General features: G+C 41.1%; 2 protein-coding genes across 4 annotated transcripts; one reads left to right on the top strand and one right to left on the bottom strand.

Annotated features, from left to right (window-relative positions):
* Window positions 1-23,841: 23,841 nt before the first annotated feature.
* Window positions 23,842-107,997, bottom strand: LOC143125382 (uncharacterized). 3 transcript variants are annotated; one of them, XM_076286788.1, is made up of 11 exons: window positions 107,882-107,996; window positions 107,468-107,628; window positions 107,025-107,078; window positions 92,594-92,656; window positions 76,637-76,675; window positions 76,481-76,528; window positions 53,207-53,254; window positions 52,923-53,097; window positions 36,589-36,684; window positions 36,410-36,496; window positions 23,842-24,758 (listed from the first exon to the last, which is right to left on the bottom strand). In XM_076286788.1, the coding sequence occupies exons 1-11, from the start codon at window positions 107,933-107,935 to the stop codon at window positions 24,510-24,512; spliced, it is 1,074 nt and encodes a 357-aa protein (XP_076142903.1). In that variant the 5' UTR covers window positions 107,936-107,996; the 3' UTR covers window positions 23,842-24,509. The 3 variants fall into 3 exon arrangements, with proteins under 3 accessions (XP_076142903.1, XP_076142905.1, XP_076142904.1); XM_076286790.1 differs by lacking the exon at window positions 107,468-107,628 and having other exon boundaries at window positions 107,882-107,966; XM_076286789.1 differs by lacking the exons at window positions 76,481-76,528; window positions 76,637-76,675 and having other exon boundaries at window positions 107,882-107,997.
* Window positions 107,998-108,084: 87 nt separating this feature from the next.
* On the top strand, window positions 108,085-112,433 carry LOC143125381 (heat shock 70 kDa protein 12A-like). The gene is made up of 4 exons (XM_076286787.1): window positions 108,085-108,447; window positions 110,068-110,292; window positions 110,379-110,550; window positions 110,788-112,433. The coding sequence occupies exons 1-4, from the start codon at window positions 108,163-108,165 to the stop codon at window positions 111,831-111,833; spliced, it is 1,728 nt and encodes a 575-aa protein (XP_076142902.1). The 5' UTR covers window positions 108,085-108,162; the 3' UTR covers window positions 111,834-112,433.
* Window positions 112,434-144,179: the final 31,746 nt, after the last annotated feature.

Here is a 144,179-nt window from a genome sequence, read left to right as displayed (position 1 = left end):
ATATAAATATATAGCCTCGGAAACATAGAGACGTCGAGCTATATCATCACTTAAAGGAGCTTGTGTGGACAAGTAGGGTGAAGAGTTAAATGGCAATGATGTTATTACATACTCGTTGATCTGACTCCATTTTATCAATAATTTGTATCACCAATCAATTACCAAGTAACTATCTTATCAGCTATGGAGGAGAATGGCATGGCACACTACGGGAATTGAAGATATATTGGTAGGCAAATGAACAATTTAATAGGCATTAAGTCTTAAAGGTAAATGTAACCAATATCACTTCAGTTGAATGTACAAGTAAACTCACATGGTCTACTGTAACAAAGTAGCAAATGGTAATAAAGGAAACTTAACCAATTCACAGAGGTAAACTTGACAAGTTAGAGATAACTGATACACCAGATAAAACAATACAAACCCAGAGATAGAGAGAGGGGGAGAGAGAAAGAGAGAGAGAGAAAGACAAAGGGAGACAGAGAGAGAGGGGAAGAGGGGGAGAGAGAGGGAGATGAAGAGGGAGAGAGAGGAAGAGCCCCAAGATGGGAAAGAAGACAGAAGAGCAGAGCAGAGAGAGCCGAGAGGAAGAGAAGAGAAGAGAAGAGAGCCAAGAGGAGAGAAGAGAAGGGAAGAAGATAGAGAGACTGGAGGACCAGAGCCTCCACTTTTATCATTCACTTGGGCCACCCCCGACTCATCAGAGCCTTTGTTGTCTGAGGTGGATGGGTGTGGCCCAGGTGGATATCATAACTTTATGCTACAGCTTAATTCTTAATCTACAATTATGAACAGATACATTCAATTGTACCAAAACCATAATCAGACTGTTGCCCACATTACAAGTATTAATTCAAGACCAAACATGAATGTATTATTCACAACACATATTTACAGAGCAACACTGTATGATAATGAGGTTGGCCTATCTCACCACAAGACATCAAGTAGGCCCAGGACTGAGTTATCTCTCAGTAGAGGGGCCAGAACAAGGACCAAATGGTCACTTTAGGCATGAGCGGGTGTTGGGGATCTTTGGCCATGGCCAGCTAAGACAATACAGATCAAACGCAGGCATCCACACATGTAAATTGACTGCAAAAGGCATTCTTTAGAAATGCATAAGGTTTGGGCAAAAGACGGGCCTTACATGGGCAGAGCAGTTGCCATACCAAACTGTGACACAGTTGACCTCCTCAACCATCGAACACCAGTGTACCAAAGGGATATGTGCTGAGCCCTCTCCTCTACTCCCTCTTCACCTACGACTGCACACCTGTACATGGCTCTAACACCATTGTCAAGTTTGCAGATGACACTACGGTGATTAGGCTCATCAGCAATAACGATGAGACGGCCTACAGGGAGGAGGTCCAGCACCTAACATCGTGGTGCACTGATAACAACCTGGCTCTCAACACCAAGAAGACCAAAGAGCTCATTGTGGACTGTCTAAAGCTAGCACACACACACCTATTCTCATCAACAGGACTGAGGTGGAGCATGTCACCAGCTTCAAGTTTCTGGGTGTCCACATCTCTGAGGACCTCTCTTGGACCCTCAACACCTCTACCCTGATCAAAAAGGCTCACCAGCGTCTCTTCTTTCTGAGGTCCATCTGTCTCCTCAGATCCTGGTGAACGTCTACCGCTCCAACTGTGTCACAGTTTGCTATGGCAACTGCTCTGCCCACGACCGGAAAGCACTGCAGAGGGTGGTGAAAACTGCCCAACACATCACCGGTTCCTCACTCCCCTCCATCGAGGCCATCCAGGGCAAGCGATGCTTGCGTAAGGCGCGCATCATCAAAGACTGTTCTCACCCCAACCACAGACTGTTCACCCCACTCCCCTCTGGGAGGCGTTACAGGTCTCTCCGCATCCGAACCAGCAGGTTCAGAGGAAGCTTATTTCCTGCGGCTGTCACCCTACTGAACTCTAGCTCTGCATCCCGGTGACATCCAACAAACTAAGCCCCCATCACCCCCTGCCCCGCCCCCGCCTGATGCCTCCTTGCCTGTGCCTGTTGAGGTGTCCACGACCATGGCAACCTTGACAGGGACAACAAGGAGGCGGACATCCCCTAGACCCCCCCACAACTGCACTACCCTATCCCACCCATCTATCCCATCCATCTATTTATTTACAAATGTACATACTGTAATTACACTTATACTGTACATAACCATATTCTACTGCTTTTCATCCTGCACATACACTTAATATTAATACTATTGTAATGTTACTGTTTCTGCACTACAATGGTACTGTTACCACACTGTACATACTGTACATATCTGTCTATATGGTTCATACTAAATATCCATATTTATTCAGTTTTTCTGTAATATATTATGTTAATACACTGCTATATCTATATTGTTCTTACTACTACTATAATGGTACCACCACTACATTGCACATACCTGTACATGTTGTTCATACATTGTTCATATTACAGTACATAGCCATATTTATTCTGCTCTTATAAGGTAACTGCTAATACACTGCACATATTTATATTTAATTTATGCTACTCTAAACCACCTTCTGCAAAACAACTGTATACTACTGTATACACTGCACTATATTTCTTGTCCTGTCTATGCACCACCTGCCTATATACTGTGTATATCACATTGCACTTTTCTGCTTTTTTGCACTTCTGGTTAGACGCAAACTGCATTTCGTTGTCTCTGTACTCGTTCTCTGCACATTGACAATAAATCTAATCTAATTTAATCTAAAAATATATCTGCCTCTGCTTTGCCTCTTTACGGATCATGCTATGAATAGCAGCAGCAATGTCTGCATAAGTTGAGACATTGTTATTGACCTTCTGGACCAGAGACATTCCATCAATGATTGTTGCTGTATTATATTCATCTGGAAGATTATCTGATAGTGATGCAAGTTTCTACAAATGCTTTGCAAGTGCTGCTTTAGAGGTTTTTCTTGGGGTCCCCTCAGGTGTCGCCAAGGTCCAAGAGGGTGACAAAAGACTTCTCTCATGTCCAGTCTTTAACATGATGGTCTTGCCATGTGCCTGTGTTTTCTTTTTTGACTCATGCTCGTAAATGTCTTTAATTTTTGCTTTGTCAATGTATCATGGAATTTGAGGTGTATCTGACTCCAGCCTCTATGTCATGATCTTTGCCTGTAGTATGAGCCTGAATCAGATCATCCCTAACCTCTTGTGTTGCTTTGCCTGCTGTAGATATGCAAATGAACTCATGTTCCTCTGAAAATGGATTGATCCAATTTCAGTTTCTGTCTCATCAGATCTAACTGTGTAGAATTTTTAAAACTGTTGTAAATGTATGTACTTGTAGATCAAGTCTTGGAAAATAGTTATTATTTCTTTTCAATGGAAATGATTTTAACATCAGATGAAAGACAATTTTAAGTATAATAATAATAATAATAATAATTGTACATAATGATAACAATGTGTAAAGTATGAATATTTTCACCAACCAGTTCATCTACATCTCATTCCCACATTCTTACTAGTCAAAAGTACAACTGAAATGTATAATGTAGATCAGGGCTCTTCAATTGGCGGCCCGCGAGGTCATTTGTACTGGCCCTTTAAAAAAAAAGAAAAAAAAGTAAGCTCTAGCAAGCGCATGAGCTGTTCTCCACTCTTGCATCTCTCGCTCGCTTTAATCCTGCAGCCACTGCACCTCAGCCCATTGCACAAGTTAGACTACATTACAATTCATTACATTTCTACGTAACTTGAACGTAAGTTCCATCTTAGTTTAGTTTTAACCTAAATTGGCACTACGTTGGAGTTTATGAACTAGGCTACTAATATTTAACAGGTTGCACCACACAAATAGTTTCTGTCAACAATATCGCAAAAAAAACACGGGCACAATTTCTGCAAAACTTGCTGGAAAGGTGGAGCAGATCCGACTCAAAGGGAATTTCAAAGTATTTCTATATAGTAGCCTGGCTATTTTTTTCGCAACGATAGCAAAAGAAAAACTTGGAGTCTCTCTGTGTCAATTTAGTGAATGATGAATTTGTGCGTAGCCTAGGCTATTGCCGTTGCCATTTCTTCACGTCTTACAACATAATGCAATAATAGTCTAGTGAAGTCAGAAATGAGCCTGTCTAATGTGACATGTGGCATGTCACATTAAATGCGCACTCAATTGCGATTCGAAGCAAAAAGTATCACCGATAGCCTAACGAAGGTAAATTGCATTTGTAAATGTGGCGACGGCAAAACGTTTTGTGGTTAAAGTGAATCGTAGACTATATAATAACCAAAGAAAGTGAAGGAGCTGATTTGCACCTCCGTTCACCAAATAAAGGCCGTGGTTGTGTTTCTACAATATGTTGGCACAAAACGTAATTTCTGTCAGAAACCAACGATTTCATTGTCATCGTGAACTATGCCCATGTTCAGTAGGCTGTTTTTCATTTATTCCAGCAGTGACATTTGGTATAATGCATGGGGTAACGTGACGTGCGTCAGAAAAAAGATGGGCCTGTCCCTCTCAAAACATGTTAAAATAGTGTGATTAGCAACCAGAAAATAAAAAAATCCCGGGGGAGACATCCCCGTGTTATTATTATTAGGCCATTATGACTGGCCTGTCCCCACTGCTAAAAATAATCTAGAGGTCACGGGCATCTCATTTAAATGGTGGGAACGTCAAATGTAACAAGTAGACCTATAAGTCAGAAGAGCTACATATGCGACTGATTACACATTTAATTCACCTGAACAGTGTTTGAATCCTGTTTGTAGGCCTACTCACTGGAAATCTTGGACCTAGCAGTTACTGTGCAAAGCACAGATTCCATTAGGCTACTGTTATCATATCACAGATTTCATTCCATATTAGCCATCAACAACCAGTTAAAGATGTTGTTATGCATGTACAAAATACAACATTTGAACACCCATATTGCTGCTGTTGTACTTCATTGTATCTACAGCTGTAATGTGATTACTCATATTTCAAGCCGCATTTCTCCGGCCCCTCAGTTGTGATGCTTTTCACGAACTGGCCCCCATTATAAACTAATTGAATAGCCCTTTCCTACGGTAACTTTATCTTATTTTAAACATCTCTATTTTACTTATCCTACTTCCATACAGTGAGTCCCATTAAGTGGCCACTTCATTCGCGCTTACCGTGATTCATGCAGCAACATTATTAAATGAATCTGTCACCATATGCCTATGCCAACGTTTGCAAAGAGGAGAATCTTTTAATTTGATTCACAATGAAACGTTACATTTAATGTACATGTAAACAATGAGTAGGCTAGTTTTGGTTGTTGTTGGTGGTGTTACTGCATCCCTTAGTTATGCCTACAATGCAAAATTGTTCCCTCCTGATTGTTAGACGCATTTCAAAACATCGCGACGTGAAATGCCACCACAAAACATTGTGAATCGGTCTTATTAGGAGTCCTCGCTTAAGCTGTCACAGACTCAGGCGCTACTTTTAGGGCTAAAATGCTTCCTGAATTACTCTTAGTAAAAAAAATAGGAGTCCTAAAGTTACGGGTGACGAAGTTACGAGTACAAACATCTCATATTAAATGATGGCATTACGCTAAGCAACATAAATCTCATAACGTTACAGCAACATATCCTCCCTATGACCTAGCTAGCTAGCTTCTAGCCACACAAAAAATTAATGATGTTAAAATCTCCGCTTAGCATTCTAATAACAGAAGGGGCACATTTATGTGGACCACTACAATATGACTCATTATATCTGTAACTGTATAAAACACTTACTTTCATAAAGGACGCACACCATCCAGCACATACACATGGAAACCGATATTTTAGGCACTTGGCCACAAACTCGAAACGTGTCTCTCTGAAGCTCTGTTCTAGAATCTTTGCTCTGAAGTCTGTCCCGTTGCTAAGCAACATCAAATACACGAAATGACAGTCTTCCAGTATTAAATGTGTAGGCCTACGTGTGATTACGAATGGATGTGTGTGGTTTGCAATTAGAATAAACAAGAAATAACATTTCCAATAATTTCCCATGATAAATTTGTAACATCCCCAATTTAAGTTTAATTTTAAAAGGAAAAACCTTAATGCACTTTGTAATGTCATTACTATTATTATTATTGCATTTTATGTTGCATATGCTGCCCTGTTTTCATTGTCGTCTTGAGGGACTTTTATTTTGAATGAACGGCACTAGTAAGTTCCTACCGCGAGGTAAACTAGAGAAAAACCATACTGATCTACACAGGCGATTAGCACCCTCCGATGAGGAATAAGTTCTTACGGTGGTTGGTTTGTTGTGGATGAGTTTGGAGACTTCAATAAAGACAAAGACCATCAGTTCAAGACTTCTGACTATAATTCGGTGGGGATGCTACAGTAAGAACTTAACCTACACCTGCTACATTACGCTGGCTGAAAAGGCTAATCTACGGACGGCACGGTAGCCTTAAGGACAGTGAGTTGCAGCACGTTGTGTGATTGTCAACGGAGACGGTAAGGATTTACTACAAGCAAAATGGAAGAAATTAAGGAACAGATAAATAAGCTTTACACGGAAATACAAGAAAGTAGAAGTCTACTAAACCAAAGGGATTGTGAAAGCATGTCAAGGCAGGAATTAAAAGAACAGATTGAAAGTAAAGAAAATCAATTAGCTGAGCTTCAACATGAATTGGAAGAGGATGATGATGCTAAAGGGCTAACATTACCACGTCGTTCAGAACGCACTCCCGTGCCTACAGAGAAAATGATTGAATATCAAAAGGAAGAGTTAAGTAAAAAAGAAAAACGACTGATTAGCCTGTATGAACAATGGAAAATTCAAATCAGAGCATCAAAAGAAAATTTAAAGAAAGTCAGAACAGAAACAGAATTGGCTACTATGGCAGACACCATTGAAAAGGAAATGAGTGAAATCATGAAACTTTATGAAGAAATAAGAGAGCGTGAACTTCGACGCAAAATTGATGCATGTGAGGCTGTAACTAAAGACATTGTGAAAATAATCTTGGAACGCATATCAGAGGTAAATGGTGAATTCCATGAAGAGAATGAAAGGTGCCGTCTTCGTCAGCTACTAGAGCATGACTACGCTCACTCCATATATGGTACTAAGTCTGTGTCAGGAGCTAGTCAGCACTCTCAGGCCATGTGCATAGCTGCTAAAAGAGCTGAAGCAGCTGCAGAGCTCGCTGCAAAGGAAGCTGAATACAAAGCAATGCAAGAAGAAAGAAAGCTAAAGGAAAGAATAAGAACTAGAAAAGCATTTCCTGAAGGAAATACAGTGCATGAAAATGCAAAAATATGATGAGTTCATATGGTTAAATTATTTGCTTGGTAGATAAGGTTTACTATAGTTGGAATGACTGAACAGTTAAATAGGTTGATAATTGAAATGGTTAAATTATTTAGGCAGATAGTTGACGATAACTAACAGTTGGAATGGCTCCAATGTTTGCTAGTAGTTATGCTAACTATGTTAAAGATAATAATGGTAACCAAGTAACTATGCTAACTAGCATGCTAACAATATTAAAATGTTAACTATGCTAACCATATGACTTAGCTAACCTAGCTAATAATTTTTATTAGTTATGATAACTATGCTAATTAACATGCTAACATGCTAATTATGTTAACCATGTGACTTAGCTAACTTCGCTTATCATTTTTAACAGTAATGCTAACTAGCATGCTAACATGCTAGCATGCTAACATGCTAACCATGTGACTTAGCTAACTTAGCTAATCATTTTTAGCAGTTTTGCTAAAAAATGCTAACTAGCATGCTAACATGCTAGCATGCTAACTATGCTAACCATATGACTTAGCTAACTTAGCTAATCATTTTTAGCAGTTTTGCAAAAAATGCTAACTAGCATGCTAACATGTTAGCATGCTAACTATGCTAACCATGTGACTTAGCTAACTTAGCTAATCATTTTTAGCAGTTTTGCAAAAAATGCTAACTAGCATGCTAACATGTTAGCATGCTAACTATGCTAACCATGTGACTTAGCTAACTTAGCTAATCGTTTTTAACAGTTTTGCTAAAAATGCTAACTAGCATGCTAACATGCTAGCATGCTAACTATGCTAACCAAGTTACTTAGCTATCTTAGCTAACTAGCTACAGTGGGTAGGAGTCATAGTTGATGACAAGTAACAGTTACAATGGCTGAACAGATAAAAGTTCAGTAGTTTAAAGGGTTAAATTGTTTAACAGTGAAATATTGTAGTGAGGACTTTTATTTTGAAACAGTTTTTGGCAGAGGAAGCAGTTGAACAGGATGTGTAGTCTTAATAGGGCCAGTTTGTATGCTTAAAGCCTGAGACTGGCAGTTGATGCAGCTGGCCCGAACACCTGCCATAGGATTCTAATTGCTTAACGGCTCTATTGTGATGTCATCAGCCCATGTTAAGTCTATGGGGAAATTTTGAACAGTTTTTAATTAATAGTTTAAAAAGTATAAAAGTTACAAAGCTGAAAAATACAAAGCACCCATGTCCTAAGTAAGACCTACGTAACATAGTTTGAATGAAGTTTCTACGTTAAGCGGTTGAAGCTGCATTAATTGCGTTAGAAGAAGAAGAATAAGAAGCCTAGGAAGAACAGTACAGTGCATTTTCATGCACTGTAATGATGGAGGAACAACATAGAAAGGAGCTAGACATACAGCAGTCTGAATTAGAACATTTACAAGCAGAAAAGGACATGAAGGCTGTTCGTGCTAGACTGGAGACCTATGACAGAGAAATCAAACAAGAAAACGTTAGTCAGCCCATACAACAGCACAATAGACAGTTAATTTTCAATGCACCTGCAGATCACCAAAATTCTCGCATTAATATGTCACTGCCCCCTACTGATGTTTCCTATCTAGCTCAAGCAATCCAAGAGAGCATAGCCACAAATAGACTCCCAATTCCAATGCCAACAGTGTTTAGTGGTGATCCAATCCACTACATTGAATGGAGAGCCTCATTCAAGTCTCTTATTGACCAAAAGAGTATCTCTGCTGCCGATAAACTTTATTACTTAAAGAAATATGTCAGTGGCCCTGCTCATAAATGCCTTGAAGGCACGTTTTACAGAAGCGATGATGAGGCATATAGAGATGCATGGAATAGGCTCAACCAACGCTACGGGCAGCCATTTGTCATCCAACGAGCTTTCCGAGACAAGCTGTCTAATTGGCCGAAAATACAGCCTAAAGATGCAGAAGGATTAAGAACATTCTCTGATTTCTTGAATGCCTGTTTACAAGCCATGCCCCATGTGAGAGGCCTAGAAATATTAAATGACTGTGACGAAAACCAAAAGCTGAATTATAAAGTCCCAGATTGGTTGGCATCCCGTTGGAATCGTCAGGTCACTATAGCCCTCATGCACGGATACGAGTTTCCCACTTTCAAGGATTTTACTGACTTTGTGTCTCTAGAAGCAGAGATAGCATGCAATCCAGTCACTTCCTTACATGCTCTTCACTCATCCAAATCATCTTATGATAAAAGAAGTACCAAGGAATCAAAGGGAAACAAAGCCGATGTGTTCAGCATCCACACTGGCATACACAATGATAACTTACTATCAAGAAATGAAAAATCGAGACCCCCATGCACGTGGTGCAACAATGACAAGCATCAACTACCCAAGTGCCCAGAGTTCATGGAAAAGCCCCTAAATGATCGACGGAAATATGTAAGAGAAAACAAGCTATGCTATGGGTGTCTGAAACCGGGTCACAACGCCAAAGAATGTCGTCACCGACACACCTGTGATGTATGCAAAGCAAGGCACCCAACCTGTCTCCATGATGAAAATTACAGAGGGCGTGAAGGTAGAGTAGGTCCTGCATCCTTTGTGAACATCGCTTCTAGCACTCCTGATAAAACCAAGACAGCCACGGCACTCAACGTCACCAGAGGTGGTCAGTCATGCAGCTCAACCATGATCGTTCCTGTGTGGGTGTCATTGGCCACAGATCCATCAAAAGAGCAACTTGTTTATGCATTATTGGACACTCAAAGTGATAGCACATTCATTGATAAGGACGTGAGCAAGGAATTACAAGCAAATACCCAACCTGTGAAGCTGAAGCTTACCACTATGCTTGGAGAGAACATGATCATGAAATGTGAAAGGATATCTGGACTCAGAGTGAGAGGCTACAATTCATGCATCCACATCAACCTTCCTCCTGCATATACCCTAGGGTGGTCCTTATTTTTCAACTTTTGAAAGTTCATGCTCTCACCCCACCAATATGTTTGAATAAATAAAAAAAATAATTGGGCAAAGTTTTATCAATATTAATCAATATTTAGAGGTTGCTCAAGACCTTTGAAGTTTAACACATACTGTGCAGTGTGCATATTCAGGATTTTTTCGCGTATTATGTGATGCATTGTGCTAGCATGTATAATTGTTTAATAATATATGCTTATGGCAGCAATGGACTTATTTGACCATGCAGTCAATGATAATGTGTATTGATTATTGGTGACCACATTGAAATGGGAATTCCATATTGTCCATTCAAATTTGCAATGCTGATTTCCTAATCTCATCTGCTGATTCCGGTATTTCCCAATAATATGCTGTTGTGAGCAATTCATAGCAACTCCTGTTTTAGTTGTGATATGTCTTTCAAAGCATCAATGTGAATGAAGCACAATAGACAATATACACTTGAGACAATGGCTGAAGCAACATGAAGCAAATCCGCTATATGGTTACTTGGATCAGAAGACTGAAATAACTGGAACAAAGTTACCCTCCAAGAAGCAGGTTTTATGTTTGTTGTAATATTACCATAAAACATTGAAAAAAACTGCATGAAAGTGCAACAGCGGTGATCAAAGAAGTCTTGGTATTCTAGGACAAGGCTAGGATTCCCGTTCGTCCCCAACATCACACAAATGTCCCCAACATCACACAAAACACTTCACGACAAATGGCAGAAGCTGAAGAAAAATGCCAAGAGAACTTCTGATTCTCAGCAGTGCAATGTAGAGGCCTTCATAGACCAGTTGGGAGACCTGTTTGATATCGCACATCAAGATGCACTCATTCATCTCAAGAATCCAGAAGATAGAGACTTTCTTCTGGCACAAAGAGAAAAAGGACGTCCTGGGTGTACAACTGTACAATATGATGATACAATTTAAATCTCTCACTTTCGCCTTTGACCCTGGACACTGACTGGATCTGCTCCTTGTTATTTTAATTCAATGATCAAGTTACATCCCCAACCGCCCACTGCGGTCTTCTGATGAGTGTCTGTTGTGTCGACCAGTCATAAATGCTAGGTCAAATTTAAGACTCTTTTCCTCAGTGGTTCCATGTTGGTGGAATGAGTTGCCCAGTGCTCTCCGTTCCTGTGATAGTTTTTGGCCATTTAAGAGGGTCTAAAGGCATATCTGTTCAACATGCACTTAGTTCTTTAAGCGCTTCTTATGCGTTATGGTTTGTAAAATATTGTTTTATTTCCATTAGGCTATTGATTCATTTGACATTGTTGTTTACTATTGATATTCTCTTTAATGTAGTCTTACCATGTTATAGTTTTTATATTATTGATTGAATGGACATTATTGTTTATTATTGCTTCCCCCCCCCCTCATTTTCATTGTTTATTTTATTAGGCTATTGATTTAATTGACATTGTTTATTATTGCTATTCTCCTTATTATATAGTCTGACCAACAAATAATATTGCATTTTATTTTGTTGTGCGTTCTTAAATGGTACAATTTCTGCAAAAATTAGCAATTCCGGAAATATTCAAAGGCCTTGAGCTACCTCTAGATATTGTAGGAACAATTCAAAATTTTGCACAGTGTGTTTTTATTGATATCCTAACACATTTAGGGGGTGAGAGTTGAACATTTCCCAAAAATTTTTTTTTACCCCATATAAGGACCACCCTAATATACCCGGTATTCCTGGAAATCGTGAGCATATACCCACTCATGAAACCACAAAGGGATGGCCTCACTTAACATCAATTGCCGATAAGGTGCCACACCTCCTTACCTGTGATGTTGGGCTCTTAATTGGGTACAACTGTCCTAGAGCATTAACACCCAGACAGGTATTAGCAGGTAAAGACAATGAGCCCTACGCCATCCTGACAGATTTAGGATGGAGTGTGGTAGGCTGCACAACACCGAGCTTAGATGGAACAGCCACCAGTCTGTGTCACAAAGTCTCTGTGAAAGAACTCCCTCCAGTAACACCAATGGATGTGATCAGTGTTCTGGAGTCAGACTTTAAGGACATCAAAGGAGTGGACAAAACAGTCTCGCAAGAAGATCTTATTTTCCTGAGCAAACTAAAGGAAGGCATAAGGCAAAAGGATCAGGGACATTATGAGATGCCTTTACCTTTTAAGCAACGGCCACACTTACCTGATAACAAAAAACTTGCAGAAATCAGACTCAGCCATTTACAACGTAAGTTTCACAGAGATGAGAAATATAAGAAGGACTACACAACATATATGAAGGAAATCATTGAGAGAAGTGATGTGGAAGAGGTGCGAGAAGATGGAATACCAGGTGAGCGATGGTACATTCCTCATCATGGCATATACCACCCTAAAAAGCCAGACAAACTGCGTGTTGTATTCGACTGTTCTGCAAAGAGTGGCGGCACAAGCCTTAATGAACATCTTCTCCCAGGGCCGGACATGATAAACAACCTTACCGGTGTCCTCCTGCGGTTCAGACGGCATCCTATAGCTCTCATGTGTGATATAGAGAAAATGTTTCATCAGTTTCACGTGCCAGAGCAAGATCGCAATTACTTACGCTTCCTGTGGTGGAGAGATGGAGACACAAGTAAACAACCACAGGATTACAGGATGAAGGTCCATCTTTTCGGTGCAGTGTCAGCACCTGGCTGCGCGAATTATGGACTGAAGTATCTTGCAAATGAAAACAGAGTCTCACATCCAATAGGATCGCAATTTGTAGCAAGAGACTTCTATGTGGACGACGGAGTCACAAGCACAGACACAGTGGAAAAGGCCATTAAAGGAATACGCCACCCCTAGGTGAAATTGGGTCTCTCCCCGCAGTCCCTAGAGTTGGATGAGTGAGCCAATGCGTTTTATAGCCGACCCAGCCATTGTCCTAATCTGGAAACGGCCCGGTTAGCTTTATCTTAGCGTAGTCGCTGTAATCCGGTGCTGCCAGCTAGCATGTCGTTGCAAAAGTGAATCAAATAACTCAAGATTTTTTATAATTATTTCTCGTAACCTGTACATTCACATCGAGTACAAATATCAATGCAAATTAACACGAAGGGATTTACTAGACCAATTTAGATTTGGAACTATTTTCGGGCATAGCACCGGCAAAGCACCGCTGCCAGGCGCAAAGACATCACGCAGCATCTGTAAACCCTCAACTTCCGGCAATACACCAGCGTGACTACCAAGTTCTCTGCTACTAGGCTGACAGGTGGGCTTTCTCTAAGAGTTCTAATGGCGATGAATATGGAAAATTACACGATAGACGAAGATGATGACTTCGACTACAAAGATCCAAGACCCTACCTTTTCGAACCTGAGTTCACTGAAGAGGAGTTGCGAGCTTTGGATCTGGGAAGAGAGGACGTTGCGACTGGTCAAGGCGAGTCGGATGAGCGAACGAGAGCAAACACGAACTGGTGGTGTGAGTGTGGAGTGTGCCAACCCATGCCGACTGACAGGTAACGGTAAAAGGTAAAGTCGTCATATTGTCAATAGGGTGAAACGGCAGCCTAATGAAGTTATACAATAAAACTGGAAGCGACAATGTGAGTCGGACTAACGTTTCAGTTATAACTTTAGCAACGTATAACCTAAGGAAGGATAGAAATTATACTTACAGTACAGGCATGGAACACCGTTATGCCTCTGTACTGAAAATGGATGGGACGGCCGTATCCTTCAGATGTAACAGCATTTTTCTCGTAGCATACTGCATTTTCTCTTCGTAGTCCTCCGGTTTAAAATGCTCCTCGCAAACACTATACTGATTGATTTTATCCACTGGAGTTGTTGCAGGAATGCCGAGGGCAGCAAGCCAAAGATTTCTTCGTTCCACTGGGTTTGGAATTCTGTGAAACATTATGTTCGTGTAGCCTATGTCCTCTGCTTGTTACCGCAGCCCTTCACACAGCAAGTAGCCATTTTTCCCCAGTAGATGTGAAACCAAAGTCCTTCGGTGAAACTAACTTCAAAATACTAACGCTGGTGTATTGCTGGAAGTTGAGGGTTTTCAGATGCTGCGTGATGTCTTTGCGCCTGGCAGCGGTGCTTTGCCGGTGCTATGCCCGAAAATAGTTCCAAATCTAAATTGGTCTAGTAAATCCCTTCGTGTTAATTTGCATTGATATTTGTACTCGATGTGAATGTACAGGTTACGAGAAATAATTATAAAAAATCTTGAGTTATTTGATTCACTTTTGCAACGACATGCTAGCTGGCAGCACCGGATTACAGCGACTACGCTAAGCTAAAGCTAACCGGGCCGTTTCCAGATTAGGACAATGGCTGGGTCGGCTATAAAACGCTTTGGCTCACTCATCCAACTATAGGGACTGCGGGGAGAGACCCAATTTCACCTAGGGGTGGCGTATTCCTTTAAGTTGGCACAAGAGGCAAGGGAAATATGCGCCAAAGGAGGTCTCCGTCTCCACAAATTCGTCTCAAACAACCACGCAGTCCTACAGAGTATACCAGCATCAGAGCAGGCAACAGACGCCAAGACAAAGGATCTGACATTCTCTGACACACCACTGGAGCGAGCTCTAGGCATACATTGGAGCATAGAAAAGGACAGCTTCAGATTCAACAACACTTTGACAAAGCAACCAGGAACACGCAGAGGTATATTAGCTACTGTTGCCTCCATATTCGACCCTCTTGGCTTCCTTGCACCATATGTCCTGATGGGGAAGAAGATCTTGCAAGAAATGTGTCGTCAAGGTGTCGGCTGGGATGACCCCCTGCCAGAACTGCTGAAGCCACGGTGGGAGAGCTGGCGACATGATTTTGCCAACCTAGAAAAAATAGAGATAGATCGATGTTACTTACCTGTCAATTTTGGAGAAGTTATGGAAACAGAATTACACCACTTTTCGGATGCCAGCACCAGTGGATATGGGCAGTGCTCTTATCTGAGAGTCAAGAACCAGAGAGGAGAAATTCAATGCTCTCTAGTGATAGGAAAAGCCCGTGTTTCTCCCACAAAGTTAACGACAATACCACGACTGGAATTAACAGCAGCTGTAGTTTCAGTTACGGTCAGCAACATGCTCAGAGAGGAGCTAAGTTACACTCATGGAGGTATTATATATAACTGGAGAGAGTGACTAAGTCCCGCCCTCCATACAAATGAATGGTGGAGGCTAGGCTAGTAAATCCGGCCAATTCATAGTCAACGCCATCTTGAACACTGGGGTTCGGATCCAGCGCCAGTCGACTCTGACCATGCGCCAGTTACAAAGCTGGAAATGACGCATGGACCAACGTCGATTTTTATTGGATATTCTGTAAAAAGAGTGTCATCCTCCAGTAAGAGGGTGGCGATAATGCACATAAAGTCCTTGCCTCATAACAAGAAGAAGAAAAAGTTGCTCGGGAACGCGCATGGAGTCCGAGTGGAGTCGCCCTGAAGCGCAACTTAATTTCATTGGATAACACAGCGGCTCTAACTAGGAGCGGTCTGCTTGCTGTCCTGCTGCAAATATGCATTCGAACTTGACGTGAAATATCCGTAGTCGAACTATAAATAAACTATTCGGTTTTTAGTGCCAAGTGTAGCGCATTTTTACAGTCTATGATTTTAGTTTGTTTTTTATTTTATTGTTTGCCATCTCATAGCGGGTGCTCTAAATGTATTCTAGCGTTGGCCCATGACCAAATCAAGCCAATAATAGCCAGTAGCCACAATAATGACAGGAGCCAGAGCCCTCAATAGCCACCCTGTTTTGAAAATAATATTGAAGATAACGCACAAAACGGTCAGCCTGAGCGGACAATTACGTCCCCAACTCATCTAAAATGTGGAGTCTTTACTTTGAGTTGTACACCGCAGATGGTAAAGTAACGGTTAAAGAGAATGTTGTCTGCGGACTCAGCAAAAAACAGTTTACTTACCCATCTACGACGTCCAATCTTCGCGCTCACCTGTGGAGTTACCATCCAAATGAAGCAGCGGTGTCAGAGGCACAGTAGACGGTCAGAGCATCGCCAGGCGTCCAACATCGTATGATTGCATTTCCGTAAATCCTAAATTATGTCCAGGGTCTGCTATTTACTTAGGCTGCAAAGCACAGGTATTTATTTGAGGTATGCTTATTCGAGGCAGACCTTTATTTCTTACATTGTACGTTATTGTGAGACATGCGTTTTGTTTGGAGCGGCATACCAGGCTATCAAACGCAGACGATTTTCGGCTTTGGTATGGGATTTAATTTACTTTTTGACTGCTATTATATAGTTAAATGTTGAGGCTGATGGGCATTTAAATATAGAGGGTATTTGATGATCACTGTAAAGTTTCGTGTAGTTGAAAAAGTGTTGGAATTTTCAGCTGTTTATTGCGAGACAAGGCCATTTTCATTACGCTGTGCTCTAATGGAATCCTTATTGCATAGAGAAGTAGCCTAAATTGAGTTTTTTTTTTTAATTATGCATGGTTTACTTTTTATTAAATTCGTAGGCTGGAATGCCTCGCGGCAATAATTGTGTTTAAATGTAGTAGCCTAGTGCTTCAGCCTCTGGCAAGCTCCAAAGGGGGCGGCTATAGGTTGAGAGGTCTTTATGCCGCTGTTGTGTAATTTATTGTCTTTAATCATGTTTAGGCTACGTTTGTTCGGGACAAACAACAACGAAACAAGATCAATACAATTTTCTTTATTTGTTTATTTGTCATATGATGGATAAACAACCATAATATGCACGTCTTCTCATAGGATCCTCAAGAAATACGCACTGAATAACGTTTGGCTGTAGCCGCCGGATAGGTACCCGCCCACCAACATGTACGCGCATGAGAGCTCGTGCCCAACACGGATTTTCGTGCATGGAGCTGGTTCCAAATGCTCCATGCAGCGCCATATTTGAAAATGGCGTATGCTAACATGCCGAAGCTAATATGCACGCTCTTGACCCCCTGGTTACACTGATGTGAAAGAACACTTCTGGACAGACTCCAAGGTAGTGTTGAGCTACATAAATAATGACTCAAGACGCTTTCATACCTTTGTTGCCAACAGGGTCCAGAAGATCCATAACAGCACAACCCCTCAGCAATGGCATTATGTACCAACGGATAAAAATCCAGCAGATGTTGCATCCCGGGGAAGAACAGTAAATGAGCTACTCAGATCCAACTGGTTCACTGGTCCCATGTTCCTCTGGGAAAGTGAAATATCCACATCAGAAGATGAAGTACCCGACTTAGCTGTAGGAGATCCAGAGATCAGAAAAGCTCAAGCACTGCAGACGTCTGCACTACAGACATCAGAACCAATCAGCATTGCAGACCGTCAATATAAGTTCTCAGAATGGTCCCGAGCCGTCAAAGCTGTGGCCCGCCTTGTGCGACGGGCTAGGAAAATCAAGTCAAACGCCCCCTCCACCGTGAGTGAGCAGAAAAGTGCTGAATGTGTCATAATCAGAGATGTGCAAAATCAAGCATATGAAAAGGAGATCAAACAGTTAAAGACGGGAAATCAATTAACAAAAAACAACAAACTGTACCATCTTGACATGTTTATAGACACGGACAACATCCTGAAGGTGGGAGGAAGACTACACCATTCATCCCTCACAGACTCACTTAAGCACCCCATTGTCATTCCCAAAGAGCATCATGTGACCAAGTTGATCATAGCACACAACCATGAAAAGACCAAGCACCAGGGCAAAGGCTTTACTGCAAATGAAATCAGATCCAATGGATATTGGATCCCCGGTATGAGCCGAGCAGTTTCTTCATTCATTCGCCAGTGTGTAATCTGTCGCAAACTCAGGAGACCTCCAGAGGGCCAAAGGATGAGTGACTTACCTACAGAACGCATAGAGCCCTCCCCTCCATTCACTTATTGTGGTATGGACTGCTTTGGTCCCTTCATCACTCCAGAGGGAAGGAAACAGCACAAACGATATGGCCTGCTACTTACCTGCTTTTGTTCACGGGCCATCCACCTAGAGATGCTGGAGGATATGTCCACCGATGCCTTCATAAACAGCTTACGATGCTTCATTGCTATCAGAGGTGCTGTCCGTCAAATCCAGTGTGATCAAGGCACAAATTTTGTTGGCCCCAAGAATGAATTTAAGGTAGCTCTGCAAGAGCTTGATACTAACAGACTAAGTTCATTCCTGTCACACAGGCAGTGTGACTTCGTCATGAACGCGCCCCACTCCAGCCACGCAGGTGGTGTCTGGGAGCGCCAGATCAAAACGGTCAGGAGCGTCCTGAACTCCACACTGTCACTTTCTCACAACAGACTCAATGACTCTTCACTAAGAACTCTACTGTATGAAGCCATGGCCATAGTTAACAGTAGACCCCTCACTGTGGATAATTTACTTAGTCCCGACAGCCTGGAACCCCTCACCCCCAATCATCTCATCCAAATGAAGTCCAGCCCAGCCCTGCCTCCGCCTGGTATGTTCCCCAGAGAAGACCTGTACGGAGCAAAGAGATGGCGACGGGTGCAATATCTCGCGGAGCAGTTTTGGTGCCGCTGGAAAAGAGAGTATCTACACAGCATAATGGCAAGACAGAAATGGCACTCGCCAAGGAGAAATCTACAAGTGGGTAATGTTGTTATGGACATTGATGAAATGTCACCTAGATGTGAGTGGAGACTTGCAAGAGTCATAGAGACTGTCAAGGGTAAGGATGGACTTATAAGAAGAGCAAAAATCTCAGTAGGAGATAAGAGACTGAAAAAAAAGGGTGAGAGCACCTGCAAACTTTCCATACTGGAGCGTCCAGTGCAGAAGTTAGTTCTGTTGTTGGAGGCTTCTTAAGCCCATGAGTTTAGTGTAATACTGTCATTCCTTCTGTGAAATTATTAATTGTTCATGTTGTTTAATGAAACATTCATAATTTGGTGGGAGTGTAACATCCCCAATTTAAGTTTAATTTTAAAAGGAAAAACCTTAATGCACTTTGTAATGTCATTACTATTATTATTATTGCATTTTATGTTGCATATGCTGCCCTGTTTTCATTGTCGTCTTGAGGGACTTTTATTTTGAATGAACGGCACTAGTAAGTTCCTACCGCGAGGTAAACTAGAGAAAAACCATACTGTATAAGTGAACTACACAGGCAATTAGCACCCTCCGATGAGGAATAAGTTCTTACGGTGGTTGGTTTGTTGTGACTTCAATAAAGACAAAGACCATCAGTTCAAGACTTCTGACTATAATTCGGTGGGGATGCTACAAATTACATAATATTTGCACCTTCCTTACTTGTGAAGATCACACGTATTCGGTGAAATGTTATTCTGCTCCTAGTTATTTTAATTCAATAATCAAGCCTTACATCCCCAACCGCCCACTGCGGTCTTCTGGTGAGCGTATGTTTTGCTAATGCTTAGGCGAGACCTCCCTGTGGTTTTGATCAACCTAATAATCTTTGAAATGTCAATTGTAAACACAAATGCGTTGAAACTGACATGCCACCAGAACAGACGTTTATCGGCTTTGAGGTAAAATAAAGTCTCCAGTCTTGTAAAGTCACATTATGTAACATCCATAACGTCACATCCATAATGCACCATAAAAGTAAGAAAGGGGCACAATTTATTCATCACACTTTACATTGATATAAATCAGCTTTGCACAGACACGGACATTGTCGCATCAACACTGTATGTGTAGCATAAACTTTTCCTATAAAACGTTATGGATGTGACATGGCCATGGTAGTGATGGGCGAACAAAGCCTTGTGAAGCTTTTGAAGCTTCTTCCTGATTGTATCGCAAAATGATCCGAAGCATCAAAGCATCGAAGACAACAGTGACATCTGGTGGTCAGCAGAAATGACAGCGGCTATGAATTCGACACGCCCGAACGAAGCTTACAACATGAACATGAGGGACAGAATGGACACATGACATGAGATGACTGAAAATTAAATAAATAAATTAGAACTAGTATAATGTTTGAATATAGCCTAGTGTGTTCAGCGTTTGAATGTACGTGTGTTCAGTCGGTTTTAACAAACTGCAGCATGAAATGCAGCCGTCTGCTATGTGGCAATATCAATTTACTTTAAATAAATAAAGTGTAGGCCTTATCCAATAAACTGTCACAGCCTACTCATAACCAAGAGGCATTATTTAGGTAGTGTGTTTTAGAACTAAACAGGCCGTTGATAGAAATAAATAGTTCATGAACATCCATTCTTGCCGTATGCCTACGATAGAGTAGAGGTAGCGATGAGGATGATAAATCTGGTGACGTGGGTTCAATCCCCGTGAGTCACTTTACGAGGATTTTTTATTAGGCTTATGCAATACCAAAAAATATTTGAAATTTGACTTCAAAACTTCTTCTAAAAAGTTCTTCAGCAACAATGATTGCTGAGTAACTAAGACACGTGACACAGGTTTTGTTAAATTACAGCAGTAGGCTACAGAGAATACAGCAGTGTTGCTCCTGTTGGGTATCAGCGCAGCACCAAACTTTCAAAACCAGCAAAACCCTTCGGTGACGTTCGAAGCTTTGGACGTCACCAGTCACGTGCTTATTCCAATTTCATACAAGCTCCAACACACCGTGTCGAAACAATTTGCTTCACGGGAGTGATACAAGCTTCGGTGCCTCAGTGTCGAATGTCCCATCACTAGGCCATGGAACTTGCTGACTTAAAACAAAAGCCTTACAAATGTAAGGAGTTGTGCTCTTAAAGGCAAGCTGAGCATACGCATTGCTCTACCATTCCCTTGACTGGAATTTGTCAAAGGATACAATTTGTTTAAACATTGCGACCAATTATCCACTTTTTAAATAGGTATAATATTACCAATGGCATAATAAATAAATGGTGGGCCCAGGTGCGATATGTGCCACGCGGGCCCCATACCGACATACTTAGGCCCAGGATGAATTAGCTCTGATACATGCAATACACATTAAGGGTGACTTCAATTGTTTATGCAAAGGGCCTGAGGCACCGAAGTAGTTAGTAGTTACAGATTACAATTTCAAATAAAAAACACACGACTACATAGGATCCATTACATGTGAAAACATTAAAAATAATTTTATTAACAGCCTGCAGGCCAGGGTAATCTAATATTACTGCATTAACATCAACTCGCATGGAATTGTGGGAACACTCAATGCGCTCAATGCGCATCTTCAACCCTCTGCTGAAACTGCAAGCGTAGATTGCTTGCTTATAAACTCGCTCTGCACAGAAACAAAACTTAATGTAGCCTAACTTATTTAACCGTGCAGAAACCAAATAAAATCATTCATATGCATACAATCCCCAATATGCGTGAATTAGGCCATTAGAAGAAGGCCATCTTACGAGCCTTTCGTTGTGCAAAATCGTCAACGATGTTCCCAATATTTAATGCTCTGGCTCTCGTATTTTCAATGGACAGGATAGCTAACCCACTGAGCCTCTCCTGCCCCATGCTGCTCCTTAGGTAGGACTTAATAAGTTTGAGTTTGGAAAAAGATTGCTCAGCTGTTGCCACAGTCACAGGCAATGTCAGAAACAACATGAGAGCAGTACACACTTCCCCGAATGTGGATGTTACGTCCTGCCGCTGCAAAAAAAAGAAGGAGGCAGGGCGGGGGTAGCGACGGGCTCTGGGAGGTCACGGGCCCTGGTGCGACTGCACTTGCTGCACCTACTATAGCCACTGGCTTTAAATGTGTGTGTTAATCGATGTAATGTTGAGTGTGTCTGAACATTGTTAAACATGTTTGAATATTTAAGTATTTATATTTAATGTTGAGTGTGTCTGAACATTGTTGGACATGTTTGAATATTTAAGTATTTATGCTTTTAACTAATAAATGAAATGCCAGTGTGCAACACCTGAACCTTGCCTTGTCTGTTCTCTTTATATTTTTAAGATCAAGCAAGGGAACGTGGTTGTGCCGTGCCCCAAGCTCCCCTAGACTTGGAGGCCGGTAACACTAACACACTGCCACATCTCTCTGAGTATGTCCAACTGGCTGTCTTTTTCACACCAGCTGAAGATGACAGCCACATTTTTACACTACCTCTTTTGATGTTTGACAGAGTTAATACACATTCATTGCTTTGTTGACTTTTAATTGCCGATGGATTTGTTGAATATTTATAGTGGATGGAATCCACTATCTTGAAATCTCCTGGCTTCTTCTTCTTATTATAACCTTTTCTTTTTAATTTTTCAAGAATGAATGTGACTCCAACCGCTTAACGTGCAGACATGTTGAAATAACCGTTCTGAAGGTCTGGAGTGGGGCAAGAGATGTATTTTTTCAGATGTTTTAAAAAGTTTATACTTTTTAAGAAATAGGGGATTAAAAATTTAACTACTCCCAGAGTAGTTCCCAGGCTAATCAGAACACTGGGACAGACTACATGTACATTTGAAAGTGTATTATCTGTAGATATTTATCATATTAGGGTGCTTTAATAATTTTTAGATTTATACGTTAAAAACATGGCAACAGTTTTGACGTTGGATGATGGCCCCTACCCAGTTAAGTCTCATAAAACATCAAACATAGTACATTATAGAGGAGAGCGAGTAACTTGCTTGTGACAATGAGATTATACTAGCCTGGCGGGCCATCCTATATCATTGAAATGTATAGTCTGGAATCGAACCATTCACCTCGCTTAATCCAAGGGGCGGGCAGAGAATTGTCTTTCAAACTGCCTAGGCATGCAATAGGCCAGCACTACGACCATATCCGTATCCGGTCGGCAAAACGGCAAATACATCCTTCTTCGAAAGGAATGACTTAAGTGCATTGTATTGCTCAACTTTCAAAGAAAAGCACAAGTCCAATAACTCCAAAGTTGACGCCAAGGCCGATTCAAACAACCGCTCTTCGTTCGCCATAGCCACCTTCCTTGTTGTTCACTGTCGCAGGACTGTCGTTATCCTGTTAAGCCCGCCTTAAGACTCTCTAACAAAATAGAGCGCTGTGATTGGATGACGTCCACGGCGTCAGCCAATTGACCTCTCCAGAATAAGTCCCGCCTCCGTAACTTCCGTATCCATCCAACTTCCGGGCGTGGATTGTCTATGGGAAATAACATGGTGTTTCGAAATATCATACCAGTAAAACATCTGTAGGTAGCGAAGTTGAAAAAGCTGGTGGGCAGATTGGCCTACACACTTCTGCCATATAGTTTCCACTGGATTTTTTGATTGACCGAAAATCCAAAAATCCAGTGGAAACTAGATGGCAGAAGTGTGTAGGCCAATCTGCCCAGCAGCTTTTTCTACTTTGTCACCTACAGAGTTTGACAGGTACGATCTTTCAAAACGCCATGTTATTTCCCATAGACAATCCACGCCCGGAAGTTGGATGGATACCGAAGTTAGGAGGCGGGATATATTCTATATATAGGTCTATAGAAATCCCTATGGTTTGATACTAGACGTACAGGCTGAGCAAATTAATTTGCCGCCGCTAGGGTGCGTCTAGATTTCTAGGCTAAGATTATACCTGACACAATATGCAAATGTGAAAAATTTATCTTTTTGCCTAAAATTTACAAATGAAAAGTCCTGGTGAAAAAAGAACAAACATAGCGATTGACAGGCCAAAAACATTACTCTTATCAGCATAAATGATCAATTGACTTTATTTTGATGTGATATTGATGAAGGAATGCATAGTAATGTTATGCTTTAAAATTACAACTTTATTTATAGTTATAGCAAGTCTATGATTGATTATTTCTTAGGGACACAAAAGGCACCGATTTCGTGGAATCACCCAGCTCAATCTTGCACCAGGAATACAAGAACATAATCACTTTTACAGATATGCGGAATACAAGAGCATTAATTAACTAATTTTCAGGGTATGTAAGGAATACAAGAGAGTATTTAGAATACAAGAGTGTGTTCATGTTCAGGTTATGTAAGGAATATAGGGGTATGTAAGGAAGACAAAAGCAATAATGACAAATAATCACATGAGTCAGTCCATTAAGGAAACAAAATAAAATTGATTTTATAGCTGTTTTTGCAAACCATTGATTCACGCACCTAGCTGGATATTATTCTTAAATTTTAATGTTAAAATAAACCCAGATGCCTGGGAGAGAGTATGCACAATCAGGAAACAGTCATCCATCAATATTGGTTAATGTAGTCATAAAAGAAAGAATCAATTTTGATTCAGCCACTTGTGACATGCTACCAAACTTAGATTTTTTTGTTTTTTTGTTTTAAGTCACTAGAAGGGTTATGAAGGGTTTCTGAGAATACTATGCATGTATTACATCATGTCTATTTGGCATTACCATAAGCAACCAATCCACTTGCTTGGGACATTTGTTTCTCTTCCTCAACCATCTGTGAATCTGGCGAGAGCACTTTGATAGGTGGAAACAACCTTTCGTCAATCCCTAGCTTTGGTCCTTCTGCCTTCTGCCAGTCAGGCTGCATGGGGGGATTGTGCAGGAGCATCAAACACATCAACTTGTAGTACTTAGCTGCCAGATCAACCATCTCCGCAGTCGTACTATACATTTGTCCCTGAAAATTGAAGCAGTAGAATTAGTGTCATACAGCATTAGGGCATTATGCCCTAAGAGCTACTACTTCCCCCTTCTTCCCTTCTGTCCTGTTGAAGGCCCAAGTGAAATCAAAACATTTTGTTGGGTGTCTTCAGTCAGGTACATTTTTGAGAAACTTCTTAAAACATAAATATATAGTTTATGAACAAGAAGGCTTTGGGTAACTCCATCCAACTGGAATTCCATCCCAGTTCTTTATATTCACAAAACAATGTTTGAAATGACATGTTTTGATGACCACTGCATGAAAAGTGTGATTTTCGTCAGTATGCGGCACTGTAGATTGTTGTGGAAGTTCAGGTTAATGGCTGTTCACGGCAGTTTGCAGGCAACGCCGAAAACTGCCATGAATGGTCAGAAATTGACGTGGGCCTTGCTTGGCAGTTGTCCCCCCCATGACCCCCCTCCCCCTAATTCTAGGGGAGACTTTAACATGTAAATGAAAATGCTGTGAGCTTTAAAAATGCAAATCAGGGTAGCAGGGGGAGTGAAATGTGCATGCTGGCATGACTGTGGCCTTTGGTCTTGCTTAAAGCGATGGTTCGGAGTAATTTCACCCTAGGGTCCTTTGCACCATGACCCCGAGCCAAACACCCTCCCAGAACCTTTTTTCCCTTGGTCGAACCCTGGTCGAGTAGCGCTGTCAGAAACTAATGACGTTCTGCAGTCGTAATGGAACCAACTTTTATCTCGTAAATTACCCCACTAATAATGCCCTGAATGAATAAGTCCAACCGTTACACCCCCACGCCAGCAGGGAAGACACTTCCTCTAGTGAGCAGTGGAAGACCCGCCCGTCGTGCTTCCACCAAAACAGCTGATAGGAACAGTCAGTGTGCGGCAGCAAATTTAGAACCGAAAGGCTAGCCTACAGTTTGATTAGGCTACTACTTCACGTTACTTGAATGTATGTGGATGTGAATGTGGTTCATAAACACACCCGTGATCGTCGGCGCTCATTCCTTCTAGAAGAGGGGACCTTTAAACGAGCACTTGCCTTTGCTTGGATCTATTGCCAGACGAGTGGTTACTTATCTCGCCAGGAGAATGGACATCTGCTGTCAGGGTTCACTCGGAGACAAACCGGAGCAATTGTAAGATTTAAAGAATAGACTATGCTTTTATTCTGCTGTAGGCTATAAGGAAATAAATAGGCTAGGTTAATAGATACCGATCTTAACTGTACATTTTGTTTTCACAGACTAACTTTGCCTCTTAATGGGGCCATGACCTCCAACTTTGGAAGTCCGCCACCTTAGACCTGATGTCTGATGAAGACAGCGTTGTTGGCTGGGTGTCTGAATGGATTGTATGATCGGCGTCCTTTCGTAGCCCGGAGCTCTCTGAACTCTGTGCCACGCTGCAGTCCCGGTTAGAGGCGACTCCGAAGTACAGAGCCACGCACCATAGGCGTCTGCAAAACGGGCCTCAGATAGAACCGCCAGTTACAGCCCCGAGACGGCCAACAGCCAGTTCACAGAGTTGTAGCTTTTGGGCTGCTCGTGAGCTACCCATATGTTGTGTGGGCCAGGCGCGGTTTCGCTGCATTCATATGCTGATTAGAGCTATTAGCACTCTGCGAGCTCTCCACATACGTCATAGTACGATTCCAACAATTTGTGGCACAGAAAAACGCAACATTCGTGGGTTGCAAATTGTCGGCAACTGCCGAAAATGAGGGATATCTCCGGGCGTTTACGGGGACGAAAATCACACTTTTCACGCACTGGACTGACTTTCCCATGGGTACCATGAACAATATACACTGTGTTCCAAATTATTATGCAAATTAGTATGCATTTTTTTGTTTTTCAATTAAACTCATGGATGGTATTGTGTCTCAGGGCTCTTCGGATCATTAAAATCAATCTCAGACATCTGTGATAATTAGTTTGCCAGGTGAACCCAATTAAAGGAAAACTACTTAAAGTGTAAGTTCAGTGTGAATTGACCCATAGTCCTGTTGTTCAAGCTCATCACATGCAGCCCATAGGAAAAAGAATGAGAGAACAGGAATGGGAGAACGTAGGCCAAGTTATGGACAGGCAGCTTAAAGCAGACACATGGGGCAATGGGGAGTTACTTTCAGTTTCAATTTTGATGCCCCCATGGGTCTGCTTTTAGCTGCCTGTCCATAACTTGGCCTACGTTGTCCCAAATTGTCTCATTCTTTTTCCGATAGGCTGCATGTGGTGAGCTTATACAGGGCTATGGGTCAATTTACACTGAACTTACACTTTATGAAGGATGTTCCACATTATTAAGCATGCCACAGGTTTCAAGCAATATGGGAAAGAAAAAGGATCTCTCTGCGGCTGAAAAGCATGAAATTGTGCACTACCTTGGACAAGGTATGAAAACATTGGATATTTCCCGAAAACTTATGCGTGATCATCATACTGTGAAGAAATTTGTCACTGATTCAGAGCACAGGCAGGTTTGTGCAGACAAAGGCATAATAAGGAAGGTTTCTGCCAGACAAATTCATAGGATTAAGAGAGAGCAGCTGCAAAAATGCCATTGCAAAGCAGCAAACAGGTATTAGATGCCGCTGGTGCCTCTGGAGTCCCGCGAACCTCAAGGTGTAGGATCCTCAAGAAGTTTGCCATGCCATCCACATCTCTTCAGCACAGCAACAGCAATACTTGACAGCAATGGCAACTCTTCGTTGAACTTTTAAGTGGTGTTCAATGGTGTTGCTAAGTAGGCCGAGTTAGGCCTATAGGCCTAAATCAACATTGAATTAGTTATTATATAATATGGATTATATAAAAAAAAAATATATAAAAAAAAATTGGAATCATTTGTGGTTGACCTGGACATTTCAATGGATTTCATGTTGACCGCGACTTCAGAGCATTAAGTTAGGCCTACGTTGTGTCAGTGTAAAGTTAGCTAGCCTAGTCTAACCAAATAGTTGTCTTACTGCCATAGAAATAGATAGATAGATAGATAGATAGATAGATAGATAGATAGATAAATACTTTATTGATGCCCAAGGGGAAATTCAAATGTAAACCACAGTAATGTTAATGTAATGGGCTTTGAGACATCTGTTTTGTCTTGTGACAAAGTCTCCTGGTTAAATTGTTTCCAGTTTCATAGAAACGAGGGCGTTACATTTGCAGTAGCCTTACTACAAAATCCAACCTAATAACATAAGGCCTACCAAGGCATTGCGTTGATGTTTCTCCATTTCTTGTTCTCTTCACCTATTAGGCAGCCAGTGACGTTGGACGTGGGGGTGCGGCCACCCCCGAAGCGCACTAAGACATTTTCCTTGTAGACTTACCCATGGTTACACTAGACAGGCAACTGTGCTCTGTTCCCAGAGCATGCTTTCTCTGTCTATGATCTGCAGGCTTATAGGGCCTCCTTGACGAGGAGATTGCTAGTCCGCGGATAATGTGCGGCAATTGAATGGTAGCCTATGGAACCGCGGACCGAAAGAAAAATAAACGAAACATTTTCCTGATTAGAAAATATTTCTTTACTTAGCATTCTCAAATAAAGAGACATGCAATTAGGGGGTAGTGGTGTCAGCGCTCATCCAATCAGCGCGTCTGCTGTGCAAGTAAAAGTGAACCACTGGAGATGGCGTCCCCAGGCGGAAAACCAACCTTGCAACATTGAGACTACCGTCCCGGAAAGAGAAGTGAGAAACAAGAAACTCGTTTTAAATCGTGTTTCTTACCTTGTAACATCCACATAGTTCTGCCAAACTTATGCTAACCGTTCGCTAGCTTGTAAACAAATCCATGTGCTTTATCGTTACCTTTTCCCACAGTTTGAAATAGCATAATGCACAATTTCTCCAGCAGAGGGCGAAATCCTGCCAAGTTTCCCTTTAAGGCTATTTCGCAAGGCTACTCAATGGTGCTATTTCACACGCATTATAGCGACCCCCACTCACCAGGGTTAGGTGGAAGGTGTTAACTCATTGAGTCCTTCCCATGCGTTGAGTGCCAAAAACGTAATATTACGTTTTTAGCTTTTTTTTTAATTACGAAACTAGACACTCTAACACACCTTATATGTGATTTTGGGAACTCTGTGATGAATGGAAATGAAATATATGACGATCGAAAACTCATGAAAACGCACAATCTGGACATTTTATCTGGACATTTTATCATAACTCGGTTGCCGCTTTGGGTCGAATCAGTGACGCATGCACGTCATCTCAAAACCAGGCCATTTCCGTGGGTCTATCACTAGGTGGCAATCTCGCCAGGTCTAGCTGATCACTTCTTGGAAAGTTTACAGGCAACACTTCATATTTCATGAAAGACGTTATATCTCCATTTCTAGAAAAAAACAGCGATTTTGATAAATTAGCCACTGTTTAGCTTGGGATTTCTCAGGAACAGAGGCGTGTAGAAATACACGGTTTGCACCCACTGAGAGCTTAAAGTCTCACCTTTTAATCGAGCCATTGTATGTGTTCATAGCTATAACACAGAATATGCTGTGGCTGTACAAAAATCATCAACAATGATCTAGATTGCTGGCACTCTAGGACAAAGCTTCTGAAAACAGCTTGGCATTCAATGAGTTAATAGCCGATTGGGGTAGCCTACAGTGGACTAGGGCTGTCAAAATTGCTCAAAAATGACGTTCGAATTTTCCATCTAAAATAAACACATTCGAATATATTGGAATACCTAGGCTATATTATTTGCGCATTATGTCAATATGTCAATCAGACATTTGTGCCCAGGGGTCGATTAATTGTTAATCCGGCCCTGCCCCCAACAAATTGCACCTTTCCACCTCTGGGGCAGCTTAAAAGAAGTCGAGAGGACTCCTAACTCATTAACCCATAGCATTTACACCCCTATTTTGAGTTTTTCCTCGAAATTGCACACCGCCTACTTAAAATGGCCCTGTTGCCACATACTTTGACTTACAATCAAGTGCCTGACCTCTTTGGAAAGCTAAGGCCTTGTAGAATTTTTTGGTACCAATAGATTGACTGTGTGATGAACTATCAGAGAGTGGCAAAGGGTAGAATGATAGTTTTTTGTATAGGCGGTTATGTACATCTCTAGAAATGACCACATTCTGCCCTCTTGGTCACTTATGTTCTCTTGAAACACCACTGAGGCCCACTACCAGGTCTTGTGAATCTGTATGTCAAAGTAGATCCTTATAGGATGAAGTATGACTGTGTGGGACCCATATTTGTGTGGGCATACACATGCGTTTTGCTAAGTGTCCATTTGGAGACTCCAAAAGGACCTTTGGTTACCCAAAACTAAAACTCTTCCTATACAAGAACCCCTTTATGTAGAACCATGATCTTGGTGTCAAATGAAAGGTTACACTCTCTGTGTCATGTTGCTTGTACCTGGAGTGCTTTGCAGTGGCTGTGCCATGAGTCCAGAGAAGCATTATCTGACCTGAAACTCTTACTTTTGCTCCTACGCCTTTGAGATTTCCATGAAAAAAGGACAAACAAGGTAATGCAGTGAACATTTGTATTATAAAATGAAACAAAGGTAAAAAATAACAATACCCTGGCAAACGAAACATCAAATGATTCACATTCAATGCAATAGAAATGTATTTGTGTTGGCAACCACGGTCAACAAAATGGAACGTGTTATGAACAACTGAAATAGTCCCGGCCACCGGCTCCTCTACCTCAGACACAGGATCCTCAGCTCTTGTTTTTTTGCTTGGCGGGGCCCAGTCTTCATCGCTGTCACTGAAACAATTGTACAGGTGGAAGTTAGGCTCAGACCCACTAAAGTATATGAAAACCCTTCCCAACAACTTATACAAATGATATAAATGTGTGTACTCAGGTCACACCTCCCCCTGCTCTCTCTTTTACACACACACACACACACACACACACACACACACAAACACACACTGCATTCTCACCTAACTCCCCTCCCCCCCAGGTACCAGAACACTGTTCACACTATGAAACAAAGCTAAATGAAAAACTATGCACTAAACATTACAAAAACAAACTAAACTGTATCTGTAACTGTATATGGATATAAGTAGTCTACTCACAGCTCAAAATCAGGGTCCTTCCCAGCTAAAAAGTTCTGCTCCTCCTCGGAGTTAGCCTCGTGAGACCATCCTGATCTCGCGAGCTTCAGGGTTTCACTCGCAGATCAGTCTGGATACTTTCCGTTAAAGAAAATTTGGAGCAGTTCACCAAACGAACGTCCAATCAGCGTTGGCTTTGAGGCGGGTTGAGGTGTGACGCAACGAACAACATGACGGCATCCACAGAGATGAGCATAGCTATCGCGCAAGTTTTATTCAAATTAGAAAGTATTCCTGGGTAAACTGTGAAGCTATGAGTCTCAGCCATGCAGCTGGGAGGAATGAACGACACAGACATCCTCCACGGCTGATTCCAGTTCATAATGGAGGAATATACTATCTTCAGAAGTGTAGGGCCTACCGTGAAAACTTGATGGGAATTGTCGTTGATTAGGTTCATAAATGGTAAGTTAAAACATCTTAACGTTTGTCACGTTACCTAACTTAATTGTATGTTAAACGGCATTAGAAGAATACTTTGTTCATCTAATTGGCTGATTTGGCCCGTCGATAACCAACAAAGGTGGTGATAGACAGATGGTTTATCCAATCAGCTAACCAGTATGTCCGCCCCTTCCCAAAAGTTCTTCAATGAAAAGTTCCCAGATGCAAATCCATCTGGCGGAGTCAGGTTACCTCGGAGTCGCATTCCGAGAAATTGCTTTCTTCTCCTTCATCGATGTCCTCCAGATCTTCAATGTCCTCGGGTTCTTCGACATGTTTCGTCTTTTTTTGTCTCTTTGGCATGTTTTACGAACAAAAACCTTCAAAAACATGTCTCTTGCTTGTTTAGTAACAAACTTCCAAACCACTGCTTCGGAATCTGGTTACGCATAGGCTATGCGCCTTGAGTTTAGCCGACAGGGAAGTAGAATGTGACGATGTGTCACATGTCTAAAGAAAGCTCTCCTCATTGGCTACACGGACATCTAGGTCCCATCTCATTGGCTCACTCAGACGCAGCGCTATGACCATTCAAAGACTGGTTGTCAGATTCATCGCTTACGTGACTCATTGGCTTTGATGGCATCTATCTCGACTCTCATTGGTCCTACAGACATGTAATGGGTATCGATGGAATCAGAAGAGCCTCGTGAACACGCGGAGTACCGTGAATCCAGCGACAATAATGGAAGTAGAACCGTAATATCTGGATTTCCGCGAAAAATACGTTTTTACTTCGCTTCTTTTCGTATGTATCTGTTTTGTTTGTACTGGCGTGTACAACTACTGAATATATTGGCAATAAAACAATGTAGATATTTTACATCTATGGATTCTTACGAAAATTTCAAGACCAAGCATGCTGGGCTAACTTATTGGTACGGCCATACAGACAAGTGACAAAGTATGAACGCAGCAACTTTGGGGGGTGGTGGAGGGGGGTATTCTGATATGTTATATATCGGGATAAACTTATATTTTACACACGAAATATATGTTAATTCATGGAAAGCTTTACATATATCGATTCTTGAGTTTCTCAGCTTTAAAATGGTATATAGCATGACTATGGTAGTTCATGATAAGGTGCAAAAAAATGCATGGGGGTTGTTGGGGGGAGGTGGGGGGCACTGTATTTGCCCGAATACGGGTCACCCGTAGTGTACTGTTAAGACCTATTCACAAACCGCTTTTTGTGGCATTTCACGTTGCAATGTTTTGAAATACTATGCGGCTACAGGAGCTTCCAATCGCGAGGAAGCAATTTTGCATTGTAGGCTTAACTAACATGCAATAACGCCACCAAAAATAGGCTACTCATTGTCAACATGTAAATTAAATGTAACGTTATTGTGAATCAAATTAAAATGTTCTCCTCTTTGCAAATGTAGGCATAGGCATAGTGACAGATTGATTTAATAATGTTACAAAGATACTGCATCAATCCGTATGTTTCATTAGGCTACTAGGCTATTTGTTTTGCCGTACTCTTGATTCATTTAGGCTAGGCCTTTTTATTCAGTTATTCATCATCTTCCTTCCTTGTGTAGCGCACGCATTCTCAGACCTGTCACCTGTCACTCATCATCGTAAGGGAGGTGTTTGGAATCATTCCCGCGTCACAATTATCAGCCAATCAAGGTGATCACTTTAGTCAAGCTCGAGCAGGAGTAATGACGTCATCCATAGCAACGAAGACTCACTCTTAGTTTAGGAGTTGTCATTTTTCCTTACTAAGAGTAGGTCTGAAAGGCTTTGTGAATAACTTAATAAGAGAAACTCCTAGCTAAAATCTTTTATTGCGATTTAGGAGTACTCCTAGTGGTAAGATGGTCGAAAATTACTGATGATATTTAATTGTTATTTAAGAACATGCAGTGTGCGTAGTGCACCAAAAACATCTTCCTCATAAAAACTCATCATTCCTCATATTGTGGCGGGTCTGTTATTTAGCCTACTTACTGTGGGCTGCGGAAACCACAGGCCTTTATTTTGGGCAAGCCTGCATTCGAGGCAGGCCTTTATTTAAAAAGGCTTCTGTTGAAGAATTTTGTATAAACCCTGCGCTAGCCGTAATCCTCCTGCCCCCGCTACCACAGCTGTGTGAGCACGTCCCTGGATAGTGTGACATGCTCACGCATTATGTTTCCTTCTTGCAAACTTGACTAGGCCTATAGCGCAACCATTTACGTCTTCATAAAATAACAACTTGCCAGATATGCCTTCTTATTACACGGCTCTTCACAAAGCAAGTAGAACACTCCATTGGCTTGAATGGGATTTCCCAAAGTTCTACGGAAAAATATATTCATGTAATTACCGCTGCAAACATATAATTACCGCTGTCAATGGCAACGGGTTTTGTGCTTTTGATACGTCTTTCATATCACTACGCAAGGACTGGAACTTCATTCAAAAGTGAAAGCAGAAGGTTGATTAGCTGTGTTCTAAAGAATGTTTGATTCAAGTTCAGCGTGTGTTGATGCGAACTATTTGTTTCTCAGCAAATGCCACGATGAACGATAACAAATAGGCTAGGCTATGTAGGCTGAAGTAATATTGTGGGGAGTTTATTATTTCGTTTTGGCAAGTAGCCGTGTAATAAGCGGGATAATGTATAGAACGCCGGTCATTATTGGGAAAATAAGTCCCTTCAGGGCGGAACAAGACCCCTCCGCTGCGCGTCGGCAAAGATCCTTAATCAACCGTCTCTGGCGTCGGGGTCCGGTTCGCCCTGTCGGGACTTATTTTCCCAATAATGACCGGCGTTCTATACATTATCCCTTACATAGCTTTGGGCTTCATTCAGCATTATGTTCTTCCACTGGAAATGACTCTTCTACATTTGCTGCCTGCTGCATCCTTTCTGTTTTTATTGTTTAGAAAATGTTTGACGTCTTAAGTTAATGCATTAAACATTGTTTGCTGGTAACCCGCCACAAATATCCTACAGATTCTTGCGTGAGTACATTCTCTATTCTCTCCAAAATGTGCCCGTTCTATAGAGCTGGTAAGTCCCGCCCTTTCCGCTATCCCCGCTGGACCTCTAGATTGAAAAATCGTTAATGCAAGTGAATGTGAGAAAATAATTATTTTCTGGTCCCGTTTGAATTTTGCCATGAATGTGAACATATGTTGTCTGTGAATTTTTAATATAATTTTTCGTGTAAAGAATGCTACAGTTGAGTGGGTAGAAGTTTGATGCGGTTAAACTTTGTGTGAGAGCACTTTGTGGACTACAACTTTCCGCTAGACGACAGCTAACTAGTTTCCCATAACAACCATCAGTTGGTCGAGAGGTAGAGGGTTATTAAGATCGACTTTGAACACAGTGAACCATACAACTTTACAATCACACTGTATGTGTTAATGTGTTGAGTGAAGCTAGACATGTTTCGAATATTTTTGTTACCATGTGTGTTTATTCCTGCCGTTACAAAAACTAGCATCTCAGTTAATTTTAGCGATTAGAGCTAGCTCACGTCACAGGTGACATGTAGTCTTTCTCGTTATGTCTTTTCCACAACTGATAGCCGAATAATCATATAATATACGGTCAAACTAGTAACATGAAAAATTATATAAAAAAATTCACAGACAACATATGTTCAGATTCATGGCACAATTCAAACGGGACCAGAAAATAATTATTTTCTCACATTCACTTGCATTGACGATTTTTCAATCTAGAGGTCCACTGGGGGTTTAGCGGATGGGCGGGACTTACCAGCTCTATCGGCTGGCCAAGTGCCTAATTCTGCGGCATAAAGCAGATGTATTTGTTTATTGTACAGAAAAATAAAAATAATCTGTCAAGCAGTCAATTGACTACATTGCAGTCTTGGTTGTCTAAGCCTCTATTGTGTAGCCTGTTAAAAACGTCGCTAGATAGTATTAAATCGCCAACAACATTGTTTTCTGCAGAAGCCTACACTAGGCTACAGATTAGCTCTGAACAGTTATTTCTCTACTGGCTCAATTATCAAAAAGGTGCTTTCTCTTCGTCCTCCGCAAATTAAGCAGGTAGTTCCGTAGAGAGACGTTTCCATCAATTTCCATAAATTAGTGTTTGCGATTGACAACGTTGTGATAAGTAGGCTATAACACTAACTTTGCAAAAGTTAACTTGAAAGCATCAATTTTGAACAAAGTTGTGTAGGCTACACCGCGCCAGTTGTAGTCTGCATGAACAGTTCTTGAAGACACTGGATTTGCGTAGGGGAGGTGCGGGCTGAAGCCAACCTGTTTGAGGCAGAGCGGTGCAAGGAGAGAATGCATGCATGCTCTATCCTGCGCATATCTCTACAATGAAATAATGTGTCTAGGCTAATCTATATTTTCAATAAGCAATCACTGCATGCCTATGGAAACAATAAGTCAATATATTAGAGATATCAAGAGTAAGAGAAGCGCAGGTTATTCAGTAACTGTAACGAATTACTGATATTTGAATTGTACTTTGTAACCTGTTACCCCCAACACTGACAATAACGTAGACAGCAAATTAAGATATTTTTTTGTTTTGTGGAGCGGCACCGGTAGGCTATCAAAAGAAGATTTCGATTTTCGTTACCACTGTGTAGCCAAGCCTTATGCCATACCCAAGTAACCTAAAACGAGGTCATTTTTAATTATGCATGATTTATTTTGTTTGGTGGGATTTCTCTCGGCAACAATTATGTTTAAAGGTAGCCTCCTGCTTTTTCAGAAGGGGCAGCAGGCAGGCTACTGACAGAGCGACGTACAGTGGCTGAAAGTGGTACTAAAGTTTCACACAGCTTCATGTCACGTAATGCGTGACTGAAGTGGCCATTTCAAAGTAATGCCCACTGTAAATCTGTCTGAATATGAATTGAAGTTGTTCATTGCCAGGAGAGTCACCAATGGCCATGATTTTTTTGGTAAATTGCTCTGTGAATTGTCTATATATTATCATTTTTTCTAATTATTTAAACGAATTGTGCTGGGTTACGGGTAGACTGGTGAGTCACGCCGATCTGTCGAGCATCTTGATCCACTTTGTTTGTAAACTCAGGACATTGCAGTAAAAGAGCTTAATGCTCAGTCAATTTCCCCTGAATACATTGCATGACTCACCAACACAACATTTTGGTAGTATTTGTCACTTCTGAGATAAAATACTTCCTGAAGCCTATGGGTAGCTGATGCCAGATTTTGCCACACCTGAAACACACAATATAAAAACATCTGTGAATAAAGGAATTATCCTTAAAAATAAACTGAAAGACTGGAATATATCTGAAAATAAACACCACCTTCTTAGTGTTTGTTGATTGGTCATCTGCAAGGAAGATGTTTTTCAAATAAAATGCCTGCTTTTCCATGTCTTGTTTCGCCTTTTCATGAAGTGCCTACAAAACATTAAATACATTTATATGAATGTAGGATTACAATTTCTAATATAATCTATTACAATAGTCATAATCAATACTGACGTGTTGCCTGAACACCATCCGTATGGACCACAGAGCGGTAGCACAAAACCAATACGTCTTACAAGGTGAAAACGCAGAAAGGCTAGATTCAGCGCTAGCTATCAAGGTAATCTGTCTGATCTAGAAAATATGATTAGGCAAATTAGGAAAGAAACTGACCAGGAATTGAATCGTAGGCTAATGTTAAACCAGTGGCCATGCAACCTACTCTTGAATTAAGTTCACCTGAAAGTGTGGAAGTGAATGAATGTGCTCTATAACAGATGTTGAACAATGTGCTGGATTACTAAACCAGATTGCCCTGACCTCAGAAATACTTGATGATTATTGAATGTGAATAAAAGAATGGAAAATGAACCATAACCGCAAACAATGACCTCATAATAAACTAGAAAATGCAATTCCAGGGAATTACCATTGCATGTAAATGCAAAAAAGCTGCTGTGTACAACATTATATTACTTACAGTATGATTATTCAGATTACACAGTCTTACAGTATTCTTGAAAACCACTTACTTGGTTAGATGTTAGCTTAGAGTATATGACAGTCAGTAAAAATAAATGGTCAAATCAATATTGATCAACATTCTTTGTTTTAATACAGCAGAATGATACTCAGAATACACTAATGAACACTTACCAATGTAAGCTTGAAGTAAAAATAACAGTATATATATACAGAACTTGATAATGCCAATCATATTCTCCTAAGACAGATCTATTTATCAGTGGTAACTCTGAACTGGCAGCAACAGCTAGAGGCCTCAGTTAATGGTATTAGGTCAAATTTGATGGTGATATATACACTGAAGAATAAAAGAGTCAGCCCTTCAGATGATCAGTTTTAGACAGAACTTAGGTTAGAATCCTTTTTTTCACACAGCACAGCTCAGGTCTAAAAAGAGAGGTCTAACAGCACAGCTATGTTTCACAGATGTTACAGCACAGGAATGATTCAAAGGTATGAATGGTTGACAAATTTGATTCACAGGTATACATGTTCCCTATAGTTAGTGAGTATAGTCCTCACACAACAATATAGTTCTCAGAATGTCTCAGTGTAGATCTCAGATAAGTCTCAGTATGGTTAAATGGTATGTGCACAGATATGGTTACATGTTTGTAAGAATGTATGTTAGTATGTTGCTAGCAACATTGTCAGAGATGTATGACAGGTGTGCACACAGACAGGCACACACGTAATGTCATACATGGTCATCACCACTGGTCTGGTCTGGAACCTAAAAGACAAAAGCAAACAAGTTTAACAGTTATGCCAAAACAATACAATGTCTGCAATTGTCCTAACAGTAGCCTATTCATGGCTTTCATAAGGTCCCTTTCCACAAGAGTATAATCAAGCACCAAATGCATTCATAATCTAGGTGCTTGATTGTATACACCTGTGGAAAGGGACCTGATGAAACCCATCAATAGACGAACTATGATAGCATACCGTGATAGTGTTTACTTAGGCTACGTAAGAATCAGGAGCATAGAATGAAAACGTAGCCATGGCCTATTTGATACACAAACAAGCGGTGAACAACGTTACAAATTTGGTAAAAATAAAAACAGGAGCATATTTGTTAGCTTGAACTAAAATGTGAACGGTGGAAGCTATAACGTTATGACCATCAACAATGAGTCACGTTATTCATGCCCTTCATGACACCCATGCAATCAAACACCAGTCTGCATTCATAATCTATTCTAGGTGCTTGATTCTATACACCCGTGTAAAGTGACCTGATGTCGAATAAAATCAGAGCCATAGTAGCCTATCTGTAGGCCTACTTACTTCTCTGGTTTACGTTAACGTTCTAGTTAAAACGCTGCTGGTTAGTAGGCCTAATGAACAAATGTAACGTTAACGTTAGTGCATTAGGCCTACGTTTGATTGTCGTTATCTATCGAAACCTACAGCCGGTCACTGTAAAGTTGACGACATATTAACGTTGATTAACAGTGGGTTTCCTTACATAATCAACGTAGCAATGTGCTAACGTCAAACAATTAACTAATGTTAAAACGTTACCTAACGTTATAACATTAGTGTAGTTTATTTGTTTCATACATTTCATACGATATTGTTACATCATGTTTGACGACATAAATGACTCAAATACCAAAAACCGGAACACTTACCTTGTCTGTAATTAGAGAAATGTGCCTCTGAATGAGTTTCACGAGCAAATAAAGTCACCACGGCACAGCAGGCCAAGACGTTCAGCAGATTCCCAGATTCACAGCTCCAGGTATAGCTCTGCTCAGCTGTTGATTGCTTCAGCTGGAGGTCACGTCATAATGCTAAAAGTTGCCGCCACGGCGGTCAATGTTAACTCTATGAGAATGTATTGCTCTTTTATCGTAAATATCTCAAAAAGTATAAAGTTCACAAATGTAAAAAGACATTGTACAATTGTCCGTTACAAGACCTTTGTAGGAGTGTTTGAATGACGTCAAACGGTTCAGTGGTTTTAGAGCCTTTGAACGTCAAATTTGGTCGGAAGCAGAATAATAATTATAAGAAGAACAGCGATAATAGACCATTGCATTTACATGCAATGCAATAATAAAGTGTGATGAATGAAATGTATCAAGACAAGTACTTTAGTAGTCTGACATTGTAGGCTAAAGTTCAGGGAATTATGTATGTAAGGAATTGTATGTTTCAAAACTGTGAAATGGGTAAAGTGCCTTAAAAAAATGATTGTGTTCAGATTACATTGTGTGAAGAGTTAAAGCAATAAATGTTTGTAACCTGTTAGAATGCAACCGAACTCTCTTGATGACTGTAAAAGTGTACGTTACTAAATGTAATGCATCATTACAATTGTTGTTGAATGTAAACTGTTTGTGTAACTTCTGGAAACTATCTGTAAACCTACGGTAGGCCTACTGAATGTAATGTTAGCATCTCCGAAATGTAACCCGGAGATGTGTGTCATTTTAAATTGTTGGTTAAGATCAGTGACTTCTAGAATGTATTAGCTACCGTGGGAATATTCCCAGCTATTGTGGGAAAAATCCTGCATCGTGGGAATGTTCCTGCATCTTCTAGAAGGTTCTAAACTGTCGTGGGAAAGTAAGATTGATTTGCCTTAGGAATGTGTGGGGGAGGACAAGGCTACCTAATATAAATAGGGGTCGAACTAAACGGACAGGGCTGCTTCTTCTTCTTTTTTTTCCCTTTACCTCTTTGGATTTTTGCTTTATGATGTCGCGTGCGGTTGTTAGAATTCATCCTCCGTAGCCTACTTCGTTGAGAAGCAAAGTGTTGGACTTCTTGCCAGGCTGACTGAAACTCCGTCACACCTGCTACTCCGACCTGAGTGACTGCTGAACGACAATCGGCCGACCTTTTTCCTCCAGTTGTGGATTTACTATTGTTATTGTATTTTCTTTTCCTCTATTTGTGGATTTACTACTTTTTCCTATTTTGTGGATTTACTCCTTTTTCCTTTTTGTGGATTTAGTCCTTTTATATTTTCTACAACATACTGTAACCAGCAAGTGGATATGCGCCGCATTTTGTTAACACCTCTGAAGTGCTGAAAAGTAAAGAGTTCATTTAACTATTGCATCTAACTCTTCAAACAGTATTTGTGTGAGCACGCCTACTGATTAGGTGCACACTAATTGTGCCTACCTGTGGACATGACACGGAACCAATGGGCACATCACTCCTTGGAAATATAATGGTGTTCTGTGAGGCTCGTAGGATGAAAGTTGCCGTCGCTGGCAGTAGGCTACTCTGGAGGACAGGAGCGTTTTCTTGTGCTCATTTCACGCTGGGCATCGGTAGGTGGACTTTTATACTAACGTAGGCCTATGCGGTTGTGATTCACCTTGAACTGCAGTATCGTAGTCGGTGGGCTTTAGCTATGTTTGTTTCTCTTGCTAACCAACAAACAAACCTTGGGCTGCTTGGTTAGTGACGGTAAGGGGGGGGGGGGGGGGGATGATGCATACTGTTTAGCTTTATGGTGGGTTTTAATGTTGGCTTATTGTGCTGTTCCGTATGGCCCATTCTCACTGCAGTGTGACGAAACCTCCCTGGAATCCTGCCTTATTTCACCCGACATTTGACTAGTAGACTACCCACGTTCATCAAGGTAGGTGATGCATGCTAATGAGCCTAGCAAGTAGCATAGTTGAGTGTTTGTGTTCGTAGCGCAGCAATGACGTCTACAGCTGTTCTGTCTTGCCGTAACGTGGCCCTGCCTTTACGTTAGCTATGCCCTGTACATTGGCTCAATATTCCTTTTTTTCCATTTATAGTTGACGCGCCCTCCCTCCTCCACTCTGACTCCTCGGGCCTCTTGCCCATAGCACAAACAAGGCCAAGGTAGGCAGCAATGGCTTACTTGTACTGCCAGTTAACCATGCAGTAATGATTGGGGTTGCTACATGGGTTTAAAAATATATGTATTTGTATGTTATTTAGATTCAAGTGCATACATTTTGTACTGATTAAAAGTTTTTTTTGTATTAATAACTGTAAAATTATGACTTATGTGGCATGTATGTTATAATTGAAGATGTATGTTATTAGTAAAATCTTGTTCTCTTGTTTGCTATAGATCACAGCTGGCTGTCCGCGTGACAGCCTGACCACTGTTTTCCCCTGATTACATTTAGTTTGTGTTTTTAATTTTTTTGTATGCCCCTAGTGGTGACCTGAGGGGTATTTCACAAAACCTAGATAAGGGATTAAGCTGGGATTTTTAGGTTATCCTGGATGAATTTAGCCTTGACTTGGTTTCACAAAAGAGAGGGCACATAAGTTACCATGGGGATTTATTCTCTGCACCTAGCCTGGTCCCGACCAGGCTAACAGCCAAGCTAAGTTAATTCTAATGGTAATTATGTCGTCTTTTTGGTTCTGCTAGCTGTCATTCACATCAGACCTCCATGCTAATTTTTAAGGAGCTTTCTTCCATTTATAAACTATTGGCTAATGGTATTTGCTCGCAAAACAAAACAGATTGTCTGCTTACTACCATATGGTTATTATTATGACCGCCGCTAGCGAAGCTAGCGAAGCGGTCATATAGGGATTGTCAAAGTTTTTTTTTTTTTTTTTTTTTTTTTTTTTTTTTTTTTTTTTTTCCCCCGTCATCTACTTCCTGAAATTTTGGTCAACGATACCCGGGGCACCGAAACACCAGGGCACATGAAATTTGGTGGGTATGTAGCCCCACTAGACTTTTACGGAAAAATTTCGTTTGGTCCCCGGGGGCCACTCCCCCTCCGCGCTGGGCCCCCCGAAACCCAAAAAATGCAGTTTTTCCTCAATAACTACCTGAACCGTGGCACCGAGGATGAAGAAATTTTTATGGTATGTTGGTCTCAAGGGCCCACATCAACTTAGCCCATAATCACTCATTTGTGATTTGCACCCCCCCGGTAAAAAATGAAAATGCAATATCATTCTGCTTTAATCGCCCCTCTCTTCAGTAAAGACGTTCAGAACTGCACCAAATTTTATGTGTATGATTAACCTGACATTCTCTGGGGGTATGCCAAGTTTCGTAGAATTTCATCCATGGGGGGGGTCTAAAAAATTAAGTTATGTGTACATTTAGTGACTCTACACTCATTGGCCTGTAGATGGTGGTGCACACATATACACATGCACACACACACACAGGCACCCACATACTATCGGTATTAGAACGGCCGATACATAATTACAAATTCAGTAGGATTAAAAGAAAGCCAAAATAAATATTCATCATCATCATCATGGCTGCATTTCCAGTATTGGCGATAAGTAGTCGTTTGTCCACTAGATGGCGCATCGTTGCAGTGAGACGTAATTTTGTTGGAAGTTAATCTTAAATGGGTTGGAAAGACACTATGCTTCCTACAAGGACAAGACTGTAGGCTACAGTAGTTTACCGCAGAGAACGTCTAAGGGTAGGATGATTTCTGCATGACATGTAATTCCCATTTCCTCTTGAAGCCGAAATAAATCTGAGAATGTTTATCGGACATGCTTGTTTTTTACTGCAGGTAGGCTACGTTAATCCTATCAATAGCAGAACGTAGGTAAAATAATGTTACCGTTAGCATGGTTGAGTGATGGAGGCCAATTTGATTATTGATGTATTTGTAGAAAACCATAAATGCGTTTATAAGCTACCAAGCAAATCGATAACAGCACTAATTGTATCTTTCGACTGTCATCTCATTTGCTTATGACCATAACCTAGGCTACTAACAGGAGCTAAGTGAGTTAGCCACAACACGTTCGCTACGTGATGGTTTTTTAATGGAAAATATATAGGCTACCTGAAAGATAACCTGTCTATGATCCCGTGATGATCTACAATCTCCATTTAAACCAGATGTTTTAGAGCGCACGTTGAGATGTATTCAGGGCAGGGCTGTACCTACACATATTTGTTGCACGTGCTACAAAAATCATTCTTTGCGATGAATGATTTAGTACCAACGTTACAAGGGTCAGATACAGTTTTGCCTATGGCTATTCCGTGAGACTGAGGCGCTTTTTGTTTGTTCGAAGTGCTTGTTTAGGGTGTGAGAGGGGAGTCGATGTGCTTTGATTCCAGCTTGGTAGTTGTAGTCTATGCGATTAAAAAACACGTGTGTGTGAAGTATCCAAACAATGATAACGCTTTCATTATGGCTGCTTTAGCCACAGACCTTGAGCTACTGTACAGTGGGTTGGGTTCCGTTTAGAAGTGTCCACTTCATTCGCCCTTTCCGTGATTCACAGCTACGTGAAATGTATTACTACTGATATGCAAAACTATTAACTTTTTCGCCAAGAGGTGGCAGCTTGATACTGTAAGGTGTAAGCCATTGGTTCCAACGGAGATTTTATTTGGGTCGCCAGCATAGCCTAGCGACAATTTGTGTTGTGTAATAGGCCTAGCATAGGGCCTACCTTATATAGCTTATAGTTTGTTAACAGTCACGGTTTTGTCATAACTCCCTCTATGCATTTTTGCATTTAGAATAGCTCTAAAACCGGGGGGCGAACACGTCGCAGGGGGGGCGCCAGTGCGTGGATATCTCAATCGCAAAATTAAACAATATTTCTATCGGGCGCCTACCATGGACTAGGCTGGGTGAAAATCAAAAGATTGCGTCAAAAGATTGAGCTTAACCATTGACCTCATGGTTGCAAAATGCAAGGGAACATGAATCAGCATATTATTTGCACAAACAATAACGGAGAGTAGCTCTTCAACTTTGCCCGTTAAAATGTGTATGAACAGTCTCGCAACGCATTTCATGAAGGCCCTTTGGACATGTCAGTTATTTGCACCACTGGGAAAAACGGCATTTTGTTTTAGACTACTGGTATTTCATTTGTGCATTGACAATAAAGCTGAATATCATTTGAACTAGATGACTAAACTTATGCATATGTAGAAGAAGAAACATTCACAAAAATCCATGACATGACCTCTCTTCTTGATAGCTGTTGAAAACTGCATGGAACTGACAGGGATTGTTTTGTTTAATAATAAATAAATAAATACATTATGCTGCTACCTTCTGCTTTTCCCAAATACAATGTAGCCTACAGGTGTACCTTTCATCAGTCCAGTTGCAATGGATGGACTGTGATGAACTGCCCTACTTGTGATTGTTTAGAGATTTTAAAGGTTTTATAACAATGTTACAGATTTTTTGGCCCAGAAACAAATCTATTCACCTTTGCAGCGCCAGTAGGCTACTTTGTGTGCGGAATGTGTGCAAACACACATTTCAAACAAGCATACACAAAAGTTTCAAGAGTGAGGAATGGAGTAGAAGATGGAGACAAATTCATTAATATGATTTATTTTCGCGGAATGGATGTGCAGGACTGAGCGGCGGTCATATTTTGTACCGCTACGCGGTACATCTAGTTTTAATTGTGATAGCCTTATAATTATTAACATAGGTTATAGGTACTCATTGTTTGATTATTTTATTGATAGACGTTTGATGAATAGCCTAGGGCCTACTGTAGTTGATTGGGAGTGGAGGGGCAAGGTTTCGAAGGTATTTTCAACTACAATATTAATATTGGTATATCATACTATGTGCATATTTGCAGTGGCAAGCGCTTTCTTATTGACGTTGCGTTCCGAGACAAGGAAGCACTCACACATGGGTGCATACGTAAATTTGCATTCAGTTGGTCTACCACGCCTACTCCTGCTGTTTTACAGAAATAGCCATGATTCCCCATTCCAAAAAGGACAACTTTACTTAATTGTTAGTCTATGTCAAAAGCCGTTGTTCACTTTGTGTGAATGACGCTATTTTCCCCGTCTTTTTTATTCCAACCGTGGGCACTTTGGAGCAGAAACGAGAACGCGCACACATCCTGAATTACTTACACCTGGCTTGACATAGTCGCTCCTACTCATCCTGGATTGGCATTAGTGAAACGAGTTGAGCTAGGATGACCAGACAACGCTATGTCAAACCTCGCTTTATCACTTATCTTGGATGTCTTAATTCTGCCTTTGTGAAATACCCCTCTGCTCTGTCATTAGCCCGTTATTGTGCCTTCCAATGCCAAGTAGCAGTGCTAGGTTGGTTTATGGTCAGGGTGAGTTAGTTGGTTGTTCATCCCCAGTTTGTTTGTTTTCTGCTTTTCCCCTCTCCTACCCTGTCGGCACTGGCCTAGTCGGCCAGTGTTTTTGAGCAGCCCTCTTAACCACCCGCTCGAGGGCTGCCTCAGTTAATGTTCCCCTCCTGATTTTTCTCCCTTTTACTGGTTTGAGTTTTACTATTTTTATTTGTTTCCTCTTGTCTCTTTGCCCCTCCTAGCTGTGACCTATTGTAACATTCTGCTACAGGGGCGCAGGAGGCACGGGGGACGTGGGGGATGTGTCCCACGCAGTGCTGAAGAGACAGCCGTCGTCCCCCTCACTTTTGATAAGGAAAAAAAGCCTTATATACGCTAAATAAATAATAACCTATAGGGTTTGCGCTAACTATGTAAAACTCCCCATTAACAGCATCACATCACTAACCACAGCCATCTACAGTACTGTAAGACTGCACAATCTCATATTCACTCTGTTGGATATCTGAAGCCAGTTTTTCTACTAACAACCATCATTAGAGATGCTTTTCGTTTGGAGCGGCATACTGGTAGGCCATCAAAAGCATAACATTTTCGGTTTGGTTTGGGATCTAATTTACTTTTGGACTGTTTGATTATATTGCTAAATGTTGGGACTGATGGGCACTGAACTCTGGGAGATATTTGATGGTTCACTGTTATGTTTCATGCAGTTGAAAAAGTGTCGGGATTTCCACCGCTGTTTATTGCGAGACAAGGCAGCCATTCATTGAATAGGGGTTGTGCTGTAATAGAAACCTTTTTGCGTAGCCAAGTAGCCTAAATTGAGTTATTGTTTAATTATGCATGATTTAGTAGGCTACTTTTTATTAAATTCGTAGGCTGGAATGCCTTGAGTCACGCAACAATTAAATGTAGTAGGCTTCAGCCTCTGGCAATTATAGCTCGAAAGGGGCGGCAAGACAATGAGCTTGAGAACGTGTGTTGGAGACCCATGGAAAACGACTTTATTAATCCAACCAACAATATAATAAAATATTAAGAAGAGGTGTTATTTCATTGACTTAAATCGAAGCAATGTCTTCTAGTGCTGGTGGACTGATGGTAATTGCTGGTATGGTATAGGCAAATATGGGAACCTGCCTTTATTTGTCCGGCCAGGGCTCGAATTACGCATGAAAGCAACAAAGTCAAAAACCTGAGGGGGTCTCTCATATCTGAAGGTGTCTGGCATTGTAATTTAATCTTAAACAACCGCTCATTATCCATCCCTGTGCGATCTCTTACCATTAAAGACGTTAAATTAAAATATAGGCTACGGGAAGTAGACCTACACTACGCTCTTGAACGCAGCATGACACTTCACCACCACACCACTAGACTATATGAGCAAACCGTATCGATTTGACAGCACTCGCAAATCTGAAGAAGTCACCCTGCTTTGGTGTGAGTGTTTTGTCTATTTGCATAGGCATTCATTGGGCTAGCCTACGTGGTTTGATACGTGCTGAAAAGTCCTGTTTGCTGTTGAACTTGCGCTTTACCTATTCTATGTTGATTGACAAAGCCATACATTATGGCCTATAATGCAGCCTACAATGATTGTGTTGTCTGATGATCTAGCTATCCTCTGCCATTCAGAGCTCCGGAAAGTTCCCAGCTATTTTGAAACACCTGTTAGTAATCTCTGATGTCGGAATATTCAATGGCTACCCGACAATATCTCAGTGCAAACTCCAAAATTGTTCGTCTATTAATTTTCCACGGTTCAACACATTAGCCTACTAGAACATAGTTTGGCTGGCTTTATTCATTTCTGCCAGTTAGTGCTTTTTCCCCTGTGTATAAGTTACACTACATGCATTATTGTGTTTGACACTGAGGATAGCCTATCTGAGACGGTGGTCTGGTTTAAATGAGTTACGTTGTGAAATTGAGAATATGGCACAGACTCGTTTAGTCTATTTCTTTGTATTGTGAAATTTAAATGAGATATGGACTATTATAATCAATAATATGTTGAAATTAATTAAAAGTAATCAATTTCTATGAAAAACCTATGTCTGTTGTATGCGTGTGTCAAGGTAAAGCCTAGGCCTACCGTGCACATATCTACTGCGCAAAAGCGCCACTTGCGCCTAGGCTATTTCATTGTATCGCCTTGTTAGGCTACGCGCGGGGTGTGTCAACTTATTATGAGATAGAGAGACCCCCTTAAAGACAAAAAGATAATTCGAGCCCTGTGTCCGGCTATAAATAGAATCAATCCCGGGCATAATTTGAGGATTTATGGTAGCCTATCTCCTGCTCAACATGACATTAGCTGTTATGTTTATTGATAACAAACTCAACTAGCCTACTGATCAACTCGTTTTCACTAGCCTAACTATAAAATACAAGTGTATATAGGCCTACCCAAAGTTTTTGTTCTAAGACATTTATTTCAAACATAATTTCAAGACACAAATTGGATACTTCAGTTACCTTGGTGCATAAATCCCAGAGAGTAGGCGACCACACCCCAGGGTGATGGGCCTTTCTTACGCGTTCAGTGTGGGGTATAAACAAGCTGAGAATTTAGCGGTGTCACGTCTGGCTGTCACAGACATGGGGAGCTCTTTGAAGCTTGGGAAAATGTGGTACAGTTACTACAGTAACAGTATTTTATTTTACTTCTTATGTAATATATATTTTTTTCAATTTTATAAATGCTTTGTTTAAATGCTGTTGGAACAAATAGTTGATTATAAAGGCAACTTTCTGTTGCAATTTTCTGTGTGTTCTAGACTGGTAACTTGTTAAGCCAACATGTTCTAACATTGCATAAATATTAACTGCAGACACATAGTGGAGAGTTGATTTGGTTTATACCAGACAATTTAGGTACTGTAGGCCTAACTAGGCTATTTGATCATGTAGTCTATGTTTGGATCATAGGCATGATGATTCATTCATGGCTTCATAAAATATCAACATCATGTTGTTTAAGTAGAATTGCACATAGCAAAAAGCTGGTCTGAGGGCAGATCTGGCATTGTGCTCATCTCACAGTTTTGACAATTTTAATCAAACAATATTTTGAAAACAATCAATGGTATTATCTTAATATTCTGGCAAGTTTAAAATATGATGGTCGAAAGTGGGCCAGAGGTGGCAATCCGATATCTGGAAATCTGATTTCACTATGGGTTTGTGTTCACAATTTGGTCCCCCTCACTTTCAAAATATCTCCTGCGCCCCTGTTCTGCTAGATAGCCAATGCCTGTATAGCAGTAGGCTCCTTCTTAGTATATGCCCTAGTGGCCAGTGTGGGTTTCAAACCATTTCATGAGTGTTCTTTAGTGTGATTGATTACTCACTCCTGATGATTGCAGTGTAGTGGCACTTGTGGGTGCGTGTGAGCACAGTTTTGTTCCCTCCTAGTCGAGCGACTGTATGGTATTTTGCTAACTAGTGCTTAAAAGAGTCACAGCTGTACGCAGGTATTTTCCCTGTCCTTGTCTTTGTGTTATCCCCAAGTTTATTGAGTTATTATTGTTTGTTTCTGTTCTGACATTTCCCCTGACCAAGTATCCTTTCCCCCTCCTGGAGCAGTTAAAGAGAAATAAAAAGCAACAATTATTGACCAAAGCTCTCTGTTCCCATCCATTTATTTGGGTCACCTGCAACACATTTAAGGTCCACCTTGTTACATTTGTATGTCTTTTTGGGTCTTCTACGATTTCCTAACAGGAAGATAAGGTATCTCTCCTGTGATTTTTCATCTGTCTTTTCTAAGACTTGGGTTAGTGTGACTTGATACTGAAAGACAGTAAAAAGGTCTCCACTCTTTAAAAACCTAAGCAAGAAGTAGCCTATAACCTGTGTCTCTAGATAATCTCTAGGGTAAAACATCTTTGCACGTTAGCCAACTGTCCAAGATCTAGGCGTAGCTACTCCTTATTTTATAGCATCCCAATAAATCCTCTAGTCTACGGAAGCCTGATCAACTTGCAAGGAGGATATATAAAATAGGAGTAATAGGTTATCTGTGGCACAGAGGGAAGACGTGCAACTTTGCTCGACAGTAGGTCCCTGCTACCTACAATAATGAAGATATCCAGGGGTCTTTATGCCTCGACTAAGTTGATGTTGCCTATAAACAACAATTCATGTTCATAGAAACAACAAGGTCAATAAGACATAATAGATTTCATACCTGTGTTGCAGCATGTAGCCTAGCTGTCTAGCTAGGTTTACAATGCAATCCAATGTCCTAAAATACTAGCATTTCGCCTGTCAGCTAGCTAAAAAGATCGAGTGCTTAAACTAACATATATACATATATAATTTTTTTTTTTTTTTTTTTTTTTATATTTAGTGGTGTATGTGCTCTGACTAAGTTCGTGTGGCATATAAACCACAATTCGTGTTGATTCCAGTGCCAATGTTCGTGTAGAAACATTTTAATCACATACAAATTTTTCGTGTTACAGCTCAGGTAGTCTCCGCCATCTTGGTCAGACTTTTTTGTAACTCCCGCCTCCAGACACAAAGACGCAGACCTGATTGGTTCTCGAATGGTCCTCATTTAAATAAAGTTAAACTTTGGCCAACTTTGTTTTGCCTGCCTTGGCGATTCGCTTTCATTTCGCCCAACCAGGGCGAATTTCGTCTCCATAGACCCAGAGCCCGTTTACGGAGAGCCGGATCACTCCCTATTAACTCCATTGTACCTGCAATCTGTTGCAGTTCCGCTAGGGGCGATCACGAATAAGTGCAAAAACAATGGGGGTCTATGGAGCTAGACGGCTAAATTTGTCTCTTTCACCTGGTTGTCGTTGAAAAATCGAAGATTTGATTGTGGTTTCTGCAAGCTCACTATGGATTATAGGTCAAAAGTTGAATGAACGAGTACTTACTTCCTTTCGATTTCTTACAGGTTGGGTCGTTGTTGCCCACAACACACTAGCATTCTGCTAATGAATGACGTCATTGACACATTTGAAAGGCTTTTTAGAACCAATAAGTGACTCAAAATATACTCAGCGGTGTGTATTTTCTCTGTCCCCTCTTTTGCGTGCAACATTCAAATTTCTGGGCAAAAAATTATATCACGAGAAAAGTGGATTTGAGGAGTACAGCTCCATAGACCTCCATTAATTCTGCACTTATTCGTGAGCGCCCTCATGTTGAACCAGAAAAGGAACTGCAACCAGTTCAGAAACCGGGAGTTTGCCGAGAGTGGCGGTTCTCCCCTTATTTATGATGGTATATTGGTTGCAAAAGTGGCGAGCACATTTAACTGCAGATTTTGCATGTGCACACTAAAGTCATCAATGTGTAACAGTAAAGTTGAAGTTGTACGTATTTTTTTTATATCTTGTTAACACAAAATAGGGGCTACGGGTTCACAAATCCTTTTTACAGGTACACAAATCCTATCCTGTGAGTCACAACTTTCAAGAGTCATGCACTCGACACTTTTGCTCCAATCGTTGCAGTGCAGTTGGTGCGAAACACATTTGCACATCCGTGTTTCATAATCTGAGAACATGCACAACATTCGTGCATTTGTAAACCCAAATGTGAACTCATGCATCCTAAGTTGTGCATCTGTGAAATAATTTCTCATTTATAAAATTCTACAGATCGCTTTGATTTTCTTGCACGACTACAAGTCAATTGATACAAGTGCTCGAATCTGCTTCTACGAGTGACAATACTTTTGCTCCTGGCTAGGTGATATAATAGGAGCAAAAAGATTTGTATGTGTGCACGTCGAGCGAATCGATCGAGAAAACAAGGCGGCCGGATCTGGATCCTGGATCGCGCTCAGACTACCATTACCCGTAGCCCCTATTTTGTGTTAACAAGATTTAAAAAAAAATATGTACAACTTCAACTTTACTGTTACACATTTATGACTAGTGTGCACATGCAAAATCTGCAGTTAAATGTGCTCGCCACTTTTGCACCCAATATACCTTCATACTTATTAGACATTCTCTGAAAGACCTCTCCAGAATAAGTCCCACCTCCGTAACTTCCGTATGCATCCAACTTCCGGTCGTCAAATGTCTGTGGGAAATAACCATAGACAGTAAAAGATATGGACAGAGTCATCACGTAGACGTCAATCGAGGCGGGTGAAGCAAATTTCAACCGTTTCCTGTTGGTCGACGAGGCTTTCTGCGCAGGCTCAGGGGACGTAAATGTAACGTAGGCACGTAGTCTGACTCGTGTAACTCTTGTGATAGCTGCACCGAGAGATTGGGTATGTAGCCACTTACTTCGTTACCACCATGTCTACATTACTGTTGTAAAAGTCCTAGTTGTTCGTAGATAAATGTGATTAATATAAACAGCACTCGCCACATTCATAGCCTAGGCTACTGTCAATCCATCAAAACTTCGCTGAAATGTTGTGCTCCGATGCTTTCGTTCTTATCCAGAGAATACGGTTATTTTGCTCCTGTGCGACGCTTTCACCCGCTCTGGTTGTATGCTTATTACGTCACTTTAGCATTGATTTCGGAAAAAAGTTTATTACTCAGCCGGTAGGTGACAAAGTAGAAAAAGCTGGTGGGCCGATTGGCCTACACACTTCTGCCATCTAGTTTCCACTGGATTTTTTGATTGTCGGTGCCGTTTAAGTAGTAAACGATTATTAATGCTAACCGGGAGCTAGTTCCGATGTACGCGGGCGGAGGAGGGCGTTAGATCTTGCTCACAACCAACCAGTCACAACCTAACGTGATGGTCATTTTCACATGTGATTCATGCGTGTTTTCAGTGGTCTATAAATGTAAATCGTTTGCAAGATTCAGCCTCTTTTCAACATGACTTAACTTTGGTTTGACTGTGCGAGTTTGTTGGCTGTTATTGAGATATTTGAAAAAGAAAGAAATTGCCGATGAAGACACTAAAGACATGACGAGATGAGAGTTTTTTTCACGTAACGTTTTCAGAATGTATTAACAACCTATCAAACATGATTTCACGCAGGGTTAGTGCCACCTCCGTAGACAGGCTCTGGTGTCACAAACTCCATTTCGGTGAAGACAAACTATGAAACATTGCCGTTGCTATGCAACCTTGACTGGGGGAGTCGCGGCGTCTGAAGCGTGCGTTAGCTTAGTGCTTCTTACTTATATATTTCTACTTTAATGGCACCGACAATCAAAAAACCCAGTGGAAACTAGATGGCAGAAGTGTGTAGGCCAATCGGCACACCATTTTTTTTCTACTTCGCCACCTACAGATGTTTTACCGGTATGATATTTCGAAACGCCATGTTATTTCCCATAGATATTCGACGCCCGGAAGTTGGATGGATACGGAAGTTACGGAGGCGGGACTTATTCTGGAGAGGTCTATTCAACCTCAATGAGAGCGACGCGAAATTTCGGTGTGTGAAACACACCGTAAGGTTTCATCTGAGAAACGTCTGACGTTGACTAGGTTCTGGGGGTTACCTGCAGGGGGCAACACAATACTCGTATGTAAGCTATTAATGCTACATAATTCTTCAGAATAAGTCAAACAAATAAAATAATATATCACTCTGTAAATAAAATTCAATCAAAGCTAATCAAACTCAAACGTACCTTCCAGCTAAGGGCAAAACCTTCATTGGACTTCATTGTCCTTTTCAAACTTTGCCTATTGTTGAGGCGCAGATCTTCATACATTTCTTGAAGTCTGGATTCATTGCAAGGGTCTGAAAGGTCCTCAAATACATCTCCTCTGCTTCCCAAATCGTTTATTATCTCTGTAGTCACTCTGAGAGGATGAAAAATGTATAGGAATGCTATAACGTAAAATGTTATTGTTGTATTAAAATAAAATGTTAATAATACAAAATGATAAATATTATGATGCTATACTTTACCGCTTGTGGAGGTTTTCATATTTCCTTTTCATTTTCTCACATTCTTCTCTAAAACAAACAAAAAACTGTCTTTAGACTGGAGGCTAGATTTGTCTTTTCTATACAAATATAAAATATATACAGTTAAGAACAACATTATTCATACCCCTGGAAAATATTGATTCAATGTTGATTTTCTCTTGACCAATATGTTTGTTCTGACTGAAAATGACACTACCACATGCCAAAAAGTTGTAAGACAATGCGGTAGAAACATGAAATCCAAAAAATAATCGTTTTTATCTTTTTTAACATTTCTATGAAAAATGGCATGTCCAAAATTATTCATACCCTTTTTAAATAATCAATAGAAACATCTTTATTTGTCATCAAAGCTCTTGAAATGGTTCTTATAATACCTACCAAGCCTCTCCATGTTTCCACAATGATTGTAGGCTACACCTTTTTAGCAGCAATCTAGGTTTTGAGGCAGGAACGATTATTTGCCATCACTTTGGCCTTGTGCTAACTTTTTTGACTGATTGAGGTCTGGACTTGCAAAGAGTCTGGCCTAGATCCATAGGCAAACGTTTATTTCCGGGTGGGAGGGCACAGTTTGAGGTATAAAATCATTGGAGTTCCTTTGAACCGCTTTGACCCAATCACTAACAACCGGCGTTTCGTCATACAGAGAAGTTTCTCTACATCATGCCCATAACAAGCAAGTGTGCATCTTATCAGCAAACAGTCACACGTTTCATCTGCGTAACTCTCGCCAAAATGCATCATATGGTGTTTTGTGAATGTACCCAAGTCAAACTTTCATATAAATGCATAAGTATGTCCAAAGCGCCACTTTTAAGCTTGTATGCGTTTTCGGGTGAAATTACCTTTTGAACGGTAATCCTATAGGGCCACTACTTTTTTAATACAATCGCGTCAAAATCGCTATTTTTCAAACACTATATAAATTAAATTTAAAAAGTCCAATGTGCTTGAGGGTGATCAAGCATAAGACGCTTATAGTGACAGGGCCGGGACTGGTAAGGTGCTCAAGGGAGTGAGTGTCATGGTGAAGGTGCAAAAAGTAGTCCAACATTAGTCCAACAGTGCATTTCATAAGTGTAAGCCCTATTTGCTCCCTTCGTTGATGTATTCCAAGGTATGACTAAAGTTTAGCTGATGATATAACATCCTACTCGACTGTAACTTCATTCGTGACACTCCTGTTAATAGGCTAAACTAGAAAGAGCTAAAATAACTCACACCAACCTTATTTGCGCCTTTTATTCACATTTGCTCAAAGATTTAGATAGATAGATAGATAGATAGATAGATAGATAGATAGATACTTTATTGATCCCCAAGGGGAAATTCAAGGGTCTCAGTAGCATACAGACATCACACACAACATGCACTTACAGCGTAAACATAATGGTAAACATAAGTATAAGTATAAACATATAACTAAAATCCACTGTACAATAAAGACAGTAGAAGATAAGACAGATATAAAACTAACAAAACTAAATACACTATATAAATTAAATTTAAAAAGTCCAATGTGCTTGAGGATGATCAAGCATAAGACGCTTATAGTGACAGGGCCGGGACTGGTAAGGTGCTCAAGGGAGTGAGTGTCATGGTGAAGGTGCAAAAAGTAGTCCAACATTAGTCCAACAGTGCATTTCATAAGTGTAAGCCCTTTTTGCTCCCTTCGTTGATGTATTCCAAGCGGTCTGCTTTGGGGGCGGGGACGTAGTAATTGAAACACCATGCCTGTGTAACGTAATCACTCTCAGGGACGCCCTCTGTTCGCTGGTTGGTTCGGCTACCCAACTACCGAAGTAAACAAGGGCGAATCAACCTATTCCAGACGGAGTACTGTAGGGAAAGAAATCAAGCGGAAGTACATAGGCAGACAGAGGCCAGGCTAACCATTAACCATTTCTTGCCTTGTTTGGCTGTATGTTTTGGATCATTGTATGAATTAATGGTCCAATGATGCCTATTGGGGCAGGTCTCTTGGCACACTGCCTGATTTTTTTCCTCCAGAATTTCAGTGTAGTCTCTTGCTTTAGTGTTACCATTTACTTTGAGAAGGTCACCAGGGGGGTATTCCATCAACCTCGCTAAAGGCCAAACCTGGCTTATTTCGATAAGTCTCGCTAATTTTAGTGAGTCCCGTTCCATTACTGAGGTTAACGTGAATCCCAGCTTGGTAACTATGGGAATTTATGCCACAGAACTAACCTGGTCTGTAGCAGGTTAACTTTCAAGCTAAATTAAGCTGTAAAAAACAAACAATCAGTCGGAAAACGAGTCCAAAAAGATGGTTCTGTCAACCTGTGCTTTCTTCACCTGTAGCCTACAACTTCAAAAATAGAATTACAAATGTTTTTTTTCCGACAGTGTCACCAAGCATGGATTTATATTCACTAGTTCCAAAGAATTTATGAAAATTATGCGACTTAAAATGTTTTAACTTGACGTGTGTGGTTCTAGTAATCTTGCTACTCTGCCTCATTTGCGATCTGTGGTGGTGTAATGCATAGCGAGACGGCGTAGTAAAGGAATCACATTTGTGCGTGTTCTCAGGTTCGCTTCCCGCACCAAGTATATACATCTCGTCATTCTGATAATGGCATTTTTAGTTATAGCCTATTCTTTAATGAAAGACATGTTGTACAATTGATGAAGGGTCATGCACATTTGGCAGCCTGTGCTGTGACAGTGAATTGGCTACGCCAGTGGGCTACATTATATCTGATGCAAGCCAAAGGTATAATTCTGTAGCCTGTAGGCTATAGGCTACTAATTAAAACTGCTTCATGTGTCTATGATTGTTCATGAATGTCAAATCAACGGTGTGATACACAGATTAAATATTGAATGACAAATTGAAAGCCATTGCATTTCATATATTTCACTAATTATAGCCTAGTAGGCTATATAATAATTATATTTACACTTTGGCAGAACTATGAGACTTATCGGAGACAATATTATGACGTTGATACTAATTATATAGGGATTTCAAAGTTTTTTCTCTTCTTTTTTTTTTCCTCGTCATCTACTTCCTGAATTCCCGCGCTGGACCCCCCGAAACCCAAAAAATGCAGTTTTTCTTAAATAACTACCTGAACCGTGGCACCGAGGATGAAGAATTTGTATGGTATGTTGGTCTCAACGGCCCACATAAACCTAGCCCATAATCACTCATTTGTGATTTGCACCCCTCCGGTAAAAAATGAAAATGCAATATCATTCTGCTTTAATCGCCCCTCTCTTCAGTTAAGATGTTCAAAACTGAGCTTGGTCTGGCGAAACCCAGACTATGGACCTCATAGTTGCAAAATGCAAGGGAACATGAATGAGCATTTTATTTGCACAAACAATAACGGACAGTAGCTCTTAAACTTAGCCCGTTAAAATGTGTATGAACAGTCTAGCAACGCATTTCATGAAGGCCCTTTTGGACATGTCAGTTATTTGCACCACTGGGTAAAACTGCATTTTGTTTTAGACTACTGGTATTTAATTTGTGCATTGACAATAAAGCTGAATATCATATGACCTAGATGACTAAACTTAAAGTCATGGATTTTTGTGAATGTTTCTTCTTCTACATATATCTAGAAGAAGAACCATTCACAAAAATCCATGACATGACCTTTCTTCTTGATAGCTGTTGAAAACTGCATGGAACTGACAGGGATTGTTTTGTTTAATAATACATAAATAAATAAATACATTATGCTGCTACCTTCTGCTTTTCCAAATACAATGTAGCCTACAGGTGTACCTTTCATCAGTCCAGTTGCAATGGATGGACTGTGATGAACTGCCCTACTTGTGATTGTTTAGAGATTTTAAAGGTTTTATAACAATGCTAAAAAATTTTTGGCAAGTGCTACAAATCTGTTCACCTTTCACATTCCAAACAAGCATACACAAAAGTTTCAAGAGTGGGGGGATGACGTAGAAGATGAAGACAAATTCATTAATATGATTTATTTTCGCAAAATGGATGTACAGGACTGAGCGGCAGTCATATTTTGTACCTCTATGCGGTACATCTAGTTTCTTTTATGACCACCTAGGCCTACACCTAGACAATAATTTGGAGTGAACCCTTTTAATGTAAGAAGGCTATGCCTACAGTATAATTTTGAATAGCCTATGCCAAAGTTGTTTTTTGAGTTTATACTATTTATTCATTCACTCTATTATATTTCTCTAACTGGGGTAACTATACAGAAACTCAGCAACAGCACATTGTTAAGTCCACATGTCTCTTTTTATTCTTCTCCCCCAAAACTTCATGTGTCTCTGTGAACTCCTGCATGTAACTTCATACTACTGCACCCTAGTGGTGGCTCCATAAATGCAGGATACAACATCCCTCCACCCTTAGATATGTGACACCCTCATCTGAAATAACAGACCCTTTAACACAGTGGTCCCCAAACTACGGCCCGCCAACTCATTTTGGGTGGCCCCCCAAAACATGTCCGTGGTATATAGCATCTGGCCCGCACGGGAGTACGACATCGTCAAACTATAACCTCCGTAATTTCCCCATTCATTCTCTATGGCGAGTCTTAACAATACACATGTAATACTCTTTTTGTCCACTGGTGGTTGTTTTGGCGCTGTTTCGAGTTTGCCATCGAAAACGGAATGAAATGTAGGCCTACCTGCAAACAATGTAAGAGGCCTATGCTGACTGCATCAGTGCTCAAAGTATTCTAAAAGTTTATCAATTATTTGTTAATAACTAACTAACTTCTATTCAAGTCATATTTCTGGGACTTTCTGGGATAATTATTTCTATTTTTTATTCACACGTTCAAATGTTCATACAGAGTTCAAAGTTCTCATCAGGTGAGTGAAAGTTAGAATGGTGGTCATTTCAGATGTGTTTGCCAGCACTTCATAAAACTCTCATAGTTTGATAACTTTAAATTATTTGTAGGATATTGCTTGTTCACAACTTTAGCTATGTATGCAAAGAAACAGAGTCTTTTTATTAGTATTATTTCATTTGAGCTACATTTTACACTGATATGGCATGGTGGCAACATAAACACAGCTAGCAATGGTATTAAATTGCAGTGATGATTAAATGTAATGGAATATTCAACTAAGGTAGACTGCTGTTGTTCACAGCACTAAGCTATTTATGGTTAATATACTCCGAGTCTCTGGCCCTCTCTTAGAGCCAGGCATACTCTTTCTGCTGTTAAAGAATGTGTTGTGTTGTATGTATGCTGCTGAGACCTTGAATTTCCCCTGGGGATCAATAAAGAATCTATCTATCTATCTATCTATCTATCTATCTAGTGAGCTGGCCCTCGGAAGAAAACGTTTGGGGACCACTGCTTTAACACCACTAACATGACATAAATCAATGCTAACTCAGAGTGGGGGTAGACTGCCCCAGCTCTGGTGGACTCAGAACGGGGTTTATTCTGCCCCAACAGTTCTGGCCACTCTAACTACAAATCAAGTTTTTCAGGAGCCTTCCTTGTCCTACATGAACGACGAGGGCTCCCCAACAGCTGGCTCTTCTACTAGCGGTAGTGGAGTCTGCTCCACTGTACTTTCATCACCCTCCGTGATAGCACTAGGCCTTTGTCTGTGCTCCTCAGGCTCTGCCTCCGGCAGCTGTGCTGGCTGTTCAGCTCTCGGGGCATCAGCATCCCTGTCTGCTTCAGTGTCTTGTTCGTGGACTCTGTGTAGCTGGTGGAGACCCTCTAACCCCCTTCTCGCTAAAAGGTGGTCCACATGGCGCCTGAGCACCTGGCCATCCACCTGGACGTTGTAGCTGAGAGGGCCGGTGCTAGTCATTACCACTCCTGGTACCCATTTCTGATGACCTGTAAAATCCCTCACCCACACTTCAGAGCCCGACATCAGTGCCCTGTTAGGTCTGGTGCAGTTCCCCCTACAGATCATGCGTTTTTGGCTCTGGAATACTTTGGTCTGAGTGTCTGGCTTTAATAGGTCCCATCTTGTTCTGACAGGACGCCCAAACAGCATCTCTGCTGGTGACCTCCCCGTAGTTGCATGAGGTGTCAATCTGTATGCTGCTAAGAACCTCAATATGCGTCACGATCCTATGGTTTTCTTCAGGGCCCTCTTTACCGTCTGCACTGCTCGCTCAACTAAGCCATTTGTGGATGGCTTGTAGGGGGCAGATGTTATGTGCCTTACACCATTTGATGACAGAAATCCCTTAAACTCTGCACTTGTGAAGTACGCCGCATTGTCTGACACTATCGTGTGGGGAAGGCCGTAAATGCTGAACATCTCCCTTAAGTGCTCGATTGTAGCTGTTGACGTGGCTGACCTGACTGGGGCCACTTCCAGCCATTTCTCCCCCAGAAACGGACCTGCATAGTCTATGTGAATGCGTGTCCATGGCTTGCCAGGCCATTTCCAAGGAGATACTGGTGCCTGGGGAGGAGTGTCACGTACCTCTTGACAGATAATGCAGGCATGCACTTTCTGTTCTATTTCATTGTCCAACCCTGGCCACCACATGTGACCTCTGGCTGTTGCCTTCATCCTCGAAATTCCCGGGTGTGGCTCATGAAGTTCATCCAGCAGAATTTCACGAGCGTGTGGTGGAATCACCACACGAAGTCCCCAGAGCAGGATGCCATCTTCCACACTGAGCTCTACTTGTCTTAAAAAACGGCCTCAAAGCCTCAGCTGGGAGGCCATCCCTCTGACGAAACGGCAAACCTTTGCAAGTGCAGGGTCCCTTGCGGTCCACAACTTCAGCTGCTGGCTGGTAATAGGGGTTGTCTGAAGCTGTTTTAGTAAGCATGTCAGCTCGGCTGGTCTGTTTGTTTCCTTGGGCTGGAAGGGGAAGTCTGCTGAGACCATCAGCATTTGCAATGGTGGGTCCTGACTTGTATGCGAGGACATACTGATATTGAGCCAGCAGTAGAGCCCAGCGCTGGAGACGTGGTGAGGCTGCCGGTTGAATGCTCTTAAGCTCCCCAAGGAGGCCCAGCAGGGGCTTGTGGTCTGTTTGTATGGTGAATCCACGCCCGTACACGTATTGGTGGAACTTTTTCAGCTGCTGAGAACCCCATCCCCACTTTACCTCAGCCTTTAAGAGGCCATGCAGAGGGGCCAACACTGTGGACAAATCAGGAAGGAATCGGCCATAGTAATTAATCATTCCCAGGTAAGCACGCAGTTCGGTAACATTTTTGGGCTCTGGTGTCTCCCTTATAGCTCTTACTTTCTTTTCCAAGGGTTGGAGACCAGTGGCAGATACCCGATGTCCTAAATATTCAACCGCTGGAGCCATGAATTCACACTTAGTCCTTTTTAGCCTGAGACCTGCTTCCTCTAATCGTGTCAGGACCTGACTGAGGGTTTGGAGATGGGCTTCTTCTGATGGTCCGGTCACAAGGACATCATCCAGATAAACAGTTGTGTGTTGAATTCCTGCCAATAAGTTCTCCATTGTCCTCTGAAAAATTGCACAAGCTGAAGAAACTCCAAAAGGGAGACGCAAATCTTCAGCTAGAACCAACTGTTGGTAGGCATGGGACATGTCTAGCTTAGAGTAGCTTGTGCCCCCAGCCAGTGTAGCAAAAAGCTCCTCTATTCGAGGTAGAGGGTACTGTTCTAATCTTGAAGCTACATTTGCGGTTAACTTATGGTCTCCACAAATCCTAACAGTACTGTCCAGTTTCATCACAGCCACAATGGGCGCTGACCACTCAGAGGGCCAGATGTACGTACATTTGCGAACGTAGCGGTATCAGCGTCATGGACACACCGCAGATTGCGAACGATGTCAGACCCAAGTTTCCGTCGTATTTATCAATCGTTCAATCCTTAGTGTAAACTGCGCCTTTATCCGCCCATAAACGCAATTTACGAACGTCCACAACTGAATGGCAGTGCCTATACACAAATCCGGCAAGCGTTCTGTGGAGGCTGCCATCTTGTGGCGACGCCATTACTGGTATGTTAAAGAACCGCCGTGATAACGCACCCTCAATGACAGCTACAGCCAGGCAGTATGGCTTGTTGGGTTGATGATGTTAGACAGTGGCCTCCGGTCACAGATGAAGGTACAAGCGATCTTACAGATTATTTATGAAAATAGCTTAGAGTAGAGAATGAGGGAATACATAATTGGGACTAGGTTGATATTATATCTACTTAACTACTGTAGCTCTAACGTCAGCAATAACTAGGCAACGAGGAAACTATAAAAATATCTGTCCATTTGGCAACAATAAATAAATGAATGGATATTTAAATAAACAAATTCATGTTATTCATTTGTGACCATTGTTTATATAATTTTCACATTTCAAAAGGAAAGGGTAAGGTACAGCTAACTGCTATCTGTGCAAACCGTATGGTAACGTTAGGCTACCAGACAGGGGCAGTCGTATTTTGTGTATCTCACATTTTTCTTTTGTTCCAACTGGTAATTTTATTGCTGCTATTGGAACAATTGAAAACAGAACATGTTTTCCCACTCGACATTATAAAAGAAGTAGTGAGACAGTCGTAAATCGCGGGCTGTTATCCCATTGGACGCAACGAATCCAATAGGAGGCACTGGCGCAATGCTACCCAGCAACAGTTCAGTAATGGCGCCCGCTTACTTCCGGTAGTTTCGCCGGATTCGTGTATATACAAGCGCCGTTGAATGAAGTTAACTGATGACAACATTAAAAAGAATCAAACGTTTAGCGATCATGTAATAATACCATACATGATAAGATGTAAACAAGCAGAGAGATAATAAAGATCAGTAGTTCTACTCAAACTACTTGTGCACATAGGCTATGGAAGATTGGTCAAATCTAGTAAGTAGGAAAGTTTAAGTGAATGACGTGAAAGTGAAAGTAAGACATTCGAAAGGCCAACGAAAGTTAAGGTTGCTTTTGGTAGTACAAATACTTTCACCACAAAAACTGGTGCTCTAAATAGTGATTCTGTTGTCTTTGAAAGGTTCTCTTATTGATGCATTGAACTGCAATTTGGATTAACACCTGCTTTTCAAGGCGGAAGTATTTAGGCGCAGAATAGACGTGCGCTTTCAGGAGCAGTCTTTGTACATACCGCGGAATACATAATTAGGTGCCCTTTACTCTTTCCCCTCCCATCTTTTTACGCTAAACTCCCACTTTCCCCTGGATCCTCCATTGAATGCATATGCATGACATTAAAAACGCAATCTGCCACTTTCAGCTCCTGCGACAGGCAGTTTGCGCTTTTACATCATTGCGGCCTGTTTGTACATACCTCGCAATGATTTTACACGCACGTTGCGAAACAAATACGCCTGAAGTGGGCGCAAAAGCGTTTCTGGCCCAGAGTGTCAATGGTTGTTCAATGACCCCTGCTGCTTGTAGTCTGTCAAACTCTGCATCAATCTTAGATCACATCGCGAAAGGCACAGGCCTGGCCTTACAGTAGCGAGGCTTGACAGATGGGTTAACATGGAAACACACTTCCATACCTTTTAAGGTCCCCAGCTCATCTCTGAAAATCTCAGTATGTTTTGAGAGGACGTTTTGCAGCGCGTTATCTGACACCTTGAAGATTGGCTTGAAAAGTTCTTTCCAATTGAGTCGTAACACGCCCATCCAGTCCCACCCCAGCAGATTTGGACCCCGATTTCGAACCACCAGTACATCCAGAGTGGCTGTCTGGCCCTCATAGTAGACATTCACAGTCATTTTCCCTTTTACTTCTACCTTCTCCCCCGTGAAAGATCTCAGTACCACTAAATGCCAACCCAGGTGCTGCGGCTTGCATTTTCTTGAAACAGTCCTCCCCTATGACTGTGCGTGATGCTCCTGTGTCTACTTCAAATTGCACTGGACTGTTGTTCAACTTGACTGTAGCCACAATGGGGCCATGCGGCTTTCCTTTCAGTGCCATTAGATAATCAGTCTTTTCCTCCTCTTCCCCTGACTCTTGAGATGGAGGAGACTCAGACATAAGGTGAGCGGCTTTTGGGTCCTGCCTCCTAGCCACTTTACCTTTGTCTTGTTTACGCCGCATACACACTCGGGCTATGTGACCCACACGTTTATGAAAGTGGCACACTATTTCCTTAAATCAACACGAATCAGCTGTGTGCGCATCTCCACAGCGATAACAGGTTACTGGTTTTGTAGGTTGTCGTGTTTGTGTCATGGACCCCGAGTTTGCTACTTGATTTACTTGAGAAGTAGGCTGCAAGGTTTGTGCACCTTTATCTGCTGCTTCCACTGCTATTGCTTTATCAAGGGCAGACTTCCATGTTAAATCAGACATTGCTAGCAGGCGGCGCTGTGTCTGTTCACAACCTATGCCCCAAACAAACTGGTCTCTCAAGCGCTCTTCTAAAGTAGCACCAAGCCCGCAATGTGTGGCTTGATGTTTTAATTTTACCACATAGGATGAGACAGCCTCCCCTGGGGCTTTTGTGCAGGAGTGGAATTTAAACCTCTCCACAATTTTGTTCGGTTTTGGATTAAAATGTTGACCCACACGTTTGACCAAGTCTGTATACTCAATCTCACTTGGTTTTGATGGGGCTATCAAGTCTATTATTATTCCATACAGAGCACTGCCACACACAGAGAGAAGAATGGCCCGTTTCATTTTTGCATCTGTTACCTCATTAGTTTCAAAGTAGAATTCCAATCTTTCCACATATCTACTCCAGTTCTCTGATTCTGGATCGAATGCCTCCACTTTTCCGAAGACAGACATTATTGCAGCTTCCTCCACTTCAACTTCACTATCAGCACACTTTCATGGGGCTAACTACTTGCCTTCTTTGAGTAGCCTCGATGCAGACCTTTTTCAGTGCAAGGTAAGTCAGATCAGCATGTTTTATCCTCGTCGCCAAATATTATATTTCTCTAACTGGGGTAACTATACAGAAACTCAGCAACAGCACATGTTAAGTCCACATGTCTCTTTTTATTCTTCTCCCAAACTAAGAATAAAAAAACTCACAATTGATTTCAAACCATGATCATTGTTGTTTTAATTTATGCTTTCATTATTTTCCAATTTATGTAGTACTAGGCAACTTTTTTTTCTGTCAATGTTGAATTTGATGACTTTCGAAGTAAATCCTTTAGATAGCGCTTGCAAATTGAACAGAAATCGTGTAGTATTGCCTTGATTTTACGACACATATCCTCTTTTCGTCAGTCTACTGTTTTGGTCTACTTTTCTACCTTGTGCAGAGATGAAGCTGACCTAAACCTCGCTTGAATAAACGAGATGCCGCTAACTTGAGTTAATGGAACGGCTTCAGCCCCAAGTGAAAGTCTACGCTAGAGGCAGAGTCCAGACCTCAATCCGTCAAAAAGTTAGCACAAGGCCAGAGTGATGGCAAATAATCGTTCCTGACTGAAAACCCGGATTGCTGTTACAAAGGTGTGGTCTAGAATCATTGTGGAGACATGGAAAGGCTTGGTAGATATTATAAGAACCATTTTGAGAGTTGTGAATGCAAATAAAGATGTTTCCATTGATTATTTGAAAAGGGTATGAATAATTTTGGACATGCCATTTTTCATAAAAATGTTAAAGATGAAAACGCTTCTTTTTTTTAATTCCCCCACAATGTTTTACAAACATTTGGCATGCAACAGTGTCATTTTCAGTCAGAACAAACATTGATAAAGAGAAAATCAGCATTAAATCAGTATTTGCCAGGGGTATGAATAATTTTGTTCTTAAAGGAAAATTGTTTGATGAAATAAAACATTGAGACCATTCAACAAAGCACACTGGGTAACAATAACACATTCAACACATGAACTGGTTGCTATCGACTCATCTCTAGGCTTCCTCAGTCATTGTAAAGCTGCCGAAGCTGAACATTATCCAAAACTCAATTTCTCAGATGAGCGTCAATTTGGGAGCGTGCATGCTACCACTCCTTCCTTTTCAAATGACTTGAAAAGGCTGTTTGCACAATTTCACAAATAATCACAGGGACCGAAACATACCTTACATGCCAACTTTTTCCAGGTTTATCACGTATTTTAACTTTCCCCCGCTGTCTTGCTGTTTTAATATTTTCCCGTAGAATATCCCATATTAATACGCTCATAACATTAGTCCTGCCATCTAGCCTGTCTCTGTGTTGTCCTGTTGTTACTTGTTACCTGTTGTTACCCTTCCAGCGAAACAGATGTCTTCAAATCATCGTTTTGCTTGCTTGAATGCGAACTTAAGAGTGATGTTAACCTATTTAAGTTAACGGTGTGGTTGTCGTGAGAGCACAATTGCGCTTGCAGTGTTCGGCCGTATGTCTATGTGCGCACCTGCCTACCATCAGGCTACTTAGCTACAAGTACACAAATAATTTCCCCTGTTTTATATTCACTCAAGTTGGCCTACCATAACTTACCAACTCTACACTGTAGACCATAAACTGGCTATTTATGTGAAATAACCAAATGTATTTGTTCAACTTTATGAAGCAGAATTATGCACTGCTACTTGGAACGTAACACATTTTTGTTTGCGCAGGAGAGAGAATGACAGTGATTAACAAATTGCACTTGTTGCTGGTTACCAATAAATACTATATATTTTTTGCGCACAACAAAAACAGAAAGGATGGTGATAGCAAAGCTAGAGATGGGCAGGAACAGGTAAATTGGTAGAAATGCTTGTCAAAACGTTAGGAGCTGGATGTGTGGATGAATGAAGCACAAGTATGCTATGTTAAGCATGTACACTGTTTAAAGTTAGGCTACACGGTAAACTAAAAGTAAACCAAAGGTAAATTTAGCATTTTTAGGGCTGTATAAAGTTGACCAAATGAATATAGGCTATAAAGTAGGCTGCTTTCTTGCTCCAACCCTTCCAACGTTAACTGGGAAATCTCCCTTATTTTCAATGTTCAATGTTGACAGCTATGGAACGAAAGATAACGTTATATGGCGATAGAAATCAACAATCAAACAAGCCACTTTGATTTTTTGCTGTTTTCATAAATACAAAAGTTGGGTGACCACCCTCCTAGACAAAAAAAAGTTGGGTGACCCTCCTCTCAACAAAGAATAAAAAGACATGACCCTCCCCTATTTTCCTCTGGTGGCCCCTTCAATAAATAACAAACAGTCCCTAAAGACAAACCTGCGCTCACGTTTAAGGGCAATTCCGCGCAAAACTGTCACATCCATAACGTGAAACTTCACCTCACTGAATATGAGCCAGCCAGACTCCAAGGCCATCACCAAATCTAATCTCTGGTAGGCTTATGTTAAATTTTGCCAATGACATGTCAATGAAAATTAAGTGCTGTGTTGTGAACTATGATGTTACTTTGCATACTAGGGGCCCTATCATGACATTCTAAAGTGCATCGTCACTCGTCAAAAGTCTATTCAAATTTAGTAGGATGTCCAGTTCACATTGGGAGGGGTTTCGTTCTCAAAAGTGGAGCGCATGGCGTAACAAGGTGTTCCTAGGTCTTTTAATCAGTCATATGGGTGTGTTTGGGGCGTAACATCATTTTAAACCAATGAGAATGACATCTGTCATTCCCTTTAACGGCGCAACGCGCGATATGTCAAATAAATGCATCGGTATTTTGGCATTCAACGGCGCATTTGAAGGAGGCTGCTTGCGAGACCGTATGGAATAGTCATTCTTAAACCATGCTTTACTAAAACCTAGCATAGCCTTCACGCATTTGCACTCGTCTATTATTTGAACTCATTGGCAAAGTGAAACTAACTTCACCAAGGAGTCAGTCAACGACAAGACAGTTATATGCAGTTACTTTCACTATTGACTGACAATGGGTTACCATAGAAAACATAGGCTGGAAAAAGCAACACTTACCCTAATGTTGCTCAAATGACTAAATAAAACAACATTTATCCTGCAGAGGAGTTGCTTATATCTCGTGACAGTGCGTCTTCAGCTGTGCTCCATACTTGTCTCTCGCCTCTCCCCTAATCACTTTTAACCGTCATTACCAATTTGCAAATGATGGTGAATAACTACTCATCATGAGATGTACAGTATTTCATAATATCTTTATTCTAATTATGTTTACCATTGTAATCGTGCAATTTGTAATGCTTTGCATGGACGTGCGCTGGTGTGCGTTCATGAATGATAGAAGGATGGTGCGTGCACCTGCCAATATGACTGTTGACATGCGCTCTTAAAATAGCATATGAACAACTCGCCATTGACTTCTGACCAGGTTTAGGTGGTGTATGATAGCGATTTTTAGACAATGCGCCAGGTCCCTCCCTAGGTTGTTAATTGCCACACCCCTGGGCGCAATGCTTAAAAAATAAAGGTGCAAAATAACGAATTCAACTTCGCGCCGGTGAATAACGAACTTTACGCCATGCGCTGGTGACCGAAAATACAGCCCTAGGACACTGGGAAAATAGGGGGGGGGGGGGTTTAGCCTACTTGGGAAGCCTAAGGCCTATACTTCTGTCATTCCACTTTACATTTCAAGTTACTTGCACATTACTTTTAAAACTAGTAGAAAATGTATTAAAAAATCCTCTGTTGAATAAAATTAACTGTACGTTAAATAACCAAACTTTTTCTTGTAACCGTCTTTATGTGACTCTTCTGAGATTAAAAAAAATAAATTTGGTAAAAGTGGCTCTCCAGTCAAAAAAGGTTGCCGACCCCTGCTATGGGAAATAACATGGCGTTTCGAAATATCATACCTGTCAAACATCTGTAGGTGACAAAGTAGAAAAAAATGGTGGGCCGATTGGCCTACATACTTCTGCCATCTAGTTTCTACTGGATTTTTTGATTGTAGGTGCCGTTAAAGTAGAAAGATATAAGTAAGAAGCACTAAGCTAACGCACGCTTTGGACGCCGCAACTTCCTGAGTCAAGGTTGCATAGCAACAGCAATGTTTCATAGTTTGTCTTCACTGAAATGGAGTTCGTGGCAACAGAGCCTGTCTACGGAGGTGGCACTAACCCTGCATGAAATCGTCATGTTTGATAGGTTGTTAATACATTCTGAAAATATTACTGTTCTGATCAAGGTCATGCAAAATAAAGCTATCGACTCAATACGACTCTGCCTCTGATTCCTAGTCTGCTTATCATTATCTGTTTTTCGTGAAAAAAAAATCTCGTCTCGTCATGTCTTTAGTGTCTTTGTCGCCGATTTCTTTCTTTTTCAAATATCTCAATAACAGCCAACAAACTCTCAGCACAGTCAAACCAAAGTTAAGTCGTGTTGAAAAGAGGCTGAACCTTGCAAACGATTTACTTTTATAGACCACTGAAATCACGTGAAAATGGCCATCACGTTAGGTTGTGAGCGAGATCTAACGCCCTCCTCCGCCCGCGTACATCGGAACTAGCTCCCGGTTAGCATTAATAATAGTTTACTACTTTAATGGCACCGACAATCAAAAAATCCAGTGGAAACCAGATGGCAGAAGTATGTAGGCCAATCGGCCCACCAGCTTTTTCTACTTTGCCACCTACAGAGTTTGACAGGTATGATTTTTCGAAACGCCATGTTATTTCCCATAGACATTAAACGACCGGAAGTTGGATGGATTCGGAAGTTACGGAGGCGGGACTTATTCTGAAAAGGTCTATTTGAGCAAGGCTGAAGCTAACTCCACATCGAATCGCTCTTCCTAGCCTTTTCCTCGCCAATGTTCACTCCCTGGTGAACAAAATGGATGAACTGCTTATGGCCTGCAACATCATGATTTTCATAGAATCTTGGCTTAACCAGAGAGTGTCTAATAAGGGGAGAACTTCCACTCTCGGAAAACTTCCGGTTTCTGAACTGGTTGCACTTCCGTCCACGAGTGCAGAATGAAGGAGGTCTATGGAGCTGTACCCCTCAAAATCCACTTTTCTCGGGAAATATTTTTTTTTCAAGTAATTTGAATATTGTATTCGAAAGGGGAGGCAAAGAAAATACACTTGGTTGAGTATTATATTTTTTAAAGTCACTTAATTGTTCTAAAAAGCCTTTCAAACGTGTCAATGACATCATTCAACAGCACAATGCTAGCGTGTTATGGGCAACAAAGACCCAACCTGTAAGAAATCAAAAGGACATAAGTACTCGTTCATTAAATTTTTGACCTATAACCCATGTTGAAGTTATACAAACTACAATCAAATCTGAGATTTGTCAACGACAATCAGCTGAAAGAGACAAATTTAGCCGTCTAGTTCAATTGACTCCCATTCATTTTGCACTTATGGCGATCGCCCCCAGTGGAACTCTGTTGGAACTGCAACCAAAATTCGGTACAATGGGACTTAATACGGAGTGGCCAGGCTCTCCATAGACGGGCTCTGGCTTAACAGTGAAACACACAACAGCGCTATTGAGCTAGCTGGAGGCAGCCTCCACTGTGCAGATAGAACCGCTGTTGATTCCGGTAAGACCAGAGTTGGGTTTTTTTTTGTGCATTTATGTAAACAAAACGTGATGTACAGACACTACCATCACCAAGAGTCAATGCTCAGCTAACTTAGAGTATCTCATGGTTAAGTGTAGACCTTTCTGTCTGCCCAGAGAGTTTACATCAACTGTAGTAACAGCAGCTAATATCAGTGTTGTAGTACTCGAGTCCGAGTCATGAGCTAAAGTTAGAGACTCGTGACTTGACTTGGACTTGAGCACTGAATGACTCGAACTTGGACTCAGACTTGTGCATTCGGATCGCGATGACTTGTTAAGGACTCAACTTTTTTTTTTGTAATATACAGCGGGGAAAATAAGTATTGAACACGTCAACATTTTTTTCAGTAAGTATACTTCCAATGAGGCTACTTGCATGAAATTTTCACCAGACATTAGTATAAACTCAGATAATCCACCCATATAAAAAAATCCAAACATTAAAGTCCATAGGTAGAGTTATGTGTAATAAAGTGGAATGACACAGGAAAAAAGTATTGAACACGCCTGCTGAAATTTCTTGTGGAAAAGCCTTTATTCGTAATGACAGCTTCAAGGCATTTCCCGTATGACGAAACTAACCAGTTACAGTATTCTGGTGTGATTTTGGCCCATTCTTTTCAACAGATAGTCCTTTTAATATTGAAGATTCCAGGGGTCCCTCTTGTGAATCCTGATTTTTAGTTAACTTCCAAAACTGTTCAATTGGATTGAAGTCAGGGCCTTGATTTCCTTTCTCTGAAACCAATTGAGAGTTTCCTTTGCTGAATGGTTTGGATCATTGTCCTGCTGGAAGGTCTAGCCATGTCTCATCCTCATCATCCTGGTGGATGGTCAAGATTCTCCCAGACCAAAATGACTCAATTCATCATTCCTTCAACTGTATGAAGTCTGCTAGTATCATGAGATGAAAAACAACCCCACACCATGATGCCACCACCTCCAAACCTCACTGTTGGTAGGGTATTTTTAGGGTGATGCACAGTGCCATTTCTCCTCCAAATATGGTGTGTAGTATGACATCCAAAAAGTTCAATTTTGCTCTCGCCTGACCAGAATACATTCTCTCAGTATTTCATAGGATTGTGCAAATGTTGTGTAGCAAACTTTTAACGAGCTTTGACATGTTTTTCTTCAGCAATAGAGTCATGCGGGATGAGCGTGCATAGAGGCCATGGCGGTGATGTGCATTACCTATGATTTTCTCTGTAACAACTGTACCAAGTCTTTCTGGAGCTTTCTCCGAGTGGTCCTTGGCTCTTGGGCTACTCTTCTGACTATCCTTCTGACTTCCTGGTCAGAAATCTTGCAAGGAGATCCTGTGCATGGCCAGTTGATGATGTAGTGATGTTCCTTCCACTTGCAGATAATGGCTCCAATACTGCTTGCTGGATGCTTCGGAGGTTTTGATGTGCATCTGTAACCAGTTCCATTGATATGTTTTGCAACAATAAGGTTGCAAAGGTCTTGGGAGAGATCTTTGCTTTTACCCATTATGAAATGTTTCTTGTTTGACACCTTGGTAACAAAAAACCTTTTTATAGCCCACCAGTATGTACTAACCCAGCTTATATCAATTTGCACAGATAGGAGGGATCATTTCTCTAACTACTTATAGATTCCAGTTTGTTCCTTGCCATTTCTTGCCTTTGAGTACTGCTTTTTCTTAGCGTGTTCAATACTTTTTCCCTGTGCCATTCCACTTTTTTACTCATAACTCTACTTTTAGACATTAATGTTTGGGTTTTTATATATGTGTGGATTACTAATACTAATATTAGTATTATTAAGTTAATACTAATGTCCAGTGAAAATTTCATGCGAATAGCCTCACTGGAAGTATACTTACTGAAAAAAATATTGACGTGTTCAATACTTATTTTCCCCGCTGTATCATAAGGCTATAATTGTAGTATGTCATTAGGCTATAATTTGGTATATGATTTTAATATCTAAATTATTTGTAATAGGCCTACTAATTTTAGTGCAAGGGAATGTTACTGCTTCGTGTCATACATGGCACGTCACATCATGTTCACGTGCAAAGCAAACTAACTTAACTTTATCAGCACCAAAATGCCTGGAGACATGGCCGCCGGCATGTCATTGGAGTATTGTCAGGCAATACTAGTTCTCATACATAACATGATAACATCACCTAAGATTACACTCAGCCTAGGCTAAACATCACACACTGCTGCTGGACCGCATCAATAGCTGATTATCGTGACTTGGTGAACAGTGTTTTTTTCTAACTGACACAAGAAGCGAGGTTCCATTCAATCATTTTCGTTTGGGGTGTGCCCTTCCCTGCTTCTGTCTGTTAATTTACAGCAGGCCATTATCGGATCGAAAGGGAAAAAAATAAAGTTTCCCCGATCAAGATATAGCATACTTCTTAATTTTGGTGTCATAAAATATAGAAGCATAACATTAAATTGTAGCCTATTAGAGTGTCCATAGAGTGTCATACGTGTCTGCGCAAGTGAAACTGACAAACTGAACCTCTCGTGGGTAGGCCAGAAACTTTAAAGGAACCGTATGTAAGAAATGAAATTCAATTAATCATAAAATGGCCCTGATTTGTCACTAGACATTAGGAAATCATGCTAATTTCAAATACTTATATCACTGACAACAGTAGTCTGGCCAGGATATCGTCATTTAAAAAAGTGAAGTTGCAGCCCTCAACTGATGTTGATGTTTACATATTTGTGTTTTAGCCTGATCCGCCACCCTCCACCTATCTAGTAATCAAAAAGTCAGTAGTGTTTCGGCATCTGGGTTGCCAGCTCTGCTCTAGTTACCACATGTGCGGTGTACACCGCTCTACAGTATTTTGAAAGTGATTGTAGTACCAGTTTTGGCCAAAATCCTACATACGGTTCCTTTAAAACCACGAATGAAGTGGATTACTGTTACTGTTTAAATGAGCGATTTGATAACCTAATCCACTGCACGAAAAAAAAAGGAAATAGCAACTTGTTCTAGTTCTAACAGGTGAATTTCGTAGCAAATAGTAGCCTATGGCGATGGCAGCTTAAAAACATTTATTTCACTCATCTCGCTGAAATGAACGTAGAATGTGGCCTGTTGCGCAAAGAAATTAATTAGGGAGATGATCTGCATCTCCGTTAACCGAGAGCTAGTTTTCATCTCCTTTGTTGATGTTAAATATGTCTCCATAGTGTCAGTGAAGTGATAACATTATGCAGTTGCAGGTAGCCAATGCTCTGCCTACAGAGTACAATTGTCAGCAGCCAGTAACAGCATAATGTGACTTAATGGCCTGTGTGATTGGGATGTGGATTGCTTCATTTTGATTATAGGCTATGGTATTGCTATGGTATGGTATTCTCTCCGATATAATAAATACAACACATTGGGTTTAGCAAGAAATTTGGTAATACTACTTTCACACAAGTGATGGCACCCCTGCTTGGAGACAGAAGATTGTCCGTTTTGCTTTTAAGGATTTCATCTGCAATGGGGAAAAAACGGAATGACATGTATGCTTACTTAAGTGCTGGACTTGGACTCGACTTCATCAATAGGGACTCAACTCGGACTCGACGTGGATCAATAGTGACTCGACTCAGACTTGACTCGGATGAGTAGTGGACTCGACTCTGATTTGGAATTTTTTTTAATGACTTGGACTTGACTCTGACTTGAACACTGGGAACTCGAACCTGGACTCGGACTCGAGGCATAGTGACTTGACTACAACACTGGCTAATATATCTCCAGATGCTAATGCTAAGATTGCCATGAAAGAACTGCATTCTGCCATCAGTAAACAACAAACTCTGCATCCCGAGGCAGCCTACATTGTAGCGGGTGACTTCAACCACTCAAATTTAAAGACTGTACTGACTAAATTCCATCAAAATGTATCATGCCCCACAAGAGGAGAAAATATTTTAGACTATGTGTATACTAACATCGCTGAGCCATACAAAGCCATTCCCCTCCCCCACCTAGGATACTCTGATCACCTGTCATTGTTTCTACTGCCCAAGTATTCAGCACTCATTAAACGTGTGAAACCAACAGTGAGGACAGTCAAAGTGTGGTCAAGGGAGCTGATTTAGCACTTTCTGCGTTTTGAAAACACTCACTGGAGAGTGTTTGCAACTCAGGCCACCCATGACTCCCACACAGACATTAATTCATATGCCTCCTATGTTTTGGACTGTATCAACTCAAACATCAACAGTGTCACCACCCTCAAACAGATTACCACTTTCCCTAAACAGAAGCCATGGATGAACAGTGAGGTCAGACTCCTGCTGAAGGCACGAGACATCGCATTCAGATCAAGTGATGCTCAAGCCTATAACTCATCCAGGGGTAACCTGAAAAGGGCCATCAAATAGGCCAAGCACAACTGCAAGCTAAGGATTGAGGATCATGTCAAGAACAACTCGTACCCCCGACACATGTGGCAAGGCATCCAGGCCATCACAGATGACAAAACTACTAACTCCACCCCCTCTGTCACCAACACCTCCTTGCCTGATGAGCTGAACCACTTCTGTGGCCGCTTTGATAGGGACAACAAGGATGTGGCCATCAAGATTGTGGTCTCTGCAGATCACCAGCCCCTCACACTCTCCACCACCGATGTGTGTGCAGCACTGAGCAGGACTAATGCACGTAAGGCTGCTGGTCCTGATGGTATCGCCGGATGTGTACTCAGGACCTGTGCTGTGCAGCTGACTGAGGTTTGGACTGACATATTTAATCTGTCCTAATCTGTGTCTAAAAGGCCTAATCAAAGCGATGGAAGAGGAGAAGCGAGATAAACAGCAGGAGACGGGTAACGATGGGATGGGGGCAGAATGATTAAGGCGAAGAGAGAAAGAGAGTTAGTGAGATAAGGGAGAGAGAAAAGGGAGAAATGAAGCAATGGGCCTGTGTCGAAAGGAAATCAAGGAAAGAGCCAAAGAGTGCCTACAGAGAGAGAGAGAGAAACCCACCTCCAGATACAGGTGCACCTTATAATGCAATTAGCCTAACCAGGCCCAGCCCTGCCCGTGCACTGACAGGCCAGGACTCAGGACACAGGGGGTCGTAACAGTGGTGCACTGACAACAACCTGGCTCTCAACACCAAGAAGACCAAATAGCTCATTGTGTCTAAGCTAGCACACACACCCCCATTCTCATCAACGGGACTGACGTGGAGCATGTCACCAGCTTCAAGTTTCTGGGTGTCCACATCTTTGAGGACCTCTCTTGGACCATCAACACCTCTACCCTGATCAAGAAGGCTCACCAGCGTATCTTCTTTCTGAGGAGACTAAAGCAAGTCCACCTGTCTCCTCAGATCCTGGTGAACTTCCGCTGCACCATCGAGAGTATCCTCACCAACCGTGTCAGTTTGGTACGGCAACTGCTCTGCCTGCGAGGGTGGTGAAAACTGCCCAACTGGTTCCTCACTGGTTCCTCACTCCCCTCTATCAAGGCCATTCAGGGCAAGCGATGCTTGCAAAAGGCGCGCAGCATCATCAAAGACTGTTCTCCCCAACCACAGATTGTTCATCCCCCACTCCCCTTCGGGAGGCGTTACAGATCTCTCCGCACCCGAACCAGCAGGTTCAGAGGAAGCTTCTTTCCTGTGGCTGTCAACCTACTGAACTCTAGCTCTGCATCCCGGTGACAACCAACCAAGTCCCCCACCGCCCCTGCCTGATGCATCCTTGCCTGTGCCTGTTGTCATTTTCCAGACTGGCATGCACATTGCCTAAATAACAATTGAACCGACAAAGAAACAACTGTTCAGAAGGCAAAGGCAAATTATTTTGCTGCTTTGATGCTTGGATCGCTCAAAAAGCATTCAGTCATTCTTTGTAATCAAAGAATTGTTTCCCCAACACAGGATGGAAACTCACTTGGTGAATAGAGTCTGGCCACACTCTGTTTCCAGCTGATTTCTATTTGTATAGAATTTGCTTTTCCTACGTTGCTTCCTACTGCATCACTAACCTTGCAAGCTGATAATAACCCCTGCTGACAGTAAGGGAACTGCCAGCCAAAAAGGAATGTTTTTACTTTTGATGTATAACTTTACTATCGTAACACCCCCAATTATCACCACTTTTGTTTGGAAATTCTAAAACAACAATGTTTTTTAACACTTCAAAATAACATTTGCTAAATGAACCTTACATTTTCCAGTAGCCATATGTGTGTAGATTTGAACAAAATCTGGTTTGGTTCTTAACGGGAGCATTTACTGCCTGAAATATCCAATTGTTTACCAGGCTCGGAGTTATAGTGTTGGCCTGATGGGTCGCCTATTTACGCTGTTTCAACGGCACATGAACGGTTAGACCGAGAATTCTCGTCATGAAATTAAAATTCCACTGGAGCTCCAAGCGGAGGTGTACACGCAGCCTTACAACACTGTTTACAGCTCTTCAAGTCACTGTAAAATGTCATTTTTGGTACATAGCTAATTTAGATACACCTATGGTGTGGGTGGTTGCGTTTCTTTAGGAGTCCGCCGTCTTGGTTTGTATAGAAATGGATATTAAGTGACACATACACGCAAGATGGCGGAAATACGGGACCGATGGTAATAGGAGTTCCGATAATTTTCTTTTTCAAACAGAAAATCTGATGTTTGCTATTCATTTTTGCTATTACTACTTTATTGCTTCATCTACCACTCATTTCAACGTCATCCACACTGGTCACTGATTCGTCCTCCATCCTGGTGCAAATGTGTATACAATAGGGTGATCAAACTGTAGTGTTGGTGAGAAAACACAATAAAACAGACAGGTGAAACCAGGCTAGAAAATCCATTGAATATGGAGTTAAACACTACAGTAGAATTACTTACTTTGCTTTGCGGACTTCCTCTCTGTAATGAGTTTCCATGTCTTCTTCACTGTCAATATTGGAAAAAGTATTCATTTTGCGCTTTAAGCATTAGAATTAAATTACAAATAATATTTTGTATTTTTCTAACACAAAAAGATAGTGTAGTCTACCATACCTTTTATTGCGGCTGATCTTAATATCTCCAGATTGTCTTCTACAATTAAATGTGAATTTAAGATAAATCAAGCCATTATCACTGTCTACTATCATACTATATATATATATATATATATATATTATATTACTGGTTGTCATAATTTTTCACAACTTTCTTTATTAATAATCCCATTTACAATCTTAATAGACAATGACATCATAATAACACAACACCACATTACATTTATAGTTATAGCGCTTTTCTCAACACTCAAAGTGCTTCACATGGAAGGGGGGACCTCACTAACCACCACCAATGTGTAGCACCCACCTGGGTGGGCACGGCAGCCATTATGCACCAGAACGCTCAGCGCACACCAGCTTGAAGGTCAGTGGGCGGTAGAGCTTAGATCGGGCCCAAAAAATCAAGCCTGACCCTACCCGAGCCCGTGCACATTGTGCCCGAGCCTGACCCGGCCCGACACATTAACTGTAATTATGAGCCCGAGCCCGATTTAAACCCAACATTTTTTAAATACGTGGGCCATTATAACTGACGTTCTCAACTACAATTCCGAGGTGTTTGAGCTACAGAAATCTGTTTAGAATTATATTAATGAATAATGCAAATGCAACGGAGGATGAAGAATGTAGGCTAAACTATGTTTGTTTATTCAGAATGGAATGGATTGCAAATGAATCCGAATGAAGAAACGTCAAAGCGTAAAATTATGTCCCTGCAGCAAAACTCAACGCATTTCTCTGTGAGGGCTTGCCTCGCTCTCAGGTGTATGCTTGGAGAAGTGACAAAAGAGGACATTGAAGGCTGGCTATCATTATTTCTGTCATGGCAAGCCTGCTTCATGTTCATCTTAAAGTCTTTTTGCTGTCATAGGTGAACATCGTGCCCACTTAATGCACGCAACAAAGCATACCTGACAAATGCATACCTCCGACTTTTCTCCAAACTTGCTCTAAGTTATTTCTCCTGTTTTCATTTTTTTTCTTTACATCTTCAAGCTTCACGTTGCACTTAAGCTACACAATAGGCCTACAGCACAGCAGGCCCGGTGTGATGCGTGCGAGTGGAGAAGCTGCGCATGACACGTGTTGCGCAGATGACACTACAAATGACATTTTGTAACTCTGAGCCTAACTTGTATAACGTTGTATACACTTGTTACTTAGGCCTAATTTGATAAATATAGTCTGACTATGGTTTACCTTTAGCTCCCCACCCAAGTAGGCTAATGATTTAAAAAAAAAAAAATGCTTGATCAAGGACCCGGCCCGGCCCGGCCCGAGGATAGTGGCTGGAAATATCGGCCCGCGGGTCGGGTCGGGTCAAATTCGGGCTCGGGCAGAGAATCTAAAGTCTTGTGGGCGGTAGATTACACGATTTGAGCTATAACTTAGCACATAACCTCCTCCCGACCAGGTTTGGTTGACAGCATAAGATACCATGGTGATATAGCGACACTAAAACAGATCCACTTTCGTGTCACAGCATACCCTGGCTTTGAGCTAACCCACTTATCGAGATTCGTAATATACCCCACAAGCCAGGATGAGCAGTCACAGATTCATCAAGCCAGGTGAAACCTGTCCTGGATAAGTGCGCGCTCACGGCTCCCTCAAATAGACCCTGCCACCGATCACAGATTCACGATGGCAACTTCATTGCTTCTTCTACGGTGTAAAGTAGGTAGCGATAGCCTTTTCACAACAGCAACACCTCTGTTTAGGAGAATATTGCAACTAGTGTCACGACCACCACACGCGAAATGGTTGCGCTGTTCCCGTGATGTCGCATGACAGGTCGGGAATGGCGAGTATAAAAGTTAATTAATGACAGTGGGTCTAGTTATATGTGATAACAATGTGTAGTGGACAGTGGAATAACTACTGGTTTCCGTTTGTGGTGACAGCTGATTGAGATAAGGGATGAGATTAAATAGATCCTAGAACTTAGCCTGGTCTGGAGCAGGCTAGCTCCACAGAATAAATAGGCATGGTGACTTATACCATAACATATCCTGCTGCCCCCTATCCGCTTTTGTGCAACTGGATCACAGATAAATTGAGCCAGGATAACCAAGATATCCCGGCTTAATCCCTTATCCTAATTTTGTGCAATGGGCCCCAGGACACAGGAAGTAAACAAGAAGAGCAAACGTGATGGAAAAAAACTAAACAGGAAAAACAGAACAGGAACGGATCCTTACATACACAGCAAAGCACAGACGATTTTCGGTTTGGTTTGGGATTTAATGTACCGTTTAATTGGACCGTTATTATTGCTATGGTAATGGTTCACTATTAAGTTCCTTGTAGTTGAAAGAGTGTTCGGATTTCCACCTGCTTATTGTGCTGTGTTTAATGAAAATCGTATTGCGTAGCCAAGCCTAAATTGAGTTATTTTTTAATGATGTTTAAATGTAGTAAGCCTAGTAACTACTTCAGCCTCTGGCAAGCTCAGACGGGGTGGCAAGCGACTGGTATATTGAGAGCAACGTGTTGGAGACCCATGGTGTACTTTTCATTTGCAACTATTAAACCAACCAACTATAAAATATTAAGAAGAGCTTGTTTATTTCATTGAGTTAGATCGAAACAATGTCTTCTAGTGCTCGTGGACTAATAGGCAATTATTAACCCGACTTGTATTTTGGGGACGGTGTTACATGGCAACTGGCTCCCATGTTAACTAGCTGCTTCTTTGACAGATGTGGCTGCTTGCAGATTTGTCACTTTCTGATATAAACTAGAGACGAACACAAATATGCATGACCTGTTTAAATGTCAAAATTGCCTATAAATGGGAAAATGCACTGTACTGTTCTTCCAAGTCTTCTTATTACAGTGCATGAAAATGCACTGTACTGTTCTTCCTAGGCATCTTCTTATTAGAGTGCATGAAAATGCAGTGTACTGTTCTTCCTAGGCTTCTTCTTCTTCTTATCTTCTAACGCAGTTAATGCAGCTTCAACCATTTAACGTAGAAACTTCATTCAAACAGCATTGCGTAGGTCTTACTTAGGACATGGGTGCGTTGTAGTTTTCAACTTTGTAACTTTTATACATTTTAAACTATTAATTAAAAACTATTGAAAATTTCCCCCATAGACTTAACATTGGGCTGATGACATCACAACAGGGCATTAAGCAACTAGAAAAGCATTTCCTGAAGGAAATACAGTGCATGAAAATGCAAAAATATAACGTAAAATATCATACAGAGTAAAAACAAACTATATTGGTTGCTAAGTAGATGAGGTTTAACCCTTTAGGCGCCAGAGGTTTTTTTCCGAAACGATCAATTTTGACATCTTCATTTCAAAAGGCTATATCTTAAAAGTGATAAGAGATAGAGACTTTCTGTAAATTAGAGAAATATTAAGGATGACCCAAAGTTTATGTAGAGATTAAATGTTTATATTAGGGCTGTCAAAATAACTGATTAATTTCGATTAATTAATTTGAGAAAAAATAACTGATTAAAAAAATTAGTGCAGATTAATAGATTCCGTATGACCTTTGACCCCGAGCCGTTCTATCCAGTAAAAATTAGACTGTAAAATGAGGAGAGAGAAGCCTGGATCATTGATTGGAACATTTACTTTTAAAAAACGGCCTGATGGTGATAAAAATAAAGTGTTGAAAATAAAGTCCTCTGCAATGTCTGCAGCAAGGAATTTCATATCACCGGAGTTCATCAACTCTATAGTCGCACATCAATGAGTTTTTTAACTTTAATGTCACTAATGCTGATTATTTAATGATTAATTTGAATTTAAATATTTAAAATACTTTCACAGCAAAAATTATATATGCGATTAATTTAGATTAATTAATCACAGAGTATGTAATTAATTAGATACATTTTTTTAATCAATTGACAGCCCTAGTTTATATCTAATTTGCATATTATGACGTCATATGGTGGTGGCCATCTTGGATTATAGAATTTTCATGAAAAGTCGCATGTTTGAATGATAAAATGCACCACTTCTTTCCCCCAAAAATGTCCCTCACCTTCTGTATGCTATATTGCACAATACTGAATGCTCAGGTAAATAGTAAGTAGTGAACAAACTGTGTAAATCATTACTAATAAATGGCAGAAACAAACCAAAGGCATGTAGCGGTGGACTGGCCTTTTGCTGTACAGATTTTCCATTTACTACATACAGTAGGCACTCTGATTCCATGTATGGGGCACATATATATTATTCAGATGACACAAACACAAGTAGACAAGACCTGTTTAGTTCAAAAGCTCATTTGCCACGGCAAGGCACAGATCAGGAGTGAGATGACGAGACAAGACAAGAGACAATGTTAGTATTTTTTTTCTTTTTGTTGTTTTTGTTTATGTTTTTTTGTTTTTTTTCTTAGCTGACAAAGACACACACATCACAAGGACATGAACACACAAAAAGGAACACATAGTGTACTGTATGTCCTAAATGATCAGGGAAGTAGATAGCAAATCAACAGTGTAAATCATTACTAATAAATGGCTGACATTTATTTTTTATGTAGCAGGCCTTTTGCTGTAGAGATAATGACTCCCTATCCCTATCCATACAGGGCCGGCATTCCCATCATCTTGTGATAGACTATGCATGACCTAATGTGTGTGTGTGTGGGAGAGGGAGAGGGAGAGAGCGTGTCACCACCTCCACCATGCGAGCAGCATGGCCAGATCTGCCTCGCGCGCACCGAGTGGAGAGAATTTGCGCAGCTCGGACTAGGCCTACTGTCATTCTCATTGCGACTCCCCACACTGCCACTACGTTCCCCCCTAACTGTCCTATGAGCACTTCGACCTCGTCTAACATACCCAGTGGCATTAGACAAAGGCTCCACCACGTTACTGTCGCCGCGATTGTGGAGAGGCACGTTCAGGAGACAGAAGCTAGTGCTATGGACATTATGCTACCTCCACTATACTACCTCCAGCCTCGTTCGCCACACCACTAACACCCTGCTAACTTCCCGATGAACACTCCGAACCCGTGAAACATTATTCCCACCAGTGACATTGGGCAAACGATTCAACGTTTGTGCTTGGTGTAAGCTAAACTATGGAGTAAACTCTCACTTTGTCCAGCTGCATCATTGCAAGGCAGGGACGCATCTGAAGCCTCACTAAACAATTCACCGTCATTTTCTGAAGGCAGATATTCCCCTTCAGAATCAGGGTCCGCGAATAGAAGACCCAACACTTCATTTCAGGTAAACTTTTTTGATGCCATTAGACGATAATCTAATGCAAATACTCGCTGACGTTGACAATATCGCTCTGACAAAGTGGCTCACACGCACACTAGCTCCGGTATTTCACGCACTGATTCAATGCTCTGTAACTTTATTAAGATTTGTTTAAAGCGTGACCTTTTTCGGACTCGGGGATGACGTATGACATGTCTGCCATCTAGTGGAGTGGAAGTCGAACGAAATATGACACCCTATTTGACTAAATCGGCCGTTTTATTCAGTACCGCATCTTGTCGACTATAGTCGCCTGTGGCGCCTAGAGGGTTAATATAGTTGGAATGACTGAACAGTTTAAATAGGTGGATACTTTAAATGGTTAAATTATTTAGGTAGATAGTTGACGATAACTGACAATTGGAATGGCTCTAATGTTTGCTAGCAGTTATGCTAACTATGTTAACAAAGATAATAATGCTAACAAAGTTACTATGGTAACTAGCATGCTAACAATATTAAAATGCTAACTATGCTAACCATATGACTTAGCTAACCTAGCTAATCATTTTAGTAGTTATGTTAACTATGCTAACTAACATGTTAACTATGTTAACCATGTGACTTAGCTAACTTAGCTAATTATTTTTTAGCAGTTATGCTAACTAGCATGCTAACATGCTAACTATTCTAACCATGTTATTTACTTAACCTAGCTAATCATTTTTAGCAGTTATGCTAACTATGCTAAATAGCATGCTAAAATACTAACTATATTAACCATGTTACTTAGCTAACTTAGCTAATCATTTTTAGCAGTTATGTTAACGATGCTAACTAGCATGTCAAAAATGTTAACTATGCTAACCATGTGACTTAACTAACTTAGCTTATCATTTTTTGTAGTTATGCTAACTATGCTAACTAACATGTTAACAATGATAACATGCTAACTATGCTAACCATGTGACTTAGCTAACCTAGCTAATTATTTTTAGCAGTTATGCTAACTATGCTAACTAGCATGCTAACAATGCTAACTATGTGAACCATGTTACTTAGCTAACTTAGCTAATCATTTTAGCAGTTTTGCTAAAAATGCTAACAATGTTAGCAATGCTAAAATGCTAACTATGCTAACCATGCTAACTAGCTACAGTGGGTAGGAGTCATAGTTGATGACAAGTAACAGTTATAATGGCTGAACAGTAAAAAAGTTCAGTAGTTTAAAGGGTTAAATTGTTTAACAGTGAAATATTGTAGTGAGGACTTTTATTTTGAAACAGTTTTTGGCAGAGGAAGCAGTTGAACAGGATGTGTAGTCTTAATAGGGCCAGTTTGTATGCTTAAAGCCTGAGACTGGCAGTTGATGCAGTTGGCCCGAACACCTGCCATAGGATTCTAATTGCTTAATCATAATGTTAAGTCAATGGGGAAATTTTGATTAGTTTTTAATTAATAGTTTAAAAAGTATAAAAGTTACAAAGCTTAAAAATACATAGCACACATGTCCTAAGTAAGACCTACGTAACATAGTTTGAATGAAGTTTCTACGTTAAAAGGTTGAAGCTGCATTAACTGAGTTAGAAGAAGAATAATAACTAGAAAAGCATTTCCTGAAGGAAATACAGTGCATGAAAATGCAAAAATATGATGACTTCATATGGTTAAATTATTTGCTTGGTAGATAAGGTTTAATATAGTTGGAATGACTGAACAGTTAAATTTTTTTATTAGTTATGCTAACTAGCATGCTAACATGCTAATTATGTTAACCATGTGACTTAGGTAACTTCGCTAATCATTTTTAACAGTTATGCTAACTATGCTAACTAGCATGTTAACATGCTAGCATGCTAACTATACTCACCATGTGACTTAGCTAACTTAGCTAATCATTTTTAGCAGTTATGCTAACTATGTTATCTAGCATGCTAACATGTTAGCATGCTAACTATGTTAACCATGTTACTTAGTTAACTTTGCTAATCATTTTTAGCAGTTTTGCTAAAAATGCTAACTAGCATGCTAACATGCTAGCATGTTAACTATGCTCACCATGTGACTTAGCTAACTTAGCTAATCATTTTTAGCAGTTATGCTAACTATGTTATCTAGCATGCTAACATGTTAGCATGCTAAGATATTAGCATGCTAACTATGTTAACCATGTTACTTAGTTAACTTAGCTAATCATTTTTAGCAGTTTTGCTAAAAATGCTAACTAGCATGTTAACATGCTAGCATGCTAACTATGCTAACCATGTGACTTAGCTAACTTAGCTAATCATTTTTAGCAGTTTTGCTAAAAATGCTAACTAGCATGCTAACATGCTAGCCATGCTAACTAGCTACAGTGGGTAGGAGTCAAAGTTGATGACAAGTAACAGTTACAATGGCTGAACAGTTAAAAAGTTCAGTAGTTTAAAGGGTTAAATTGTTTAACAGTGAAATATTGTAGTGAGGACTTTTATTTTGAAACAGTTTTTGGCAGAGGAAGCAGTTGAACAGGATGTGTAGTCTTAATAGGGCCAGTTTGTATGCTTAAAGCCTGAGACTGGCAGTTGATGCAGCTGGCCCGAACACCTGCCATAGGATTCTAATTGCTTAACGGCAGTCTTAATAGAGCCATATTGTATGCTTAAAGCCTGAGACAGAGTATATAGTTTAAAAGTTAAATGTAGATAGTGTAATGGATGTTGATAGACAGAAAGTTGAATGGATGTTGATAGGCAGATTGTTTAATGGATGTTGATGGATAGTTTAATGGGTGGATGAGTGAATGGTTTGAAGAGGATGAATGGATAGAAAGTTGGAGGAAATGTGTCTTATATCCTTGTAGAATGGAGAGACAGAGAGAGTTGGTCTAGTTCAGTAGAAAGCAGTTGATACAGGTGCAATCAGTTGAACTGATTCTTTGATGGGGCCTAGATGAGCAGCTGGAAGATGATACCAGGTGCAAATCAAGTTAATTAGTCCATTGTGATGTCATCAGCCCATGTTAAGTCTATGGGGAAATTTTGAGTAGTTTTTAATTAATAGTTTAAAAAGTATAAAAGTTACAAAGATGAAAAATACAAAGCCCACATGTCATAAGTAAGACCTACGCAACGCAGTTTGAATGAAGTTTCTACATTAAACGGTTGAAGCTGCATTAACTGCGTTAGAAGAAGAAGAATAATAAGAAGAAGAAGCCTAGGAAGAACAGTAGAGTGCATTTTCATGCACTCTAATAAGAAGAAGAAGCCTAGGAAGAACAGTAGAGTGCATTTTCATGCACTCTAATAAGAAGAAGAAGAAGCCTAGGAAGAACAGTAGAGTGCATTTTCATGCACTCTAATAAAATGCCTTGGAATAACAGTACAGTGCATTTTCATGCATTGTAATAATAAAATGCCTTGGAATAACAGTACAGTGCATTTTCATGCACTGTAATAAGAAGAAAAAGAAGAAGAAGCCTAGGAAGAACAGTACAGTGCATTTTCATGCACTGTAACTAGAAAAGCATTTCCTGAAGGAAATATAGTGCATGAAAATGCAAAAATATGATGAGTTCATATGGTTAAATTATTTGCTTAGTAGATAAGGTTTAATATAGTTGGAATGACTGAACAGTTAAATAGGTTAATAATTGAAATGGTTAAATTATTTAGGCAGATAGTTGACGATAACTAACAGTTGGAATGGCTCCAATGTTTGCTAGTAGTTATGCTAACTATGTTAATAAAGATAATAATGTTAACCAAGTTACTATGCTAACTAACATGCTAACAATGTTAAAATGTTAACTATGCTAACCATATGACTTAGCTAACCTAGCTAATCATTTTTATTAGTTATAATAACTATGTTAATTAGCATGCTAACATGCTAACTATGCTAACCATGTGACTTAGCTAACTTAGCTAATCATTTTTAGCAGTTTTACTAAAAATGCTAACTAGCATGTTAACATGCTAGCATGTTAACTATGCTAACCATGTGACTTAGCTAACTTAGCTAATCATTTTTAGCAGTTTTATAAAAAATGTTAACTAACATGCTAACATGCTAGCATGATAACTATGCTAACCATGTGACTTAGCTAACTTAGCTAATCATTTTTAGCAGTTTTGTAAAAAATGCTAACTAGCATGCTAACATATTAGCATGCTAACTATGCTAACTATGTGACTTAGCTAACTTAGTTAATCATTTTTAGCAGTTTTATAAAAAATGCTAACTAGCATGCTAACATGCTAACTATGCTAACCATGTGACTTAGCTAATCATTTTTAGAAGTTTTGCTAAAAATGCTAACTAGCATGCTAACATGCTAACTATGCTAACCATGTGACTTAGCTAACTTAGCTAATCAATTTGAGCAGTTTTGCTAAAAATGTTAACTAGCATGCTAACAAGCTAGCATGCTAACTATGCTAACCATGCTAACTAGCTACAGTGGGTAAGAGTCATAGTTGATGACAAGTAACAGTTACAATGGCTGAACAGTTAAAAAGTTCAGTAGTTTAAAGGGTTAAATTGTTTAACAATGAAATATTGTAGTGAGGACTTTTATTTTGAAACAGTTTTTGGCAGAGGAAGCAGTTGGACAGGATGTGTAGTCTTAATAGGGCCAGTTTGTATGCTTAAAGCCTGAGACTGGCAGTTGAGATCCAGGTGGCCCGAACACCTGCCATAGGATTCTAATTGCTTAACGGCTCTATTGTGATGTCATCAGCCCATGTTAAGTCTATGGGGAAATTTTGAACAGTTTTTAATTAATAGTTTAAAAAGTATAAAAGTTACAAAGATGAAAAATACAAAGCCCACATGTCGTAAGTAAGACCTACGCAACGCAGTTTGAATGAAGTTTCTACGTTAAACGGTTGAAGCTGCATTAACTGCGTTAGAAGAAGAAGAAGAAGAAGCCTAGGAAGAACAGTACAGTGCATTTTCATGCACTGTAACTAGAAAAGCATTTCCTGAAGGAAATACAGTGCATGAAAATGCAAAAATATGATGCGTTCATATGGTTAAATTATTTGCTTGGTAGATAAGGTTTAATATAGTTGGAATGACTGAACAGTTAAATAGGTTGATAATTGAAATGGTTAAATTATTTAGGCAGATAGTTGACGATAACTAACAGTTGGAATGGCTCCAATGTTTGCTAGTAGTTATGCTAACTATGTTAACAAAGGTAATAATGTTAACCAAGTTACTATGCTAAGTAGCATGCTAACAATGTTAAAATGTTAACTACGCTAACCATATGACTTAGCTAACCTAGCTAATAATTTTTATTAGTTATGTTAACTATGCTAACTAGCATGCTAACATGCTAATTTTGTTAACCATGTGACTTAGCTAACTTCACTAATCATTTTAGTAATTATGCTAACTATGCTAACTAGCATGCTAACATGCTAACTATGTTAACCATGTGACTTAGCTAACTTAGCTAATCATTTTTAGCAGTTTTGCTAAAAATGCTAACTAGCATGCTAACTAGCATGTTAACATGCTAGCATGCTAACTATGCTAGCCAAGTTACTTAGCTAACTTGGCTAACTAGCTACAGTGGGTAGGAGTCATAGTTGATGACAAGTAACAGTTACAATGGCTGAACAGTTGAAAAGTTCAGTAGTTTAAAGGGTTAAATTGTTTAACAGTGAAATATTGTAGTGAGGACTTTTATTTTGAAACAGTTTTTGGCAGAGGAAGCAGTTGAACAGGATGTGTAGTCTTAATAGGGCCAGTTTGTATGCTTAAAAGCCTGAGACTGGCAGTTGATGCAGCTGGCCCGAACACCTGCCATAGGATTCTAATTGCTTAACAGCTCTATTGTGATGTCATCAGCCCATGTTAAGTCTATGGGGAAATTTTGAACAGTTTTTAATTAATAGAGAAAAATACAAAGCACCCATGTCCTAAGTAAGACCTACGTAACATAGTTTGAATGAAGTTTCTACGTTAAACGGTTGAAGCTGCATTAAGTGCGTTAGAAGAAGAATAAGAACTAGAAAAGCATTTCCTGAAGGAAATACAGTGCATGAAAATGCAAAAATATGATGAGTTCATATGGTTAAATTATTTGCTTGGTAGATAAGGTTTAATATAGTTGGAATGACTGAACAGTTAAATAGGTTAGTAATTGAAATGGTTAAATTATTTAGGCAGATAGTTGACGATAACTAACAGTTGGAATGGCTCCAATGTTTGCTAGTAGTTATGCTAACTATGTTAATAAAGATAATAATGCTAACCAAGTTACTATGCTAACTAGCATGCTAACAATGTTAAAATGTTAACTATGCTAACCATATGACTTAGCTAACCTAGCTAATCATTTTTATTAGTTATGATAACTATGCTAATTAGCATGCTAACATGTTAACTATGCTAACCATGTGACTTAGCTAACTTAGCTAATAATTTTTAGCAGTTTTGCAAAAAATGCTAACTAGCATGCTAACATGTTAGCATGGTGACTTAGCCAACTTAGCTAATCATTTTTAGCAGTTTTGCTAAAAATGTTAACTAGCATGCTAACATGCTAGCATGCTAACTATGCTAACCAAGTTACTTAACTAACTAGCTACAGTGGGTAGGAGTCATAGTTGATGACAAGTAACAGTTACAATGGCTGAACAGTTAAAAAGTTCAGTAGTTTAAAGGGTTAAATTGTTTAACAGTGAAATATTGTAGTGAGGACTTTTATTTTGAAACAGTTTTTGGCAGAGGAAACAGTTGAACAGGATGTGTAGTCTTAATAGGGCCAGTTTGTATGCTTAAAGCCTGAGACTGGCAGTTGATGCAGGTGGCCCGAACACCTGCCATAGGATTCTAATTGCTTAACGGCCGTATTGTGATGTCATAATCATAATGTTAAGTCTATGGGGAAATTTTGAGTAGTTTTTAATTAATAGTTTAAAAAGTATAAAAGTTACAAAGCTGAAAAATACATAGCACCCATGTCCTAAGTAAGACCTACGCAACGCAGTTTGAATGAAGTTTCTACGTTAAACGGTTGAAGCTGCATTAAATGCGTTAGAAGAAGAAGAATAAAATGCCTAGGAAGAACAGTACAGTGCATTTTCATGCACTGTAATAAGAAGACTTTTGGAATAACAGTATAGTGCATTTTCATGCACTATAATAAGAAGACTTTTGGAATAACAATACAGTGCATTTTCATGCACTGTAATAAGAAGAAGCCTAGAAAGAACAGTACAGTGCATTTTCATGCACTGTAATAAAATGCCTTGGAATAACAGTACAGTGCATTTTCATGCACTGTAATAAAATGCCTAGAAAGAACAGTACAGTGCATTTTCATGCACTGTAATAAATCGGATAACAGTAGAGTGCATTTTCATGCACTCTAACTAGAAAAGCATTTCCTGAAGGAAATACAGTGCATGAAAATGCAAAAAATATGATGTAAAATATCATACAGAGTAAAAACTATATTGGTTGCTAGGTAGATGAGGTTTAATATAGTTGGAATGACTGAGCAGTTAAATAGGTGGATAGTTTATATAGTTAAATTATTTGCTTGGTAGATAAGGTTTAATATAGTTGGAATGATTGAACGGTTAAATAGGTGGATAATTTAAATGGTTAAATTATTTAGGTAGATAATTGACGATAAATAATTTTGGTGTACACAGAGTTTACTAAAAGAAAAGTTTTGAACTCACTTGTTTTTTCTGCTCGCTGCCATCTTGCCATCTTGCAAGGAGTGAGTTGTCCAAAATCTTTCTTTTTAGTAAACTATGTGTACACGAACAATGTTCTCAATGCTCGATTTCATATGTAGAGACATTGATGATGCTTCGATCAAAGTTTCATGTTATGTCGAGCCTTCTTAGTGTTTGAAAAATAGCGATTTTGACGCGACCATGTAGCCTACTAAACTAAAGTTTGACTCGGGTACGTTTGTAGCCTATTTCAGGGACATTCCAGAATTAGAGGACATTTTGACATTTACACTTCTAAAATAATTATTTTCTATTTTAACATTTTATGTTGAATATTTAAGAAATATAGGTAATAAACTACTAAATTATATGATTTTTCAAGCTCAGGCATCAACAGTACTTTTTCCACCTCATATGTTTTATTTGCTGTGTACATGTAGTTACGCAACCCTGTTACAAATACAAAATAGCATGAAAAAAGTATAATTTTAAAATATTTTTCAGTAAATTCTTTTTCATTCAATAAAGGAAGTCATTTTACACTGAATAGTCATATGATTTCAGGTAAGATTGTTAATATATATTATATATGTTAATTAGACTAACTATCAAAGGCTTAATTATCTTCCATTTGAACAGTGACACAGTTTTTTTTTATAATTCCAGTATCTATTCTCAAATATGCTCAGATACATTGTGCATATAATCATATAAGCTGTTCTAAGGACTATTGATGTAATTTTTTGTGTGATAGCAAAATTACTTACCATTATTTATCCTTATTTTAATAAAAATGTTTTTGTAACAGGGTTGCAAATTGAGTCATAACATCATAAATCTGTAGAAATCCATTAGAAATTCTGATATTAGGCCTATCTATTGCAAATAATCACAAATATCTAACCAAAATGTGTTTATTTTCAGCTGTATTTGAATCTCAACATGTATTGTAGCACACTATGCTGCAATGACGCTGTACTAACAGAAGAAAATCTGGCAATTTATTTAAAATATGTAAATAATGTTTAATTATACAAATAAATTCATTTTTATAATTTAACTCAGCATATTTAATCATAAATATATCATAGTTAAAGGAACCGTATGTAAAAAATGTAATTCAATTAATCATAAAATGGCCCTGATTTGTCACTAGACATTAGGAAATCATGCTAATTTCAAACATTTATATCACTGACAACAGTAGTCCGGCCAGGATATCGTCATTTAAAAAAGTGAAGTTGCAGCCCTCAACTGATGTTGATGTTTACATATTTGTGTTTTAGCCTGATCCGCCACCCTCCACCTATCCAGTAATCACAAAGTCAGTAGTGTTTCGGCATCTGGGTTGCCAGCTCTGCTCTAGTTACCACATTTGCGGTGTACACCGCTCTACAGTATTTTGAAAGTGATTGTAGTACCAGTTTTGGCTAAAATCCTACATACGGTTCCTTTAACAAAAAATACCCTGATAACTATGATAATAACCATGTTACTTTAATTAGAGTAACAGGGTTGCGAGTAACAGGGTTGCGAATTAATGCTAATATAGCATCTACCTTATGAACAGAAGCTAGCTGTAAAATGTAGCTATTTTACCAAGGTACCAATGTAGTTATACAAATACAGAAAATAAAAATTGAAATTATTCAACATTAATCTTAAAACATGAGTAAAAGGGTTGTGTGGTTAAGCTTTACGTACTCAATTATCCCAGAAAAGTTTAAAAATATATTAAAATTGGAAGAGGACACTCACCTTTTGTCTACCCATGTTTTTTGAAAATGATTGGATGATGTCATTTCTTGTTTGTAATATGACATAATATTTGAACCATTTATCAGCCAGGCAAAAATGGTATTGGTAACAGGGTTGCGTGCACATTCGGGGACACAACTTCATGGCACAATAAATAGTATTCAAAATATGTTATAATCAAAGAAATTCTTTTTTACAGATACAATAGATACGTATCCACAAAATACTGCAAAAGATAATATATTAAAGACTTATTTTAGCTGTTCAATTTGGTTTAAAAGTTGTTCATCAGGAGCCGGGGACAGGATAAAAACCCCATTTTAAGGGGTGTTCCAGAACTAATCGGTATTTTTAATCATGTAAAGGAACCACTTTTCCCCAGCAGATTATTATGTTTTGCTTTATGACAGTTTCACTTGCAGGTTATGTGAACATTTTTGTTATTTTGGACTTGAGTATTTGAAATATCAGGGGGGAGGGACACCAAATGTCCTCTAATGGAATGTCCCTTCAAGTGACAAAATCTATGACTAAAGTTTAGCTGAGGATATAACATCCTACTCCACTGTGACTTCGTTCGTGACACTCCTGTTAATAGGCTAAACTAGAAAGAGCTAAAATAACTCACACCAACCTTATTTGCGCCTTTTATTCACATTTGCTCAAAGATTTCATAAGTATAAGCTCTTTTCGCTCCCTACGTTGATGTATTCCAATCGGTCTACTTCGGGGGCGGGGACGTAGTAATTGAAACACCATGCCTGGGTAACATAATCGCTCTCAGGGACGTCCTCTGTTCGCAGGTTGGTCGGCTGCCCAACCTCCGAAGTAAACGAGCGTGAATCAACCTATTCCAGACGGAGTACTGTAGGGAAAAGAAATCGAGCGGAAGTACGTAGGCAGGCCGAGGCCAGGCTACTAGGAGTCCAGAACTAGTGCCAGTTTTGATGTGTGACTGCTTCCGTAATTCTAACGAGGCAGCGCTTGAGAGGTTGGTTGCTATATAACTCCTAACCACTAGATGGGAGAATTTCTTACACAGGGGGCTTTAAAAATATAAAAGTAAAACAATAGATTAATTTAACCATGTAATATAATCAAAAACATTCAGAAATGTTACATATAATTTTAATTAAAAGATAGGTTAAAGAAAACTTTTTTGTCGTTTGTTTCCACAAAGGGTCAAAACAACAACAATAATAAAAACTTATATGAATAACACTTTTGGGAGTGCAGCTTAAAATTCTTAAACATGTCAGGAGATACAAGGAATACAAAATGGCAATGGATGTAGACTGAACAATAAAATGACTTACTGTGCTTTGTTAAGTTCTTCCTTAAGGCTGATATTCTCCCTCTTTAAAGCTTCATATTCATTCCTACAATTCAAAAAAGGAAGGGCAGTGAGTATCAAGCCATGGCTACTGTAATGTCTTTGCTGTGCATGAGAGGTGGAACATTTGATGCTATACTAATCAGCTAACAATGCATCAGAAAAATCGTAAAACTTTAACGAAGAGTTGCCATTGCTGCTGCTGTGCTGAAGAGATGTGGACGGCACGGCAGGGCACGTCCAATGAAAATAAATTAACGCAAATTCAAATGGACGCCACGGGCAAACCATTTGAGATATTGACCTGAAACTTCAGATTCCCTCGTTTGGTAACATAAGGCATATTTTCACCGCTTTTCAGCAAAATCTGAGAGGTACCATGTACATGATAACAGCCAAAATCGGGGTTTCACTTGGAATGACCCAATTGGCATGCGTAAGGTAATGGTAAGTTAAAAGCAACGACTGAAATGCAGCGTTGAAACCATAGGTTGAAACACGTGTATGAAACTTATTAAATATGCAAACACAGATCCGGTATAAACACTGACACCCCCCTCCCCCCTCAAAAAAAAAATCTCCCGTTTTTGGAAAGCTAAATGTTGACAGGTATGGGGTACTGTATATGAAGTGTAGGCCTATTGTGGGGCTACTGTCACATGCTTGTCACATGTCCACAGGAGAAGTTAACTAGGAACATGAAATGTAATAAAATGTATAAATTGTCATGTCTTGATTGATTCACTCTGATGGTCTCACTACAACAATGGTCAACTGGGTAACCTATTTAAAGGTGCTATAAGCGATGTAACATGGTTTCTAAGCTTTTTTTGTCACATACAGCTAACATCACCTCACCATCCGCTAGCTGCATGTGCCCCGAATACACTGTAAAAACATGTGGTCTCCGTGGACAGCCTAGGTTCCAAAAACGGTGACAAAACAACTGTTCCAGCAAATCACCAACGAGATGTGCATTTGGGAGAGTTTCAATTGCACAGAAGGGAGGGGGAGGTAGTAGCGAGCTCGCTCTCTGTTTTGTTTGAACGTCAACAGAAGTGATGTTACCCTGCATCACTGATATGACCTTTAAGGGAAGTTGGCACAATGTTCCAGGTGTCATTCTGTAGTCAGAACTCCCATACCCCAGGAGTGTAGCCTTCATCCTCTGAGTTGAGTATATTCATACTCTAATTGTTTCTGCCGACAGCGTGAAGAGGACACTTGCTGCTATCAACACCGTAAAGCAGCAGGCCCAGGCAATAAGTGGTTCCTGAGTAATCCGGTTTTGAAATTGCAACACATTTCTACATAGCCTCATTGGGGCGAAATTATAATGTATTCTAATGTAAACTATTTGTCAGTAGGCCTACATACATTTTTGTAAATTGCTCAGCCATAGATTATCCCACTATGGTTCTTATATTGTCAGGTTCCAGCCAATCCCATTACAGATAAATGAATATATTTATATTGGCATGCTTCCTAGTGACATTAATGCAAAAATATGAAGAAAATCAAATAACGAGACACAAATATTGATATAAAGCCTGACATAAGGCATATGCAAACATTCACATCATGCAGATATGGGTACATCCTGAAAAAGGAATAGCATGTAGGCTATAGGCTATGGCCATTACAATGACCAATATATTATCTTAAATAAACTAGCTGAATAACACAGGTGACCACTTCTGCATAATTTCATGGAGTGCTGAAATGTACACACATTTTTGAACATTTCTGAACTGTGAAATGTAGCATATGTTTTTGTGGTTGTGAACTTATTGCAATATCACCATAACTATTCCACCTGTGTGTGCATGGTTATAATTCTGAAGTGCAAAATAGCTTAGGCTACAGCACAAATATTTCCATAAAAATAAGCAAGTCTGACCTCTGAATTTATTTTGAAAGTGCACCTGATTGATGCATTTAAAAGTTAAAATATACAAACATTTCTTAAATTCTTACAAAACACCCACCCACTTTTTAAAATTGTTAGTTTGGACCCCCTCACTTTTGCCGTGCGAAATACCAGTGCTGTTTTCAGCATCTGTTTAGTGCTTCATTGTCATTTTCATTGGATTCACGGTTTAGTTTGATATTTAATTTACTTTTGGACTGTTTGATTATATTGTTAAATGTTGGGACTGATGGGCACTGAAATCTGGGGAGGTATTTGATGATCACTATTACGTTCCATGTAGTTGAAAGAGTGTCGGGATTTCAAACAAACCATCCGCTTTCATGCGTTCATTGAACGTCTGCGGTGCTGTAATGGAAACCTTATTGCGTAGCCAAGTAGCCTATTGAGTTATTTTTAAATTATGCATGATTTACTTTTTATTAATTTTGTAGGCTGGCTTTATTTTGTTATATAGAAGTATCTAAAAAACCTGTTAAAATGTACCAGAATTCAGGAAATTGCATCTAGTCTAAAAAAAAAATTGCCTCCGACGCCCATGGTCCTAGTAGTAGGCTAGATCCCAGTCCCACGGATGGATTACTGCACGGGCCTTCCGGGCCCAGACCCAGGGGCCCAAGGTGTCAGGGGGCCCTGAAGCCCAAGCCTTTGCATGGAATCATTGCCTCAATATCAACACATCAGGATGTAGGCTATGAATCTGATTGAATTTAGTATTGGCCATCCCCAAAATGCTAGCCTGACGAGCCAGACCCACATTAAAATGTAAGGTCTGGGCACTCACCGTTCGCAGTGCTCAGTCCGAGGGGCGGGATAAACGGTTGTCTTTCAAATTCCCTCTGCACGCAATAGGACAGCACTGAGTCCCATGCGTTTTCCCACCAGCGGAGCTAGTTGGCTAGTTCAAACTTTTGCCATCTCAAAACAAGTTCTTTGTTCTTCTTTGTTTTCAAGTAGCAGGGAATTCAAGCCAAACCGTTGCAACTCTGCCATCAATCATTATGTTATGCCCCCCTAACGACTCTATAGACGATTTGATTGGCCTGATAGAAGCTTAATTTTTCGAGCTCACAAGCCAACGGAGAGTTGCTAGACTAGCCCTGGAAGCAAATGTAATTTGCTGCCGCTAGAGTGTGTCTAGATTTCTAAGCTACCAAAATGCACCAGAATACAGGAAATCACATCAAACAAATGAAAAAAATTCTGGGGGAGGACCCCCAAACCCCCCTTCCACATATGCGACAATTAGTGGGGAGCCCTTAATACATGTGGGCCCAGGGGCCCGAAAGTTCATAATCCGTCCATGCCTGGTCCCTACACCTGAGAACTACTGATGTACGGTATAATGCTGAATGAGCCAAACAAAAATTTCCGCAGCAAAATTTTGGTTGGCCCCACCAAATCTCACTCCAAGGTTTTTTGAAAAGTTGGCAGCCCTGCATACGTTCACACTCGGTATCATGTTTCAACACACTTTAGGTCAATATCACACTGGAATTATCCTTTAAGTCATTTGTACGCATCATATTGTTATGTAGCATAGTCATATTATGCACCATTTAAGAGCTCTTGGGAATCAATACATGACAACATCTTTATTGTAAAATATATGTAGTACTATGCTGATGTGCAAGGCAAGTGCCCGGTGCACTCATGGCGGTGCCGGTGTCCTCACCGAGTGTGCCGGTGTTACATGTCAACTGCCTCCCATGTTAACTGACTGCGTTGATGACGTCTCACGATTAATGACGTTTTTTGACAGATATGGCTGTTGTTTAAAGGAACACGCCACCCAAAATCAGTAGTGATATATGTTCTTACCGTAACTTTCACGAGTTGAGTCGTACCTCTCCCGCGTCGGTAGGTGCACTCAAACGCTCTGTCGCGCGGCGCGAATGTGTTAGCATGTTGCTATGCTAGCGGGCTCTGCCGTGGCCGTAGAGAGAGGCACATAGCAGTATTCAAACACCTCCACGTTTTACCTACTTAAATACAGTTGCACGAGTAGTTGATGAAAAATGTTAGGGCACACAACATGAAACGTGACGATTTTCCAAGCGAATAAACATGAGAACTACAATGTGTGGCGCAATAGCACTTGGGAGTACTTCGACCTAGCGTGGTAATATTATTAACACCTAATTGTAGATCCTATCCACCACAGAGTTTAGAATCCATGCTGGATCGACCCTCAGCCTCTCCCTCCCCTCTGAGCGAGAGAGGCACACACACTAGAGATGCGCTGATGGGCTATTATTTCAACCATAACTGCATAGCAAAACTTATCATCCATCAGCCATCCATCAGCACCAAAGTTTGTTGACCAATTTTCAAAACTGCACCTGCCCACCATCCGCTGGTTGTTTTAATGTAGGCTATATGGGTGATGCAGCGCTGCTGACGTGAGGCTAGAAAGCCCTTGCCTGTTCTAGAAAGACTGATCTAATGCAGCAAATATATTAAAAGGCAAAAGTCGTACATTGGCTAGGCCTATCCCCAGAATATCAGCAGCAAACTCAGTCTCTGTCGCGCAAAACAGTCTCCAAATAAAACGCACATCGGCCTGTTGCCTATTCTGCCAGCTTGTGACAATATATCGTCCAAAATGCTTGATTGCATTGCATTCTCCACATTTTTAGCTACATTTTCATGTACCACATCAGCATTTTTGTTCAGTGAATCTTTTGTAAATTGCTTTACAATTACCGTCGGGCCTATAGGCCTATTGCCTGGCTTGCCTCAGCTTCGGTCACGTCCTTTTACAATTTTATCATTGTAATAAAACACGCAATTTGCCACATAATTTCAGCATGCTCCTGGCCTACTAATTAATGCCTATTGTACTTTATTTTTTGCAAAAAGAAAGAAATCCTTGATAAAATAACAAGTCATTCACATTATAGGCTACTTTACACACTGTTATGTCAGGTTGACTGACAAGCCTGTTCTGAAGACTCCCATTCATTTTGACTGCACGAGCACGTCTTTTTCAGACAGACATCGCAATTCATTTTATAGCAGGCCATCGGACAAATATGACGCCTCGATATTAAAGAAACTCCGACTCCATTCATTCTGAAAGTCCACCGCACAACAATGCAACGTGCATGTTCACATTTTTAGTAACAACCGCCAAACTTGCTTGCTTGCCTTACACATCTAAGTTTTCCGACTATTTTTCTTACCTTCTTTTTCCGCTGTGGATGTTAGTGAGTTTGTAGAAGTTTTAGCTCTTACGTTCTGAACATCTCGCACTGCCATCGCCCGATGTCATTTCTTAGTCATATCACTCTCTGTCTCTCTTTTAAATGCCTATTCCCTGAATGGTAGGCTACAATTATGTGTTTTATATATAGGCTAATATCTAAACAAAATAACCCAGGCAGTCTCATCTAGGATATAACACAGGTTGAAGTTGGTTCTATTTAGGGAGGTGAACATCTGTAGATGACTCAGAAATGACATCGGAAGACAAGGAGTGAATATGGCAAGAGGCAAGCCGAAGTCTGCTGACAAGGGCCCGACGGTAATTGTAAAGCAATTTACAAAAGATTCACTGAACAAAAATGCTGATGTGGTACATGAAAATGTAGCTAAAAATGTGGAGAATGCAATGCAATCAAGCATTTTGGACGATATATTGTCACAAGCTGGCAGAATAGGCAACAGGCCGATGTGCGTTTTGTTTGGAGACTGTTTTGCGCAACAGAGACTGAGTTTGCTGCTGATATTCTGGGGATAGGCCTAGCCAATGTACGACTTTTGCCTTTTAATATATTTGCTGCATTAGATCAGTCTTTCTAGAACAGGCAAGGGCTTTCTAGCCCCACGTCAGCAGCGCTGCATCACCCATATAGCCTACATTAACACAACCAGCGGATGGTGGGCAGGTGCAGTTTTGAAAATTGGTCAACAAACTTTGGTGCTGATGGATGGCTGATGGATGATAAGTTTTGCTATGCAGTTATGGTTGAAATAATAGCCCATCAGCGCATCTCTAGTGTGTGTGCCTCTCTCGCTCAGAGGGGAGGGAGAGGCTGAGGGTCGATCCAGCATGGATTCTAAACTCTGTGGTGGATAGGATCTACAATTAGGTGTTAATAATATTACCACGCTAGGTCGAAGTACTCCCAAGTGCTATTGCGCCACACATTGTAGTTCTCATGTTTATTCGCTTGGAAAATCGTCACGTTTCATGTTGTGTGCCCTAACATTTTTTATCAACTACTCGTGCAACTGTATTTAAGCAGGTAAAACGTGGAGGTGTTTGAATACTGCTATGTGCCTCTCTCTACGGCCACGGCAGAGCCCGCTAGCATAGCAACATGCTAACACATTCGCGCCGCGCGACAGAGCGTTTGAGTGCACCTACCGACGCGGGAGAGGTACGACTCAACTCGTGAAAGTTACGGTAAGAACATATATCACTACTGATTTTGGGTGGCGTGTTCCTTTAAATGTCAAAAGTGTCTGTAGTAGGATACATGCACTGGACCATGAATATACCACCAACATAATACCTAAATAGCCTAATATTAACTCCACGTGGGTATTGAACCGCTAGCCTCCTAAATGAAACTGTTTGCATAATAACCCTTCATCTACCTGCTTGCGCCACAAACCTGCTGAGTGTAAAATTTACTTGACTTATACGATTAAAAGAAGTCATCTGATATATGGTATTATGATTGTAGCAAGTTAACACGGCTGATCATGGAATCTGACTACCTATGGTGTTATCTTGCTACAGTTGCCCAAGCCATAGGCCTACAAAGTATTGTAGCGTAGGTGGATGTACATGTCTGATGTTGAGTGAGTGTCTCCCAGAATGCAGTGCGAGTGAATGCTATAATTTGTAATGTCGGTTATAGTAGTTGTAATTGCGTTTACCATGTTGTGTATTTGTTAGCGTGTTAGTCTCTTCGGTTGTACCTCATGTGTTTATCCCTGTGTTGATGTGTGTGGTAAACCCTTATTGTGTGTTACATGTGCGGCTGAGACTACCCCTGTATTGCCCTATGTAGTTGTCTAAACCTGTCTGAATCTGCCTGCTCCAATAAATGGCCGTCCTGGCCAAAGGTGATTCTTGTCTGATTATCTGCTACTATACCACTGCGTCAACGTTACTTCCGTAAAAGTCCTGGCAGGAAGCATGCATAAGGATGTAGATCCAGGAATGCACTAATATTTTGTTCGTAGTACCCGTTTGCAACAATTATTAGTTAACACTAAGTTGTAAACACTTCGGAAAAAAATATTAAAAACTGGATATACCAAAAAACGTTGATGTAATCGCTTCCTGCCAGGACTTTACGGGCTTTTCCCAAATCACAGAAGTAACACCGACGCAGCAGTATAGTAGCAGATAATCAGGCAAGTGTTATTTAAACTGTTGTCCTGAGCACTTCTGAACACACTTCTGCTGCTCTTACATAACTTGCACCACTATGCCACTTGCATACTTAGGTAAAACAAAACTACCTCAGCCATTTATTGGCCTGACTTTTGCACTATTATATTGACTGTCTACTGTATGCACAATTGCACAATTTCAACCAAATTTTGCTGCTCTTATTTCTTCATTGTATGTGCCTTCTTATTTTTGTACTTTTTATATTGTTTACTTGAATGTTATGTTTGTCTGTGGACCTAATTGGTAAAATATGTCTTGTCTCCACCGTGGGATAGTAGGAAACGCAATTTCGATCTCTTTGTATGTCTTGACATGTGAAGAAATTGACAATAAAGCAGATTTTGACTTTGACTTTGACTTTAAATAAACTCCTGGTGTATTTACAAACTTTTCAATGCCTCGTTTTATGAGTAAAGAACATAGTTGCACTACTGTAGAAGTTTCCCACCATTCAGGGCATTATTAGTGGGGTAAATTACGAGATAAAAGTTGGTGCCATTACGACTTTTGCATTTGCATTGCTCTCTCTTTCATTCACATACGAGTCACGCCCTCCCCCTACAGTTTGCTTTGCATTGATTGGAAGTGTAGGGCCTGAGCTACCGTCATTGGTCTATAGTATTATCTGTAAACATTTAATTGGTCAGTCACCTCAATAGCGCAAACTCCTTGTTTACCACTGGCAAAGCGCATGGCTACCCGGCATCTTCAGCCATGCCGAAACGCAAGTTCACTGACGAATTAAAACATAAATTTCCATGTTTTCGTCTCGGTCGAGATTAACATGAAGCTGAGTGCCTGACCTGCAAAGCAGGCACTTGCATGTCGGTCGCAAATAAAGGTGCCAACAACCCACAGGAACACATATCTGACTGCCTGATTCTGAGCATAGTCTGATTTCCCATGCTGACTTACGCACGCGATTTTATTCACGAGGTCTGACGTTAGCCAGGCTAACAGATTCTACAGATTCTAGTTAATGCTCTTAGAATTTGTAGAATCTGTTAGAACCTGTCCTTAATGATTTCTTTTCACAAAATGCTAAGCATGCATGTATTTAAGTTTCTTAAAACTGAGCTGTGCTTAAATGGGTCAATGCATGATTTCAAAACAGACCAAATAGAAAATAAGTGTTAAATATAGACTATATATCTGTATATTAAAATTAGATTATGTAGGCTACACAGTATAGTTAGATCAAGTTGGACAGTAGCACATTTTAATCATGGATAGTAGTTGGACAGTAGCACATTTTAATCATTTTATATATCTATAGTGGCTGGTGAAAGAGTTGAGTGGCTTTTTTTTTGGGGGGGGGGGGAGGTGTTAGTGGTGCCCACCAAAGCTCAGACCAAACCTACGCCCTTGGTATAAATTAAAGTCGAATAGCAAAGGAAACCTCAGAGGTTGGCAAAACTACCTTTCTTCGAAAAAACGCCATGCCTGATATAAAGCTGAAAATCACCACCTCAGAATGAGATATTATGGGCAAACTAGAGAATGCAATTCCAGGGAATTACGAGTGCATGAAAATTAAGCTAGGATAGACATAGCATAGCTTAATAAAAGTTGATAGTTTAGAAGTAGACAGTTTAAAAGTTGAATGTAGATAGTTTAAAAGTTGTTAACAGACAGATAGTTTAATGGATGTTGATACACATAGTTTAATAAATGTTGAAAGTTTAAAAGTTAAATGTAGATAGTTAAAAAGTTGTTGATAGACTGATAGTTTAATGTGTGTTGATAGACAAATAGTTTAAAGGCGCGCCTGGTCTACAACCAACCCAAAAGGGCACATGTTACCCCGCTGCTCATCCAGCTACACTGGCTACCAATGGCGGCCCGCATCAAATTCAAGGCTCTAACGCTTGCCTACAAAGTAGTCTCCGGTTCTGCTCCCACCTACTTGAATGCCCTCATACAGACATACACTACCTCCAGACCGCTGCGCTCCTCAGACGAACGACGTCTAGCTCTACCACCGGTACGCTCAGGCCAATCCAAACTTTTCTCATCTGTTGTTCCTCGTTGGTGGAACACACTGCCAGTTCCTACAAGGGCAGGGACATCCTTCTCCATTTTTAAAAAACTCCTGAAGACCCAGCTCTTTAGAGAACATCTCCTCTCATAGCAACACTTACAACAAGTCTTACTGATCCTAGCACTCACCAGCCGCAGCACTCACTGATGCACTTATTCTTACTGTACTCTAATGTTTTTTAAATTGTCCTAAAATTGTTGAGAATTGCTCTAAAACTTAAACTGTTTACCATGTTGTTAGTCGCTTTGGCTAAAAATGCGTCAGCCAAATGTAATGTAATGTAATATAGGTAGATAGTTGACGATAACTGACAGTTGGAATGGCTCTAATGTTTGCTCACAGTAATTTAACAAAGCTAATAATGCTAACCAATTTATTTAGCTAACTTAGCTCATGTTTTCTAGCAGTTTTAAAAAATGTTAACTATGCTAACTATGCTAACCATGTGACTTAGCTAACTTAGCTAATCATTTTTAGCAGTTATGCTAAAATGCTAACGATGTTAACAATGTTAACCATGTTACTTAGCTAACTTAGCTTATCATTTGTAGCAGCTTACATGCTAATTATGCTAACCATGTGGCTCAGCTAACTTAGCAGTTATGCTAAAATGTTAATTATGCTAACAATGTTGACGATGCTAACTAGCTAGTGAGGACTTTTATTTTGAAATAGTTGAAGGCAGAGGATACAGTTGATGGAAGTCATAGTTGACTGACAGTTACAACAGTTGAACAGTTGACAGTAGTTGAACAGTTAAAAAGTTGGATAGTTTAAAGGGACTTTTATTTTGAAATAGTTGTGGGCACAGGAAGCAGTTGAACAGGATCTGTTGAACAGGATCTGTAGTCTTAACCCTCTAACCGCCCATGTCGCAATATTGCGACAAGCGTCATTACTTTACATTAATACACAGGATTAGATGTTAAAATCCCTTGTGCCAAAATCCAAGGTAAAAACACATTCAGAAGCCCCTGCTCAAGTTTAACTTTAAAAAGCACACTACCCACAAATCCGCCACCAAATGGTCACAAGCACAATGCAAATGGCCTATCCAACAGCAGTAGCCTATATAGTATGCGGCATGTCATTGGGGTTATCAAGTGGGCACCCTCATTCACCGATGTTTCGTTAACTTAGGCCCACGACACCTCATGAAGGCTTAACAGTGAAACCAGCGTCCTGGAGACACTCCCCTCCATGCTACCACCATATTACCACATTGAAATATCCAATACTCAAAATACTCTTAACCAGCCCAGGCATGGTCTAAGTTGGCTAGGTCGGTCCGTCCCGTTGATGTGGACTGAACCATAAACCATAAAGAACCTTAGCCAAGTACCATCACCCTAGGCACAGCCCATCACAAACACAAACGACAGACGCGAGTACAGTGTAAAATCTCATTTGTACTCTTGACCACTAGTTGGCAGACACCCAGAGCTTCGATTCAAGCTCAACCTTTTTTTTCAAAGTTTTCAGGAAGCTCGCGAAAACACGCGAGAACTCCATGCGATGCAGGCCTTAGTTTTGCACAAATTGAAGCAGAAATACACCAAATGTTGAAAAAAAAATTCTTGAAGTCTTGGGTCTGTTATTCACCTATTCTGATTCTGAAGGAGAATATCTGCCTTTTGGAGAATATGATCGATCGTCTATTGACTGATAGTCACGGAGCGTCTGTGAATGGAGGTGCGTCTTTTTCGACAGTGTTCACTAAGCATACCATGCTTTCGACCCTTTCGATGCTTTTGCCACTTTGCCAGTGACAATAGTGATGATAGTGTCCGTAATGGACGTGGTATAGACAGCAGGGGTTGTAAAAATAGGGCTCTGAAGAACTTCAAAGTCACCCGCGATATGGAACTGATTTGACCAGGCTACTTTATTGTATAGTAGCATAGGGTTTGTGATTATAGTAATAGTTTACTATTGTTGGTTTACATGTGACTGTGTTCCTGTTCATTTGTTATGTCGGTGAAATCACAAAAAAAGAAAGTAAAACTGCTCAAATATCTAGTATTTACTGAAATGTGCATAATTCACGGTGGTTGCCATCCAGTGACGTCATAATATGCAAATTAGATGAGTAAATGTACCCCCTTCATAAACTTCTGGTCATACTCAATGATTTTCACATTTACAGTAGGTATTTATCTCTGACCACTTGCAAGCCATGGCCTTTTGAAATTTTGATGTAAAAATCCAATTTATATTTTTTAAACCCTGGCGGCTAAAGGGTTAATACAGCCATATTGTATGGCTGCAGGTGGCCTGAACACCTGCCATAGGATTCTAATTGCTCTATTGTGATGTCATAATCTAATGTTAAGTCAATGGGGAAATTTTAGTAGTTTTTAAAAGTTACAAAGTTACAAAGTTGAAAAATACATAGCTGAAGTCACATAAGTAAGACCTATGCAACGCAGTTTGAATGAAGTTTCTAAGTTAAACGGTTGAAGCTGTATTAAACGCACAAAAAGCGTCAGCGGAATAATAATAACTAGAAAAGCATTTCCTGAAGGAAATATAGTGCATGAAAATGCAAAAATATGATGTAAAATATCATTAGATAAGGTTTAATATAGTTGGAATGACTGAACAGTTAAATAGGTGGATAGTTTAAATGGTTAAATTATTTAGGTAGATAGTTGACGATAACTGACAGTTAGAATGGCTCTAATGTTTGCTAGCAGTTATGCTAACTATGTTAACAAAGATAATAATGCTAACCAAGTTACTATGCTAACTAGCATGCTAACAATGTTAAAATGCTAACTATGCTAACCACGTGACTTAGCTAACCTAGCTAATAATTTTTAGTAGTTATGCTAACTATTCTAACTAGCATGCTAACATGCTAACTATGTTAACCATGATAATAATGTTAACCAAGTTACTATGCTAACTAGCATGCTAACAATGTTAAAATGCTAACTATGTTAACCATGTGACTTAGCTAACCTAGCTAATCATTTTTAGTAGTTATGCTAACTATTCTAACTAGCATGCTAACATGCTAACTATGTTAACCATGATAATGCTAACCAAGTTACTATGCTAACTAGCATTCTAACAATGTTAAAATGCTAACTATGCTAACCATGTTACTTAGCTAATAATTTTTAGCAGTTTTGCTTAAAATGCTAACAATGCTAACTATGCTAACTAGCTACAGTGGGTAGGAGTCAGTGTTGCGCGGTCTGCCCGAAATTAAGCGGTTGCCCGCGGATGACCGCGGTCACCCGCGGTTATGAGTCATAAAAAAAATATTTTAATGATATTCGGGTCATTTGCGGGCGGGTCAGTTAAAATTAATTAAATATATATTTTCTACAAATAGGCCTACTTAAAATATCACGAGAAGGCTAGCATCAATACAGTAAAGCATCAATACAGTAAAGTCAACAGTAAAGAAGCTGAAGACGTGAGTTAAAATAATAAAGACACCCCTTCAGGAAAAGCGATATAGGCTATGGGAAATATTGGGAAAAGTTCTTAAAGAAGATGACAGTAGTACAAGTTATGGTCTATGTAGGCCTACTTCTTGCGAAGCCATTTAAAAGTATGACAGCCAAAACAGGCAGCCTGCAGGAATAAATGTTATGGCACAGACTACACAGCCATATCTACCAGTATGTATAGGTTCGCGCATGCATAAAAGTTACCTTAGTTCGTTGTGTTTGTGACTTTAAACAGTGGATGTGCTTTAGTAAAGCTTTGTGCTTCATTCAGCATTATAAACCAGTTCTTACGCTAATGTTTTGACCAGCAATGTATCTCTTGCCTACCTTGCCTCACCATTTCTGTTTTCGAAAGAAAGATGTATGTCCATGGCCTTCAAATCTTATCCTAGTGTTCTAATCTTTGGTGGTTGCTTGCGTGCTTGCGCTCTTATTCTCATTCTCTCTCCTGCGCAAACATTATGTCCTGAATGCCTACTGCGTGTAGTTCTACTGCATAAAGTTTCGCAAATAAATTAGTTTGTTTTACAGAAATGGCCTACTGTCACACTGCATGCAGGCTATAACCAAAAGCACACATTTTGTAAATAAGCGGGTCGGATATAATATCGGTTGGGTATAATTTTGTCATAATTAATATTCGCGGTCCGAGTTGCGGTCGGGTTGATTAAAATATTGGGCGACCGCGGGCCGCTTGTGACCAAACCCGTGCAACACTGGTAGGAGTCATAGTTGATGACAAGTAACAGTTACAATGGCTGAACATGTTAAAAAGTTCAATAGTTTGAAGGGTTAAATTGTTTAACAGTGAAATATTGTAGTGAGGACTTTTATTTTGAAACATTTTTTGGCAGAGGAAGCATTTGAACAGGATGTGTAGTCTTAATAGAGGCAGTTTTTTAACGGCTCTATTGTGATGTCATCAGCCCATGTTAAGTCTATGGGGAAATTTTGAACAGTTTTTAATTAATAGTTTAAAAAGTATAAAAGTTACAAAACTGAAAAATACATAGCACTCTTGTCCTAAGTAAGACCTACATAATTTGAATGAAGTTTCTACGTTAAACGGTTGAAGCTGCATTAAACGCGTTACAAGACCACTAATACGCGTGGCTGCCTCCCCTCGTTTAGTTTAAAATGTCAGTTAGCAGCTCATATTCAGTTCGTTTTAACTTAAGTGTTTTTCCACATTAAGTTAACTTTAAGTGTTTTTCCACCCATTTCAGAGATTAGGCTACAAAGACAATTCTTGATTAATGACTTAATGGATAATGTGAAATGCAAAATGCAACATGCCTAAAATAAATAAATGTAATTTGAGCGTTTCGTTCGCGACGCACATAGGCCTACTTCTCATTTAATTTAATTTGAAGAATGATTAGACCTGTAAAGCACTAACATTCCACCAGGGGGTGAAATTGAGAAAGATCCCCCACAAGTACCTCTAGTTGACATTTAGAGTAGTTCAGTCTGGCCCTCAAATATTTTAACCAATTACAAAACAAGATATTTCCTGAAATAATGGCTAACGACATTAATAATTTGATGAGAAGCATGTGGCCATACCTGAATCCTAGCCTTGACTCGGAAGGCATCGATGCACCAGTAGGTCTGCGCCTCCTGTTTTTAAATTAGTATAAAAAACACACAAAAACACTGTTTTGTTTTGGTTGAAACCCCACATGACTGAAAAAGTAAGGTAGCCTAAGGTAAGGTAACTTTATTTATATAGCACATTTAATATGCACATAGTGCTATACAGTAGGCTATACTACATTGCCTTAACAAATTTGTTTTCCATTTCCAGTTTGCTCAGTCCTGTTCACAAATGTCCTGTTTACCATTTAAAATGAATTAATGTCAGATGACATGACAGTGATTAAACAAAGAGACTTGAGAGTTGAATATATCTAATCTAATTTGCATCCAACATGTGAACATGTGCAATTTCTCAATTTGATGAGAAATGCTTTAAAGGGACACCAGGCAGCGTTTTCGTGTTAGCCTACCCATCTTCAAGTCGGTAGGCTATATTAAATGACTCATTACAGGGCAAATGAAGACTGATCTCGCCCGCCCCTACTGCCTGTAGGAAGAATATCCTGCTTGGAAGTTCAGACCCGCCGACCGAAGCAGGATCAGTTAACATCCTGCATCCACAGCGAAAACCCTTGACGGAAGATGCAAAGAAAATGAAAATAGCTTCAGACCGAGCGAGGGGGAGTTTCATTGAGAAAAAGCATCAGGCTTGCCTGGTGTCCCTTTAAATTGCATAAAATCATCAAATTCAAAAAAGTGTTTTTGGTAAAAATTATAAACATTTTGTTCATCCGAAATTTCAACATAGGCCTACAGTAACCAATAAATCAAGCACCATATCCAGACAAAAAATGTTTGAAAGCAGGTGAAAAAAAGCAAATTACCCTTGTTCCAGTGATAGATTTTCGTACATGTGTTGTAGAAAATTGTTTGCACATTGTGTGTGGTAGATATTGTCAGCCATCTGTTCGCAACTATAGTCCAGCTTGAACAGAGGAGTTGTGTCACACTTCTCTTGGTTAAATGAACTTGTTGAAACGCCCACTGGAAGGAGGCTGAGTTTATATCTACAAATATACTTGTCGTAGCCAATGTGTGCCTACTCAATCAATGTTACCTCGTCTCTGCACTCTAGCTGTTGTAGTTCACATACTTAGGGGATAAAATGTCAGACTCTCTCCTATACATTGCCATAGATTTTGGTACAGCATATAGCGGCTACGGTGTGAAAACAAATCTTCCTGGCAAAGGTTCCCAATTAAGGGATGCTGAGTGGGGAGCAGAATATGGAATTAGATCTTGCAAGACGCCTACATGCGTTATGTTTGACAGTGATGGTAATTTTCAATGTTTTGGTTATGCAGCTATGAAGAAATATACCAAGAAAGCGTCCTTACAAGGAAACGAATATTTCTTTTCAAACTTCAAAATGGAACTCTACAAAAACAAAGTAAGTAAAATCATGTTCACATTTTCACTATGAAAGCGATGGTTCGGAGTAATTAAAAAAAGATTAAAAAAACTGGATCAAAAAACGTTGATGTAATCGCTTCCTGCCAGGACTTTTAAAGGCTTTCCCCAAATCACAGAAGTAACACCGACGCAGCGGTATAGTAGCAGATAATCAGGCAAGTGTTATTTAAATAAACTCCTGGTGTAGCCTATTTACAAACTTGTCAATGCCTCGTTTTATGAGTAAAGAACATAGTTGTACTACTGTAGAAGTTTCGTAGCCTACCATTCAGGGCATTATTAGTGGGGTAATTTACGAGATAAAAGTTGGGACCATTACGACTGCAGAAACTCATTATAGTTTCTGACAGCGCTACTCGACTCGACCAAGGGAAAAAAGGTTCTGGGAGGGTGTTTGGCTCGGGGTCATGGTGCATGGTCCTTCCCTAGGGTGAAATTACTCCGAACCATCGCTTGAAGTTAGCATGTAACTATGGGGAACATTTAGGTTAGTTCCATGAAGTCATTATATCTCATTTGGACTTATCTTCATATATCATGTCTTCCTAGTCAGCCTGATCCAGACCAATTATTGCTAAATTGTGCCGCAAGTGAGTTCTTGCAGTTGCTTGCATCAACACTAATTTATTAAGCTTATTATGCCGACCGCAATATGTTACCAATATGTGAATTCTCCCAACTCCGGCCTCGATATAGGCCTATTGCATTTGTGTATCATAATGTAGGCTAGAGCTTGTTCCTGACGTTTGGGCAGCAGCCCTTCTACAGAGTGCGCGACTTCATGGCATGAAAGTAGCCTTCTCCGCTGCTTGTGCAAAGCTGATCCCAAACAAACTGCTGGTGCTGACTACGCTTAATGAACATGGTGCGTTTCCCAAAACCATAGTTGCTAACTTGTTTGCAACTTACCAACAAAGTTACTAATTTAGTTAGCAACTATGGTTTTGGGAAACACGCCCCTGCATTGCTGAAATATATAGATAGTGATTTAGTGCCGTTTAAATGTATAGGCAATTATATGGCTATTTAAAACATATGTCTGGTCGATTCTCTGCATTCTAGATAGTCTGGATTATTACCGGACATTTTGTCCGGTTAAAAAAACTTTCGTAACCTCCAGTGGCGAGGCGTAGGGGAAATTTCTGAGGAAGCCAAGTGACTAATATTTATACATTTTGCGCAATAGCGGCACAACATACTGTAGCCTATTCCTACAGGCCATGTAAAATAACCCGGACGAGGGACACCTGTGACAGCAACACAGATGCACGCTGTCTCTCTCTCCCTCACACATTGCCTACAGGAGGACGTCCTCCACAACTGCACACTCGGCCACCACTACATTAGGCCTACTGTATGCGTAGGCCTAGGCTACGGAGCATATAAGAATAGGCTATGTAACACGCAATGTCACGGTTTTAAATAGCCATATAATTGCCTATAAATTTCAACGGCTAATGCAATTGCTAGATTTATGTATGTGATGAACACTTGAGGTCTGCAGGTTAACTTTCCCCTTCTCCGTGGTATATTTGCCATTGCTGCACCCTAATCAATGTTTGAAAGAACAGCTAACCACATTCATCTAACATTTTAGGATATCAAGAGTGATTTGGAATTGACAGCACTCCATGGGGGGAAAATGGCTGCTGTGAAAGTGTTTGCAGAAAGTCTGAGATACTTGAAGGATCATGCACTATCAAAGATACAAAACTACTCAGAAGCGGTCAAACTACAAGAATCTGATGTCACCTGGGTGTTAACAGTGCCTGCCATCTGGAGTAATGCTGCCAAAGAATTTATGAGAAAGGCAGCTATACAGGCAAGAAAACGAAGTCTGCTCATATGAAAACAATTCAGTATTTATTGTATTTGCCTCAGAGTAAATAAACAGGTATTAATTTTCAGGCTGGCCTTGTGACAGAATCAGAACCAGATAGGCTCATTTTGGCTCTGGAGCCAGAGGCTGCTTCTGTGTACTGCAAACAGCTCCCAAGTGATGGGTTTGTAGGAGGAGAGAAGGAAACACTGAGGCTGGACCAAAACTCTGGAACACAGTACATTGTGGCAGACTGCGGAGGTACTGTAATATATAAAGATAAAAATACCTAATTTATGAGTTTATTAATGACAATTTATAAATAATTAATTTAGAATGCTATAAAATCCCTATAATATCTGTAGTGTTCCAATAAGATTAACATATTTTGTTTCAAAATACTGTAAGATTTATTTTATTCTTTACAGACTCTTTGTTGACTAAAAAGCATCTGGTCAAATTGTATAACTTAAAAGTAATTTTATAACTATTTTACAGGTGGGACCATTGACATCACTGTACATGAAGTGCTTAATGGCGGCATGCTCAAGGAGGTGTACAAGGCATCAGGGAATGATTTGGGAGGGCAGATCGTAGATAGAGAGCTGAAATCATTTCTACGAGAAATATGTGGCGATAAGTGCTGGGAGGAGTATGAGAACAAACATCCTCAAGAAGTGCAGAAGTTTATGTATGAATTTGCCTCAGCCAAATGTGCAGAAGAGAATGAGAGCATCAGTTTTCCTTGTTCATTTAATTTATCAGAGATTGTTAAAAAACACAGGGGACAAGATGTAGAGAGCTTGTTCCAGGGGTCTCCTGGTGTAAAATGGAATGATGGAGCAATTGAAATCTCATCTGCAAAATTCAGGTCATTTTTTGATGGAAGTTTTAGGGGCATAGCTAAGATCCTGAAGGAAATCATGAAAAAGCCAGAATTACACATTGACTATTTGTTGTTGGTTGGAGGATATGCCTCATCCAAAATCTTGCAGGACTACATGAAAGGTCAGTTTGGCAGTAAGTGCCAAGTCCTATGTCCATTACATCCTCAGGAAGCTGTAATGATTGGTGCAGTGGAGTTTGGAATGCGGCCAGAAGTAGTGGTGTCGCGGATTTGCGCCCTTACATATGGTATTGCTGTAGCTCCCGAATTTGACGAGTCTAAACATAGGCCTGAGAAGAAGTACATGAGCTCTGATGGTGTGGCACACTGTAATGATTGCTTTGAAAGACTGGTGAAGAGGGATGAGTCAGTTGGCTACAAGGAAACTAGGAGTTACACCTACTTTCCAGTCAGTAGTGATCAGACATCTATGTCTATCAGATTCTACAGCACAACAAGGCTAAATGCAGAATATGTTGATGAGTGGGGAATGGATAAAATTGGCTCCATCACAGTTCCCATGCCTGATATTAAGGGAGGCTTAAAGCGTCAAGTAAGGTTAGATATCTGCTTTGGGTCCACAGAGATCACAGCAACAGTAACAGACATGACCTCTAAAATCACCAAAACAACTACGATTGACTTTATGAGAAAGTAGTGATATTTTCAGGTTAAAAACATTGCTCGATGACACTGTTTTACATGATTTTCCCTGAAATCCTTCAAGTTAAGATGCAATGCATAGTACACCAGGTTCCACTGATTCCTAATAATTCAATAGACACGCACACAGAAATTACACAGACAGTAGAGATTTTAAAAGTCACACTGTAATTATTTTACCTTAAAATAACAGCTTAAAAATCATTTTGATGATACATTGATTTATATTAGGAAGGATGGTATCTGCCAATGCCTAATATTGCACACTGTCATAATCATGTCAACATCCTGAAGGGAAGATTGCCTGATGTTGTTTTCTTGGAAAAATGTATGCCATAGGTTTCTTTGCAAATATGTTTGGCTTCATACACAGCCAACAAAGTAGAAATGCTTGGGTGTGCATCTTTCTATTCCTTTATTCTCTATTCCCATTATCTATTAAGATTATACTGTAAGATACTGTAAGTTATTGTGTTGTAATTCAATATTCTGCCACTATCTGGTCAATCTGAAACTCTGCTTTTCTTGTATCTCTATTTCTTTAGAATGCACTCAGTAATGTTGCAGTCGTTTAAATAAAGAGTTGAGATTTTAACCTACTGTCTATTGTCATAATGACTACATTACTACCTACAAACGATGTACACTTGAGGGGCAGCCATGGCCTACTGGTTAGCGCTTCGAACTTGTAACCGGAGGGTTGCCGGTTCGAACACGGCACAGCTGAAGTGCCCCTGAGCAAGGCACCTAACCCCTCACTGCTCCCCGAGCGCCGCTGTTGTTGCAGGCAGCTCACTGCACCGGGATTAGTGCTCACTGTGTGCTGAGTGTGTTTCACTAATTCACGGATTGGGATAAATGCAGAGCCCAAATTTCCATCACGGGATCAAAAGAGTATACTGTATACTTATACACTTTCACCTCACCCTCAAAGCCAGTTCCACAATAACATTGTCTGCTTTTGGTTCCACCTCTGCCTGTTGTTGCACAGAAAGTTTCACAAAAGCGAAGCACTGAAGCACTTTTCAATTATTCTAGTAGCTGAACTTCACAAATATTTTAATTCATTTTCCAATAATTCCTGCTCCATAAAATTGTAACCTTATATAAGTTCACTATGGTCCTGTGACACATTTGTATGTACACTGGACTCCATATTTACCCCTGAAAGATCTCTCCTCGCTGGTGACATTCTGACATGAAATTAGTATTAGACTACCACGTCTCAAGAATTTCAGTGCAAATTAATTCTATTTACACATTCAATTGAAGTCACACTGCTTTCTGGCTAGTCTTTTCCTTTGTACTTATGATACTAAAGGGGATACATGCAATCCCCAGCATAATACTTGGCATTAAACTTACATGTTACATGTCTACAGGCATTCCTGACAGTTAACCATATTGTAAATAAACATGTCTTGTTTATTTGTTTTTGTTTAAATATACCTGTTGTTTATTTGTTTTTGTTTAATTTCAATTCATATGTATCATTTATATTTGACAATTCCATTGGTACAGTAGCCTACATAAGACATTCCACAAGGTGCATTCTAAGGCTTTGGCTGCACACTTGTTATTGTCACTACGGCAACGGCATTATTTAGAATGCATTTACTTTTAAAGGAACTAGGCTACAGTAAAGTCTTGGATACGGTGCTACTTTGTAGCTTAGGAATACTAACTCTTACGGAGAACAAGGCTACTTGTATAGCTCTCACGGTGCTACATTGTAGCTTAAGGACACGACTCTTACGGAGAACAAGGTTTCTAAATACTTTTCTTTCTTTTTATTCTTGTTTTAATATATCGTGTTAAATTATATTGTTTGTTCTTAATTAATATCATTGTATTACAGGCTTATCATATAGCTCTTACGGTGCTACTTTGTAGCTAAAGGAACTGGTTCTTAAGGATAAATCTTAGCACTCAGCTGGAACGGGAACAAGGTGGCTAGATACTATTCTTTCTTTTTATTCATTTTACTGTAACCTAACATATTGCTGTTATGTTTGTCATGTTAAGTTCTTATTGTATGTTATTGTATTATATTGTACATAGCTCTTACGGTGGTCTCAGGACTTTCACAAAGAAATAAAGAAACCATCAGTACGCTACAACTGTCCGGCTGGAGTTTGCTACACATATGCTAAACCAAACACCACAAACACCTAGAAGCTTGCTAACATTCTAAATGGCTTCTTTTTGCAGTATATCAGCAATGATACATTATTATATTAATTAAATTCATATATAAAGTATTAATAATTAACACGGTGTCACCCCTAGTCACATACTGCCGTTTGGTCATTTACCCCTGACGTCCTTAAGTCGACGTTGAGGCTACCCCCTCTTCGTCGCTTGACGCCGTAGAAGGTCATCCGATAGATTTGAATGCAAATCCCTCATCTTTGTATTTTGACGAAAGGGGGTTAGCCAGCCAGCGGTTTGCCTGCGCTGAAAACTATGGTTTCAGGCGATTGTTTTTGTTCTGTGTATTTTGCAGTAGCGTGCGTGCTGCTGTTACAATCTGTGACTATACATTTCTGTGGGGCAGAAACCCTTGTCTTAATCGCTACCACGACTTTTTTTTTTAATATATAATTTTGGGCTACATTAAAATGACACAGGATTGTAGGGTAGACTGAGTAGGCCTACAGTTGAGACATGTGTACAGACACCTTAAATATCTTGCTTGCACAGCAAGCCCAAGTTGTGATTTTTGCTATGCACATGCATATTAGTGCCCTCTTTGATCATGGAAAAGTTGAACGACACAAGTATCTCCCATCCAAGGATATCGGCAAATGTTTTTTTTCCAAAGTAAGAATTTCACTTCACCATGCACCTTCGACACATACAACGTATATTTTCCTGAAATATTTATTAAATAATAGTTTTTTTTTTTGCAAGTATTTTTGCATGGATTCTACTTTTTAAATATATGTATTTAACCCTTAGTACCCTAAGCTGTTTTTAGGGCATTTTCACTACATTTATTCATAAGGATTTATTCTGGTCATTGTAAGTGCCACACACACATATTATATATTGTTTTTTTCCCGGCTGAGTCTAGGCTATCCAGATCTGCCATGATTTCATGTATTAGTACTAGCATTGATTTTATTTTGATTTTTAAAGAATTAAAATATAAAAAGCGTATTATACATTTTTTTTTTAAATATTTTTTATATTTTTATATTTTGACATGTATCTGAACCCAAATCAAAACTCAATCAAAATATTATGTTAAATCACGTCAAAAGCAGTGTCTGTAGCTGCCTGCACAAATGCTGCCTGCCGTCAGTCAATGAGTGAGGGCGAGCTATCACATCGAAACATTTCATAACATCCAGACTACCCTATAGTCGCCATGTCGAGATGTCATTTTAGCTAACGTGATGAGCGTTTTCTCGGACGCAATTGAGCAGTTAGTCCACACTTCATCAACCCACAAACATGAAATCTACTTCTGTCAAAACTTTTGAGACTAAATTAAGTTTTGAGTGTAGCGCAGTAAGCTCAAGCATAATTGTGTGGCTTTACGCACAGCGAGGGCATTCGTGTTTGTTAATGCCTGGTACAGATTGCAATCTAATGCAGCCAAGGCTTACATGCTAAGAATATTACTGTACACACGTTTTGACAACAGACGAAGCTAAAGGTGAAGATATCTATCTCCTGTTACTAGATCAGCAGGTAAGACAGGAGGTGAGGGTGCCACCCGCATCGGCAGAAAGACTACCCCAAAGCACAACCAGTAGGTTCCAGTAGCTTTGAGAACCACCGATGGGCTGCTAAGAAAGGCTCTGTTGTTTCTAGATGATAGCCTACACATACAAAAGTAATTTCTGTCAATTAAACCTCTTATCAGTGCAGATTATTTATGGGTATTCTCATTTATTGTGATGTCCAAATTCCATGATAGTGTTTGTTTCACGCAGAGTGTGGTTTGGATGAGCCAGACCGTGCAGCTTGCCTGTCTTCAGCTTAAAGTTTCTGTCCAAAATCGCGTTATTGTAGTGTAGATGGGTGTGCAGTACCATAGCATTCATTCCTGCAGGCGACCCTGAGTCTGGCGATCAATGCGATCTTCTGTCAATGGCGATCTTCTGTCAAAAGTTTTGACAGAAGTAAATTTCATGTTTGTGGGTTGATGAAGTGTGAACTAACTGCTCATTTGCATCCGAGAAACTTCTAACCACGTTAGCTAAAATGACATCTCGACATGACGAGTATAGCCTAGGAATTGTAGGCTAAGTTGGGTAGGCTACAAAAATTCAGGGGTTCAGGGGTTTTTCTTGGTGCTTTCTTTTCTTGGTGCTTTTTTTTTTGCAGTTAATTGGACGTTTTCACGCAATTTTGGACATAAACTTGAAGCTGAAGACAGGGAAGCTGCCCATCTGGCTCATCCAAACCACACACTGCATGCATGAAACAAACACTATTATGGAACTTCGACATCATAATAAATGAGGATACCCATAAATAAATCTAATAAGAGGTTTAATTGACATAAAATAATTTTGTGTTTGTATCATCTATGATAAACGGCTTATGGCCAGATAGCCTATGTGACTCAGCTAATGTTACAGGCTACAATTCCCCCTCTTAAAGACAAGCTGGTGTAGCCTATTAGCCTATTATTAAAATGCACCGACAGTAGGCTACGTGTAATGTAGGCTATCGCATGATTTCATGCACGTAAATGAAAAGGGCCTTGCACCTGTCAAGTTCGCACAAACTCCTCCGGTGGCCGCATAAATAAATAACGAACAGTCCCTAACTGGCCTTGCTAGTCTTCAGGGGCCTGCCGGCCTCGAGGCGACTGGTTAACGCTGAACTCGCTGCAGTAAACTGCACGAAGCGTGCCCCCGACAGGAATATGTAACTCCCGACCAGGATTACCCCCAAACAAAAGGTTTACAGAAAAATGGCAAAAAACAAACAAACAGTACTCCGATGGAAGGGCACAGCCCAGCTGGAGCACTCTTCCTAACCGGAGACTATTTACCTTAATTACTTAATTAACAACCGGAGACGTTCTCCCCTGGATCTCTGCGAGTCTATGGTCCACAATAGCCTACACAATGCACACCACCTGTTTTCCGAACGAGAAACCCCCAATTTATGTTACGGCCGGCTCACTCCCAGACCGAAACATAAAGAGGGACACGAACAACAAGGTTCAAAACAAATATATTAATTTATTAAAGTAAAGCACAAGGTTACCATTAGCAAAATGTTTAAGGGGAAATTAATGGGAGTGGTGGTGTGCGTGTATGTGTCACGGGTGAATTTATGTGGCACATGAGATGTAACGGTGTGATCGGGTGAGTGCTGTCAATGTCTGGTGCGACTGAGAAATCTGGTGGTGTGTGTGTGTGACGTGCATGTAATGCGACCTGTAGATAGCCACAGAGGGGTACGGGGCTCTCTAGGCACAGGTGTGGTGATTTAGGGATAATTAGGGAAGCGGCATTGTGACAAACACAAAAGACAAGCTCATTTTGGGAAAAGCAGAGAATACGGGAGAGCGGGATAGAGTGTGGTGCACAGTGTTTATAACTGGGGGCTGTTGTAGCGTGTGGAGGAAGAATCCATCGGATGCGAAGTTTCCTGTGTGTCTGCTCCTGGTCGATGCCGAGAAGTTGCCTCGGACGAACTCGCTGCTTGTTGTATCATCTGGAGGCGCGACATCGGTCGCCCTCCATTAAGTTAAGTAATCGCATTCCTCAACCTGAGCTGCAGTGTTTCCGCGTGCAGATGCCCATTAGCCTTCCTGCCATGACTGCCGTGGGATTGTGGACAACAGTTTTTATATGTTAAAAGACTCTTGGTGGCAACGTGTGTCTCGTGTGCCGTGCCGTGTGTACTTAAAGACTGTGTGCCTCGTCTTAAGTTTACTATGTTGCTGTGATTTGGACTATGTTTGGACGTTGCAGTGACCCTCTTTAGTAAATTGCCATTAGGAAACTACTGACTTTAAAAATTGTAATCCACACTTCCTGGTTATAGCAGTTTGGCCTATTCGTATCAGTTTTCTCTTTCTTCCAGCAGTGCGCGTGTAAAGTAAAGTATCGCTGGGATTGTTTGGACTGCCTGGACGCCCGCTCGACTATTGGCCGCCCCTCCCCCTTGGATCAGCGTGTGTGTGTAGCTGGACACTGCCCTCCTCCCTCGCTTCCCGGATCGGATGTGCCCGCCTTTCCCACCACCAGCAGAATAGCCCACCACCTGTGAACTGGTGTCTTCTCTACTTACGGACTGTGCCTTTTTAAAAAGTATTGTACTAAATAAATATCTTTGACTTTCATAAGCTGGTCGTCGTCAGCCTTGTTTGTTGAGCATCCACAGCATAGCTCCCCAGCAAAACGAGTTGCACCTTGGTTACATTTGGCGCTGTGCGAGCAGGGTGTTTTCTCTGGGTCGGAGCGCTGTGTTTGTTCAACATGCCGGGGGACGAGGCTAGGGCAGGGACCTCACAGGTTATGATGCCAGTTTTCATGGGTGCCCCATGGTCACAAAAGTTTAGTGGTGTTGGTTCTGAGCTCAAATTCAGAGACTGGAAACAACAGTTAGAGACTATGTTAAGCCTGCAGGCGCTTAATGAACAGCAGAAAGCTGGCTTCGTGCTCAGTAATCTAGAGGGGGAAGCTAGACGGGAAATGTTGACGTTGGATGCAACCGATAGAGACACTCCAACAAAATTTTTTGCTGCACTAGCTAGGCTATACGGGGAGAGTACTTCTATTGCAGCTCTGCGAACCCAGTTTTTCAACTGTAGGCAGGAGTCTGGCCAATCCCTTAAATCTTTCTCTCTACACTTGTGTGAACTGTTTTCAAGGTTGAAAGAACGGCGGGACGGTCTAGCCAATGAGGATCCTGTTTTGCGCGACCAGTTCATCATGGGCCTAAAAGACGACCATGTGAGACGAGAGTTAAGACAACAGGTGAGGAGGAACCAAGGCCTTTCATTTGCGGATGTGTGGAAGGAGGCGCTGGCCCTGGAGGCGGAACAGAACGACGGGTGGCCTACGACGTCCTGCCTGGCGGTGAGTAGGCCCTCTGATACCTCTAGTGATTGGAAACAGACGTTTAAGGCCGAAATTTTAAAGGAGGTCCGGGAACAGATGACTGTTATGACTAAGACGTTGCTAGATGAACTTAAGAACGACCAGGCTCCACCATTTAGGGCACCACACAGAGAGCGGGCATACTCAGATGGCCCATGGCAAAGGCCGGCACGATTGCCCCCTCGCTCCCAAACTCCTCCACCACATGCTAGGTACCAATGGGATGCCCAAGGCAAGCCCATCTGTAATCAGTGTGGGGAATCTGGACATATTAGTAGGCACTGCCCCCCCCAAAGAGAGCCAGCAGGGTTTTTAGGCTCACCAGTCACTGCGGGTCAAGTGGCTGGGCACTTCCAAAATGACCCCCATGCACTTCATAGCAGGGCCTGGGTAGCGGGTTCTTGCCCTTTAGTGACTGTAAAAGCTGATGGGAAGGATGTTCAATGCCTGCTAGACACAGGATCCCAAGTCACCCTGTTTAGTGAGACCCTTTGTAAAGAACTTTTTGGGAGCACGAAAAACCCCTGTACTGATAACCTGTCATGGCTCACTCTGCAGGCAGCGAATGGGTTGCATATTCCATATGTTGGATATATGATGATGGACTTTATGATTGGGGAAACGAATGTGCCCTCTAGGGGGGTTGTGGTTGTTAAGGATGATTGTCTTGGGGCTAGTAAGGCCATCCTAGGGATGAATGTAATATCCGCCTGCTGGCAGGAGTTGTTTAGCCGTCCGAACACCTCTGCTTACACCCCACAGCTTCATTCCCTGGGCAAGGAATGGGATCTAGCCTTTGCAGATTGTAATAGGATCCGTGCTACTACCGTTCAACGGGCCAAACCTCGTACAGCCAGACTGGCGTATAATTATAATGTCACTATTCCAGCCCAGGCTGAGGCCTTAGTGTGGGCCAAGGTCAACAACGACGCCCCTTTACAGAATTGTCCCGTCGTGATTGAGCCAACAGGGGAGATTGGGGGCTTAGAGGTGGCAAGGACTGTGGGTACTATCCGGCGGGGGAGGGTTCCCGTGAGGGTGCGTAACGTGCATCGCCACCCTGTGACACTAAGGCGACTACAGCGTTTGGCTGTCATCTCGGCCATCGATCCAGAGGATATCAGAAATGGGGAGGATATTTCCTTACAAATGGTGAGTCAGGATGTTGTTGAGGTCCAGGTGGTGCAGTTAGCACAGGAACAAGAAGACGGGGTCACAGAAGTCAAGGTCACTGGGTTACAAGGGGAGGGCTTGAACCCTACACAACAACAGCAGCTCCAACAGTTTGTGACTAAGTGGCAACACATTTTTTCTCAACATGCTGAGGACTACGGTAGGACTACAGTTGTGAAACATCACATTCCAACAGGAAGCGCTGTTCCGATGCGTGAGAGGTATAGGCCAGTGCCCCCAACCCTGTATAAAGAACTCCGCTTGTTACTTCAAGGAATGCTACAGAGTGGGGTTGTTAGGGAAAGCTGTAGCCCATGGGCAGCCCCTATTGTTCTCGTCCGAAAGAAATGTGGGGCATGGCGCTTCTGTGTTCACTACAGAAAATTGAACAGTGTGACACATCGCGATGCTTTCCCCTTGCCCCGAGTAGAAGAGTCATTGACTAATTTGAATGCAGCCGAGTTCTATTCCACCCTCGACCTCGCCAGTGGATACTGGCAGGTGGAGGTACAGGAGTGTGATCGTGAGAAAACTGCCTTTACCACACCTTTCGGACTCTTTGAGTTCGAAAGGATGCCATTTGGGCTAACCAACGCACCAGCAACATTTCAAAGACTGATGCAACGTTGCCTAGGTAACCAGTTAACTGAATCCGCATTAGTGTATCTGGACGATGTAATTTGTTACTCTAAGGATTTTGCTACTCATTTGAAAGATCTTGAGAAAATCTTTCAGGCCATTGGGCACTATGGGCTCTAATTGCGTCTTGATAAATGCCAGCTCTTCCGCCGACAAGTAAAATTTCTTGGACATGTTGTTAGCCAAAAAGGTGTAGCACCAGACCCTGAAAAGATAGCAGTTGTGCAAGACTGGAAAGTCCCTACAACCGTTCGACAAGTCAGGGCCTTCTTAGGCTTTGCTGGCTACTATAGGAGGTTTATTAAAGACTTTGCTAAAATAGCAAAGCCCCTTAACGAACTGCTAGTGGGCACCAGCCATCGCCGCGGGCGGTCTTCACCTCCTATACACTGGACACCTGCTTGTGAGTTAGCGTTTCAACAGCTGAAACAACATTTACTTGAAGCACCTGTACTGGCCTATGCTAATTTCGAACTGCCTTTTATCTTGTATACGGACGCTAGCAACCATGGCTTGGGAGCGGTATTGGCCCAACAGCAGGATGGCCTGGAACGCGTAATAGCGTATGCAAGTAGAAGCCTTCACCCCACAGAGCGCAATGATGCAAACTATAGCTCATTTAAACTCGAGCTACTCGCACTAAAATGGGCCCTCGTGGAGAAGTTTAAAGATTTTGTTTGGGGGGCTTGTATTGTGGTAGTGACTGATAATAGCCCTTTAGTGCATTTACCCTCAGCTAAGTTGGGCTCAGTTGAGCAAAGGTGGGTAGCGCAGTTGGCCAGTTTTGACTACACCATCAAACACCGACCTGGGAAAGAGCATGTTAATGCTGATGTGTTGTCACAGTTGCCAGATAGCCAGCCTGTCCCCTCCACTAGTAAGGCCCCTGTTACATCAGATGATGAACTCTTGGTTAGTGCGGTAGGGGCGCATGCGGGAGAATTGGGTCATCCGCAGGGTTGGGGGTGGGATCCTGGCCGATGGCGAGAGCTGCAAGGGAAAGACAGAGTCTTGCAAATCATCGCCCGTAGCCTGGGGGAGGGCAGATTACCGAAGGTGTTATCTGTAGGGGGGTCCAAGATCCCCATACCCTAGAACTTTGCACACAAATCGTGGTCCCCTCTGCACACGCATACTCTCTATGGGAGGCTTTTCATCATCATACGGGTCATCAGGGGCTAGAGAGGACCTTATACCTCCTTCGGAGGAATTTCTATTGGTCCAATATGGAAGAGACTGTGCGGGGCTGGATACAAACGTGCCCGCGGTGTGTGTTGCGAAAGGCCAGGCCAGAAGGTAAGGCTCCTCTTGTGCCTATTATCCCCCATGCACCTTTACAGATTTTGGCGATAGACTATCTGACACTCAGTAGACCAACTGACCGTTACCAGAATATACTAGTAATGACAGACTTGTTTACCAAGTTTGCCTGGGCAGTTCCTACAGCCAATCAAACAGCCCTTGTAACGGCGCGGGCTCTTTGGACGCACGTAATCCAACCGTTTGGTTGTCCAGAGACAATTCATTCAGACCAAGGGGCTAACTTTCAGTCGGAATTGATTACTGAACTCTGTCGCCTGTATGGTTGCCAGAAAACCCGCACTACCCCCTATCACCCGCAAGGGAATGAATCTTTTGAATCTTTTGGGCACTTTGGAGCAAGACCAACAGACTAAGTGGACAGAATATTTGCCGTCGTTGGTCCAAGCATACAATAATAGCATTCACACTTCCACGGGGTATGCGCCGACATATCTTATGTTTGGGCGACACGTAAGGTTACCGGTTGAAATGGTGCTTGGGGCAGTGGCCACCACTGTTGGAGGGGGCACAGCAGAGTGGGTAATGCGACACCAACAACAGCTAGCCTATGCCTATGCTAAAGCTTTAGATAATATCAAAAAAGCGGCTGATAAGAATAAGAGATTGTATGACCAAACTCCCAAGGATGCGCCTTTTTTGCCAGGGGAACGGGTGTTAATTTTAAATAGAAAAAGACAAGGGCAGGGAAAACTGCAGGATCGATGGGAGAGTCAGCCATATGTGATAGTGGGACAAACCCAGCCTGGTCACCCTGTTTATAAAGTGAGACCAGAAGGCCGTGACGGTCCAATGCGCGTCCTCCATCGGAACCAACTTCGGCCTTGTTTGCTTTACTCCACTATCGACACTGAGGAGCGAAGCACCACACCTACCACCCCATCACCCGACTGGGAATTCTTCCCGGGAATAATTGGTACGTCAGCTACTCCTGACCCCCAGCCGGCCGCCCAGCAGCCTGCTGTCCCCCAGCCGGCCGTCCAGCAGCCTGCGGTTCAGCAGCCTGCGGTTCCTCAGCCGACCGCCCAGCAGCCTGCGGTTCCTCAGCCGGCCGCCCAGCAGCCTGCGGTTCCTCAGCCGGCCGCCCAGCAGCCTGCGGTTCTCCAGCCGACCGCCCAGCAGCCTGCTGTCCCCCAGCCGGTCGTCCAGCAGCCTGCGGTCCCCCAGCCGGCCGCCCAGCAGCCAGTGACCTTTCGACCGGCCGCATCACAACTGGGGGTGCCTGAGCCAATGGCCCCACAACCGTCAGTGGTTCGCCACTCGGAGAGGACCAACAGGGGTAAACCACCTGAGAGGTATAGACACTAAAGGGAGGTTCTTGGGACAAGAACCCATTCACTCTGGGGGAGAATGTCACGGGTGAATTTATGTGGCACATGAGATGTAACGGTGTGATCGGGTGAGTGCTGTCAATGTCTGGTGCGACTGAGAAATCTGGTGGTGTGTGTGTGTGACGTGCATGTAATGCGACCTGTAGATAGCCACAGAGGGGTACGGGGCTCTCTAGGCACAGGTGTGGTGATTTGGGGATAATTAGGGAAGCGGCATTGTGACAAACACAAAAGACAAGCTCATTTTGGGAAAAGCAGAGAATACGGGAGAGCGGGATAGAGTGTGGTGCACAGTGTTTATAACTGGGGGCTGTTGTAGCGTGTGGAGGAAGAATCCATCGGATGCGAAGTTTCCTGTGTGTCTGCTCCTGGTCGATGCCGAGAAGTTGCCTCGGACGAACTCGCTGCTTGTTGTATCATCTGGAGGCGCGACATCGGTCGCCCTCCATTAAGTTAAGTAATCGCATTCCTCAACCTGAGCTGCAGTGTTTCCGCGTGCAGATGCCCATTAGCCTTCCTGCCATGACTGCCGTGGGATTGTGGACAACAGTTTTTATATGTTAAAAGACTCTTGGTGGCAACGTGTGTCTCGTGTGCCGTGCCGTGTGTACTTAAAGACTGTGTGCCTCGTCTTAAGTTTACTATGTTGCTGTGATTTGGACTATGTTTGGACGTTGCAGTGACTCTTCTTTAGTAAATTGCCATTAGGAAACTACTGACTTTAAAAATTGTAATCCACACTTCCTGGTTATAGCAGTTTGGCCTATTCGTATCAGTTTTCTCTTTCTTCCAGCAGTGCGCGTGTAAAGTAAAGTATCGCTGGGATTGTTTGGACTGCCTGGACGCCCGCTCGACTATTGGCCGCCCCTCCCCCTTGGATCAGCGTGTGTGTGTAGCTGGACACTGCCCTCCTCCCTCGCTTCCCGGATCGGATGTGCCCGCCTTTCCCACCACCAGCAGAATAGCCCACCACCTGTGAACTGGTGTCTTCTCTACTTACGGACTGTGCCTTTTTAAAGTATTGTACTAAATAAATATCTTTGACTTTCATAAGCTGGTCGTCGTCAGCCTTGTTTGTTGAGCATCCACAGCATAGCTCCTCAGCAAAACAAGTTGCACCTTGGTTACATATGCATGTATGGATGCAAAGAGGGTCAGTATTTGAGAAGCTAGTGAAGTAGGCCTAAAGACAAAGAAAGAGAAAGAGAGGTAGAGTTAGAAATGAGGGGAGAGAGCGAAGTGCAAGTGTGAGAGAATCAAAGTGAGTGCCTGCAAGAAGGAAGAAAAAGTGCCTAATGAGAGAGATAGGAAACCCCTTATATAGCCCCACCCTAACCATAGGTGTAATCAGTGTTCGAATTACCCCGTCGTTTCCGGGGGGGGGGCCCACTTGGGGGGTGGGGGTGAAATCTATGACATGAAATTCAGCCTAATAACAAAGGCTACTGTCGATTCAACATCCAATAGATTATAATAAGCAGGGTAGCCAGTTTATTAAAATGAAATATATGACATTATAAAATTCAGCCTAATAACAAAGGCTATTGCCAAAAATGAATCTGAGCAGAGCTAATTGTCAAATATTTTATGTGCACAACTGAACATAGCACAACTGAAAAAACTGAAAGTTATCACAAAACAGCTGTCTTTATCACATCTCGTTTAAGCCTACTGGAGATAGTCCCAAAGTGGCCTATTGGTCTCTTTCTGGGCATTTTTTCCCGTTTTCCACGCAGTTGATGGAAGATGCCCAGTGAGCCATGATTTCACGAATGGCTAGGGTTGAACTGGACCAGGGGAGGCGCATTGATGCTCAGAAAAAGAAGCGCATTTAAGCTGCGCTCCCTTAAACGATTTCTGGCTTTGTCATCAATGTCATTAAGCGCAGAGAATCCTCTCTCGCATTCTGCCGAAGTAGGCTAGGTAAAAATGTGTTGCCTGCGATGACGAGTTTCTTCAGGCAGGACCCTTCCCTTGCCCCTTGCATTTTAAAGTCCCGATACTCCTCGACATACATTCCTTTTAACTTTTTCCACTGCTGCTAATTGCTCAATCGCTAACAATGCTCTAGCAAAATTAATAACAACTCGATTCAGAGGAGGGTGAGATCGGACAGGACAGGGTGTGAGTGGGCCCCCTCTGACAGTGATTTCTAGCAGAACTAGTAGTGCCCTGGCCAGAACTAAGGGGGCTGGGCACTACCGGGCCCTATGGTATTTCGAACACTGGGTGTAATCAATGAGGGCATTAGCCCAACCAGGTCCAGCCCTGCCCGTGCACTGACAGGAGAAGGCCTGAAGGGGCACAGGGTCGTAACATTGTGTTGTTTTATTAAAGATGAAGACATCACAGTGAATTGTGTACATTTTTATTGGTTATTGAACTGTTAAGCCGCGAACTTGGGTTATGTTTATCGGCGTTACTATAGACCCTTTCAACAATAAAAACAAAAACAATGCTTGAACATTCTATTTGGGTCCCAATCTACTTCCTCTGCATTAAAGGTCCAGTATGTAGGAAATAATGGAAAATAAACTGTAACCATTCCAAAAATGATCACCATATGTTGTCAGAGAGTAAGGAAACACGATGAATTGAAGTAATGGCTTATTTGACAACATTACTCTAACCCGTAAAACCCATGAAAAAAAATGAGTTACGGGGCGGAATCTCTTGGAATTTTCGTTTATGTTTTGAACGATTAATTCTAGAATAGCGTATTAATAATGGGCTAGCGCGTCCTCCTATTTGGGTTGCCAAATTAGCAAAGGCCAACTGTCAACAGCTGTCAGTTGTAGTCATGAAAGCCTACGAGAGGCAGGCAAATTTCCGAAATTAAAACAAGAAACAAATTAAGTGGACATCGGAGGAGCTTCCTGAGATGGTGACGTCTTCGTCAAACGAAGAATATCAAGTCTGACGCAGAGCTGGCCATATTTCTCCACAACAGGTAGCCTAGGCTAAACTTCATCTGCATCGCTAACTTCAGCTAAATATGTTACGTTGGTTAGAGAGGTATTTTTTGTTTTCACTGTTTCCGTAATGTGTAGCTGGGTCATGGTTGAAGAAACGTTAAAGCAGCTGCAGGTCAATTAACGTTAGCTAAGTCTTCATTACATCTGGCAACCCAGAAGAGGCTCGCGTCTGGTAGTCTTGAGAACGTTCACCAGTGTTTTGATTTTGGCCTACAGAACGTTCGGTAACAATCCTACAAATCGCACCTTTAAGATAACATATGGAATGTTAAAAAGGAAGTCTTGTGGGACCAACTATGATGCTGATAATGGAACTCATTTGAAAGGGTGTCACTCCCCGATGTGAGTCGCTACCCGATGTGAGTCACGCATGCTCAGATTGATAGGTTTTATGGCATAACGCCAAGGGATCCGACTGAAATCCATAAAATAATTCACTTTTCTGTTTCAAAAACGTTTTAGCTATCTAAGATTGTTTGATTGCTAACGTTAGCAAACGCCATTCAAGTGACAGCCGTTGTTGTGCTTGATTGCTTACTTACTTGCCAGCAGTGAACAAACTTTGTTATGTAGGTCAATTTTATTGATATTACAGAAGTCTCGCTAGCAGGCTACTTCGGCCTCTAATCTAGATGTAGGACCCTTTAGAAATATGTGTTACTGGACCCATTTCACTATTTCCCTATTTCTCTACATTTAAGCTGTGCTATATGTATTTTCTTTCTATGATTAAACCAATCTCTAATAAATGTTGTTCATGGTGGTTGGCTATAGATCAATAGGACATTAGATTATCTTTTTAGGTAAAAATAATTGTTTCCGCTGGAGGGAGGAAGCTCTGATTTTCCCCTAGAGGAAGTGAAGCAGCAGCCACGTTTCTACTCGGTAGGAGAACTAATGTTTGGGGACTTGAAACTGTGATGTTCGGCCCAAATATTGTATACAGTTAATAACTATAAAATCAAGTTTGCTGTTTATGCATTGTAGTCCAACAAGTTCGGTTTTATATCGAAGTTAAGACTGTTTCTCTTCGACCAACGGCAACAGCGTGGTCTCCATTACCACTGAGTTCTGAGGCTAACTTGAAGCTGGGGCTAGCTTCTAGTTAAGTAGCTGACTTGCTGTGTGCCTGAACTGTGGTTCGCCAGAGACTACCGGTCCCGTGTGTGTGTGTGTGAGGGAAGCAACGGACGGAGGACAAGTGAAGCTGAGGTAGCCTGCTCAACCAGCTATACCAAACGCTTGCCGGGACATCGTTCTACTGGCCAGCGTGTGAGGTCACGCCATTTTGCAGCAGTTCGAGGTTGCGTGAGTACCAAAGTGAAGCCAAGGAAAGATAGCGACATGGGACTGTGTAAAAGCAGCCTGCGTTAATCGTTTCTTTACTAACATGGATTACTGACATTCCTTGGATTATACATTATGTGCACCAACGTGACGACTGGGCCCCAACGTTAGTTTCAAATCCAAGCGCTTGGTTTAGTTTCATATGGTACCATTTTAACTAATAGACCTACTTGAACTTTCATATGGTCACTTGTTGTGTAACAAAGACACATATTGGGTAACACGAATTGTCCGTGACAGTATTATGGTGTATTTCATGTAGCCATTGTTCTGGGTAAAAGTTTAATTAATGTAAACTAACTGTGGCATTGCATAGAGGGTGAATTAATATTGAATTGACTTACCATACATTAAGCTTACTATTTAGAAGTGTGCTGTAGGAAAGTCTACAATATAATTCATTAAAATGTAATTGAAAGTTAGTGATTAAACTTTTATAAAGGGTTTAAACTTCTGGCCATATTGAAATAATATATTTTGTGTTTCTTTATTTTCTTATTTCATATTATACTGAATACAAAAAGTTAAAAGATAAAGGGTACAATAAATGTTTAATGTTTCAAGTCTCCTTACATGGTCCCATAGTATCTCATTTAGGATAACCCATACAGGTGGAAGTAACTTTAATCACTTTACATTTCTGAGGATTTACACATTTATACCAGGGCACTGGTAAAGTAATTCTTCAGTGGAGGCACCGCAACAGTTAATTATTCTATTGACACTAACAGATTACTTTGCTACTACTCAGGTATAATACTTACCTTTTCTACTAGTGTTACTATTCCCTAACTTAGATGGTAGACGGTAAATTCAGCAAATGGAGAACCTAGGATCCTGTTTTATGTTTAGTCTGTTTATGAATGTGACTCCAGTATATGTTGAGACATAGGGGAGAAAAAGGGGTTACATTTTGGAGGCACCGCTGGGATTGTCTTGTTTACCAGATAAGTTGAATCAGTCTATTATTGTGTTATTGAAAACAGTGAAGTTTATTTATTGTCTTTAATTGATTATCGCTTGTTGCAAATGACATGGAGCTTTCTAAGGTTGTGGAGTGGAGTCGAGAAGAGAATGTTAGCCTCTCTCGTGCCCTTGTTTTGGGCAACGTGCCCATAGAAGTAGTGGATGACACTATCACAAAGGTGTTGAACACGGTGAAAGTCTTTGGTCTCACAAAGATATGTGGTCGCCGTGGGGACATTTCTGGTCGTAAGTTGTTTGTACTAGTGCAGACTAGCGCTGATTTAACTCCTGATGCTGTACCTCCGGAAGTAGGCATTGAAGGAGAAGCAGGGCCTTGGATTGTACATTTAGTTCAAAGTCTTGTAGTTCCAGATCCTGAGGCAGATTTCCACTCAAAGCTGTTGACACTGCTGCAGAAAGAGGGAAAAACCCTAGAGGATGTTAAGGCCATTGTTTCTAAAGATCCACCTCCAAAGCCAGATATGAACATGGATTTAGTGAACGCTATAGGTAGGCTAGTAGACAAGTGTTGTCAGGGATCTGCCGATGGGCCTAGCTATAGAAAATTGAGATTGTTTTCTGGACTGAAACCTGTTCCAGCAGGTGAAGAGGAATATGATGCCTGGATGGAGCAGGCTGCTCAAATGATAAGTGAGTGGCAGTGTAGTGATGCAGCTAAAAAGCAGCGCATTGTTGAAAGTTTGAAGGGACCTGCTGCTGACATTGTGAGATTTTTGAAGGTCAGCAATCCTTCAGCTACTGCCACAGATTATCTAGCCGCTCTGGAGACAGCCTATGGCACTACAGAGAGTGGGCCAGACCTCATGGCTAAGTTCCGACACACCTATCAAGAGGAGGGAGAAAAGCTGTCTGTGTTCTTATACCGATTGGATAAGCTACTTCATCGAGCCCTACTGAAGGGAGGCATTGCTGCTGAAGGCATGAACAGAGCGCGATTGGAACAGCTGATTAAAGGTGCACTGACCAACAACATGGTTGCATTGCGTGTACGGATGAGCCACACTCTTCAAGATCCCCCTTCTTTTTCCCAACTGATGAAAGAGGTGAGAGAAGAAGAGAACTGGGTCAGTGCCAGAGAGGGTGTGAGGAAAACAGCTAAAGTTGCCACCTCAACTGTTCCTGCAGCACCTGCAGTCTGAGGAACGAAGTTCGAGAATTGTCTTCGCAAGTGTCCAGACTGTTGAGTGTAGCTACAGTTACTTCGAGTGTTGAAGTGCCAAAGACGGAGTCTGATGTCCGAGTGTCTGAAGCTGCAGCTCAGAGGGTTCCACCTAACATGAAAACACCTAGATCCCTTCCACCAGGTGTTTTTTGTTACAAGTGTGGTGAAGATGGACATACTAAGCCAGAATGTCAGGGCTCTGAAGACTTAAGACGAGTTAATCAGAAGTTGTTGAGAATGCATAAGAAGCAGGGAAACTCCGCCGGAGCTCGGTGAGGGAACGGCGCGGGGCTCCCAAAGAATTGCGTTCCACAAATTGTTCCTCTGCTGCTAATACTGGGTTTCCTGAAGGTTTAGTGGGACCTACCTCAGTCGTACCTGTTCAAATAGAAGGAGTGTATGCAAAAGCATTGTTAGATAGTGGTTCACAGGTCACAATTTTGTATAGGAGCTTTTACAGTACCTACCTGAAACATTTAGCTCTTCAGCCTGTTGAGAACCTTGAGATATGGGGATTAAGTTCCCATAAATACCCTTATGATGGTTATCTTCCTATCAGGCTTGAATTTACTGAAGGTGTGGCTGGTGTGCCCCAGACAGTTGACACCTTAGCACTGGTGTGTCCAGACCCTGTGAAAGAGGAGGGCATAGCCATTCTGGTAGGTACGAACACCAGTTTAGTGAAAAAGTTGTTTGACTCCTGTAGAGAGAACGCTGGTGAGGGATTTTTAAGCACTTTGAGCATTCATCCCATGATTAAAGAAGCTTATCAGTCCATTGCCCAGACAGATGTTTCACCAGAGGAGACTGGAAAGCATGGAACAGTCTGGTTTATGCAGCATAAGTCTTTGACCCTTCATCCAGGCCAACTGCTACATGTTACCGGTGTAACCAAGTTTCCTGGTGATTTCAATGACAGTTTAGCACTCATAGACCAGCCTAAAGATATGTCATGTCATGACGAGCTCCAGGTGAGGCCCGAAGTGCATCCTGCATCAGTTGTGTCCCACAAACGTATCACCGTGACTGTCAAGAACATCTCTGCCAAGGAAATTGTCCTGAAACGAGGAACTCTCCTGGCTCATGTCTTTCCTGTTGCATTGGTGCCACAACTGAATGCTAAAACTGAAATTGAATCATCTGCCACACTCAATGTGAGGTCTTTTGATTTTGGAAACTCTCCTATGCCAGAAAGTGCCAAACGTCGTCTATGTGAGAAGATGATGGAGAGAAAGGATGTCTTTTCATGTCATGAGTGGGATGTGGGGTGTTCCCGAAGTACCAAGCATGAAATAAGACTGACCGATTCAAGACCATTTACCGACGCTTACCACCTGCTGACCTGGAGGATGTCCGGCAACACTTGCAGGAACTTCAAAAGCATGGCATCATTTCTGAATCCCGAAGCCCCTACGCATCGCCGATTGTGGTTGTTCGCAAGAAGACTGGGAAAGTAAGAATGTGTGTGGATTACAGAACTCTGAATCGAAGAACTATACCTGACCAATATACCGTTCCAAGGATTGAGGACGCTTTACACTCATTGTCTGGAAGTAAGTGGTTCAGCGTCTTGGATTTGAGGAGCGGATACTACCAAATACCAATGAGCGAGGGCGACAAGGAGAAAACGGCGTTCATCTGTCCGCTGGGCTTTTATCAATTTGAACGCATGCCTCAAGGTATCTCCGGAGCACCTGCAACATTTCAGAGAGTAATGGAACGAACCATTGGAGACATGAACTTCCTGGAAGTCCTAGTGTACCTTGATGACTTGGTTGTCTTTGGCAGAACCATCGAAGAGCATGAAGAGAGGTTGCTAAAGGTCTTGGACCGACTGAAGGAGGAAGGCCTAAAGCTGTCGCTGGATAAGTGTCAATTCGGCCGAACCTCCGTCACCTATGTAGGGCACATAGTGTCTCAAGATGGAATATCCACTGATCCAGCGAAGATAGAAGCTGTCGTCTCCTGGCCCAGACCTAAGACAGTGACAGAGCTCAGATCCTTTTTGGGATTCTGTGGCTACTATAGACGTTTTGTGAAAGATTTTTCGAGATTGTGTCGCCCTCTTAATGAATTGCTTCAAGGGTATCCATCCCATTCACGATCAAAGGAAGTTAAAACAGGAGAGCCAGTCAACAATAAGACCTTCTTCAAGCCCTCGGAACCTTTTGGCTCCAGGTGGAGTGATCGATGTGAAAGTGCTTTCCAAGAGCTGAAGACCCGGTTGACACAGGCGCCAGTGTTGGCATTTGCTGACTCTCAGAGACCCTACGTGTTGCATGTTGATGCTAGTACGGATGGCCTGGGAGGCGTATTGTACCAACAATATGATGAAGGACTGCGGCCTGTGGCATTCATTAGCAGAAGTCTGTCTCCATCAGAGAAAAACTACCCCGCACATAAATTAGAGTTTTTAGCTCTGAAGTGGGCTGTGGTGGACAGACTACATGACTACCTGTATGGGTCTGAATTTGAAGTGAGAACAGACAACAATCCCTTGACCTATATTCTGACATCGGCGAAACTTGATGCCACCGGCCACCGATGGTTATCTGCTTTGTCAACCTACAACTTCAGTTTGAAATATAGGCCAGGGCGAAACAACATTGATGCAGATTCACTGTCAAGACGCCCACATCTACATTTGTCATCTGCTAATGAGTGGCATGAGATGGCAGTTCCTGAAGTACGAGCACTTTGCCAGTCTGTGTCAACAGGGACAGGAGCAAGTCACTTTTCCTATCCTGGTGTCATTTGGCAAATTGGAGCTCATGTCTCTGCTCTACCCAAAGCCTATTGTCAAACAGCAGCTGTGGTGACAGACCAGTTGCCCAAGTTCAGCCCAAGCGAGCTGCTGGCAGCTCAGCAAACTGATCCGTGCCTGGGTGAAGTGTTGCTTGCTGTGCAGCAGCGTAAACCTGCTGACAGTATCAAGATAGACCATCCAGACGTCAAACTCTTCAAAAGACAATGGGACAAATTCTCAGTTGAGCAAGATCGATCTACTCTATCGAACACTGAGGTTGTCTGATGGACGAATAAGAAAGCAACTTGTGCTGCCAAAACAGTTCCAGAGTTTTGTCTTAAAATACCTGCACGACCAGACTGGACATTTAGGATTTGATAAGACATATGCCCTAGTCCGCGACAGATTTTTCTGGCCGCGTATGAAAGTTGATGTGGAATCATACTGCAAGACATGTGAGCGGTGCATAAAGAGAAAGACCCTGCCCCAGAAAGCTGCACCCTTGCTCCATATGCACAGCTCCAGGCCACTTGATCTTGTTTGTATTGATTTTCTATCTATTGAACCAGATAGCCGTAATGTGTGCAACGTGTTAATTGTAACAGACCACTTTACGCGTTATGCGCAAGCTTTTCCCACACGAGATCAGAAAGCCATAACCGTGGCTAGAACATTGTGGGAGAAATATTTCATCCATTATGGTCTTCCAACACGCATACATTCGGATCAAGGCAGGGATTTTGAAAGCCAATTAGTGAAAGAAATGTTGACAATGTTAGGTGTGAGAAAATCCCGAACTTCTCCCTATCATCCTCAAGGTGATCCACAACCGGAAAGGTTTAATCGGACACTTTTGAATATGTTGGGGACACTAGACCCAAAGGAAAAACAGAAATGGAGTCAGCACATAGCTCACCTTGTACACGCATACAACTGCACTCCAAACGAAGCCACCGGATTCTCACCTTACTTCCTCATGTTTGGAAGAGAAGCATAACTGCCGGTAGACATCTGTTTTGGTGTGTCTGTAGATGGTACATCAACAGCTTCGCACAACAAATATGTGTCAAGAATGAAGAGAGAACTTCATGCAGCTTACCAGTTGGCTCAGAGCACAGCAGCCAAGATGAATCAAGGAAATAAAGAGAGATATGATCAGAAGGTGCGGTACCACTGCCTGAGTCCTGGAGATAGAGTCCTGATTCGCAACCTTGGCCTGAAGGGGAAGCACAAGCTAGCTGACCGCTGGAGCGCAAATCCTTATGTGATCGAAAGCCAGATGTCTGACCTCCCTGTGTATCGTCTGAGACCTGTTGAGAGGGCTGGGCCAGTGAAGGTGATGCACCGAAATCACATTCTACCATTAGGGCAAGAAGTTAGACTGAGTGCCGATTCTGTGCCCAGGCCTGCTTGTTCTCCCAGAGCCATGAGGCGAAGGAAGGCTAAGGAAAACAATAGAGCTCCCGCACAGATTTCTGATTCAATAGTTGAGTCTCAGAGAGAGTATTGTTCTTCAGACTCAGAATCTGAATTCGGGGCTTACCTGGAAGACCTTATGCACGTTACAGAACCTGAAGTGATTGAGACCTCTGGACCGAAAGCTCCAGAATTGGTGCCTTTGGAGCCAAACGAGGCTGTTGTGGTTATGGCAGAACCACCAGCCTTAGAGTCTAAGCCTACAGTTGAAGTTGATTTACCAGAACTGCTCTCTGAGTCTGAACCGGCTGGGTCTGAGGCCGAAGATTATGAGTCTGCTGCCGAACTACTGGCGGATGAAGAGGAGCTAGCTCTTGGAGAAACTATGGGTAGTCCAGACTGTGGTTTAGAGAATGTACCTACAGAAGAGTTACATGTAGAGAGATCTGATCCCCCGTGCGTGGTTAGAAGGTCAGAAAGAGAGAGAAGACCTGCTGAGAGGTTTACTTATGACTCTTTAGGAGAGCCCACTCGAGAAACTGTGACCTCTAAGGGTTGTAGTGTTCGTTCTGCAGTAAAAATAGAAACTGCTCAGTTTCCTGATCACTGTCATAAAGTACATGCCTGGTGGTGCAGTCCTCAAGCTTTATGTAGGACTTGTATAAATGTGCTAAACCTTTGTACTTAGACTCTGCATAGATTGTTGACTTATCATGTAGTCGGGGGTTTATGTGAGCCTAATTTGGGGTTTAACTCTAGTACAGCATGGGGGCATGCTGAAATTTGGTGGGGGGAGTGTGTAGGACCCTTTAGAAATATGTGTTACTGGACCCATTTCACTATTTCCCTATTTCTCTACATTTAAGCTGTGCTATATGTATTTTCTTTCTATGATTAAACCAATCTCTAATAAATGTTGTTCATGGTGGTTGGCTATAGATCAATAGGACATTAGATTATCTTTTTAGGTAAAAATAATTGTTTCCGCTGGAGGGAGGAAGCTCTGATTTTCCCCTAGAGGAAGTGAAGCAGCAGCCACGTTTCTACTCGGTAGGAGAACTAATGTTTGGGGACTTGAAACTGTGATGTTCGGCCCAAATATTGTATACAGTTAATAACTATAAAATCAAGTTTGCTGTTTATGCATTGTAGTCCAACAAGTTCGGTTTTATATCGAAGTTAAGACTGTTTCTCTTCGACCAACGGCAACAGCGTGGTCTCCATTACCACTGAGTTCTGAGGCTAACTTGAAGCTGGGGCTAGCTTCTAGTTAAGTAGCTGACTTGCTGTGTGCCTGAACTGTGGTTCGCCAGAGACTACCGGTCCCGTGTGTGTGTGTGTGAGGGAAGCAACGGACGGAGGACAAGTGAAGCTGAGGTAGCCTGCTCAACCAGCTATACCAAACGCTTGCCGGGACATCGTTCTACTGGCCAGCGTGCAGTGGTGGAGGAAGTACTGAAACTCAGTACTTAAGTAAAAGTACAAATACACAGAGAAATATTTACTTTAGTAAAAGTAAAAGTACCACAATGACAACCCTACTTAAGTAAAAGTAAAAAGTACCTGCTTTTAAATGTACTTTTAAGTATTAAAAGTAAAAGTATTTGCATAATGATTTATTCTCTTAATATCTATCTCTATAAGAAAAATCAGTATGGGCTGTGGCATTTTAATTAAGCTAGTTTTAGGTTATACTCGACTAGATAGTTTTAAGCTAATGCAATTGTGCTTACCATCTGTGGCCCAGTTTACATTCTGACCTACAATTCTAGAGACTGTAATTCTGGTTATCTAGGGTGATCTGCTGAGTAAAATATCATTCAGCAAAACACGAGAGCCTGAAGTTTAACGGGGTAGACAAGGGAAACGTTGGGTGGATCGTAATGCCAATTCTACTGATTGAACAGAAAAGTTGCTGAGAAAGGTGTCTTTATGATTAGGTTCAGTTTCACTTGCGCAGACGCACATAGACATTGAATGAGCGCTCACATTACTACCCTCCAATTGTAGGCTATGCCTCTTTATTTGATCACACACAATTAAGAAATATTTCCTAATCTGGAAAATGTTACGTTTTTTTTCGGCCAGCGGTATAGTCTACCATTCATTTGTGCCGCAAATGATCAGACGTGTGACAGAAGCGTGGGCATAGCCTGTAACTTCGCTGATCCGCGGATAGCAATCTCATCGGAGAGGAGGCCCTAACGCTGCAGATAACAGACAGAGAAAGGCACAGAACACAGTTGCATGCCCAGTGTAGCCATGGGTCTGGTGAATATAGCCTACCGAATGCAGATGGCTACAAGCTCACGCTTTGCCCGGTCTAGACTAGAAGCGTATGTTTCAAAGAATTAGAAGCTGGGCACGTAGCGCTCCAGAATCTTTGGTAGCAACCCCGCCCCCTGGTAAAACAAACGTGTTTGTCAGAGAGAGAGAAAAAAACTGATCATAAAATGTATCGTCAAAAGGAACGATGGTGTTGTAGAAATGTAGCGGAGTAAAAGTACAGATAATTGCTGTAAAATGTAACGAAGTAAAAGTCAAAAGTATGCACTATAAATTCTACTTAAGTAAAGTACAAATACGTGGAAAATTTACTTAAGTACAGTAACGAAGTATTTGTACTTCGTTACATTCCACCACTGCCAGCGTGTGAGGTCACGCCATTTTGCAGCAGTTCGAGGTTGCGTGAGTACCAAAGTGAAGCCAAGGAAAGATAGCGACATGGGACTGTGTAAAAGCAGCCTGCGTTAATCGTTTCTTTACTAACATGGATTACTGACATTCCTTGGATTATACATTATGTGCACCAACGTGACGACTGGGCCCCAACGTTAGTTTCAAATCCAAGCGCTTGGTTTAGTTTCATATGGTACCATTTTAACTAATAGACCTACTTGAACTTTCATATGGTCACTTGTTGTGTAACAAAGACACATATTGGGTAACACGAATTGTCCGTGACAGTATTATGGTGTATTTCATGTAGCCATTGTTCAGGGTAAAAGTTTAATTAATGTAAACTAACTGTGGCATTGCATAGAGGGTGAATTAATATTGAATTGACTTACCATACATTAAGCTTACTATTTAGAAGTGTGCTGTAGGAAAGTCTACAATATAATTCATTAAAATGTAATTGAAAGTTAGTGATTAAACTTTTAAAAAGGGTTTAAACTTCTGGCCATATTGAAATAATATATTTTGTGTTTCTTTATTTTCTTATTTCATATTAAACTGAATACAAAAAGTTAAAAGATAAAGGGTACAATAAATGTTTAATGTTTCAAGTCTCCTTACATGGTCGCATAGTATCTCATTTAGGATAACCCATACAGGTGGAAGTAACTTTAATCACTTTACATTTCTGAGGATTTACACATTTATACCAGGGCACTGGTAAAGTAATTCTTCAGTGGAGGCACCGCAACAGTTAATTATTCTATTGACACTAACAGATTACTTTGCTACTACTCAGGTATAATACTTACCTTTTCTACTAGTGTTACTATTCCCTAACTTAGATGGTAGACGGTAAATTCAGCAAATGGAGAACCTAGGATCCTGTTTTATGTTTAGTCTGTTTATGAATGTGACTCCAGTATATGTTGAGACATAGGGGAGAAAAAGGGGTTACATAGAACTGACATTAGAGATCATGCCGTGAAAACGTGATGCCTTACGCTAAATAATACATTACTCCTGTGTAGGCTAATGTCATTATTCTGTGGCTAACAGCACAGGTAGTCGCAAAGTAGCAAAGTGACGCATGCGCGACTCACATCCTGTAGCGACTCACATCGGGGAGTGACAAGGGTCTCATCTACCAGTCTGCGTCTTTACACACCCTATCAAAATAAAAGATTATGCTTTCTTTAATAAAATGATACATAAATTACAAAAATACTCACACACAAATAAACAAATATGAAATCTTATCTATGGCTCTAACACTCCGGCCCCTAATTGTATAGGCGGGATGCATAACAATTACAAACTTACAAAATAGAGCCATATCCATATCAATTCAACATCTACTGTACATAATAATTTTAATCTATCAATCAAACTTCAGATAGTAGATCCGTCAGCAGTCCTTCCTTGAATCATTCTGCTTCCTGCAAAAGACAAAGTTTGTTAGTTGGTCTATCTAATAGGCTAGTCTTGGTTTGAACTTGAACCCGTCGGACGGCTCCTCTTGCATCTGGGTAGGTCTGCCGGACTCTTCCAGTCAGCCAGGCATTCCTTGGGGCAGAACTATCCACAATGAGCACAAGGTCGCCAGGTGTGAAATTTCTCTTGTGAGCATGCCACTTCTGTCTCTCCTGTAGCAATGGGAGGTATTCCTGGGTCCATCTTGACAAAAATAAGTTGCCCATATATTGTATTTGTCTCCATCTTCTACGGGAGTAGACATCATCCCTGTTAAACACGCCAGGCGGAAGAGCTGGTTGTTTCTTCATTAACAGAAGATGATTGGGAGTGAAAACCTCTAGGTCATTGGGATCGTTGGAGGCAGCAGTTAAAGGACGGTCAATTTTCAATAAAATTGGTGCCATTGTCAGAGCGCATAGTAGACACTTGACCTCTTCTGCTGATAAATCTTCTGATGGCATTAACACACGATGAGGTATCTAAAGAATGAGCCACCTCTATGTGGACTGCTGGGCAGTGAAGTGCTAGGCATGTGAACAGGACGCCATAGCGTTTCACCATGCTGCGTGCCCTTCTGACCTCAAAGGGTCCAAAATAGTCTACGCCTACATGCGTAAAAGGAGGTTGGTCTGGGAGTACACGTTCCTCAAGTAAGTCTGCCATTTTTTGCTCTGCAGGCCTTGCGTGCAGTTTCCTGCATGTAATGCATCTGGATATGACTGTGCGGGTGGCTCTGTTCAATCCTGGAATCCAGTATTGCTGCCTGACCTTTGCAATTAACTGATTTCTTCCACAGTGACCATTCTGAAAGTGGACATGCAGCAGAATCAGCCTTGCAAGGTGGGGATCCTTGTGTAGCACAGCCGGGCACCTGGATTTTTCTGGCATGGCTGACTTGTTCAACTGACCACCCACTCTGATAACACCATCTTGCAGAACAGGATCCAATCTGTAGAGCGGACTAGACTTCTTAACTTGGGAATCTTTACCTTGGAGTGAGGCCAACTCCTCTGGATACATCTCATTTTGACTGTGACGTATCAGCACATCTTCTGCATCTTTCAAATCTTGCACTGATAAGGGTTTCTTCTCCAATGACTTTCTCAATCTTTTCATTTCTTCTTGAACTTTCAAGCTCTGTTTTCTTTCATCTGTCTCCCTCAGAGCAACAACAGCTTTGCATTCCTTTCTCTTGATAGCAAAGTAGTGAAGCAAGTCTTTCAAACGCAGCATCCATGCAATAGCTTTCTTCAATCTATGCCAGTCAGAGTAGTATTCCACCAACTTTGTCAGGGCTGCAACTTTAGTTGTGCTGACGAGACTGACAAGGGTTGTCCTTCTGATTTCACTATCATCATCCATAGTGCTGTGTATGTCAGGTCTTGTAGGCCACTCACGCTCATCTTCACAAAGGAAATGTGGACCATGAATCCAGTTGTCATTCTTGATGAGTAGGGTTGGGCACCGAAACACGGTCCTAATATGGCACCGGTGCCAACACAAACGGTAGTAACTGCATCGAATAACAACGTGGATTTCGGTGCCTCATTTCGGTGCTTAAATAGCGTTTTTTTATTTTATTTTATTTTTTTATACAAGGCATCACTGCATGTCATGCGCCATCTATAACGTCTTGCTCTGATAGCAACATATCCAGATACAGTTAGCTAACATATGATAAACACTGGATGTATAAACCAGAGGGGTGCACCACATAGGCGAGTGGACAGTGTTTGACAGCTTGCGTGGCCCAAGTAGCTTACTTTAAAGCGATATCGCGAGCTCCTGTCAAAATCTAGCAGTGCACACAATCTACACACAAGCAAAAGGCTATGAAACAACATCAACAGTAGGCTAGCCTATACATTACACAATATCCTTGCTAATGCGCTAACTGACATTTATTTGAAATGTTATCAGCAAAGTTGTAAGGTGAAAACTTTATTTCACGGTGTTAAACAACATAATGGCATGATATTAATCTTTCATGTGCATGATGCCCATATAGCATCACAATGAATGTGAAGATCATGTTAAAAGTTAGCTGGCAAAAACATAAATATGTAGGTTACATACCTGATGTCACTGAGCTGTCAAAGAGGCTACGAAACCATCTCCGTAGGCTACGTTATCGCTAATTAAACTCAGCTGACTGGTGTTAGCGCATAGCCATAGTTGCTTTTAAAATGCCTACTAGGCTAGCGCTGGGAATCTAAACACTTGTAGCCTAACATGTTCAAAACTACTGCGTGTTATGGGTTAAGACATGACATTTCTTGAAGCATTTGGGAACACACTGAATTAACTGGAAAATAGAGTCCCTGTTAGATTAGCTTGCTTGCAAATGCCGTTGTCCATGACCTGGCAGTTTTATGGCAAGCGGTTTTATACATTATGGCAAACCGCCTACACTGGGTAAACTTGAAAGCAGAGCTCACCATTGTGTGTGCATGCATGGCAAGCTGTTTTAACGTTTAACCCTTAGAACCCTAAGCTGTTTTTAGGGCATTTTCACTACCTTTATTCATAAGGATTTATTCTGGTCATTGTAAGTGCCACACACATATATTATATATTGTTTTTTTCAGGAGAGTTTAGGCTATTCAGATCTGCCATCATTTCATGTATTAATACTAGCATTGATTTTATTTTGATTTTTAAAGAATTAAAATATAAAAAGTGTATTATAAAAATTCTTATATTTCGACATGTATCTCACCACTGCAAGCTCACAGCTCTACATGCATTTCATGTGTGTGTAGGGCAGACTGTCCTGAATCGGGCAATATAATTGCCATGTTGGAGGGATACTCTGGGGCTGAGCAATTTACAGAAATATTTGCTGTGTGATTTACGGAAATAAATGCCATTTTTTATTTAGTGATGAAAAATGACCTTTCTGCGCTCCATATCTGTGACACGAACTGATCTGACCTGACTTGACCCGAGGTTGCGTGTTAGCCTGCGTGCCTGTGTGTATGCAGTCATAATAATTCTCAACTCTTTACTGCATTGCCATGAACAAAGTAAAGGCAAAAAAGGTGTTTATTTGTTGAACAAATTGGGATGCAATGTGAGCCTTGAATTGGATGCCATGCAGGAATTTGCTAGGATCTCAAAACCGGAATATGAACATGCTTTGCCATAGAGAAACACATGATAGCATTGGATTATAAACATGCTTTGCCACAAGAACAGACAAAAACGTGGGGTAAGTCCAGCTATATGAAGTTATTATTTTGCTGTCACTTCGTCTGTTTTATAACCCAGAAGGATGTACTTGGTATCAAATGATAGCTCTGAGTCTCCTCTTTCATCTGACATGCGTGGCATATCTATGCGATCACGGGTCCGCGAGTAATTCGTTGGTTTGTGTACATGACGTTATTATTTTGCAGTCACTTCGTCTGATTTTATAAGCCAGAAGGATCGATAAACATGGTACCAATGGATAGCCCTGTGCCCCCTCTTTCATCTGATATGCTTGCCATATCGATGTGATCACGGGTTCGCGAGTAATTCAAACTAGAGTAATCTGTGTGCAGGTGAATGCAGAGAAGTATAGACGGTAAATATGATGCAATTTGATTTAATTTCATGATTTTTTTTAATTTTCATACTTGATCGTACAGACAAGTGTGTAGTCTCGTTGGAAAGCCCCACTTCTGCTCTGTCGTGCAATATAGGTTTCATCTCGCTGCGATGAACCGTTCTGGAGCAATGTAACAGAGAAGAAAGGGTGTGTTTTTTGACGCACTTTGCGTCAATCGGGTTCTAAGGGTTAAATGTATTATTCGTAGGAGCAATGAGATATTGATAGTAAATTGAATATAACAGTTCAATTTCATGTTCAAATTTGTCTTATCAATAAAAAAAAAGCAATTCATGCTTTAGACCATTTTAATTTAAAACATTTTAAAAACAAAGTACCGGTTCAGGCACCTTTTCGGCACCGGCACCGTTTTAAAAGTATCGATTTAGCACCGGTATCGGATAAAACCCAAACGATACCCAACCCTATTGATGAGTGATGTAAACCTCATACCTCTTGAAGCTATGTCTGCTGGACTTCGTGAACTATTCACGTATCTCCACTGAGATGGTACAGTAGCTTCTCGAATGAATGCAACCCGATTGGCCACAAAGGTCTTGAAGCGTAAAGCATCATTCTCTAGGTACCTGAGTACAGTCAGACTGTCCGTCCAAAAAACAGACTCTTCAAGTGTGGTCTCCATTTCCCATCTTAACAGTCTGTCCACTTTTACTGCTATGACTGCAGCAGTCAGTTCCAGTCTAGGGACTGTTACTTTCTTCAGAGGTGCTACTCTGGATTTAGCCATAAGCAGTGTACAGCACCTCTGTCCATCCTTACTGGTAAACAAAATGTACGAAGCTGTGCCGTAGCCGCTCTCACTTGTATCTGAGAAATTGTGTATCTGAGCTTTGACAGTGGGACCAAAGTCATCTGGCTTGATACACCTGTCCATCTGGAAGCTGGACAGCTCCTGCAGCTCTGCAAGCCACTGAAGCCACCTTAGTGAGTGCCCCTTGTTGATCTCCTCATCCCAGCTCAATTTATCTTGGCAAAGCTCTCTCAAAATCAGTTTAGCTGGGAGGATACATGGAGCTACTAGGCCTAGAGGATCATATACTGAGCTCACTGTCGAGAGTATTCCTCTTCTAGACACCTGAAGGTGTCTGACTCTGTACACCACTGGACCCCTAAGGCTCTTTCTGTTGGTAGAGTGTCCTTGCTCAGGTCTAGATCTTTCACCTCCACAGCTCTCTCATTTATAGGGATACATGACAGAACTCTTCTACTATTACTGACCCACTTTGTCAGCTTAAATCCACCTCTTAAGCATAAATCTCTCAGAGACTGTGACAGCGCAACTGCCTGATCTTCGGAAGCTACAGCTGTCAAACAATCATCCATGTAGAAATTTCTCTCAATTGTTTTAACAGCTTCAGCTGTTGTCTCATTCCTTCCGTCTTCTGCTGTCTTTCTCAAGGCAAAACAAGCACAGCTTGGGGAGGAAGTAGCCCCAAAAATGTGTACAGTCATTCTGTACTCTTCTAGTGTTCCATTCAAGTCTCCGTCTGGCCACCAGAGGAAACGCAGGAAGTCAGAGTCCTTGGGGGGTACCCTGACCTGGTAGCCTGGCGGGCCATCCTATGTCATTGACATGTATAGTCTGGAATCGAATCATTCACCTGCTTAATCCAAGGGGCGGGCAGAGAATTGTCTCTCAAACTGCCTAGGCATGCAATAGGCCAGCGCTACGACCATATCCGTATCCGGTCGGCAAAACGGCAAATACATCCTTCTTCGAAAGGAATGACTTAAGTGCATTGTGTTGCTCTATTTTCAAAGAAAAGCACAAGTCCAACTCCTCCAAATTTGACGCCAACGCCGATTCAAACAACTGCTCTTCGTTCGCCATAGCCACCTTCCTTGTTGTTCACCGTCGCAGGACTGTCGTTATCCTGTTAAGCCCGCCTTAAGACTCTCTAACAAAATAGAGCGCTGTGATGAGGTCCACGGCGTTAGCCAATCGAAATTCCTATGGTTCGATACTAGATGTACAGGCTGAGCAAATTAATTTGCTGCCGCTAGGGTGCGTCTAGATTTCTAGGCTACTGACCTGGTAAAACATTGCCTCTATATCGGCCATCATTGCAACTGGCTCCTCTCTAAACCTTGTCAACACTCCTATCAAGGTATTTGTGAGATCAGGGCCCTGGAGTAACTGGTTGTTCAATGAAACTCCCTGATATGTTGCGGTGCAATCAAAGACGACTCTGATTTTCTTCTTTTTGGGATGGTACACCCCATGGTGCGGGATGTACCACACCTCTCCCTCCTTGCACTGACAACTATCTGCAGGCACCTTTGCTGCATAGCCTTTTGCTATAATGTCATGCATGAAGGCCTGTCAGTGTGGAACTCTGGGTTCTTAATGAGTCTCCTTTTGAGGTTGATTGCTCTTTGTTCTGCATGGCTGCTATTACTG

This window comes from Alosa pseudoharengus, unplaced genomic scaffold (assembly GCF_046254945.1).
Source record: "Alosa pseudoharengus isolate Yale_2024_CS ecotype anadromous, Long Island Sound unplaced genomic scaffold, YU_APseudo_1.1 YU_APseudo_1.1_scf_16, whole genome shotgun sequence".
NCBI classification, from domain to species: Eukaryota; Metazoa; Chordata; class Actinopteri; order Clupeiformes; family Clupeidae; genus Alosa; species Alosa pseudoharengus.
The sequence above is the reverse complement of the archived record's forward strand: the minus strand, read 5'-3'. Positions and strand labels throughout refer to the sequence as shown.

Excerpts from the sequence above, each read along its gene's own strand:
- LOC143125382 (XM_076286788.1), bottom strand. The coding sequence starts at position 107,935 with ATGTGCAAACAATTTTCTACAACACATGTACGAAAATCTATCACTGGA. Across the intron at positions 76,529-76,636 it reads AAGATCAGCCGCAATAAAAG|TGAAGAAGACATGGAAACTC; the intron begins GTATGGTAGACT and ends CAATATTGACAG. Across the intron at positions 53,098-53,206 it reads TATGAAAACCTCCACAAGCG|AGTGACTACAGAGATAATAA; the intron begins GTAAAGTATAGC and ends TCATCCTCTCAG.
- LOC143125381 (XM_076286787.1), top strand. The coding sequence starts at position 108,163 with ATGTCAGACTCTCTCCTATACATTGCCATAGATTTTGGTACAGCATAT. Across the intron at positions 108,448-110,067 it reads TGGAACTCTACAAAAACAAA|GATATCAAGAGTGATTTGGA; the intron begins GTAAGTAAAATC and ends CTAACATTTTAG. Across the intron at positions 110,551-110,787 it reads CATTGTGGCAGACTGCGGAG|GTGGGACCATTGACATCACT; the intron begins GTACTGTAATAT and ends ACTATTTTACAG.